The sequence below is a fragment of the Cupressus sempervirens genome, chromosome 5 (genome assembly GCF_028749045.1).
Source record: "Cupressus sempervirens isolate cs-2001-9-10 chromosome 5, ASM2874904v1, whole genome shotgun sequence".
NCBI classification, from domain to species: Eukaryota; Viridiplantae; Streptophyta; class Pinopsida; order Cupressales; family Cupressaceae; genus Cupressus; species Cupressus sempervirens.
In genome coordinates, this window is record NC_143122.1 from 48,501,736 (window position 1) to 48,645,914 (window position 144,179).

Genomic DNA, 144,179 nt, shown 5'->3' on the forward strand with positions numbered 1-144,179 from the left:
GAGTCATATCAATCTTTGGAGATTGTCTTCCAGTTTCCTTAGACATCATATCTTCTAAGGATTCTTCCTACCAATTGGGGAGCATTCTCTACTACACCTATGGCACCATTTCTTCTTACAAGGAGAAACATCATTCAGCTTTCATGGTGTAGCTTCTTTAGTCATCAAGGAGCTTCTATAATGGGTGTGCATTCATTATTAAGGGAAGGTGACATTGCTTCTCTTCTTACATCTTCCTATCAGGATGCTTCATTGTGTTTGGAAGTTGATTTAGCTTCATGCATGGACATGTTACCTTGTTTGCCATCTTCTTTTGGGCATTCACCAGATTGGTTTGTGGCATCTACATTCATCAAGGACTTGTCAACATATGAATAGACTTCAGAGGTAGCATCCATAGGATATTACATCTAGATCCCTCTTCCATCTTCCTATCTAGAGAGGGAAGCATACTTGCACCTATAATTGGTGTATCTTATTCATAAAGGGAGAAACATTATTTGTCAACATTGGATTTTATTTTGTTTCAAACACTTATCATTACAAGATCCTTTACTGAGGAGGGGATTTCATCAAGGGATTCTCTATTGTATATGCATGATGTATTTCATAATGGGGGGGTCTTGATTACTCCATCCATACATGCATCTTTCTTTATTGTACATATCTCTCTTTTTGGGGGAGGGCTTTTCCCATGAGGTTTTCTCTCTTTCTGTATTTGTAGAGAGATTTCATTGCATTCACCATTGCATTTGTACTTTGGTACCTAACGTGGCCTATTAACTAGGACCCATTATGCATTTCATCATAGCTTTTGTAAGCTTAAGTGCTTTCCACTAAGTTGCACTTAAGAGGGGGTGCTAGTGTAAATAATTATTATTTACACTTTACTTAAGTTTACTTAGGATAAATGCATTATTTTATTATTTATTAGGTTAGACACCTAGGATTTTGAATACTCATATGAGTTCTCTTGTTGACAACATAGGAGTAATCAACTCTAATTTAGCACATGGTGTCTACACCACTAGAGTTTGCATAATCAACTAAGTTGTCATGCTCACAACATAGTTGTTTGCACTCTTAATTAAGCACATGCTTTCTACAACATAATTTTACATGACACACCTTTGTATGCTTATCCTCTCATCATCGCACTAAATCCTATGCTCAATGGAGGATAACCCACTCCTAGTGGACATGTGCTTAGTTGTGAGGCTTATCATATTGCTAACTCCTAGACATTCTAGAAGCATTCTAGAGGCCTTTATATACAAGCACTCCTACTGTACTATATCAATCAACATGAATTGAATGTAATATTATTATTTTGATCATACTATGGTGGTCTATTTTGTGCTAGTTATTGTGCTTCTTGGTCTTTGGTGATTTTTTCCTAAAGCAGATTCTTATAGTGCTCTACAATTTTTGGTGATGTGTCCAAAGTTGTTATATTTGTAACACACTATGTTACTCCTTGTTCTATTAGATCTTTCTCCTTCATTAGATCTTCTAGAGGATCTTCTTTTTGGAAATATATGTGATAGGCTAAGTTGTTGAGAGGGGAGGGGTGAATCAATAACCAATAAAACTTTTAATCCTTTGTTGGCAATTAATCCTCCATGTATAGTTTGATCTAATTGCATGCATGAAAAATTGAAATAATTAAAGCATTCATAACACTTTTGACACACAATTTGGTGACCTTGAAGCTTCCAAATAGAAAGTAAAACTGGGGTGGGGATGATACCCACAAGTTTTAGTACTGCAGTATAAAGTTGGCCTGTTAAGGTTTACAATGTTCACTTCTGATGATCTTCCCTATTAGGAGCAATAAGCATTGTTAGGTCCACCTTGCAAAAGGATTTACAAACATATAAGGAAGTATACATTCAATAAAGAGACTTACAAAAGATTGTTAATTCTACCTTGTGAGAGGATTTAGTTGATCCACCTGTTAGGATGAAATAGTAGCTGATCTCTAATCTGCAACTTGGTTTGTTGAGTGAGATACCTTTGAGTGTAATGATCACGTTACTGTGATAGATAAATCTTTGCTACTCCTTATATTGTTGTAGCCTTTGTAATTCTCTCTTATGCTCTTCTCTACTTGTTACATTACTTCATGCTATCTCTTTGGATGTGATGCAATACATTACATAAATACCAATCCAAACTATAAATTACAAAGTTGGCTACAATAAAAGTTTACACAAAATACACAAAGTTGGCCCAATTGCAAAAACTCAGGTTCTAAAGATTAGCTCAATAAGGTTTTGATACTCAGCATCCAGTATCAATGCTAGCATCATCATGCACTCAATAGATGTAGAATTTTGGTCCATACTAATCACTTCCAAGTATTCTTGAACTTGGTCTACACTAGTGACTCGGTAAATACTATGAAACTTGGCATATAAACTGAGTCATTTGGTCCATATTGCATAGCTTGGTGAATGCTATCACTATGAGCTTAATATAAACTAAGTCACTTGGTTAAAATAGAGTGGCTCAATTAACACTAGACTCACATCACTACAACAGTGAATTCGGTAAGTACTGTATAACTTAGTTTTCTCTAAGGAACTTGGCAAACCTTACAAAGCTCAATTTACATTGCTGATCACCAACATGGTAGAAACTGCTCACCACAAACTGAATATTGTCCCTTGGACTCGGTAGCAACTATAGAACTTGGTAAAGTCTAAAATGCTTGGTTAACTCTGTTAACTATACAATACGCTTGGTAGATACTTACATTTTGAATAAGTGTATGCCACTAATGACAAACATGATTGTAATGTCAACAATCTCTTCCTTTGGCATTAGTGACAAAAACACTTATCAGTCAAAATTGTATTCAAAATGCAAGAATACCTTTTATGCATCATCTTGTGTTTTCCAACTCAGTAGAGTACTCTATTTTTAAGATTTATCAAAATTGCTTTTGTAAGAGATGTTTCTCTAAATATATGTACATGTATAATATGATAATGCTCCCCCATACATATATATATACAATGTACTTTACATCTTTTCACATCTGATATGTACATTTTCTCCTCCTTTATGTATACTACGTCTCTTTTATACAATATACATCTTCCTTTATACAATATACATCTTCTCTTTATACAATATACATCTTCTTTCCCTTTTTGACATTAATTAAAAAGATGTATTCTATATACTATATAGTAATGCCAAAATGTGACAAGAAATCTGAATGTACCTTCAAATTAGTGCCATTGTCTTGTCCCAATTCTCTTGCAACACCTTGCATGTGTGCAATGCAACTTGAACTTCTATTGAAAGTTCTATAATGTGATCTACAATTGAGAAGTTTTTATCATGGATGAGTGTTTTGGCATGTACAATATGTTTCTGCAATGCATCCATATTTGGGAGAATCATAGCTTGTATATTTATCAATGTAGCTCTTATTCTGGCTTCTTCTCTAAGCAATTCTACCTACATATATGTCAAGAATCTAATCTTTGTGTAGTAGGTAGAGCTATTACTTGGGTCAAGTTGCAACTATTGTGCACTTTCCTTCAAATCTTCATCAATCTTAGAAAGATTTTCTTTAATATCTTTAGTGAAAATTGAAATATCATAGAGTTTACTTAATAGTGAAGACACATTATTGCAAGAGGTCTCCAGTGAGCCTAGAATAGTAAATAAATCTACTCGATGAATAGCAATCTGTTGAGCTACTAGTTCAAAAACTTTATTCTCAAATTTCTTCTCAACTCTCTACAACAATTTCTCTTGTCCATTCAAATCTTTGTTGAATTTCTAGACTACCTCTGCTAATTGAGTCAAAATTGGTTGAGAAAAGTCAACCTCTATGTTTAGTGCCTCAGCTAGGATGTTCTTTGCATCTTCAATTATTTGAAATTCCTTGTTTCTTTCTTCTCTAAGCCTCTACTACTTACCTTTCCTCTAAAGAATTTCTCCAAGTTTATGCATTTGATTAGGATTGAGATTGGAGATGTCCCATTTTGGAATAACAATATCTTCATCAAAGATAAATTTCTTCTTCTTTCTCTTTGCCTTTACTCAAAAATTTTGCACTTAGTTGAGCCTTGGTCTCACCTATCCTTGCACTTATTATTTGCATGCTAGGAATGGAAACAATAGTAGAAATGGTAGGACTTTCTGAAAAAGTAGATACTACATTTATTGTTGAAATACCAATTGTTGAAATACATGGTGTTACCAAAGCTGATGTAGAAGAACGTGTTGGTTTCTAGGTAGATGAAGTGATTGCTACTTTTTTCAATAAAGTACTGAGCTAAACAAGTGCAAAAATTGATTGAGTGCTTGTACTTAAAATGTTTGACACAATCAATCCTACAGTAGCTTTCTTTGGGCTTGATGTTTTCAATGCTTTGTTCAGAGAATGAGGAAATGAGGCTATAACTACTACAACAATTTTCTCTAGGTCAGTCTCCTCAATGTTTTGCACTTCAGATAAGTCTTCCTTGGTAGCTTCATGTCCCCGTTCCTCTTCCTCGTCATCTATGTTATCATAATGTGTAACTTCTTCATCATCAATTTCCTCATCTTTATCACTGAAACTAACTACAAAATCACTCAACTTGTGAAGAAGATAAATTTTCTTCCATGTGTTTGTAGCATTCTTCACCACATGTTCAATGTCATTCAACAATACAAGATAATTGTTGAATCTTAAGTTAAACTTTTCTTCATTCTTCTTTAGAGATTATTTTACTTCCTTATCATTCAAACTCAGCATGATTTGCCTCAGGGTATGCTCATATATATCTTTTGTAGTTTTCATGGCATTCTCCCATCTTGGCTTTATCTTCTCCATTAGAACATTCAAAATCTATTGAGCAAGCTAGTCTTGGGAATACTTCCACTTATCCATTTTAGACATTATCATGTCTTCTATTTTCTTCTACTCCTCTATAGTCCTAGTCTCATACTTTAATGATTTGAAGTTTGGTATGCTTGATCCTAACTCTATGTCTTTCAACCTTTCCTAAAAGGTGGGTGGAGGCCTTTTAAATATTACATCTCCTCCTTTGTCAATTTTTTTCCTAGATGATCTCCTTGTAAACATAACAATAGATGTTTTAGCAGGCTTGGTTATAATAACCTTACCTTTCTTCTTTAATGGTTCTTCTTCCTCTAACTCCTCTTCACCTTCTATTTCATCATACTCAATATTATCACCTTTTCCTTCAATCAATAGAAGAGTGGAGTTGGTTTTCAATTTTGCAATTCTCTTCTTCCCTTTGTTGACTGCCTAAGAGAGTTCAATTTTTAGTTCAATTCTTTCCTTTTGCTTCATGATAGGTGCCAAAGTATGTAGCATTTGGGTCAATAGGCTCATTAACCAGTGCTTCAATAATATCCTTGGATTCATCAATGTTAACCTCATAATCAACCATAAAAAAAACATTATCTTTGCAATCATCAACAAGTTTCTTTGGGATCTAGAATCTATTATTCATCTTTTCTTTGAATGCATCAAAGTAATTATCCATAATACTCACACAGTTTTCTCCCATTTCAGCTATATACTCATTAATTTGATAAAGAATAGGTGCATCCTTCCTCCATATGACTATACCTTTAGATGGAAAAAACTTTTGCACATAGAAAAATAGACAAGTTAAAAGTGAACCAAACTTACAAGGATTGTTCTTGGAAGTTCTTATACTCTCCACGTTCTTGTTGAATTGGTTCAGCATCAACTTGACAAGGTCAAGTGATATGTTATTTTTGACCACCTTGCATGTGAGATCTACTGCTTCACATGACATACTATTGAATCTGCTTGAACTATATATCTTGTGTGCAATGACATGCATCCTGAACTTCAATTCCATGTCTATGACATGGTTGATCTTCATTCCCCTTCCATCCCACTCGACAAGGATTTTCTTTTCAAGCTCGACCTAACTTAGGGTTTTGGTTGTTTTCACTTTTGCCAACATAAGAATACTAGGGATCCTATGGATCATCTTCTTGGTTTTCAAAATAGGTTTTTCCAACCACAACTAACCATTGTGCACACAGCTAAGGATATATCTTATCCATTTGATTTGAAAACCCCATGGCATATGTGAAATGTGAGTCAAACCTTTCACTTCACAATTTTGATGTTTTGGTTTCAACACACCATTTACACATAATTCTCTCAAGGATTAATCCATTTCCAAATTTCCAATATCTTGAATAGCACACTTAAAATGTGTACAAATATCATTGATCAACGGTACCTTTGGTGGAATTTTTGATTGAGCTCTGCTTAGATCTAGGGTTTTCATGACGGCGGGACTCAGCTTCAAGTTTGGCACCTTCCATTCCACACCTCGAACTAACATGTCAGATCCTTTATTTAATTTGCTGATAGTGGATGCCATTTTTTCTCAGTAGGGTTTGAGTGAATGTGAAAATATTCAATAGTAATTCATTTGAATCACTTGAATGCCCTAAAAATTGCTCTACACAAATAGCTCTCAAAAATTTGTGATGAGAAATGAATTTGATTCTATCGTTTTATCAAATTTTTTCTTTCAATCACCATAAATGCCTAGTACAATTGTTCACTCAAATGAAAAACTCACATACGCTTCGCTTGCATTGAATACTTGGTAGAGTCATCCATGACTCTATGTCCACATAACAATTATAGTATCTCTTGACCTTGCTCGGTGGGGTCTTACAACCTGACCTCGCTCAGTAAGGTCTGCAACCCGACCATGCTCGATAATGACTAGTATCTTTTGAATACTCGGTGATCCCTTTGCATCTTGAATGTTGATATGGATCTTCCATTCTACTAACTAGAAATAATGTAAGATGTCTTCTTTAGAATCCTAGTTCTAGTTCTCCTTGAGAGATCAAGTGGAAATGTTGGAATCAGCCAATTCTTGGGTGACATGTTCATCATTGCTTGGACTTGCATTTTCAGAAGATTTTGGAATCCATTGTTGTCTCATCTGCTTTTTGATGTTATCATCTTTTTCCTTCTTTTCATCTTCTATTCTTCCAGTATTCATACAGTTCTTGGCGAGATGATCAAGTTTTGTACAAATAAAACATCTTCTGGTAGTATCTCTTGTCCTCACGTGATGTTTTACACAATTTATTTGAATCTGTCCAAATTCTCCACAGTAATGACATCTACACCAAGTGTTCTAGTTCCAACCAAATATAGCTTTTCCAATATGTTCTATTGGATTCAATATCTTAGTTTTTCATTTAGAAGACTTCTACCCATGCTTCTTACATTTGTGACATTTTCCTTCAAACTTAGGTTTTCTTTGCATTCATTAGCTCTATGTCCATGCTGATTGCAATTGTAGCATTTTCCATTGAATTTAGCTTTCTCATTGCCCCAAAAAAATTTTGATGTATGACCTATCTTACCACAGTGACTGCAAGTAGGTCTTTGATTCTTTTGAGCTCCTTGCTTGGATGATTCACCTTCTTCTGTCTATCTAATTCTTGCATTTCCCTTTGGTCTATAATGGCTTTTCTCATTCAATTGATTCATGTCTACTTGAGATTTCATCATTCTCACATTGGTTTTTTTTCAATGTTTAGATCATTCTATAATCTTTCATTTTTTGATCTTAGATTCATGATTTATTCATTTTCATTGGTGAGATAATCAATGAAATCTACTTGCTAAAGGGATAGATGTTGAATTTCATTGTTCTTTCCTTCTATATATTCTTTAATCTTTTTTTTCTCTTCCATGACTTCACATAATCTTACTAACTGAATTTCTTGCTCTCTTCTCAACTTTCTTACTTCTTGTTGAAGTGAATTATTCTTTTCCAATAGCTCCTTGATTGTATCATTAGCTTCATCTGAATTGCTTTCTGAATGAATGTCTTTAATTCTTTCTTCAATGTAGAGTTGGTCATTCATCTGGATTGCAAGATCTTTTCTTCTTTTCAAAGATTGAGAGAGTTACTCCTTTGCTTTCTTGAATTTTCCAATAGCCAATTCCAAATCTAGTTTCTCAATTTCAATAGCCTTGTCAAGTCTAAATATATCCATAGCCTTTGATCTTTGTTCAAGCTGTTAAACTTCTTTCCTGAGAACCACAAAGCTTTGATACCAATTGTTGGAAATATATGTGATGGGCTAAGTTACTGAGAGGGGAGGGGTGAATCAGTAACCAATAAAATTTCTAATCCTTCGTTAGCAATTAATCCTCCATGTATATTCTAATCTAATTGCATGCATGAAAAGCTGAAATCATTAAAGCATTCATAACACTTTTGACACACAGTTTGGTGACCCAAAAACCTTCCAAATAGAACGTAAAACTAGGGTGGGGATCCAAAAGTTTTAGTACTATAGTATAAAGTTGGCATATTAAGGCTTACAATGATCACTTCTGATGATCTTCCCTGTTAGGAGCAATAAGGATTGCTAGGTCCACCTTACAAAAGAATTTACAAAAATACAATGAAGTATGCACTCGGTAAAGAGATTTACAAAAGACTATTAAGTCTACCTTGTGAAAGGATTTAGTTGATCCACCTATTAGGATGAAAAAGTAGCTAATCTTTGATCTACAACTTGGTTTGTTGAGTGAGATACCTTTGAGTGTAATGATCACCTTACTATGATAGATAAATATTTATTGTTCCTTATACTATTGTAGCCTTTGTAATTCTCTCTTCTACTCTTCTCTACTTGTTACATGATTTCATACTATCTCTTTGGATGTGATACAATACATCACATATATAGCAATCCAAATTATAAATTACAAAGTCGGTTACGATACAAGTTTACACAAAGTCTGCCCAACTGTAGGAACTTGAGTTCTGAAGACTAGCTTGGTGAGGTTCTGATACTTAGCATCCACTATCAATGCTTGGCATCTTCATGCACTAGGTAGAAGCTCAATCCATATTGATCAAGTGCTTCCAAGTAGTATTGAACTCAGTCTTCACTAGTGACTTGGCAAATACTATGAAACTCGACATATAAACTGAGTCACTTGGTCCATACTACATAGCTTAGTAAATGCTATCACTATGAGCTCAGTATAAACTAAGTTACTTGGTTAACACTGAGTGGCTAAGTTAACCCTAGACTCACATCACTGCAATTGTGAACTCGGTAAGCACTGCACAACTCAATTTTCTCTAAGGAACTTGGTAAACCTTACAAATCTCGATTTACACTACTGATCACCAACATGGTAGAAATTTCTCAATGCAAACTAAATACTGTCCCTTGGACTTGGTAGCAACTATAGAACTTGATAAAGTCTCAAATGCTTGGTTAACTCTATTAACTGTACAATACACTTGGTAGATACTTACAATCTAAATAAGTGTATGTCACTAATAACAAGCATGACTATAATGTCAACACTTCTCTCATTACTTGTAGGGTTAGTATCTCTAAACATTCTACTATTTATATTATTACTATCAAATCTAGATTTCTTTCAATCAACTTCTTTATGACCAAAACAATGACAATTATAACAATAAAAATTAGTAATAGGTTTGAATAACTTATGTGTACAGTTTCTCTTCATATGATCAACTTCATCATATATAAAGGATCTACCTTTAAATTTGTACCTTACATCTTTAGGTGATTCAACTTGCTCTATCTACTTAGGTTTCTCACTTTTCTCAAGTTGACTTGCTTGCTCAACTTCTTTTGGTGAATCTTTATATTGATTTGATTCAATCTTATGTTCATGGGTTTCAACAAATGGATCTAGCTCCTTTCTTGACTCAATTTTCTTTTTTGACTTTTCTCCAATAAAATATCCAACACTAGTCTTATCATAGGAAGGTATCTAAAAATATAGTTTCTTGATAATTTTCTCACTATTGGAATATAACTTTTCTAATTGTTGTTTGGTTTGGGTTAGCTCTCCTTTCACAATAGTATTGTACTTCTAAAGTTATGCATGCTCTATCTTGATAGATTCAAGTTCAGATGTTACTTTAGTAAGATGAGAACTTAGATCTATTAGAGATATAGGATAGGCTAGATTACTAAGAGGGGAGGGGTGAATCAGGAACCAATAAAACTTAATCTTATTTCACCAATTGATCCTTTATATATATATATATATATATATATATATATATATATGTATATATGTATATATATATGTATATATGTATATATATATGTATATATGTATATATGTATATATATATGTATATATGTATATATATATATGTATATATATATATATATGTATATATATATATATGTATATATATATATATATATATATATATATATATATATATATACAATCTAATTGCATGCATGAAAGAAAAAAAGAAATAAAATATTCATAACACTTTGACACAATATATGGTGACCCAAAAACCTTCCAAATAGAAAGTAAAACTAGGGTGGGGATGATACACACAAGCTTTAGTATTGTAGTATAAAGTTGGCTGGTTAAGGCTTACAATTAATCCTTCTAATTATCTGCCCTATTAGGAGCAATAAGGACTACTAGGTCCACCTTGTGAAGGATTTGTAAAACATACAATAAAGTATGCACTCGGTAAAGAGATTTGAAAAAGACTATTAAGTCTACCTTTTTAAAGGATTTAACTGATACACTTGTTAGGATGAACCAGTGGTTGATCTCTGATCGGCAACTCTAATTTGTTGGTTGAGGTTCCTTTGAAATGTAATGATCACCTTGTTGTGATGGATAAAACTCTGTTGCTCCTTATACTTCTTGCAACCTTCTTAATTTGCACTTCTTACCTATTTGGATATGATACAATACATTACATATATACCAACTCAAAACATATTTCATTAAAGTCAGCTACAACATAGATTTCCAATAAGATCATAAAGTCGGCTCAACTGCTGACACTTAGATTCTAAAGACAAACTCAGTGAGGTTCTAATACTCGGCAACCATTGTCAACACTTGGCATCATCATGCTCTTGGTATACATAGAAGCTCATTTCATACTAATCACTTTAAAGTAGTTTGAATTCAGTCAGCACTGGTGACTCGATAAACACTATAGATCTCGGCATATAAACTAAATCACTTGGTTGACACTACATGGCTTGGTCAACACTAGCACTATGAGCTTGGTATAAACTGAATCACTTGGTTGACCCTCCTTAGCTTGGTCAACACTAGATTCACATCACTGACACTATGAGCTTGGTAGACACTGGAGACTGTGGTTGACACTGTGCAACTTGGTTAATACTATGAAGCTCGGTTTGCACTATCACTGATCAACTCAACAAATATTGGTGTGAACTGAATACTAATCTTGGAATTTGGTAGCAATTGTAGAACTTGGCATCAATTGTATTTCTTAGCAGTAACTATAGCACTTGGTTAACACTACAAACTAAAAGATAAGCTCGGCAGCAGTTTAACCAATTGACTAAGTGTGATTCACTAAAAAACAAACTTGACCTTAATGTCAATAATCTTCCCCTTTAGCATTAGTAAAAAAAACACTTATCAATTCAAAACTAACTGCTCAAAATTTCAAGTCCAAAACATTAAATTTTATCTCCATCCTATGTCTTCAACTTGGTAACATACTCTATTTTTGAGATTTTTTTAAATTGCTTTTGTAAAAGATGTTTTATAATTATCTGTACATGTATTTGTATAATATTATGTTGCTCCCCTATATATATATATGTTCTCCCCCTTTTGACATGAGTGCCAAAGATGTATGCTACATGCTTGAATGACATGCAATCTACACTCCTACTGATAACTCCATCATGTGATCAATTATGGAGAAGTTATTTTCATAGATGAGATTTTTGGCATGTGCAATGTGTTTTTGCAATGCATCCATGTTCGGAAGAAGCATGCCTTGGATTTCCACAAGTGTGGCATTGATCCTAGCTTCTTCCCTTGATAATTCTTTTTGCAAATTAGTCATAAATCTTATCTTTGAGTAGTAAGAAAAACTATAGCTCAAGTCAAGTGACCACTTGTGTGCACTTGCCTTCAAGTCTTCATCTATCTTAGATAGTTTATCTTTGATTTCTTGAGTTAAGATAGATGTATCACACAACTTGCTGAATAATGAAGTAACATTATTTGCAGAGGTTTCCAATGAAATGAGAATAGTTGTAACATCCACTTTTCCTGAGTTTTAATTAACAACTAACATATCAAAAAAATACAATTATTACTTCATTTTCATAGGAAGACAATTATATCAGTTATGTTCATGTGAACGAAATTAATAGTTACAATTACTTAAATAGAAAACTCATAACTAACATTTGAAAACACCATCAATGAATTTACTATGAAAATTAAAATCTACATACCATGGAATTCAAAACCAAAATCAATGTAGGGATGCTTCTGCAATCACCTAGGTTAGTCCACAAATATCACTTAGGATCAAATGATGATTACCATCCAATACCACTATATCAATTAGGGAATCTATTATCATTGGATCATTTAGGGCATCAAATATCACTATATCATTTGGGGCTTCAAATAACACCGTATAATTTAGGGCTTTAGATACCACTATATCATTTAGGTTGTTAGATACCAATGTATCATTTCTTTCCTTCCAATTGCTTAGATTAGAAGATATGTTCATAATCATTATTCTTATAAATGAAATACTGAAATAACAATCCATCAGATAAATCTATCTCTTGCAAATAAATATATTCCATGTTCAGTTAGAAGATCAATTGATCTAACTAGTTGCCAATTATATTTGATGATAAGAGTTGCTTTCATTTAAAGAAATAACTATAACAATGAAACAACTCAATTAATCTTACCTTCTACTTGAATATACATCATAAAAGTAAAAATACTTATTTCCAACAAACATTTGAATGCATAGCTTATCTTTATCTAATGCACTTCCTAACATCTTGTGGAGAGGGGAAACATTTTCAAGGGCTTAACCACCCAACCTCGAACCATAACTTATCCCTACACAATCTCTAATGAGAAAGGCCCTCCCTACCAAAAAGTAGACATGGAACAACTTAACCAGCCACTATGCATCTTGGTACTAGGGTATCATTCCCACTGCTTGACTAAGCATAAGGAATTGAATATTGGACTACCATTAGCCAATTCTTGTTGATTAATATCTCTTTTCCTTTGAGCTTACAATTATTATTACTAATGGTTCTTTTCTTTTCATGTAAGAAATAATTCTATGGTACACTGATTTTCATCTCAGCCAAGATGGCCCTCTTGGATGAATTTATGGGTGCATGCTTAAGTGTTATTTCTATATTATAATCACAATCAAATCTTATGCCCTATCTAGACTTATCATAGTATTATAAAGTATACTATACTTGCATCTTATTTTTCTTATTGTCCTTAACTCACAAACTAAAAAGTAGAGGTCCTCATTCTGAGGATATTTCACAAATTTGACTAAGCAAAAACATGTATCATTATGCGATTAATTTTTTAAATGGGAATTATTAGCAAAAAGTTGAAATTTATTATTCAAACTATTGGATGTACCCTCCTGTGGACATCAGTCAAATTTGAATCAGGGTTTGCCATCGAATTTGGCAATCCGATTCACTATCAGAGCTTCAAGAGATAAAAGCCTTATTCACTTACATATTCATCCAGTGGGTGGCTGTTTGTATTGCCTGAGCCATGAAAAGGCTTCAAGTTTAGATGCATATATTTCAAAGACCACATAAAAATTCAAACAGGAAAAGAAAACCATGATCTGGACTATGCTTCGCCTGGAATCAATTCATACAATTTGTTGTCATGTTCTACCAAAACAAGGTGCATGATAAGCATCACTTTCCAATGACTCTACTTATGGTCTATATGAACTCATAATGTAGGAAGAATTCGTATCAAAAAGACATAGGAACTATGGTTATAGTTCTTAGAAATAGCAATGCAAATATAGACAGTAATCCATGTTACTGAGGGTTTGTACCTTGTAGAACAAATGTAAACTTAGTCAATTTCAAGAGGAAGAGACTTGCTTCCTAGGCAGCGGGAAGAATAATAAAGAAAATTCATATGCATGTTAATAACAAGAAGAGGGTGGCAGTGAGAGTTACAAATGTAAACAAGAAGTCATCGGCCCCAATATTTAAAATGGCCGACTCAAATTATAAGGCCCGATGGAAAAATAAAATAGAATATGAAAAGTTGCCATTCATGAAATAATAATAGATCACTACCAAGGTGAAAGAAGTAATAATGTCTTAGTGTATAGCATCATGGTATCTATAGATACCTATATATGTATATATACATATACGTGTACATGTGTAAAACCCCAACCATATATTTCTTATGTATATGCCAAATATCAAGTATGTATATACATCCTTATATATATAAAGTTAGTTTACCTCAATCAATCAACATTATGTTTTTTATGCTCTAATCATCCAACATAAAAGCTTACATCATAGATCATCGTACATACTCATATGATACCCAACCAAGGAAAACATCTTTCCTCTATACCCTTTACAAATAACTAATTATATGGCCTATTAGGTCTTCTCCAATGTAGAATTAATTAAATGAGTTTGTGTCAAGGCATGTATGCTTTCATAAGCATTAGTACAATCATTACGTTAAGGTTCCTGTTGGATACTTTTTTGCCCCATCCAGCCCATCACAAATAATCGATCTGGGAAATCTTTAATAGGTTGGATTCTTCATAGACTTGTGAAGGTCAACATGTAATTCTCTTAATGTTAGGTGATTTTTTAGGCCTTGTTTGCATGATGAAGATGCATTTCCATGCCTGTAGTGATTTAAATATGTCATATTTTTCCTTCTACCAATTGAGGAAAATGTTTAGCATTCAGCATGATCTATGGAGCTAATATTTCATATGCAGATCACTAGATTTCAACATATGATAGTTGCCTTTCCATTCCTGGATTTGATGGAAGTCATGGATATGTTTCTAATTTGAGGGAATGATGCAGAATTTGGATTGGAACCTATTTATACCATTCTCCTTGGCATTGTTGAGTGAGTTCTTGTATTTTAACTCCTTGGAGTCATCTATTTCTCCTTAGATAGTTAGCAGTGTTTGTAGCTCAAGTCTTATTTTGTAGTGCAGCTTTTCAAGCATTTGTTCCTTTTGAATATTATATGACAATGATCCTCTTCAACCCTATGTCTCATTTTTCATTTGTCTTCTAAGTGTTGCTAGCTTTAGATTAGTTTGATTTTTATAAATCCTTGGCTTAAAAGTTAAATTTTATGAGGCATATGAGAGATAGTTTTATGAAATAAGTGTAATTTGTGTGTAACCAAGGATTAAAATTTGTGAACAAGTTTTCTTCTTTTAAACCCCACACCTTATTACATTTTATGCACCCAAAGCTAGTAGGATATTTTTGTGATCAAGTTGTTATAATCATTTCAAGTTGTGACTTTTTTATTCAAAGTTGCACCACCCTTGCAATTTTGGTGAATTGCCATCATTTCCAGCCAAGTTTATGTTGTTTGTTCTCTCTCCCCTTTTCCTACCAAGTTCAAGTTCAAGTTTTAAGAGGTGATTCAAGGGAAGTTGATACCAAAGGTTGATCCTCTTTATGGCATACCCACAGGTTGAAAATCATCTCATGTTTCGCTAGATTGCTACAAGTTTTATTTTTAGCATAAGGGTGCAATCTAAGTGACAACAATTTTTGGCATGTCTGGTGGGACTTTCTTAAGTCATCAGTCTGAGAAATGGGTGGCACATAGTCTTTTTGTTTAGTATGAGTACAAGTGACATTTTTTAACAGTGAATGTTATCATACTTGGCGACTCTCTTTTTGGTTTTGGGCATATCAAAGTTTTCAGCATATGCGCAAGAACCAAACTAGGCAAAGTAAGGGCCCTTTTGTACCTAGAGAGCTATCACCTCCAACAATAAATCCTAGGACACTTAAGGACAATCAGCATTCTACACCTCAGTTTACTATTTCTAATTATACTATTGCTACTATTTTTAATCATATCCCTACACATACAATACCTCCTATTCCACTGACACCTCCCCAAGTAGTTCAAGGACCCTTGAATCCTTCTATGGCTAGGAATCATCCTTTCATGGCCTTTAATCTAAGTAGCTCATTGAATTTACAACAACATAATGATATTAGGTGTGGCCCTTAAAATCTTACCTTTTTTTACCATAGAGGATCAAACTACCCTTGTCGAGAATATAAGAGATATTGCATCCCTTTGTGGCCTTCGTCATATTACCTAGGATAATGCAGTCATGAGGTTCTTAGCATCATCATTAAAAGGAAAATTAATTCAATGGTTTATGGGATTACCAATTAATTCTATAGCATCATGGGATGAGTTGGGAATAGCCTTGACTAGCCATTTTGAAGTTTCAGTCATATTACCTAGGATAATGTAGTCGTGAGGTTCTTAGCATCATCATTAAAAGGAAAAGTAATTCAATAGTTTATGGGGTTAGCCATTAATTCTATAGCATCATGAGATGAGTTGGGAATAGTCTTGACTAGCTAGTTTGAAGTTTCCCTAGTTGAGCACCTAACTACCATTAAACAGGCACCTCATGAGTATATGATGGACTCTAATCTCATATTCCAAAGGACTTGGAATAGAATTACAATAGCAGTAAGGCCCTTTAATCACCAAGCATTCTTGTACTATCTAAGAGCTCTTAATAGTGACATCATTGTCATGATTCATTATATGGGTGGGAATACCTTATCTAGAGCCTTTTATATGCTTTAAGGGCTAAAAATAGCCTTATTAAAGATAGGAAAATAGCCCCAAGGCCCCCTATGTCATTTTTCCCAGAATTACAGTTAGTTCTTGAAATAATTCTAGTCTTGGCAGTTATTCCACCTATCATAGTACTCCCAGTCCAAGTTGCTAGCATGCCCCCTCAAGCATCAAATCAGTCCCAAAGAGCTAAGGGGGATCCATAGGACATTACAAAATGTTAGTAATGTGTTGATTAGCCTTAAAAAGAAACATTTGTCTCAAGCCCATTTTCAACATAATAAACCCTCTTAGTTGCTAGGCCATTAAGGTCAAGTTAGAAACTTTAATGCTAGTGCCAGTCAGCCCTATAACCACAACATACCTAGTTCCTCTAAGGATTTAGTTCTTATAGCCAATAACATGGCTTGGGATTATGAGTCGTTCTTTTGGTGCAATCAGTAACATAATTAGAATGCCTATCAAAATAGATTGTTAAACCAATCTTTGATGGTACAAAATAGCCTAGCAGCCCAACAAAATGCAGCCCCAAGTGCTAAAGAACATCAAGAATAGTCCATTGTTCCAAGTGAACAAAATGCACCTAATATAGCTTTTGTGAATTGGCAACAAGAAGAATTTATTGGAGTCAACTCACCACTTGTGAATAATCTGACTACACCCCTATTTCAGCCAATACAAGGTCTAAGAAGAGGGCCATTGAAGCAGAACAACCAAATTTTACAAGTGAGCAAGCCCCTATTGTGATGCCAAAGGCTAAAAATGTTTAGATTGTCTAAGGATAAGCCTTTTCTAGCCAAATAGCCTATAAAAATAGCATCCCTCTCATTGCCAACTCAAGTGGATGTTGTTGTTAGCAAGGGACAACTGAGGGTGATTTTGAGTGCATTCAACATTATGGATCAAATAAAGAAGACTTATGTAACTATTTCTATGTTGAATGGCTTAGCCTTACTAGGACAAAAGGAAGTTATGTTTGATGCTTTGTCTAAGATTTCATTATCTAGAGAGCCTACTCAAGAGAAATCTAAAGTTCTGGTGGCTAATGCACCCAAGCCACAAACTAATCAACAAGTCTCTAAAGTCAAGTCCACACCATTTTATGTCACAATAATCATTGGTAAGTTTTTGGTCCATAATTGCATGATTGATTCAAGTGCTAATAGTTCTATCATGCCTAAGCAAATAGCTGATAAGATAGGTTTGACTTATGAGCCTCTTGAGAAACATTTTATCTAGTTAGATGGTTCATCTATTAATACAATTGGACTAGTTAGGGATTTGAGTCTTACCTTGAATGAGTGTCCTAATTTTTCCATTCCCCGAGATGTATATGTTATTGACTCACTTCCTCTCTTTGTAATATGTCTAAGTAGAGACTTTAACACTAAGATTGGTGGGTATCTTTCTACAAGTTGGTCTCATTTGTACTTTAAAACTAGGTATGGCACTAGAGTTCAAGTCAAATCTAAAGCACTTGCTAAAGACCATCTTGAGCCCTTCACACCCATCCTAATCAATGCTAGCTTAGAATTCCATGAGCAAGACCTTGCTATCCTAGATCTTAATGCCCATACTAAATATATACTAGATATGGATTTAGATGAGTGGGCAACTGAGAAATAGGAAGAGGATCCCTTTAGGAATATGGAGGTGGTTGGGATGGGTGTTTATATCATGCATGAGTAGGAACCTTTTATTCCTAACTTGGTCAAAGGAGAGATACAAGAATCTAAAGATTAGCATGGTGATTTGTGGTAGCTATTATTTGATGGTGCAAGAAGTAAGGTAGGTTCTGGTGGAGGTGATATGTTGATTTCTCCTAAAGGACAAAGGTATTACTATGTTGTCCATTTCACTTTCAGTTGTTCAAATAATATAGTAGAGTATGAGGCACTCATTCATGGGCTAGAGTGGGCTAGGAAGAAAGGTATAAAGTGTTTGCAAGTTTTTTGGGATACTGAATGATTGTTAATCAAGCCTGTAACACAAATAGCACTAAAAATGGTGTTCTTAAGTTGTATAAGCCTAGCATGTGGGACTTGATAGAATCTTTTGATTATTTTAATCTCATTTTTGTGCCTAGAAATCAGAATAAGAAAGTAGATAAGTTGGCCCTAATTGGATCTAAGTTTGACATTCCTAAAGAGGTTAAAAATGTGGAGGCACAACAATATGTAAAAGTGGTTGTAAGGCCTTCAATAATGGATAACCAAGTTAGTTGGCAAGCCTTTGAAAGTGATGAGAAAATTTTGAATTTTTTAATGGAAGAAGCTGAATTTTCTAAAGGAAATTAGAAGTAATTAGAAGAGTAGTATGGTGATCATCTTTTACAGCTGAAATCTAACAAGTTACCCAAGGGTTTATTAGATCAACTTAGGAGGAATAAGGTGAACATGACAGTGAAGGAAGAACAATATCAATCGGTTGAGGTACTATAGGATAAGTTTTTGTGGCAAGGTATGTTTACAAGATGAACAACAAGCATTCATTTCCTTATGCCAAGAATTTTCTAATGTTTTTGCATGGGAGTATCATGATTTAAAAGGGTTTGACCCTCAATTAGCACAACATACTATAGAGTTTCTTCTTGATGCAAAACCAGTTCGATAGAAGCAAAGGCCCATCAATCCTAAACTAGAAGCACTCATGAAGGTTTAACTAAGCAAGATGGTTGAAGGTAACATTATATTTCCCATTAAGCACACTTCTTGGGTGTCTAACTTAGTTCCAATTAGAAAGAAGAATGGTGAGATAAGAGTTTGTGTATATTTTAGAGACCTTAATAAGGATTCTCTTAAGGATCATCATCTCATCCCCTCCATGGAACAAATTCTGCAAATAGTTTCAGGATCTGATAAGTTTTATTTACTTGATTACATTTCTAGGTATAATCAGATCCTTGTGAAGGAGGAGGACCAACATAAGACTGCATTCACCACTAAGTGGGGAACTATAGCATATAGGAAAATGCCTTTTGGGTTGTCCAATGTTGGTACAACTTTCCAAGACATAATAGAGATGGCCTTTCATGGTTTGATAAACAAGTTTGTACTTGTTTATTTGGATGACATTATTTTTTTTTTTCTAAGGATATTAATGAGCATCTTGTGCATTTGAGACAGATCTTTGAGATATTTTATAGGGATTACAGAGTATCCTTGAATCCTAAAAATGTGTATGTTCATTGTTGAAGGCAAATTGCTTGGATATGTTATTTCCAAGCATGGAACTATCATTGATCCTGAAAGGGTAGAAGCTATCCTAGCCTTACCCATACTAGCACACAAGAAAGCACTACAAAGTTTCCTAGGAAGGATTGACTTTGTTAGAAGGTTCATTCCTAATGTTGCAACATTATTAAGAGCTATGACTCAGATGCTTAAGAAGAATGTGACATTCAGATGAACTAAGGAAGCTAAACATTGTTTTGAAGAGGTAAAAGAAGTTATTACTATGACACCTACTCTTATCAATCTTAATTTATCTAAGGATTTTTTATAGTATGCCTTTGGGAACACATATTATATTTCTTTAGTATTGATACAAAAGAATGATGATAACCAAGAGTAACCGACAGCCTTCTATAGCCAAGGATTGGATGGGTATGAGCAAAGATATACTTTTATTGAAAGACATGTTTTAGCTATTATTAGAAGTCTAAAAAAATTCAGACATTTGGTTTCACAGAATACTATTCATCTTATGGTTACACATCCTAGTATTAAGGATTTTATGTTGAACAAGGATCTTAACCATAAGAGGATTGGATGGATCACAAAAGTTATGGAATATGATGTTTAGATTAAGATTACTAAGTTGATTAGAGGAGAAGGCTTATGTGAATAGCTAGTTGGGAAACTCATTGATGAAGAACCAGAAGATACAAATGTTGTCCTAATTAATGGTGATACGAGATAGAATGAAGAGGTAGCAAATACCTCCAGTTGGGTTGCAGAAATCAAGCATTATCTACTATTTGGTCAATGTCCCGGAGGTTTGAACAATTCAAGGAGGAGGTATTACCAAATACAAGCCATTACATTTGTAGTGACTAATATTTTTTTGTACAAAAAGGATTATCACAGAGTGTTATTGAGGTGTTTAGAACCAAGACATATTGACAAGATTTTGGAGGTATTTCATGATAGATCAATTGGTGGACACTTTTCTACTAGGACCACATCTCTTAAGATTATGAGAGTTGGATACTATTGGCTTGATCTCTACAAAGATGCATTCAAATGGGTAAGGAAATGCAAGAAATGTGCTCTGTTTACTAGTAAGAAAAAGCTAGAATCCCTTCCCCTACATCATATTCAGGTTGAACAACTATTTCTCAAATGGGGATTAGATTTTATTGTTCCTATTAACCCTTCTTCTAGTTCTAGTCAAAAATGGATTTTAATAGTCACTAATTATTTCACTAAGTGGATAGAAGTTGTAGCTTTTAAGGATTCTAATGAAACTTCAGTCTTAAATTCCTACCATGGTATTGTAGCTAAGTTTGGTGTTCTACATTCTATCATCTCTGATAATGCCTTGGCTTTTATTGGTATGAAAAATTCATAATGGGCTTTAAATAATAACATTTATTTTAATACCTCGTCTAATTATTACCCATAGGGTAATGGTCAAGTTGAATCGACAAACAAAAATCTAATTTGGATTATAAGGAGAGCAATTGAGGATAATTAGACACCTTGGCATAGCAAGCTAAAGTTTGATATCTGGGATGACAGAATAACCCCTAAGAGGTCAATAGGTAACTCACCCTATACTCTCGTGTATGGTAGAGAAGGAAGACTCCCCATTTTTGTTGAGTTTCCTACTTTGAGTTCAATTAAAGAGTGAGAATTAATGGAAGAAGAATCTATGGAAGTTATACTTGTTGAGCTAATTGAGTTAGAAGAAATCTAAAAAAAAGCATTGCAGAATCTAGAAGGTCACCAAATACAAATGAAGAGGACATTTGAATAGAGGGCAACACCTAGGACCCTCAATGTGAGAGACTTGGTGCTTAAGTGGGATGAACTTAAGAGTAAGCTTGGAAAATACACCTAGTTTGATACATTATGGAGTGGCCCATTTATAACTTCAACATTTGAAGCACACAATATTTTCCAACTATCTCATCTAGAAGGAGAAGAGCTCCCTATCCCAGTTAATGGGATCCACCTTAAACCTTGTTATTGAGGTTTCTTTCTACCCCTACACAATATTAGTTAGTTGTTGTTTTCAATAAGTGTGAAACATAAGTTGAGTTTTTAGTTCAGTTTAATTCTTTTGTTTTCCCTAAGTGTTAGAGCAGCACAAGTTTCAATTTTAGTTGGTTTTGTTGGTTTTGAGGCCATGCCTTCTCAGTCATATCCTATGAAGCATTTATGCATTAGTGAACCTATTATAATCAGATTGAGGATCAACAAGACATGGAAAATCATGGTTTCACTTTTGAGATCATTTCTAAGCTATCAAGACTCAATGCCCAATGGATTGTTGAAAGCTATTAATTGTAAATTACAAACATATGCACATAAACAAGTATTATATCACCTTCTAAGCTTTCCAAGGTTGATTCTCGTTCACTAATAATGTAGTGAAAATGCCAACAACCATCTATGTTATTGTTTTCTATATATTGGTCTGCTACTAGTCTTTACCAAATAAACTATAACTTATCCAAAGCTTTACATAAAGAATAGCAAACATAGAAATGATACACACACACACACACACACACACACACACTATCACCAACGAACCTCACTGAACTACTAATCAACCCCTAATGTATAGACTTTGTGTCTGTCATGAAAATACAAATGTATGCTCAATGACATAACTAGTAATCAATACAACTTCTTAGCAACTCATCCAAGTTCCAACAAAGGCCTCGGTTCCTAACAAGGGTGTACCTTAATTACTCAAGATATCATGGAATAAGCCTCGTATTTCCATTAGACTATCCCATAGGATCCCTTAGGCCTTGGGTGAGACAAATATTACAATTTAAGAGGAGAGATGAGGAGAAAAAGGATTGGGATGAGGAGGAGGGAGACAATAAGACCATATCAAAGGGTCAAGAGAGACCCAATAGAGGAGGTCAGGGATGAAATGACAAGCATGAGGAGGAGGAGGAGCTAGATAGTGTCCCTTTGAGGAAGCAACCACGAAGGTCTACCTTAAAGAATCCATTGAGTGTATATACATGAGAAAGGAGAGGGAAGCATGACTATGTGTTAGGCCTCACCTCATAGTGGTATACTACTAAATATACCTGTTATCTATCCAGAATATTATGAGGGAGATCCATGTAAGAGAAGTATGATATAAGTTTGAATTTTCTTTACACATGTTTTATGACACACATGATGGTAATACTCATAACTTTTGATATCTTTTGTTGGAGAGTGATGGATGGCATGCCTTTGTAGGTCATGTATTGAGGGACATAACCACATCCACAAACACCCCATCATCATTGCAAGTTTCTCATGTACCATTGCAAGATGTAAGGTGTCACTGGGTCATCTTATATCCAATCATATTCAAACTAAAATGCATCAATGATTTGAAGTATTGATTCCATGTTCAACAACAAACTCATTCAATTTCAATGGGAATTAAAAATATCGATAGTTTGTCGCTTGATCAACTTGCAAATCTAATGAACATTTTTGGTATTCATCCTTATGTAATCAATGTAAACACTCATAAACTTGTTCATATACCAAAAAAATTGACCTCATCTCCAATTGATTTTCATAATCACCATTCACATCTATGTGAAAACCCTCAATGATAGGTCCAATTGATAGAAATGGATGAGAGTTAATGAAAAACACACCATAAAAAAATGTTTGAACTTGAACATTGCTACCATGAGTTGCACGATCATTTGAAAATTTAGTCGAGTTACCTTGGTGCACAATATTTCTTATATCCAACTTTGTGATTCCACAATTTGAATCATAGACTCTACTAGTCCTATGTTTCTGACTTTAATCTCATTCATCTTCAAATCAAGAGGAACCTTGTTGACAACACTATCTAATTTACACAAGTTAGTTTGATTAAGTTGGGCACAATCATTTGATTAACATCAAAACATCCTTTTTCATATTTCTATTCATGTTCGAATTTGCATACACTTTGTTGGTCACTATCAAATTCATCATAATAGTCATATGCAGAGTTAATCAATAATGGATAAGTTTGATTTGTCAATTTTATAAAAAAATTGAAAATCATCACAAGATAGTGTTCTTTTGTCATCTTAAGATGCTTCATCTTCATACAAGGGATTTGCTAAAACTTGAAAATCTCCTTCAAAAGCCTCAGAACAAGAAGTGGTGTGATCTTCTCCTACTCCTTCACTATATAAAGGATTTGTGAATACCTGAAAATCATCATCAAACTCATTGTGATAATTTACCACTTGGTCTCCACCTATTATTTCTCCACATGATGGATTGTGGAATTCCTTGAAACTATACTCAACAAAAAACACATCATCTTCCTAGTGATCATAAAGGAAATTTTCATTTGTGCCAAATTCTATTATTCTCTATAATTACTTTGGCAATGCAAATCCTCAACTATAATTTCAACGTCTCATATTCATGAATTACAAAAGATTTCATTCAGGCTCAGGAAATCTATCATGGATATTAAAATAACAAATATTTTGAGTGTTTTCATTAATTGTGCGAGTACGCAAAGATTCAAAACCATTAGTTCAAAACCATTAGACTCGTCATTTAACAAGCCCTCAAAATTTTGATAAATATAGCCATCATTTGAATTTTGTTCACTCGAAAGTGAATAGGTTATCTCAACCTTGTTAACATCATTCCACTCCTTAGTTGAATCACTAGCTATACAAGACTACCCATAGGGGTCCTAATAATGAGACATATTTACTATTCAATAGACTAATCTTTTGTTCATCAATCAGTGCTTGGATGTATATTATTATAAATCATCCAGAGCTTCATATTGTTGGCATAATGTTTGAGGATCATCTTGACTTGTAAAGATAAACTCTATATGATTGAGGATAACAAACTGATATGTATATGAATTGATTGTTTAAGGTGTGTGTAATAGAAAAAAGATTATTTTCCTCTATCGTTTGTTCAAGAGATAAAGATGCATTTTGAAAAATATTTGAGTTATCCATGATTACCATCTCACTATGTAGCTTAAGCATTGCATTTGAAAAAAAATTACTAGCATTGTTAAGTGAAACAAAATTTGGGACAATGGTTGGTAAATATCATAATACTCATCTATAACCTCTAGGGTGTAGTATTCACATGCACATGATGCTTTAATTCCAATCTTGACTAACCTAACCATCCAATATTTTGATAACATTTATTCGGTGCAATCCTTTGAAGAGCTTCATGCACGCTCATTGGGCCTTAATTCCTTAGTCTATGGCTTGTCTTTTTGTCAAATGCAACCAAGTACACCACTAATGCCATTGCATTCTAAGGTCTCTATTTCTTAGGAATCTTCTTCAAGGTTCTCATGAATCGAAGATTGAATTTGTGAGCCATCTTGACGCAAGAGCATCTTGGGTCTTTGAGCAATCTTGCATCAACCAAAAAAATATTTCTTGTTTTTTGTACCAATCTGTTGTTCGTGACATAGTCATTGCCACTTTTGTTTTCATGTTGTGTGTAATTTTAATCATGTTGAGGAACTATCTAAGATCATTGTCCCAGGAGCGCGAGTTCTAAGGTTTTATATTTCTTGAATTATGTGTCATTCTTTGTGGCCCCTATTTCCTTCTATTTTCATCCAGTGAAGCGTGTTGTTCTAATTGGTGTGATTTATGTTGATTGTGTGGCATCTTGCACAGTTAGGAGCTGAATCCTAACACGCATATGGACCTACCTTTAAGTGTGCATGGTTTCATATTGTCCTTTGCATGGATTTTTGGTTGACTCTTCCAAGTATAGACCCATATTGTAATTACATGCTTGACTAGTCAACTTGTGGCTTAGCTAGCTATAAAAGAAGCTTGGATAGTTGTAGGAAGATAGAGAATCAAGTAGAAGATAGAAGATATAGGATGTGAGCTAAGGCTCTAAGATCGTAAGATCTCATTTGTATAAGGTTGCAACCCAGAAGGCCTCACAATCAAGCATGTTGTGGTTTTCTTTTATGTGAAGTGAAATAATTACACCTACAAAATATGTTGCATCTGGCCTTGTGTTCTCACAGTTTCATTGAATTAAAGGAGGGTGGTGTTAAAAGGTTTAAGTTGAGCTTATTCCACATATATTTCCATAATTTTTGAAATTATATCCCTGTCCTACGTCACATCTCACCGTCTTTGATTTGAACATTCATGAAATCATCTAACATTATAGAAACACATTTTCTCACCAAAATGATCATTGAATGCTAATTGAACTTCTTTCCAAGTGCTAATTGAATCTGGAAACAAATTCAAAATTGAATCTCTAGCTCCATCCTTCAGAGATTGCACAAACAATCTCATGACTACATCTTTCAATTTCATAATCCTCAAGAAAATTTGAAAACATATGAAGATGTTTTGATGATCATTCCAACCTTTGTCCATTAAATTTTAGAATATCCCTTTTGATTTTAGTTGGGATAAAATTAGGGTAGCCATATATACCCTCAAAGTTTAGGCATTTGTACCTCTCCATATTAAAAAAATCCTCATATCACATTATTGGGGTCATTTACATGATATGGTTGCACTATGAACCATACTAGGATTTACAATTTGCTCACATCTTGAACCAACAACATTAGAAACCATTCAACGTTGAGAGACCTTACAACTTGCAGTAAACATGACTTACAAGAATAAATTCTACAGTCCCTTCCAAGCAATGTGAAACTTGAATAACACATACTTCTCCTCACACAAAAGATAAAACATATGAGAAGCATATGGAATTGTCACAATTATTTCCTTATATTGGCACTAAATTTCACTTATTAGGGAACTTTTTTATACTATAAAACACTTGAAGAATACTAGGAATAAATTGTATTAACCATCTACCCTTTTTCTTTAGTAAAATCTTTATATCTTTTTTTTTTTTCAATTTCTTCACATATTTTGGTTCTTTCAAATAGAGAGTTGCTATTTCCTTGGTGGAGAAAAATATCTTCAAAGACTTTTCTTCTTCTAGGTCCTCAAATCTCAATGTTCTTGGCAGTGACAATCAACCATTGTAGGTTGACATCATGAACCTCTTCATCTTCATATTCTAAAACTTTGACTATTTAGTGACCCTCCAACTATGCATGGTAAGTGCTACCATGATAAGTAAGCTCTCGTTGTCTTGTAGTAATTAGTTAGTTTGAGTCTATGTAAACCTATTCTTAAATTGATATCATTAAGACCTATGTAGTCATTTATAATTTTATTTTATTTTATCTTTCATTTAAAATAATGTACACATATGGATTAAGATACATAAATATTAACCGATGCATGTATAGATGTTTTTACATAAACACACATACATGTTAAAATTTATGTGAATGTAAATATTTTATTAGCAAATCAACTAAACCTTAGGGCACAATAACAATTATTCGGTATATAAAGGTCAAATTTAAACCATCATGGATATTTAAGCCAATCTAATACATAGGTCCTTATTTAATCAAAAGAAAACTTAACTAGACTATTATTTATTAATTGATTATAATTGATAATTTATTTTTCAAAATAAATCACATATAGATCATTGAATCTAGTATATATTAAATAATCTAGTCAAACCAAAAAAAAAATATTATACAATAAATTACTTCATAAATATTAGATATAATTATAAACAAGTGCCACGTAGTGGCTTGTATTTGTCGTAAGTTGTAATAGTTTAAGTTTTAAAAATCAATAGTTAGTGAATATTGAGTTGCCATAAGTTATACTATTTTAAGATTAAAATTTTAATAAAGAATAATGAATTGTAATAATGTTATTTGATATAATTTAATCAATAGTTGATTAAGATTTTAAAATTATGAAAAATAAATTTTAATATTAAAAATATATAATTCAAAAAAATTAATTTATATATAAATGTAACGTTTTTAAATTAAAAGTAGTCAAAACTAGGGGTTTGGCCCATAAACAATTAAGCTGGTCGACTATCAGCAAATTAACAACAACCAAAACAACCCCCTACCACTTAAAAAACAAAAACATATAGTTCGAAAACATAACTAAAAAAGTATCAACAAGCCTAACATTGCATGTATTAAGTCTAGAAAAGCTACGTAAATATATGTACAAAGGCATAATAGCCTTAAACCCAGCCAAGTCCAAGAACCAAAGATAAACAACATTAAAAAATAAGAGGAGGGAGTCATTAAGGCTTCTTGGCCTCTTTCCTCCCCAGGAGGATGTTTGCCCAATCTTCCACAAGGAAGTCAAACAGTAATTTTAAATCCTCCTTCGACAAGTCTCCCTCCATATATTTTGTGTCACTTTAACAATGAACTTCGTCAAAAGACACATCCTTTCCTCGAGCGCATGAATCCTTTGCCACACCTCATCGCTAGTTGTCTTCTTCATGTCCATGTTAACCTCCTGCATGTCACCTGAACCACCATCCACCTACACCAAAGTGACATCCTGCACATTCGGGGGGTTAGCAATTTCCTTGGGAGAAACCTTTATAGGAGAGGAAATCGTTCTAAGGGAGGGCACATTATCCATCATATCAAAGAATTGGTCCTGAGTTAAATCCACGAACCCCAACCCAATGGTGGCCAAAACATGTGACACCTCATTCTTCTCTCTCATCCCACGTCTCGAACCTGATCGTGATGAATCTAAAATCTCCTCTTCCTCCTTCCCCATTCTCCCTTCCTGAAATTCAAAGCCTTCTCCTCTATCCTTCTTTTGGGACGACTCGTATCCTTCAAATCTAACTCCTCTTGCGAGGTCCCAACTTATATAAATGTAATATTACCATTCACTTTACTTTGTTTAAATTGTCATTCAAATTACATACATTTTTAAATTTATCATATGTAATTATTATAGATTAAAAAGTTGATATGTATTATGGGTTTCATCATTTTTATATATTTCAATTCTTAAATATCTAGTATAAACCAAAGTATTACCAATAAAACTAAAGTTTAATATTTTTCCTCATTTTAGACATATAAACATTAGAAAAAATCAAGAATTAAATTATTTCATATGTATTATGGGTTTTATCTTTATATATATATATATATATATATATATATATATATATATATATATATATATATATATATATATATATATATATATATATATATATATATATATATATATATATATATATATATTATAAAAAAAATTTTAAAAATTATTTATTTATTTATTTATATTTGTAATGGTGCCATAAAATCCGCACCTATATAAGACCAAAGTATATAAGCCAATGAAATTAAAGTTTAATATTTTTCTTGATTCATAATAAAAATACTCATTCGTTCAACTAAGAAAAATTAATCACTAGTTATACACAAGTGATTGCAATCTATAACATTTACCAATTGTTTCTCGCATGTTTTCATTTAACTAGTTATGAGCGGTTACAAAATAACGTCCAAGTAAAAAAAGATCAAAATGACTATACAGCCAACAAAATGACTGTGTTGATAATTAATTAATCATTTATAGATTATAATACACTGAAATTGTTAATTTTAATTTCATATTAAACAATAAATAAATAAATAAATGTCAATAATAGACATTTTGTCTGCTGCTTAGACGCTTCCAAAATAGATCATTTCAATTTAATTCATAAGTATAAATAGTAGTTATATTCCTGTATCCAATATGTCAATACACATTCAAGGAGACTAGTCCTTCAAGAAAACAATTACACATGGCATCATTCATGACCCTAGAATCCGAAATTTTAGAAAAATATACACGGAGACGTGTGACATGATCACAAATAACTAATATTATATTGATGATTTATGATTATTAATCGCATACAAAAACATATGATTCTTGAATGAATGACTGACATCAAACTAAAGTCATAAACTAGAAGTTGCAGCAATATGAAGAGGATCCATTTGCATATTGTTATGCAAAACTTGAAACTATATTTAGTTAAAGAAAATCGTGGAAATTAAGATAGACTAAGTTTGGTGATTGTCTTCATATAGAGTTACGTCTTCTGGGTAGAATATCTCCTTTCAAAGATATGCAGCTTTCCACATAGAAGCATCGAAATATGGAGTTCAAGAGCAACGCAGGGAAAGGATGTGAAAACAGCAAATTAGCAACAAAGTCAGCTTTTTGGAGTACGAACATAATAATAATAATAATACATATTTGCAAAGGAGAAACAAACGTAGAGTATTAAAGAGAGTTAGATCATTTAATAAAACGAGTAGGCAGATTCGAGAAGTACGTATGATCAGATTTGAGTAAAATATTAAACGAGAAAAGTATGGATTCGAATTTGAGTTGGCCTAGTGGTGGAGAATCTGTACTCTTGAAAAAGAGGTCACAAGTTCAAATCCCACTGGGGGGTAGGGTATGTACGCCTCGTTTGTAGCGCCAAGCGCCTCTCGAAAAAGAGTACGAGGTAGTCCCATATCACTGTCACCATATGTAAACCCAAAAACTGTGGCATAGTGTCGTGGACTATAAAACCCACTTACTTTTACTTACTTTTGTATGCTGCAAAGAAAGCACATCAGATTTACTTATGTGGTATATTTTAGTTAGTTATATTTAATTAGAAAATTGCAGCAAAATTTTAGGTTAAGTTTGTGATTGTTTCTTTGGATATTTTTCAGAGTCTATTTTAAATTAGGTTTGAACTTTTATTCATATAAAAATTTAAAAAAGAATTTTATTTTTTTAGATTTTTAGTGTATTTAATTAGGGAGGACGTATATTCACGTGTAAATGTGGGTAAAATGGTCATTTAGAATCATTTGATCTAAGTATATAAAATCGGTAAATATTTTAGGAATCTTCAAACTCTTAAGTTTTTTTTTTTTTTTTTTAAATTATGCTAAGCTAATATGTTGGTTAGTTAATAGAATAAATATAATGAAAGGCATTATAGTTAATGGAAAATTTTGTTCTTTATAGGATATAGGATTTAACTTATTTATTTCTTAAGATTGTATTGAAGAATCAAACTACAAGTCAGGTAGGCAAGGCCATTGATGAATTACATAGACAAGATATCAATGAAGTGTTTAATTATTTAACTTATTTATTTCTTAAGATTGTATTGAAGAATCAAACTACAAGTCAGGTAGGCAAGGCCATCGATGAATTACATAGACAAGATATCAATGAAGTGTTTAATTATGATCATGTATCTAATGTTTGTACCTAGTTGTTGTGACTTGTACATAGTTACATGTGTTGGACGTAGCGGTCATAATACAAAACAAAGTGATACTTAGGCACATAATAGTTATTATTTGTTATGTTTAGTATGATCTATATATCCTCTCATCTTCTTTGAGATCAATCAAGTGAGATTTTAATTATCAATGAAGTGTTTAATTACGATCATGTATCAAATGTTTGTACCTAGTTTTTGTGACTTGTGCATAGTTACACGTGTTGAACAAAGTAGTCATAATACAAAACAAAATGATACTTAGGTATATAATAGTTATTATTTGTTATGTTAAGTAGTACGATCTATATACCATCTCATCTTCTTTGAGATCAATCAAGTGAGATTTTAATGTGTCGGTTAATTTATTTGTACGTTATTAGGTTTAGGTTTAAAATGAATATAAGTTACACCATGAGATTATGTCATGGAAAACTATTTGGTGCAATTAGAGTTGTTTAACGTAACATCATCTTGGAACCCTTGGGAATATTAATTGGGTTTAGGTAATGTAATAACTTATGTTATTCTTGCTTCCACAATTGTAGTTGTAATGCTTATTTAGTGTTTAAGATTCAAGAAACAAAACCAAAAAAAATAGATTGACAACTTAGTGTCATTATAGGTTAATTTCTCGTGGGGTTTTAGATGGGGTATTACAGAGTACTCTCCTATAGTCAACATAATTGGTTCTATCCTTCCATATTATTGAGACTACTCTCCTATAGTCAACATAATTGGTTCTATCCTTCCATATTATTGAACCTAATTGGGAAATACTATATCCCTACTTGTTTTCAAGTTAGTTCAAATCACGTTGTAATACAAGGGCAAGATCATTAATAGAGAGCATCGTCTTGTACCATGTCCTCTACAAAATACAAAGCAAAGGAGAAAAAACACACATAATCTTACAACCAAAAAAACCTTTGAATCACTCTCATCAAACATTTGTGTAAACACCTAACATAGTCACCATTTTGTTGGTTCCTTGAACTAATGCCTCATATTTACGTAAGAATTAGCCTTCTCCTATAACAGGGGTCCTAGACCAATGGCCAACAACTTGTGAATTCCTTTTGGGTAAGGAATGTCTCCTTCACTTTGGGCTCTCTGAAATTGGAATAGGTGCACCTTTTGCAGTATGCTTAAATCATGTAACATTTACTAGTGGCTATTGAAAACAACAAATAACTCTCAGCTAACATAAAATTAGAAAACAAATGCATCTCATTAGAATTGGTTTCATTGTGAAAACACAATTAGACCTAATTGAGAGGTAAAAGCCTTACTCTAACCCTACTTATACATACTTCCAATTAAAGATACTTGGAATTGATATGCCTTCTGAAAAATCATATAATTTGGACTAGTACATTACGCTGTTGGAACAGAGGCACGCATTCAATGAATTTCCATGAATTATACTCAAAAATATGAATGCTCATGCCTAACATAAGCATTCTAACTTATCGCCTTAGATCGTACTCAAGAAGTCACTCTTGTCCTCCCTAAATCACTATAGTATCTAAAAGTTTTTAGTATCTTCCTGAAGAAAATGTAGACACATCATACATTCATGAGATTATCATGACGACAAATTTGGTCATTCTAAATAGACAGATTCATGCAACACAAGGTCAACAGAGTAGAAGACAATCTGCAATGATATATCTTCATTTTATTTCTATAATAAGTATTCATACATTCATTTTACATTAAACTGTCATTTCTATTTCTTAAAAATAGTAATTACGTATACTACTTTCTTTGTCCGTGTACAAAGATGTTTTTTGGAACCCCTCAAGGATGGCCTCGGTATTCATTCTATAGACACAAAGAATGCAACAAGCTACGAGCTAATATAGTACCTTGCATTTCTTATTGCCACTAGCTAATATCTTCCTAACAAAATGCATTACCTCTTGTTTTGTCTTCTAGTGAAGTTGATTACCTGATTGCATGACATAGGCCAAGGTCAGAGTGCTTCAAAGAAGTCAAAGTGTCTCATTTGGATCCAACTAGGCTTGTGAGTCTTGTCACCATCACACTGATGTAGAGAAGGGCCAAACCGCATGATTCTCACCATCTCCCCCCTTAAGAGAAAACTTTGAGACTACTTCTCAAGGAAAAGTGGGCTTATACAAACCCACACCTTCAGCACTTGCACTCATGTTCCAATCTGCATCTTTCCATTCAGAGAGAATCGGACCAGTATCCAAAAGGGATTGAATCTTTTATAAGCCACAGCAAGCCCACGCAACTTTGCAAGCAGCATCTGCAACTGGGCCTAAAAGTTATAGAATCCCTACAGCTATTCTTGGCATTTTTAATTCCCTGCAGTATGGTCTTTGTATTCTTCTAGTAGCGGGGCCCTCTTCAAACACTCCCTCGAGCAATGAAAAATACATGAACAATCCTCATCATTAGCATTTGAACACAGAAATACCATCACACACCAAGATGACAATTCCAAGAATTGTATTTATCTTGTCTTCACCAAGAGCTATAAATTATGCTTATATATTTCAATTCTAACAAATTTTGTAATGGATACCACCGCTACGAAGCCTTTTCATGTTGGCTTCCTTGGTTATATAGTAATTAAAGGTATGATGGCAAATTTTGTAATGGATACCACCGCTACGAAGCCTTTTCATGTTGGCTTCCTTGGTTATATAGTAATTAAAGGTATGATGGCAAGGTACAATAATTCTCTAACTTGCACTGCAAACGAGAAGCATGCAACACATATTCAAACATCACTGCAAACCGGAAGCATGCAACACATATTCAAACATCACTTCTAATTTCAAATTCTACCTATCGTTGTATTACTTTTCAATACGCAGTCAAAAAGCTTTGACCTACACTACCTTGCACCTCATGTCTACATGGCAAAATATTACTTGTTTGACCAAAGCAACAAGGCTCCAGCTCAATATTCGGCAAAATGCATACCTTCCCTATTGAGCTTGAAATAATTCGCCCCACATCATGCTCGGGCAGTTGTGACAAATTTAACCACCCAGCGAGCCGGCATGCTCATGAAACCCATCTTTTCACTGCACAAGTCGCCTCAGTATTCACGACCTTCTTTGAACTCGACAACACACTAGAACCCAGGAAAAGGCTCAACGAGCATCTGCGTGAGTCACTCCTATTTTGTCAAACACATGGACAAGTCATCGAGTGGGAACCACCGATACTCTTTGCTTGTTTAATTGATCAACTTGTCAGCTCCCTCGAACAAAAAGAAACTCCTGATGCATCTTCGAGTACATTAATTTCTTAGATAATCACCCATGTGAAGTCTCGGTCATCTGAATGCTTGACATCTTCACGCGGTGATGCACGGAGGTAAAAAGGAACTTCCACCGAGCCACCGAGCCACACCAATGAAAGAGCACAGAGAACTCGATGAGTCGCTAAGACAAAATGAAGTCTTCAAAAAGCCACAAAGTGCCATTATGGACTAACACATGTGCCAACTTGGACGACGTGACGTAGCTCGGCAAAGGAGGGAGACAGGGAAAATACAACACCATGCCAACAAGCAGGGCACACAACCACTTAAACAACCAATTACGCACATGCACTTATGAAAGGTTGAAGTTATTGTACAGGGCAAAATTCTAGGCATTAGGTTGTCCTGGGAGAAATAACATGGCAGCAAAATATAAAGCATGAAAGAACAACCATAGGAGAGAATCGGCTTTAGGATGCAACCAAAACAAAGTGGTTGATAAATCAACAAACTTGAACTCGAAATATAATACTTAAAGAGACTTTAAACCAAGCAAACAAGTCAACGCAAAGATAGAAGCTGGCACCAAGATTTGAAGATGTAACACAAGGGTAGCATTTCAAAAAACCCTAAACCCAAACCTCTTGTAGACAACAAGTCTAACAGCAGACACCAAAAGCATGGTATTCAAGGATAGTCATGTACCTACAACAAAAAGGTTTATCAAGAAGTTGGACGGATCCAAATCTTTATATCATAAGCTTGGATAAGGACATTTTTATCTTGGTTCTTCATGTTGCTAGAACTTATGTACACGAGGAATAATCCAACTTTATTTGCAGAGTTTAGAACAGCCATGATTACTAAGTTTGAAATGATAGATCTACGATAAATGTACTACTTTATTGGTATAGAAGTATGGCAAAACAAAGATGAAATATATGTCTCGTAAAAAATATGCCTCGGATATTCTACAAAAAAATTCAAACGAAGATCTGCAAACTAGATGAAACGCCCATTAAAATTGGACTTAAATAGTCTAGTTTTAGATGTTTTCAGATCCAAAAACTCCGCTCTATACAGACAACTGATTGGAAGTTTAATCTACTTAACTAGTACTCATCTAGATATCACGTAGGAAGTGAGTTCGGTGTCTAGGTTCATGTCAGAGGCTAAGGAAACACATTGGACCGTAGCTAAAGGATTCTCCAATATATTAAATGGACGTTGAGTTACGGTCTGAAATTTTAACATTCAAAAGGATAGAAAATTGACTGGCTATATAGATTCAAAATTGGACAGGTTTAGTGGATGATGGGAAGTCTACTTTTGGTTACACTTTTTGCCTTAGTTTTGCAATATTTTTTTGGAAATCCAAGAAACAACTGTATAACTTTCTATAGCAGAGGCGAAATACAAAGTTGCAACATCAATAGCTTGTCAAATTGTTTGATTGAGAAAACTACTAGAAGACTTACACCAATCATAGAATGGACCTACTTTCTTGTATTGTTACAACAAGAGTGCTATACAATGACAAAGAATCTACTTCATAGTAGAGTCAAACATATTGACATACAACATCACTATATCAAAGAATTGGTTCAACAAGATTTGATCAAAATTGTATATTGCGGGACAGTAGATCAGATAGCAGATGTCTTCACAAAGGCTCTAGTTCATGAAAGATTCCAGAAGCTCAAAAATCTACTTCATGTTCTTTCTGATGGTCATTATGGGGGAGAATGACAGCAGTAATACACATTGGGGCTGCCTTTATTGACTTTATTGTTTCATATTAATAATATGGTTGCATATCTTGATTAGTATAGTTGATAATTGCATCTATTTATTGTTGCAGTTGTATATTGTTGAATATAATTGAATTCCATAATGTTACCTCTCTTTTGTTTTTCTATTTAAAAGATATCCTGCCTCTCATTTCTTAAAGGCAATTTGAGGCTTTTGCATAATTGTCTGTTTGTAATCAGCATATATTTATTTGTTTGTAATCAGCATATCACCATTCTTGATTTAATTGCATTCATCATGTCCCTTGTTTTGTGATATCCCCATAATAAAAGATATAAGAGACAGTCAATAATAAAAGGTTTTGGTATAGTCAGCGAAATATGTTTGAGATGCCATGAGTATTTAAGATGTTGTGATATAAATTCGAGTGATTTAAAAAATTGTCAATGGGTAATTCCATGGGCAGCGTATGTCTTGAATAATCTTTAAAGTATGGAACAACGACATCAAATGATTTAAGATTGAAATCCTGCATTGTATATTGTGGTCTTTGAGGAGCTCAACCGTTGGAATATCAATGTGACAAATTAATGTCGTTTGATGCTCTGCTGAAGTTAATTCATGAACTTCCTTAGACAACAACATTGACTCCCTGTAACTTAAGGATAGCAGTGACAACATCCATAGAATATCGGCTAAGATAAGATGATACAGAGAGATCATTCTATGCAATTTCCAAGAACAGCGATTGCATAAAATGTCATGGGGAAGAATTGACCACTTCAGGATATTTGACTAGTCTTAATCATATCATAAGAGACAACTATAAGAATAAGCAATCGACTCGTCTAATTATCCAACTGATGATTGAACAGGCACATAAGCAGCTACCTATTAAGACCTAAGATCAATGATTAATAAGAATTGTTAGTCTTGAAATCAACTAACCAATTGTTTTTGAGATGGTGTGATTAGTATTATGGGAACAGTGACAACTGAAGTTTAATCATTAATCATTGTTATGAAGAGGATTAGTTAATAAGAGACGTGTCCGGTCAAGTATGATGAGGTGCCATCCCTTCTAACAAGAAGATATAAAAAATCATTCCCCACCTTTCATTTCAGAATTACGCAAAGGATCAAAATAAAAGAATGGTCAGAACTAAATATATCATGTTCTCGTCACAAGAAGAGATCAAAAAGGAAATAAATTATATTTACTGCTCGCAAGCATTAATTGACAGCAAACTTGCATGTTGTAACTTATCTATAAATCAATATTATCTACATCTACAGGATATTATATCTGAATTCTATTAGGATTAAAAGTCAATATTTCTTGTACTTGTCACAAGAGATCAGAACGGAATAAATATATTTATTGCCGGCAAACATCACGTGACAGAAAATTAGCATGTTGTAACTTATCTATAAGGCTGGGGTGTCATGGAAGGGGGCTTCCTATAAAATAGAGCGGAAGCCGCTTGCTACTTTTTAGGGATTATTTTAAAGCTAGCGGTCCCATGATTTATGCTACTCAAAATTATAGCTCCGAAATTAAAGGAAGATGTGCATTTAAAATAAGTTAAAAATTTAAATTCCCTCTAAAATTTAGAGTATTGACAAATGGCAAAAAGCATTCCTAAGCTGGTGGGGCTATTTCCAGCCCCACCCCTTTTTCACCTAGTTCCTAAAAATGTGGGGCTTCTACTTTTCAAGAGAAGATTCTAAATAATCCCATAGCAAAATTATATTTTGCTTATGAGACCACCCACTTCCTAGAAAATAGAGCTTAAGCCCCCCTCATGGGACCGCACCCTAAATCAAGCTAATCTACATCTACAGGATATTATATATGGATTCTATTAGAGTTAAGGGCTATATATATATATATATATATATATATATATATATATATATATATATATATATATAGTCCATTTGAAGTTAGTACACTTCTAGCCATTCCTCAATCACTCGCTATAACCCTTTAAGAGTGTGATGTCCCCTTCTAGCTAGAGACATCACTTTAGCTGGTGATTAGCCTATCAGAGATCCTCGTAGGCTAATAAGATTGGATAGAGGGTCACCTTGGTGTGGAGATCCTCCAAGGACCAAAGCAGAGTATTCTTCTGGGTTGCCAGAGTTTGTTTATGATGAGTTTTCCTTTGAGTTTGGCTTGGTCAGGCTATTTTTAGCAGTTTTGGAGTTATAAAGATAGACCCCTGCTATTTTTAGAAAAGGGGTATGGTCATATGCAGTTCTATCATGTTAGCTCCCAGTCCAAACGACATTCAAAAAATGTTGAGTAATAATGGAGATATTAATGTTTATTTAGTTAAAATAAACATTATTGGTTTTGAGCCTATATTGTTAAGTTATAATATATAACTTAAATGAGGGTCATGATATCATAAAAGGGGCCATTGTTTCAATTAATTGTGGGTCCAAGCTTATGGAAAAATTAAAAGGGATTTTCTAAGTTTTAATGTAATAACATTTTTTATGTTATTATTATATCTTTTATCCCACATTGAGCGTGGAGACTCATTCTGGAGTCGAGGAGTCCTTATAAACAAACCTTGTCTTCCTTCAAGAGCAGGTTATGAGAAGTGCTTAAAAAATTTGCCTTGTGAAATTTCTTGAAGTTGTGGCAACAAGGGTTTCTACAAGTTTGAGAAGAATTCAGACTGTGGAGGACGTAGTATCTTCAGAGTTGATGCAATTTGAGGGTGTGAAATATCACTTGAATTTTGCTTGTGAGTTGACTTCATTCTGGAGTCAATATTGTGTTTAGTAGGAAAGAATTGGATGAATCTATTGCAGGTTGGAAGGGGTTATAACAGCAGCTACAGTGCTGTGAACAGTACAGCGCTACAGTGAATTAAAAATCAGAGATTTAATATTGCGGTTTTTTATAGGTGCTGCCCAAGGAGGAAGCAACCAGCAGCGTGGTTGCGTATTGGAGACAAAAATCAGGTTTTTTTCAACTATTAATGATGATGTTTTTAATGTATGCTTCCAACAATAAGTATTGTACAAACATTAGGAGCAATCTGAATAAATGAATTTGATTAGCATTATAATCAGATTTGAGTTATAATTTGAGGTAGATTAGTTTTCAATATTTGTATTTTCTTTTCATCAACTCAAAAACCCAAAAACAGCTTAAAACATTCAAAAACAAACCAAGAACAATTATTACACCCAGGGAAACAAACAGTGATCAGCGTAGAGCCTATTTGGGGTTCTTACATTGGTATCAGAGCCTCATTCCTACCATCCTGAGGGTTTGGGGAGTCATATGCAGCCACCGGAAATTGGACAACACAGGTACCATACTCGTAGGAGAGCTATGATTGAAAGAGAACAGTTACAGGAAACAGGAAATATGGAAGAGAGGCATGATGGTAGTCCACCTAGAAACAGGAGGAATAATGATGATCAGGATACCAGAGAATTCTACCGTGCTATGGTTACAGGGCAGCCGCAGATGGCACAAGCATTACAGGCACTCACTACTATGGTAGAAAGGATGAACCCACCTGTTAGACAAAATGGGGAGCCGGGAGAACAGGGAGATAACAGGAGTGCTACAGGTAATCAGAGACCACAACGGACCCATTCCAGAACAGCTGATAGGCCTACACGCCCTACATTTGTTCCGGAGGAGCCAGAAGAAGCTCCGGTAGAGGAGGCGACAGGAGACCCCATATTCGCAAATGCACTCATGGCTGCAAATGATGAATGGGAATTATTAGCTCCGCAAGTTCGGGAGAGGATGACCTTTGAACGCTTTGTAAATCAGAGGAGAGAGCATTACAGGTCACTCAGACAAGATAGGAGGCCTAGAGGTCAAAATAGTGAGCTGAAGAGGGCTATAGGCAAGCTTACTATGCCTACATTTGATAGGAGTGGTAAGATGACAGCTCAAGCTTGGACTCATAAGCTTGACACATTTTTGGCACTGAGGCCAATGACAGAGATTGAAGCTATCAAATATGCCACCTTGCATTTGGAGGGAATAGCACATGATTGGTGGTACCATGGTATGGTAACACTTCAGCATAACCAAGTGACAAAATACCAGGACTTCGTGGATAGGTTGGTTGAAAGATTTGACAAAAAAGATCCAGAGATTTACTTCCGGGACTTAGCACAACTGAAACAAACAGGCAACTTGGAGTATTTCATTGGTGAATTTCAGCGGTTGGCAGTCATGGTGCCAAACATTTCAGAGCATAGATTGATAGTTCTTTTCATTGAAGGCCTATCCGAACCACTGAGAGGTTGGATAAAGGCATTTGATCCTATTTCTTTACAGGAAGCGATGAAAAAGGCAAGAAGTATGGAACATACAGTCCCAACAAACAAATTTCAGTCCAAAGGAGCATCTTCTAATAAGGATAACAAACCATTTTATAAAAAACCAGAGAGGACTGATTTTAAAAATGATTCTAAAGATAAAACTCCAGCACCTTTTGACAAGGAAACATTAAACGATTTGAGGAAGAAAAAATTATGTTTCTACTGTAAGGGACCCTATGATGCAAACCATGATTGTCCTCTTAGGCCAAAGGGAAAAGCTAACAGAGTTATGTGGGCATACTATGAGGAATCAGAATCAGATAATTCAGATCAGCAGTCTGATATAGAGGAAATAGATGGTGAAAAAGAGGAAGACAAGGCTGAAAACTTGTCTAAAATGGAGTCCAAGGATGGGGAAGGAGATGGGCAACTTAGGGAAGCTCGTCTCACTAGTATTAAGCAAGAAGGGTCATTCCGGATGAGAGGAGTACTCGCTGGACAGCGAGTCATAACCTTGGTTGATACAGGTGCCACTCATAATTTCATTGATGCTAGGATGGTGGAGAAGCGTGGCATACAAACAGAGGAGTTTGGGGGAATTAGAGTGAGGGTAGCGGATGGCTATGTCCTCAAATGTGATCGTAGGATCACTGGACTCCCATTGAAAGTTAATAATTATGACTTTAAGGCAGATTTTTATGTTGTACCTATGGGAGATACAGATATAGTTCTTGGGATGAGTTGGTTGCACGATATTGGTGAGTTCACTCTTAACCTCAAGGAGATGGAGATGAGGTTTAAAGTGAATGGGAAGACACATATTCTTAAGGCAATCAGGGACAGTGATCTCAGGATGGTCTCTTTTCGTAGAATGGCTAGATTGATTCGACATGATCAGGTAGAGTGGGCAGCAGAGTGCATGTTGATGCCATCACAGGAGGGACAGCATAAGATTGAATATCCTCCTGATATTCAGGAGCTTAGAGTTAAATACTCTAAGGTGTTCAATGACATTCCACCAGGTAGACCACCAGACAGAGGTATTGAGCACATCATTGAGTTAGAGGAGGGGGCTAAGCCCATCATGATTACACCTTACAGGCATCCGAAGAGGTTGAAGGATGAAATTGAGAAAACCATAAAGGAGTTACTTGCTATGGGCCACATTAGACCAAGTAAGTCTCCTTTTGCTTCTTCAGTGGTGTTAGTAAAGAAGAAGGATGGGACATTGAGGATGTGCATTGATTACAGAGTGCTTAATAGGAAGACGATTAAAAACAGATACCCCATTCCCAGGATCGATGAGTTGATAGATGAGCTTCATGGAGCTTGCTTCTTCTCAAAGATAGATTTGAGATCAGGTTATCACCAGATCAGAGTTAGAGAGCAGGATATCAAGAAGACAGCCTTTAGATGTCATTGTGGCCATTTTGAGTTTGTAGTTATGCCATTTGGGCTAACTAACGCACCTGCTACTTTTCAGGCAACAATGAATAGGGTTTTCCATCCTCAGTTGAGGAGATTTGTACTTGTCTTCTTCGATGATATCTTGGTATATAGTAGATCTTGGGAGGAGCACTTGGTTCACCTGGACACGGTGCTGGGTATATTGGACAGAGAATCCTTGTATGCAAAGGAGTCGAAGTGTGATTTGGGCATGACAGAGTTGTACTTGGGTCACATCATCAGTGCAGAGGGCGTGTGCATGGATCCTGAAAAGATTCGTGCCATTGTGGAGTGGCCTTCACCGGTGAACCTTACACAGTTGAGGGGCTTTCTAGGACTATGTGGTTTCTACAGAAGGTTTGTGGATGGATATTCCAGGCATGCGGCACCCTTGACAGATTTGATGAGAAAGGGAGCTTTCTTGTGGACTCTTGAGGCACAGGAGTGTTTTGAGAAATTTAAGGGGTTGATGACTTCTTGTCCAGTGTTAGCATTACCAGATTTCAGCAAACCTTTTGAGCTACATTGTGATGCTTCCGGAGAGGGCATTGGAGCGGTGCTTATGCAGGAGAAGCACCCTATTGCTTATAAGAGCAGGAAATTGAGAGGGCCAGAGCGGAGCTTCAGCATATATGATAAGGAGATGTTAGCCATTATGCATGCTTTGGCCAAATTCAGGCAATATTTGGTAGGTAGCAAATTTTGTATCGAAACCGATCATAATAGCCTAAGACACTTTTTGGGGCAGCGAGATCTCAATGATAGGCAGCAAAAGTGGGTGAGCAAGTTATAGTCCTATGACTTTGACATTACATATTTTAAGGGGACACAGAATGTAGTTGCTGATGCCTTATCACGTAGGCCCCATTTGAGCTTATTGACAGACATATCGGAGGATTGGAGACACTTGATCCTTGCAGAGTATGCAAAGGACACTTGGGCAGCTGGATTCATAAATGGGACTATTCAGGACAGCAGATACACCCTTGTGAATGAGCTCATCATTTACAAAGGACGAATATTTTTGGTCCCAGGATCAGTAGTGAGGAGGGTGGTTTTGAAATCTTTTCATGATTCACCTATGGCAGGACATCCTGGTTTCTACAAGACATACCGACAGATTAGAGAGCGATTCACATGGAAAGGGCTCAAAGCAGAGGTACTTCAATATGTTAGGGAGTGTCCCACTTGCCAGCAGAATAAGCAAGAACACTCCTATCCAGCCGGTTTACTTCAGCCACTTCCGATTCCTGATAGGAAGTGGGAGTGTTTGTCTATGGACTTCATCACAGGACTGCCTAGAGCCCAAGGCAGAGACTGCATATATGTGGTTGTGGATCGCCTTACGAAGTTTGCACACTTCTTTCCGATCACTGCTACATACACTGCTACACAGGTGGCAGAGTTGTTCTTCAAAGAGATATTCAGATTACATGGCTTACCTTGGAGCATTGTAAGTGACAGAGACAGCAGGTTTATGAGTCACTTTTGGCAGGAGCTATTCAGGTTGTGTGTGACAGAGCTCACTCCGAGTACTAGCTACCACCCTCAGACAGATGGTCAAACAGAGATAGTAAACAAATGGGTGGAGGGATATCTCAGAAATTATATAGCAGGGCAACAGAGGGCATGGGTAAAATGGATTTATCTCTGAGTATTGCTACAATACCACTTATCACATGTCTATTCAAATGTCACCCTTTATGGCCCTGTATGGGTATGAGGCACCCAATTTTATGGATCTGCTTTTGAGTGACAGTAGAGTGCCCAGTGCAGGTGATTTGTTACAGGAGAGTCAAGACCTTGTTAAGACTCTCAAGGATAATCTAACTAAGGCACAAAATCAGCAAAAGTAGTATGCAGATCAGAAGAGGACTGAGCGGACTTTTGAGGTTGGAGACATGGTGTATCTTATGTTGCAGCCTTACCGTCAATCCACTCTCAAGAAGAGTGGTGCCGAGAAACTCAAGCCACGATACTATGGTCCATTTAGGATTATCAGGAAAGTGGGAGAGGTGGCTTATGAGTTAGACTTGCCGGCAGAGAGCAAGGTGCACAATGTTTTTCATGTGTCACGCCTCAAAAAGGCGCTAGGGCATCATATTGTGCCTTCTACAGTACTACCACCCCTGGATGATGAGGGAAAACTTGTTTTGATACCGGAGGCTATCATTGATTTTAGAGAGAGGAACTTGAGGAAACGTACCATCCGAGAATATTTGGTGAAGTGGAAGGATTTGCCGGTAGAGGATGCTACTTGGGAGAGCGAGGAGATTTTACAGCATCCAGAGTTGAGATTGCTTGAGGACAAGCAATTTCAAGGAGGGCGGACTGTGATGTCCTCTTCTAGCTAGAGACATCACTTTAGCTGGTGATTAGCCTATCAGAGATCCTCGTAGGCTAATAAGATTGGATAGAGGGTCACTTTGGTGTGGAGATCCTCGAAGGACCAAAGCAGAGTACTCTTCTGGGTTGCCAGAGTTTGTTTATGATGAGTTTTCCTTTGAGTTTGGCTTGGTCAGGCTATTTTTAGCAGTTTTGGAGTTATAAAGATAGACCCCTGCTATTTTTAGAAAAGGGGTATGGTCATATGCAGTTCTATCATGTTAGCTCCCAGTCCAAACGACATTCAAAAAATGTTGAGTAATAATGGAGATATTAATGTTTATTTAGTTAAAATAAACATTATTGGTTTTGAGCCTATATTGTTAAGTTATAATATATAACTTAAGTGAGGGTCATGATATCATAAAAGGGGCCATTGTTTCAATTAATTGTGGGTCCAAGCTTATGGAAAAATTAAAAGGGATTTTCTAAGTTTTAATGTAATAACATTTTTTATGTTATTATTATATCTTTTATCCCACATTGAGCGTGGAGACTCATTCTGGAGTCGAGGAGTCCTTATAAACAAACCTTGTCTTCCTTCAAGAGCAGGTTATGAGAAGTGCTTAAAAACTTTGCCTTGTGAAATTTCTTAAAGTTGTGGCAACAAGGGTTTCTACAAATTTGAGAAGAATTCAAACTGTGGAGGACGTAGTATCTTCAGAGTTGATGCAATTTGAGGGTGTGAAATAAATTTTGCCTGTGAGTTGACTTCATTCTGGAGTCAATATTGTGTTTAGTAGGAAAGAATTGGATGAATCTGTTATAGGTTGGAAGGGGTTATAACAGCAGCTACAGTGCTGTGAACAGTACAGCGCTACAGTGAATTAAAAATCAGAGATTTAATATTGCGGTTTTTGATAAGCGCTGCCCAAGGAGGAAGCAACCAGCAGCGTGGTTGCGTATTGGAGACAAAAATCAGGTTTTTTTCAACTATTAATGATGATGTTTTTAATGTATGCTTCCAGCAATAAGTATTGTACAAACATTAGGAGCAATCAGAATAAATGAATTTGATTAGCATTATAATCAGATTTGAGTTATAATTTGAGGTAGATTAGTTTTCAATATTTGTATTTTCTTTTCATCAACTCAAAAACCCAAAAACAGCTTAAAACATTCAAAAACAAACCAAGAACAATTATTACACCCAGGGAAACCAACAGTGATCAGCGTAGAGCCTATTTGGGGTTCTTACAAAGAGGATAGGTTGGTGTTGTATGGAGAGACACAGAGTAATCACACACAAGGTAGGCAAGTTCCAAGATGGGGTAAGGACATGTATTTCTGAAGCCTTGAGGGAGAAATCCTGAGATGGGTATGAGAATGTATTCTAGAAACCCTGAGGGAGCCTACTTGTAGATTGGTTTCTAGGCATGACAAGTAAATCCACATCCTTCTTAAGGTTGATGTTTAGGAGAGAAGGAATTGGGGCTTAAGCATGTAACCAGTCAAATGTATTATGAGTCATTAATTGTTTCTAAATTTAATCTGATTTTAAAAACATAGTGATTCACGTTAACCATTGGGAATTTGCAGCTTCCTAGTAGGGAACACTAGGAGACTAAGTAATTTGCCATTTACAAGCACTTTATAAGTACTTCATAGGTAGTATAGAGCTGGCCACTTGATGTAGGAACATCCTAGGTGTAGGAGCAATCTTGCATCACCCAAAAAAAAATTTATTTATGTTTATTGAATAAGGGTTGTCTCATTGTAGAGTTGTTGTTTCTAGAGGTTTGCTATCTAGTAAGTCGGTCATACGAGCTCGGAATGTCCTAATTTCAGAGGTGGAGATTCAGAGGTGGAGATTCATCTTGGATATGTTAATTTTCCAATTGAGGCTGAGTGCTATAACATGGGTATTCATGAAGTTATTGCGAATTTTTTGTGTAATTTTGGTAGGAAAAATCTTCAGGCTCAATTTTGAAGGCCTTAGAGGCGTCGAATGGGCTCCAAAATGAGGTCGATTGGAGCTTGCATGAGTCAGGCCTTGTAGATCAAACGCTGAGGATTTTGGAATGGGGTAGCAAATCAGAACAAGGGTTCGCAAGTTATGGTCTTCCGAAATTGGGCTAACTGAAATTTCCAAAATAAATGTTGTAATTCATTTGAGCCGACTCTATATGTAATTTTAGGGTTGGTTGGCCTTAGGGGTTAAGGTTTGATGTCTAAAAACTTCTTAGTTGGTGTAAAATTGCCTATATAAGGAAGGTTTGTAGATTGTCTAAGATAGCTCTGGGTGATAGCTTGTAGCACTGTGTTGCAAACTATTGTAAGGAAGGCACCCATGTGAGTTTGCATACTATATTTCAAAATTTTGTAATTCCGCATTTGCAGTGATAATAATAAGCCCATATTTTGTTCTCGCAAATGGTTGTTATTTCTTTATTTTTGTTATGTGTTTGTGGTATTAAGGGAGCACCCTTCATTAACACCTCGTCAAATTTTACTTTGAGCTACTAGAGAATAAGCCTTTGAGTTGAAATAAACAATGCTAAAGATAGGGGTTTACTTGTAACTCCCAGGTGGGACGGATTATTAATAGAGCCCAACCCACGTAATCCTCCCTTTTTCATTGTTTGGAATTGCAATAAATTCTTCCCAGACATGGTTAAAATCAGAATTAACAACATAACAAAATATTTTGGTTAGATAATTTAACATTTTACTTTTTACACTAGTTATTATTTTGAACTGTCAACCATCTAGATAAAATATTAAAATGTAGTCTGCATTTTCTACTTGATTGTACCTGACCTATTAGTTTTGGGGTTCCACCTATTCACTGTTTTCTTCTTAAGCAAGTAAAAGCAAAGATATAAACCATGGCAAAATATCCAATTGCTCAAAGATGCTAAAGAAGTGTGAAACGAAGCAGAGATTGATGAATGAATAGTTGTAACTGTCATTTGTCTTTTCTATGAACAAAATCTTGTTACAAAATCAATTTGTGTCTATACTCAAAATACACTATTTTATTTTGTTAAGTGTATTTTACAAAATTATTATTGGCACAGAAATCCAGGACGTGGCTCTCAGAGGATCATGGTGATTATTTTTTGTCCTTTAAAACAAGCTGATTTGTCTTACCTATCAAAGTGTATAGACAATGCAATTCATCTCTGTAACCATAGGCATTGTAGAATCTGACATTGTTGTCTATCTCCACGATCTCTATATCCTTAACTCTTCACAAGTAACTGATTATGTCGTGCCTTGAATACGAAATGACACCACCATATTAGATTGTCAGAGTAGAGGAATCCTGATTATATAACGGCACATATGAAAGGTGCCCAGCAATAATCTCCTTCACAATATGTTACCAAATGTGTACAGATGCCACCATTCACCCAAACAAGTGAAGATAAAGGGCCTAGAAGATCGAGAAGGAAGCACGTTCTCTTTATTTTGCTAATAAAAAATATATGTTGTACCTTCATCTCATACTTCAGAGAACTTGTTTTCGTAAGAGAATAGGGTACATATGTGAATTATTTTGCAAATTTTACCGTATTCATATCCATTTTTTTCCCCAACTCCGGAAGGTAAAAAGTAATATACCAAATGTTTCAGAACCCAACTTAAGCTCCATAATGATGAATGACTCCTCTTATACGGCTTATGGCTAAGTTGTAAATGTACAGTAAATACTGGATTTTATAAGTTTTATTTTACCATCTGGTAAGTGTGAATAAGAATACATTCAAATAATGAACCTCAAGAATCTAGATGCATCAGAACTACATTGCTCAGCACCATATTCACTTAGGACATGAGAACAGTAAGTGGAAAGGCCATGGCCCTCATTCGTGCAATAGAGTTTCTGGATGACAATGTTCAGCACACATTAATACTACTCATTTTATCTGAAGAAAGAATTACTCTATGTCTCTTTTGTTTCAAATTGATATTCCTTCCCTTCTTTAATCTAATGGAACCCTTCCTCTTCTCTAGCACCTCTTTTCTGCCCTTTAATTCAGCCGATATTGCTTTTTCCCGTTTCTCATCTGTCATAAGAGCAAGCCTTGAAAATTTTTTAGGAGTCACTTTTCCCAACTGTTCATTTATTTGTCTATATATAGAGACCATCTCAGACCTCATTAATGAACCTTCATAGATGTCCATAGAATTATATTCAGGTAAAGACTGGCAGTTCTTAAGTTCAAGATCCAAGCAAAATGGTGAGTCCTTAAGCCACATACACAAAGCATGACCTTTTGCAACAAAGATACCAGTGTGAAGCTTAGAAGGGTAAAAAGGTGAACCCATCTCCCATAAAAAGGCCTTCAAAGTTCTGTTCACAGAAACAGCATTACTGTATATACTACTACCAGTTACTAATACCACAGATTTTGAACATTCTGGTACACCCTGCAAAGATGCATCCTATAGACAAAATTATCTGGGTTAGCCCAAAACTCAATGATTCTTCAAACCAAAGTGCAAACAAGAAAAAAACAGTATTAAAAACAATCTGAATGTTTTATTAAATTTTTTCAGCTATCAAATGACTTGGTGCCTAAATGAGTCTAATAAATAAATGTAATCTCACGACATCACAAACTGATCTTCAACTCCACAACTTTTCTAGGAACAGACTATAGGATTGAAACTACCTGCATATGGTCCATCCACAATGTAAGTCCAACCAATGCTGCACCAGCAGAAAGCCTCCGAAAATCAGCCCTCCAGTCCTTGTTGTCAACCCTACAATGTAACAGTGTAATTTATTCAATCTTTCTTTTAATAAAAAAAGCTACCACATTCTTGAAAGTATGATACCCAAGTCAATGAATATAGCTTTCTCGAATGTATGATACTCAAGTCAATCATTGCCATTTCATTCACAATGCCTATGCATGAAATCTACAATAGTAAGCTGAAATTTTAGTTTATCTCAAACTTCAAACCATCCAGTAAAAACTTTGTTCTCAGCATTTCCTAGACAAAACTGTCAAGTGGGCCTAAATTTGGCTGGGTATCTAATTTTCTAATTCAATTTAAGCTCATGGAATCTTCAACCTATACAAATCCAAGAATCCAAAAATTAGAAGTTATAAATTTCCCCAGATTAGCCCATGTATCCAGTTTCCAACCTATACGAATCTAAGAATTCAAATTTTAACTAAGTTATCAATTGACCCAGATTAGCCCATGGATCCAGTGTCCAGTTCATACTCAGTTGAGGTATGCAGTCCAGTCTGCCATGGGTGTGGACAGGGTTCTGCTCAATCCAAGGTGAAACTGCCACAAACAGGATAACATTTTAATTTATTTTCTTTTGCTTGCATTCTTCTTTTTTTCTTAAGACTTCTCATCAAACAATGCTATTACAGTTAGAAAGCTGAGGAAAATATGTTAGTAAGGCCATCATTCTGTCCACAGACACCCAGATCTGTTTACTTTGACCCTCTGAGACCGCCAACCTGCTCATCAACTTCTGCACTTAATGATAGACACAGTCATCTTAGACTACAGCATAAAATATCCTTAATCCTTTGGGAAACCTGTCAGTTATCTCAATAACAAAGTAATGAAATTACTCATCAAGGCAATAAAGACTTAACTGTTGAGCAGGATCAAAGCTAAATTGCTATAATAAATCAATATATGCAATAGAGCCAAAAGGCTCTATTTATAAGAGATTACAAGACAATGTTTCTAAACAAAACACTCATTAAAAGAACGTAGAGAAGGAAACTTTCTAAACCAACTAAGATGGCCATTATAGAAACATTACAATATTTTAATAACCTACCTTAATGGTCATCGTTCTAACTACCTATAGGAGACATAATCTCCAAGTCCTTTGGTCACAAATGTATAGAAGGTTGCCCCTATTATTTAGAATGCTTTTGCAACATGAGTCTAAAATACTACTAAGACCCTCCCTGAATTTGTAGAACTTTTCGATAAGACTAAGATAACCACGCTCCTTCCAACCTGATATTGCGAAACAAAACTGTGCCTCCTTGTAGCCAGAAACACCGAGTACAGCTTTTGAAATTGAAGCCACAATTTTGAGGAGAAAACCATCAAACCCTCCACTGTTCAAAAAACAGCTATAAATTTGTTTAAAATATCATTAAAAATATTTGTAGGTGAGCACTAAGACCCAAAACAAACTACAAGAAATCATGATTTTCGTGGAAAAAATCATTGTGCTAATGTGAGTTTTGTGACCACTGTTGGAATTGCTTTAGAATAACTGAGAGGGGGGGCTGAATCAGTTATTCAAGATCCAGATGTATAAATAAAACTTTTTCACAATTCAGTGAACCCATAAAACATTTATACCCATGCATGTATCCATTGTGTATTTACTAAAACTTGTATGTCATTGTTAAATCAATTTGCAGAAATGTAAAGTATGAAAACACAACACATTCATCAACACACTTGACAATGATTTATGTGGAAACCTAATTTGGAAAAAACCACCAGTAACATGCTACTCCTTTTTCACTCTTCTGAAGTGATGCCCTGTGAAAGGCCAACCCTTTTAAAGGTTACCATACACACTGTTAAATGTGACCCAGTTAAGGGATTTCAATCACTCTGTTAAAAGTGAGCCTTGTTAGAGGGGTTTAGGCCATTCACTTGGAATGCCACCCTGTTAAAGGATTTTCCAATGACTGTTAGGTCAACCTTAATCCAAAGGATTTACCCTAGAGTGATACAATTGTTAGAGAGTAACAGTAGAGCTTTGATCTGATACAACTTACAACTTCACTTGCAGATTACAGATCTTTGTACAGTCCTCAATTTTGCTTAGCTTTCATACTTTGTAGCTTTGACAGCTTGTTCACCCTTCAAGCATTTATCTCCTTAAACCTTCTTGCTTAACATGCTATTGTAGACTCTTCTCTTGCGTCACTTGATGAAGCAAAACGACACCAACCTTTTTTTTGCTTCATGACCAAACATTCCTATAAATAGGAAATTAGAATATTTTTCCACTCATTATCCATTGTCCAGATTAGGGTTTTGGATGGATTAGGTAGGATACAATGTATATACCCCATATCTTGTCTTTTCTAAAAACTTCTCCTAGAATCCATTTGAATTCACCTAAAAACAGTTTACATCAAATTCTGTGCCACCAATTCATCAATCTTATCTTCGTCCTAATTCACAGGTTTCAAGAAAACAAACTTGTCAGCTTAGATTCGGTGAATCTTCGATTTTTATCATAATGCAGCAGCTTGGCATTATCAAACTTTTGATGCTCGGCACATACTGCGTTGCTTGGCATCAACTATAAAATCTCTCAGCGTCAACTAAAATTTACTGGTGCTCAGCATCAACTAAACTTTACTCGGCATCAACTGTCTTGCTTGGCATCCACTAGAATTTTCTTTTACTCAGTTCCAACTGACTTTTTGCTTAGCTTGCACTAACTTTGCTCAGCACCTACTATCCACTCAGTCAAGCTTGGTAAACAAACTTTGCTTAACTTATTCTTCTAAACTTTCTAAGTGTAGCCAACCATTTTGTAACCTTAAGTAGATCATCAATTCATCATGTCATCACTGTCTTAACTGATTCTTGTACTTCATTTCATAATCATAACTCAACCTTTCCTCTAGGTGCTTTTGTTACTTCGTGTTGATCAAATCCTCCTCATAAATCAACTAAGTGATAGTACTTAAATCTTATAAGCAATTGTCTTACTAGCAAATAGTAAGTTTGACATCAGTGACAAAACAATGATTGAAACACATAGTCTTCTTCAACAATCACTCTCTTTTTCAATGATCTTTTCAATCAGATTTCAACAACCACTCTAACATGCAGGACAAAACACTTAGTTCCAAACAAGTATCCTTGAAATATTCAAGAACATTTCTTTGGGTAGGTGCTAGGTGTTATGATGTTTTCACACCACCTCCCTATTGCAAATGGGAACCACCTCTTTTGCCTTGATTCTTGTAGCACTACGGTCTATAGAGAAAGTTTGGTAAAGGCCTCTTGTTAAGTCTAGCTTGCCAAGGAATTGGAATGTAAGAACCCCTGCTTATTCTAACTTTGAAAAACACCAATTGCTTTACTTTTCAGATGTTTGACATGTCCTCAAACACTTAACATGCAAGCTCTATCTCCCTGTGTTTTATTTTCAGATGGTATTTGCTTACTTGAAATGGTCTCAAATGAAGACAAAATGCTTGGAAAAGATTACCAAGAAGTCTAGACAAAAAACTAAGTTACAATGCAATCCATTTTTACTTTTTGAATGCATACATATGATTTCTACACATAAAATGTGCACCCACAGCCAATGGAAATTTCAGCAAATAGTTGGCACGCAAACTAAATGCTTTAACATTAACTGAAATGGATAACTACAGTAAAGGCATTTCGTCAAACAGTTATTGTGCACCTTATATCTATGAACAAATTCTCTATTTGCAATTGAATTACAATGATGCACAATGCTTTCAAAAACTAATTAATTGCAAAATATCATCTGGGACTGATTGCAAGCATGTATAAACATTCCAGATTGTACCGCAACTCTCTAGTAATAATCATAGATTGTCTCTTAAGTATCATGATTTCTGAAAGAAGCCATCTAACAGCAGAAACGTGCCTCATAGATGTCAAATGCTGCATCAAATAATCAGATGCAGCCTCTAAAATGATTGCCACTGCTCTATATATGAATGGTAGCTCTCTAAACCCCAAATGCAAACCTCTACAAGGTTGTAATCGGTATAATATACAGTCCTTTGTCCTTGCAATTATATCTGATATGAAACTACTAATCATCTTCACAAATTGGTCACCAATTTTTAAACAATCTTAACCTCTAGATGAGATTAGCGCAATTCACTGGCAAAGATCAACCAATTCAAAGTGCAAATACTTTGAAGGATTCCAACCTTCAAAAAGCTGAAACCCTTGGCTCTAATATTCATCACAAAATAACAAATGCACAACACTAATTTCACCAAGCATAAATAACATAATGCAAAGAACTCATGTGAGTCTTTTATAACTTCTGTGGGAGAACTCATACACTCTTCCAGCCAATGTGGGATAAATAGATATACTTTTCCCTTTAATAATTCATTTACTCCAATACTTATGTGAAATTATTGTTATCTCCAAAATGTGCACCCTAATTGCTTCAAGTCCTGAAACCCTCAGCAATTTTGGAGAAACATTGGATCAACCAGAGGTTGTGGGTAACCTATGACCTAATTGAACCTTTGGATTCTATGTCAGTTCCTATTTGATATATCTGATATCTCACCTATGCTAATGAAGACATGAAATTTGTATGGAAAAGGGTAAAGAGGTAAAAAATGAAAAAAAAAACCTAAATTATGAAAACTAAGGTGATACACCAGAAATAATAACGCAGATTACTATTATACTTGTAACACAATGAATGCTTTCAACTAGTAATCAAAGAAAACACACCTTGAATTAACTGTTAATCCACATAAACAATTTAAGAGAAGGTGTAATAACCCCAATAGGTTATAACTTCTTCAAACACCAAAAATCTTTATACTTCAGTTGTTTGACATTTCGTCAAACACTTTGCAAGCAATGGTCATCTGACTGATATAACTTTTCAGATTGCTACAGTGATTCTTGTTTGGATTTGCCTCAAAGAGAATGCTTACAAAAGACTTCAAATTGTCTAAACAATGACCTAACATAAATATGCAACTAATTTTGGCAATAGTGAATGCATATATGAGTTCTAATCATGAAAATGTTCACCTACAACCAACTGGTATTTTAACAAACAGTTGGTACGCAAGCTAACTGGCTGATAAGAAATGATATATTAATGCTCAAAGACAACTATTAATGACCAGCAATTGTATCTCCTTGATTGAGAATGAGAATCCAATATAATATTCATACTAAGTTAGCCAAGACTCTTGGCATTTACAAAGATATCAAAATATGATGATTGCTGGTAAAGTAATATGCACCTACAGCTGCCAATGAAAACTAATGCAACACTAAATATCTAACTTCAATACTCCCCTACAGCAGTACGCTAATCACATGCATGATTAAATACAACTAAAGCCATGGATTGCTGATACCATTGTGAGGAATGTAAAAATGAATGATATATCTATTAATGAATGATAGGTCTGATACGAAAGGACAATTACAACAGCACTCTATAGTGAAAGGCAACTATGAAAATACATATCAGACCTGGCATATGAAGTCGCCTTAGAGAATAGATGTATTGCAATACCACTGAATAGAAAATAACCTCCTCAAGTGCCCAAGTTGTGCCTCTCTAGCTGCTGCCCCTGATTGTAGATGGCTGTAATAATTTCCTTTGCTTTTTCGAATTTGCTTTTTCGGATTGCTTTTTTTTTGGATTGCTTTTCCGGACTTGCTTTTTCGGTTCTGCTTTTTCGGACTGCTTTTTCGGCCTGCCTTTTTCGAATTGCTTTTTCGGCCTGCTTTTTCGAACTGCTTTTTCGGCCTGCTTTTTCGGCCTGCTTTTTCGAACTGCTTTTTCGGCCTACTTTTTTGTACTCAAATATTTTTTCTCAATGTAGCACAAATAGAAGACTGAAGTATCTTCCTCCCAGCTGCAATAATTCAAGTGATATTTCACACCCTCAAAATCGCGTACCAATTGAGAGTTTTCGCTCTCAATGGCCACAAATATTTTTTCTCAATATAGCACAAATAGAAGACTGAAGTATCTTCCTCCCAGCTGCAATAATTCAAGTGATATTTCACACCCTCAAAATTGCGTACCAATTGATAGTTTTCGTTCTCAATGGCCAGTTGTGACTATTGCAGAAACCCTAAGCTCCACAATGCACATCAACAAACATCAACATCAACAACAACAAATCTAGATGATTAGAATGAAGCCCGGGGTGCCTATTTATTCTTTTTCCTCCACTTTCTCTAGAAGCTTCTAGAACATTATTTTATTTTATCTATTAAATGACTTTATAAAATATTTTATAATTCAAGTCACTTTATTAAATTAATTAAATATAAAGTTACCTTTTAATATTTATTTATTTGATAACTTTATAAATAATTAACTTAATACCACTTATTTATTTAATTAAAATAATTAATTAGTCATCCTCATAAAATATTCATTATTTTGGACAACCTAATTAATTAAATTAATTAAATCAAATTGCCTCCAAAATGGGGATATGACAGAAGGCTAAAAGATGAATATATGAAAGCAAATAAATCACAATCCAATATATCACCAAAGAAACACAACTCAAAACCTATGAATAATAAATATCAAACATGGAAGATGCAAACAAAGACATTGCCCAAAAGGTTTATAAATAAAACACAACTAGATAATATCAATCACCACAATGCATACAACCAGATCTTTTACTCCAAAAGTTGAATCCAACGAAAATTGTATCATGATCAAAGGCCCAAATAACAATATCTCTGCATAATAGCTCAAAAAACTTGAGGAAAAGATGCCAAGGACGAATATCACATGCACATCTCTCTCCTCTCAAAATTTGAACCTCTTCTCTATAACAAAGAGGGGTATATAACAATAACAAAACAACACCACCTTCCCACAAAATCAGGAAGTGAGGGTCGAAATCTAGAGAAAACCATTTACAAAAAAAGCCTAAAAGCTCTAAAAACATGTCAAATGCACTCCAAATTGTGCCTTGACCCACTACACATCTAAAAAAGTCCAAGAAGACTCTCTATAAATGCCAAAAACCACTCCATAATTGACTCCAAAATCATGAGTTTGATCTGTGAGTCTAGAAATAGCAACTAAAACCTTACCCTCGAATTTAGGCATTTAACAATGCAACTCCCTCTTTTTAATACTTTGTCTAAAAATAACTTTGCCTTTACCATTATTTATTGCATTTAAAAAATAATATCATTTGTAACTAGTGATTTATAATTCATCAACTACAAAACAATAATATTTACATTTTAAACAAGAATGCAATAAAAATAATATATTCCTTTCCTTTGATAAACAAGTGCGGGCCTGAAATTTTATAAAACATAGTAAAGGAATGATTAAAAGGTAAAACAAAAGTCTGTTTTGGCATTTGAATGCTCATTTGGAAGAATACGGGAAAACATAGAGTTAAATCCCTAGCCGAAAATGGATAAAATCTGAATTTTTCTCTACCATTCTTGGACACCTTGATGTCGTGATTCCTTCTTTGTTGTGCTTGTAATGCCATTATGTCTACTCTTCTTAGCATGAACTTCATTTACATGTCGTGGCTTCTTCATCTCCATGTCATGGCTTCTTCTGCTGGGAAATCGTTGATATTCAGCCACCATTAGCTACGGCTTGCTGGGTCTTAACACTATGACTTAAGGTGTATTTATTTGCCCCTCTTGCCGTGACTGTTGTAGTTGGACATTTGAAGTGATATTGCACTTTTTTCTGATCTGTGCTTGTCGTTTTTCTTCTCTATTGTGTTTGTAATGCCATGGTTGGCTACGGCTTTGCTGAGTCTAATGATTTCATGGCTCCTACCTGTTGTATGTGAGCCATTTTAGGTTGTTTGATGTCGTGAATCATGGTTATCCTAGGGCATTTCTAATGAACTCAAAAGGCAAATGGCATTGTCTTCTTACTCAACCACCATTCTAGACTGGGCAAGTCACGATTTTGTTACTGGTCTTCTAAGTTACATAAGGTTGATATGCCTTTTACATTGCTTGTTTTCTATGTGCATTCGAATGTCATTATCATTATTTATACGGTATTTGCTTGGACTTGTTACTTCTGATTGTTTGCTCTACCGTTGCGGCTACCATTCTAGAAGGTTTTGGAAGTTTTCTTGCACTTTCAGCCTTGATTTGTTTAAGCAAAATCGCGATTGTTGTCTCCTACTGTGATGTCTGAAGTAGCTTTATTGTCTCTCTCTGGAAGTTCTTGTAATGCCGATACTGGTTCAAAACTAATCATGTAAAATGGATTTTCTTCAGATGTACCTTAGGAAAACATTTATCAATTATAGCTCACATTCTTGGCATCTTCATGTGTATCTTGAATATCAGTGTTATTTGAAAAATCAACAATTTGCATGCCCCTTCCAACTACAGCAATCTGATAATAGCTTCTTTTCTCATGAACTATAGTATCTAATGCTTTAGGTTCTAAATAGTAATGTTTGAACTACAATGCTCTCCAATAGTATAAACTTCCTACTTTGATCTTGGAAATGCCTACTCTCACAAAGCCATAATGTGGTCCACCATTTTGTAATCTGGATACACTTCCATCTTGATATTTTGATACTTCTTTTTTGATGGGCATGAAGCATTTATATACTTCTTTTAGATCTAATGGCTACAACTGAAAACCACTTCTTTGGTTTATGTTGACATAAAAAATAAAAATAAAACCTTTCTCCTTTTGTTCTTTGCTGCTGCACTTCCGAATAATACATATTTGCTATAGCATTCACTAGTTTATTCGTTATTCTTCCTGTAGCTTTCAATCTTTTCTATTATATATATGAAATAGAAGGTTTCAAAACTATTTTAGTTCATCCCTTTGATGTTTCATTCTCTTGCTTCAAGTTGCATACTTTTTTCACCCTAAGTCCCATGTTCAAAAGATGTGTGTCCCAATCACACTTGTTGCATTTATTCTGATTTCTTTAGTAATTGAAAGCAAAAGGTTTCAAATCAAAGTGACTTGTCCCTTTAATGCTTTTGTTTTTCTATTATGAATCAGCCACACACAAATAATTCAGTTTATTATGATTATGCTACACAGGAAACAAGCATATGTCATGATTGTTTTCCTTTTGCTGGTAGATATTCTTGTTTTATAATAAGATGTGTAGCATGACAAGAGTATGAAAAGGAGATGAAGTGAGACACTAGCATTGCTTAGATCCATTGGATCTAACATATCTTCCTTTTGAATGCAGGGTTCGAAAGCTTGGAGAAGATGCAATGCAAGGCAGCGAATGGGCGGAATCAAATGGATGCAATGTTACCATTCATTACAAGCAATGACTGGTGCCCATGACCTTTCCTCTATTCTATTATCTTCTTTCATGTTATGCAATTTTTAATAGAGTAGGAATGTATATCGGTAAAAGGGACTACTCTTGCAGTCATTTTGTTTGAGAGATATTTACTTTCAGCATCTTTGTTCACGCTGGTATATATCAATTGTACCATCATGGTGAATAATACAAAGACATTATATATTATTTCAATATGAATGAAAAATGCTTCTTTTTTGCAATTCTAAGTATAACTCAAAAGTGATAAACATATATGCTTTACTCCATTTGAACATGTGTGAAAATTGAGTAACAACTATAAAGTCAAGTTATAACTTTATAATAAGCCATTTAATGTTTTAATAATAATTTAGCCACTAAAATAATAATGATCTCCCAAAATACTTATCTTTTAAATATGTTGTCTAAAACACAAGTCACACCTATTACTTCCCCACATTTCCAAATGCACTTTCCAAAAATATAAAGGGTCCCTCTCAATGATCACCATAAATATTAAAGGGGCATTAGAGTTCACCCTCCATGAAATTGTTTGTCCCCAAGCAATCTCTAAAACCAAAAAACACATCAATGCACCCGGATCCTAAGGGTAAAACTGTGTATTATTCCTGTGATCACCAACTAGCTCTTGTAGCATTATCACCAATTTAACTGACAAAACCTATGAAACTGAAATGAATCCAGCTATAGATGTCACAGGAGTAAACAACTCAAAGGAAAGCAACACAATAACTCAACAAATCTTGCTTCCCCAAACTACGCAAATTAAGTTGCCATATACACCAACTGATACATGCACAATTGAATTGTGCATCTGAAAAAATCATACACATGAGAGTCAAGAGTAAAACCATATGTACTCGGCGCCATGTACACATGCCAAAACTCCTCTATGAGCCTTGTTTGAAATCCTGATGCACTTGAAGGGTCTCCAACAATGACAAAACACCTCCCAAGAAGAACATCTATTGCTCAACTTTGAACTCAACTTCAGCAAGCCCAAAGTGGTGAAGTAAATCAACGAGACCCCATCAAACTTCAGTGGTAACAATGTCAGCACTAGGAACCCAAGACACATTGAATGCACATACATACATAATATGGAGATCAAGACATATGAATGTGGTCATATCATTAGCACCATCTCCATCCTCTACAAGGCTCTCATGGATATGCTGACTCTGCAAGTAATTCAACTTGCAACCATTGATCTCATCTATTGCAGATGGCAAAAACTCATCCCTCAAATGATGGTACAACCTTGGAACCAATCCACATTGATGCATCATCAAATCCTCTATGTGTGAATTTGAGAAGTCCTTATAAGTACTCCTCTGATGCACATCATGATAAAAAGCTCCCACCTCGGTCAAATGCTGACTATCAGAGCTCTAAATGTAACCCATATCATCAAGCTAATCAACATCTGTAGTAGATGTAACCATAGGAGAATCCAATATAACATGTGGTTCTCACTGCTCTCTACAAATGCATTCATCCCAACTGCATCATCTGTACCTGTGATTGTGATATGTGTGGCCACATCCTCAACCTACTCACAATTATAACCCATGGATATAAGACCATTACTAACTACCCTTGTAGTGAAGCTAGTGAAGACTATGCCAACCTCAACTCCAGTGAACTCCTCAATCCATGACTGAGACTCATGAAGCGCCAATTGTGCTCTCTCCAATTAATCCATAGTCACTCCCAACTCATGGGTGAGCTCATCTACCTCCTTTCTCCTCAACACATCATAGCAAGTGCAATCACACTCAAGGAGATAGTCTTTGTCAGACAATAATATTAAATAATTCTCTTTCATTATTCTAATAGCTTCTTGAAGTGTATGAAACTTTATAAAGGAAAACTACCATCATAGTGCTCATCTGTCACATGAGCGCTCCAACCATAGGTAGCCAACATCTGTCAAACAACATCAAAATGCTCTATGGCTGTGGCAATCATTTTATTATCAACCTTCAGTTGCCCAACCAAATGATGTCTCTAAAATTCATGGTTCCCATGCAAGCTCTCCAAATATAAGACTGCTATGTGGTATGAAGTTGTGTTTGTATCGCTCACCTCATGACAAATAGCACCCTGCCTGCTATCAACTTTGCACACATCAACAATTGAAGTACTACTATCAGGTACCTTGACAATGGTTCATCTAATAAAGTAGGAGGAGCTACTACTATCAATCTCCCCGTACATTCCCACCCCCTTGTACCTATAAGTCCCTAAAAAAATCACAAACTTGGGACCTATCATCAACCAATGAGTTCTCTAATTTACTTCCTAAAGTCCAATATGAAAGATCAAACTCACCGCCGAAAGAGTCTTCCTCATAAATAACATCACTAGTACCCAAATTCAAAGTACCAACATCTTCTATTTGTAAAGCCTCTGATATCTCATACAAACGCAAACACCTCTCATTACTGTCATGAAAATCAGAATCATTATGGAATGAATCTACATCATATAACCATTTCTAACACCTGAATCTGAGTGTCAACTCTAGAAAACTCCATCCGACCATCTCCCACATATGGAAAGGTTGCTAACTCTTACATAGACTAGCCATTATGACTATTGTCATTAAAAGATCTATCAAAACTCATATTTTCCATGCAATCCTCAAAAGTGAAGCTCCCATCATGCATGTCAAGACTCAAGGAGACACCAACTACATCTTCCATCAATATCATCATTATGCTCAAACAAGGGACTGCTAAATTAGAACTGTGAGTGCCCCCTTCTTCCTTAATGTAAGTCTGATTTTTCATCTCCATGGGATTGGTTGCATGCTTATCACTAACCGTTGAAAGTTCATTGTAAAGATTCTTGGATGTCCCACCTGTAGAGATCTCTAGTTTCTCTTCATTTTTGTTTTGTGGTGTAAAACCTTTAAAATTGGATGGCATATACTGTGCTAATGTTGAGATAATGGGTGTTGCACACATTGCATAATATTGTTATATTTTATTATTTTATTTTATTATGTAATGTTGTGCCTAGATGGACGTGCAACATGTAAAAAATTCTTATAGAATATTCTTGATGAGTTGTATTGTAACATTGTGATAATATTTCATCTAATTATTTAATATTGGAGAAAAGAATTAAATACCCAATATTAAATGTGAGGTCAGTGGGTTAGGTAGCACATGGTTTTAGCACATGGTTTATGTAATATCACTTAGTGGTTTTGTGAGACTTGCTACTATATAAGCAACCACAAGGGTAGTTGTTGGTGTGACAGAGTGTAAGAGTGAGAAAGGCAAGAGTCGAGCAAGACAAGGCTTGACAGGTTAGCCAAGGGAGCATTTGTGAAGGTTAAAAGCATGGCATGGGATGTGTGGATTCATGCTTGTTCACATAGTTTGCTCGGTTGTGGCTATGGCCATGAAGGCTTCCATGGTTGTATGGCAATGGTATTTTTTGCTGAATAATACATGTTGATGGATGCTTTTGGAGGCTGGGTTTTTCCCTCAATGAGGGTTTCCCAGGGTATATCTTGTGTCACAATTATGTGGGTATGTTGTCTATTCTCTTGAATGTGGATTTTAATTTCGTGTTTATTTTAGATCTATTATGGGTTATGTGGAAACGGTTATATTCTTTATTGCCAAGTTTCCTTACAAGTGGTATCAAAGCTATGATTTTATTATTGTAACCCTAGATTGAATCCATGGGAATGCATGAGAGGATAAAAGAAAAGGGCAAGATATATGAATGATTTATTGCAAATTTGAGGATTTGGATTTGCTGTTATGATGGGATGTTGAAATATTTTGGGCATGTGAAATTGTTGGACAAAAGGATTTTTCAGATGTTTTATTTAAATGAGGATTTTGGGGGGTAGCTTGCAGAAATGACCTCCTGGGTAAAAACAGACCTCACCATTGGATCCGAGTCGACATTTTCATAAATTTTGATATATAATATGCCCTAGTTTGGCCATGTTCAGAGAAAATGAAAGAGTTTTTTAGTTTCAGCCCATGATGGCCGTCAAATTTAATCCCGTCGGAATTTTCGTCACAAAAAAAAATAAAAAATGAAAAATCGCAATAAAAATGGTAAAAAGACTGTCTTAGTAAAACGGCCATAACTTTCTCTCAGAATATCGGATTTCAGAGTTCTTACAAGCGTTGGAAAGCTAATTCAAAGCACTACAACATGGTATAGGTTTGGTTCTATGATTTTGATATTTTGTCAGGTTTTAAGAGCCCTAAAGTCAGATGTTTATTTTGAGCACGGATTAGGGCATAATTTGGGCATACGGAGTCGGATTTTAGACTTCGAGTAGTCAACGGAAAGCTCTTGGAGAGCTCTACACATTGGTTCAAATTTGGTGTAAGTTTGGCATGATTTATTTATTGATATATTGATCTGAATAGTTTATAGATATATTTTGACTATGGTAACATTTTGAATTTATGGCATTGAAGATTTAAGATTTGATGTTATTGTATACTCAATTCATATTTCAGATTGGTCTCATGATGATATGGTTATCAGTGTTTGGATTTGGATATGCATGATGACTTGTTGGGTCTACAAGTTGTGCAGTGTTGTAAGCGGTCTATACTTATAGGTTGCATTTATAGCTTGGTTATGGGTTGTCTTTGCCCATTGATCTTTCATTATTGATGCATATTCGGATTGGTGGCTTGGATTTGGGTTGTCTATGCCCTAAGTCACATGATTTGCTAATTTTTTTTCATGTAGAAGGGATGAGATGTTGTTACCAAGTACAGTCATGGTGGAGGATTGTAGTTGACTATTTTATGCTGACAGGTTGAACACTTTGAGAGACAGATGCTTGGTTCATGGATGTGATCATGGTGTCATGGATTTTGGCATGACATGATTGGATATACAAGTACATCCTTGATGTTCATTAGCTTGGATTTTTTGATTCAGTTATGGTGGTATATCTTTTTGATTGAGAATCATGGTTATTTAGTTTCTTTTGAGGAGCTCATGATGTGCACTTTGAGTTCTTTGATGGTTTGATGCCTTGGTTGATTCTCATGGTTAGAGGATGGTTTGTTCATCATATGTCATGGATAGCTTGGATACACAGTTTAGTGGGAGCTTGTGACAGTGATGGAGTGACAGTGCAGGATTAGTTCCTGGTTTGGTTTGGATCTTCATATAGGAGATGGATTTTATGATGCCATAGGTGACTTGGTACCACGGTTGAGTGGGAGTTGTTGGCATTGATATATTTATTAAGTGTTTGCAGATGTTGGAGGTTTGTCTTAGATCCTATTGCTGCAGAAGCATCTTTGACATTTGCACGGTGCACTTGTTATCTTCATGGGGTGTGAAGATGGTTAAATCTTGAGGACTCATGGAGTTCTTGGTTATCTTCATGGTGTATGGAGATGGTTCTTCCTCGTATGTGGAGATGGTTCTTCTTCATGGTGTGTGGAGATGGTTGCATCTTGAGAACTCACAAGGTTCTTGTCAAAGGTGTGGTTTATGCTTTCATTTGGCATGTTATCTTTGGTATGAGGATGGTTTCATTATTATGTCATGGTATACTCTTGATACGCGTTTAGAGTTGTGACATGTTATGGTATGTTCAGATAGAGCATGTTATCTCTTTAATTGAGATGGTTAGATCATGTTGTCATGTTTAGGTTCCTAAGGCCATGGTTGGAACTTTGACATTGATCTTGATTTAGTTTCTTGGTATTGAGTACACTAATCATAAACTGGATACTTCATGATATTGCTATGTTGCATTTGGAGTTGGCATGGATTGATTGGTTACAGGCGCTCATGGATACTTAGAGACGGTGGTGATGCTAATTTCTCTTGGATTAGAGAAGTATTTGTTGGGATGGTTGATGGTTTCAGCAGGAAGTCCGAGGGGCAGTCACCTGATATGGACTTGAGAGGAGATTGTTCTTAGATGAGTCTTGGTTGGAGACTTGGGTATCTTGATGAGCATTCTCATTCCCCACTCTTGGTCTACTCGGCGGTTTGTTACTTGAGAGGTATAGCCCATTATTTTTCTCAAGTGCATTATATTTATGCTTGTCTTTCATGGATATGGATCTTGAGCTATGGTACATGAGTTAGTTTTGGAGGATTCATTTGAGAGATGGTTTAGCATTGATTATCTCCATGTGCATATGTTGTTATGCTGGTTGAATTTGGGAGATGGTTTTATATTGGGCATATTCCTTGGATTAGGAATGGGTTTATTGAGTTTGATCTTCTTGTGAGAGGCTTACATCCATGATTAGTTATATGGTATGGTTTGGGTGTTGTTGAAGCTTCTTGTTGAGGTTTTATGGAGGAGATCATACTTGCACAGTTTATATCTAGAGGTGTGTGTAGAAGGACATGATACAGGTTATGATTTGCATAGTTTCTCTTGGTCTTGGTTATCTTCTTGGATGTTCAGTGTTGCCTACATTGGATTTGAGATTGGTTAGAGATTGTGATCACTGGTTTGTGCTCATGTATGTCATGTGAGAGATGATTGTTAGTGTAGTTTTTTATTTTTCCTATTTTGGTAGGTTTTTCCTACACTTTTAATAATCTCGCTTAAGTTAATAAAGCATGTCTTATTAGGTGAATGGTTGTGAGGTGTCACCTTCTTACATGTGAGCATCCATTAGCTATCTTGGGAAGATACTTTGCTATCTTTAGTCCAATAGATGGTTGCTCCTCATTGGTTGGTGTTGCCACCTCCTCCCTCTTCCTAGCCTATATAAGCATGCTACCTAGCTTGTATTTGCATCTCTTGTTTTTGCATCCTCTTAATGCTATTTTGCTTCCAGCATTTGCATTACTCTCTTGGAGACTAACTCTATGACGCTATTTTGATTTTGTATCATTTGCATTCATAGTTTAGATATTTATTCTTTGCACTAGTTTTCTGGGTTATTAATCTTATCAGATTTTAACATGGTATCAGAGTTTTTCTATGTGCAAGAGTAGATTTTAGTTTCCTTATTTGAGAGATTCGGGGGGGGGGGCTAATAAACTTTATTGTAGTTTTTTGAAAAATGAAGTATGCTCTTCTCTTGCATCTTTGGATGATCTTGAGAATCAGAAAAGTTTTGACAAAAACAGTTTTTCTCTGGGGTTTCAATCTCAAATCTGACAACCAACTTGCATATTTGGAGTTTTCAATCAGTATTGCAAGTTCCAGCATGCCATTGATGGACTTAAGAAGCTGATCCAGCATTTGCATGTCATATTTTGCTTGCTGGGGTCGTTTTTTGATTTTTGGAGCCGTTTTTTTACTATTAAAGGCGTTTAATTTACACTACAGCAGCATCTTTTGTACATCAACAAGAAAAACGCTTTCTGGATTTTGTTCACAGCCCTCAAAAACCATCTGGGTATCTTTTAGATTTTGCATGCAAGCTGTATATTTTGCAGAACCGAGCATGAAAAGCTACAGCCATACCCCTCTCCATTGACAATTGCAAATTTGAACACAGTTTTCAAATGTCTCGTTCTTGCTCATACGGACTCTGATTTTGATGATTCTTGTTATGAACTTGGCTATTTTTTTGTGCTCTATCCACTAGTGAAGTTGTTTTTTGATTTTCATGCATTAATTCTTCAAAAATTGCAGATTCTCGGCCGTGACTGTGCACAGTTCTCGTTTTGAAAACTTCGGAGGATCATAACTTTCTCATACGACCTCGTATCGAGGCGATTTTTTTTTGAAAGTGCATGATTTTTCAAGTAGATCACAGTGGTGCTATTTGTTTCCTTGATTATTGTGCCTAAATTTTACTTTCAACATATGCTCTTCATGAGGGTTTGTAATGCATTGAAATCAAGACCACTAAGTATTTCTTTCTAGTGGTAGTTGTAAACACACTAAAATAAAGTGACAAATCATATTTCTTTGAGGGGGTTCTTTGATTGAGTAAAAAGGGGAGGCATTGTCATGGCTGGGTTCTCTTCTTTTTAGCATTTCTTCTCTGCATTTCTTCATCATGGATCAAACAAATATGCCCATCCTAATTCCATACAATTACTTTGAGTGGAAATCACGCATGATAATTCACTTAAGAAAAGCTAGATTAAATAGGATAACTATGGGACTTGAAACTGAACCTGCTAAAGATGAAGATAAGCCTAAGTGGTTTAACAAATGTGATGAGGCATATGGAACATTGTGTTTGTCTATTTCTCCTGACTTGCTATTTCACATTGAGTCTTTGGATACACCAAATGAAGTATGGACAAAGCTAGAAACACTATTTGGCACACAAGATTCAATGAGGGGTTATATGTTGGAAAATGAATTAATTAGTTTGAGTCCAGGCAATTTCAACACAATCCAAGATTTCTTCACCAAATTGAAATCACTAAGGCTGCAGTTAAAACAATGTGGAATTGAAAAGAAAGATGAACAACTGATTCTTAGTATTCTCTCTAAAGCTAAGTTCAGAATATTCTGTGTTTGTCTCTACCTTCTATGCTACTAAGGGTGCACTTGGTACTCAATTCACCATGCCATCTTTAGATGATTTTGCTGTCAATCTCACTCGAGAACAGGACAAGCTAATCCAGATGGGCACTCTTAAGTCCTCTAAGTCACATACCTTGGCTGCCAACCAAGGCACAAAAGAACAAGGACAAAGTAGTAACAACAATAGTAAGGACAAGAAACAAAAGAATAGCGAAGAGAAGAAGGATCAGATATCGATTTCTTCAAAAGCAACTATTGATACACCATCTTCCAAGGGCGATAAGCCTAAGAAAGAAAAGGTCAAATGTGCCTATTGTGAAAGCCCTAGTCATGATGAACATAAATGTTTGCAGAAACAACTTGATCACTTGACACACATTCTTGAGAAGAATAATATTAGTGTTCTTGAGTCTATCAAACAAAGTTCTAATAAAGGGTCTAACAAAGAAAAAGAAAATAGCAAGGGGAAAGGAAAGGGCAAGGCTCTTTTTGCAGTTGCTTCCTCACCATCCACTTGGGTTCTTGATTCAGGTACTTCACACCACATGGCTTCATCTAAGGAAGAAATTGCATCCTTGGAGCCATGTACTATGCCTTCTATGTTGATGGGTGATAACACTCTTGTTGAGGTGTGTGGGAGAGGGTCTGTTGATGTGGGGGATGGCACATTCCATGATGTTCCTTGTGTACCCTCATTGTCAACTAATCTCCTATCGGTATACCAGATCACTCGCACAAGTTTAGGCAAGCAAGTTGAGTTCACTCCTAGTTCAGTGGAGATATGTGAGTTGCACAATGATTCTACAGTTGCAGTTGGGAGAGCAGATCATCAGTCACGACTCTATATGTTTTCTCACTTTGTTCCTGATCCTCCTTTGTTTTTCTCACTCACTCTAATGATGTGATCAGATTATGGCATTAACGGTTTGGCCATCTTAACTTCCACTACTTGCATCAGCTTAACCAGCAAAGCATGGTCACAGGGTTGCCTTCTACTTTGACATTGGAGTCACTTGGAATACATGATAGATCTTCTAATGGGTCAGATTCACTTGAGCAGTCTTCTACCTCCACTTTTGATGCAGAGAGTGATTCAGAGGACTCACCTCCTTCCTCTCCTAGTCATCATTCACAGGTTGATGATTCTCCTCTAGATTCTCCATCTTCTAGTCCACTTTGGGCTAGACAGACCTTGCAGTTTGCAAGTGATTGGGTTGGGGATCCATCAGACACCAAGCAAACTCATTCACAATTCCAAGATGCTCTACATATCTTCATTGCTACTGCCTCAAATCCACAGTCCTTTCATGAGGCTTCTGGTATTTTTGAGTGGGATACATCGATGCAGGAGGAGTATAGTTCCTTGATGAGGAACCAGACTTGGGATCTTGTCCCTTTTCCTAAGGGAAGAAAACTTGTTCGATGTAAGTGGATCTACCAGACAAAATTTGCAAGCTTTGCTGGGGGTGTGGGATGCTTCATCTTTTGGGGGGGCCTCTTCCTCTCACTTGGAGTCCTAATTTTCTTTGGGGAGTCTCTTTTCTCTCTCTTTTGGGGGAATTTTATCTACATGGGTACCTCATTAGGCTTGACTTGCCGAGACCCATTTCTACATCCACCTAAGCTTCGCTTATGGGGGGGTGTTAGTGTAGTTTTTTATTTTTCCTATTTTGGTAGGTTTTTCCTACACTTTTAATAATCTCGCTTAGGTTAATAAAGCATGTCTTATTAGGTGAATGGTTGTGAGGTGTCACCTTCTTACATGTGAGCATCCATTAGCTATCTTGGGAAGATACTTTGCTATCTTTAGTCCGATAGATGGTTGCTCCTCATTGGTTGGTGTTGCCACCTCCTCCCTCTTCCTAACCTATATAAGCATGCTACCTAGCTTGTATTTGCATCTCTTGTTTTTGCATCCTCTTAATGCTATTTTGCTTCCAGCATTTGCATTACTCTCTTGGAGACTAACTCTATGATGCTATTTTGATTTTGTATCATTTGCATTCATAGTTTAGATATTTATTCTTTGCACTAATTTTCTAGGTTATTAATCTTATCAGATTTTAACAATGACATGGTTATTCCTTTATCTCTTTCCTCTGTTGGTTGTGGAGAATTTGGGAGAGCATTGGAGACTTGTTATGAGAGTTGTTCTTGCAGGATATCAGTTTATGTATTGTGGATGTCCTTGATACTACATGGATTCACTTCTTTGAGATGTTGTGAGTGGATTGGTTATAGATTTGACATTATCTTTTGCAGTGGGAGTTTCTTGGTATATATGTGGCAGGTATTGCTCTTGAGGCTTGTGATTGCAAGTTATAGATTGGATATGTCGGTGATATGAGATTCACTTGTTATACCTTTGGAGGTATGGATAGTTGGATGAGTTTGGCACTTGCTGTGGGTGCTATTTCAGCTATGGATATATTTTGACAACTACGGATACATGTGATTACCTTTGGATCAGGTTTTTTTTTTTTTTTTGTGTGCTTGAAATTTCAGTTGGTACAGGATTTTATGATCTTCTAATACGACAAGTTGGGTGGTTTTCTCTTTGGATGGCTTCTATGTATGTCCAGTGGCAGTGGCATAATAGGAGGTGAGATCATTCATGTTTGAGATGCTGGATACTTTGATTTTGTTGCGGGTACCAGGATGGAGCACTTGGTGTAGTTTGATCCATGATGGTGGATGTGCTGGGAGGGATTGTTCCCTTGTTCATTTATGTGGCTACGGATTGACCCTATGCAATGTATACAACAAGTGGGAGATTGTTGAGATAATGAGTGTTGCACACATTGCATAATATTGTTATATTTTATTATTTTATTTTATTATGTAATGTTGTGCCTAGATGGACGTGCAACATGTAAAAAATTCTCATCGAATATTCTTGATGAGTTGTATTGTAACATTGTAATAATATTTCATCTAATTATTTAATATTGGAGAAAAGAATTAAATGTCCAATATTAAATGTGAGGTCAGTGGGTTAGGTAGCACATGGTTTTAGCACATGGTTTATGTAATACCACTTAGTGGTTTTGTGAGACTTGCTACTATATAAGCAACCACAAGGGTAGTTGTTGGTGTGACAGAGTGTAAGAGTGAGAAAGGCAAGAGTCGAGCAGGACAAGGCTTGACAGGTTAGCCAAGGGAGCATTTGTGAAAGTTGGAAGCATGGCATGGGATGTGTGGATTCATGCTTGTTCACATAGTTTGCTTGGTTGTGGCTATGGCCATGAAGGCTTCCATGGTTGTATGGCAATGGTATTTTTTGCTGAATAATACATGGTGATGGATGCTTTTGGAGGCCGGGTTTTTCCCTCAATGAGGGTTTCCCATGGTATATCTTGTGTCACAATTATGTGGGTATGTTGTCTATTCTCTTGAATGTGGATTTTAATTTCGTGTTTATTTTAGATCTATTATGGGTTATGTGGAAACGGTTATATTCTTTATTGCCAAATTTCCTTACAGCTAAATTGTCTATTGTTATCAAGTTTAAAAGCGATTCATCCATCCTCTTTTGATTTTGCTTAATCTCCTCCAAGTTTTTCTTCTTGCTATTCAACTAGTTTCACTTTTTAATTAATTTCATGGACTTTTCCATAACTGAAACAAGTGGAAGAGTGTTGGTCACTCAAAGTTAAACGTGTGAGTTGAATGATTCCGCCCGCCCACTCCACCCCACCCCACGCCACCCCACCCCACCCCACCCCACCAAAAGATGGCAAGAAACCACTCTGATACCACTGTAAAGAAGCCTTGCTAGCCATGATACCACTATAAGAACCCATGTTCGTTCTAATTCTAAAAAGCACCAAATTGCTTTACTTTTTGGACATTTGACACTTCGTCAAACACTTTGCATGCAAGCTCTATCTTCCTGTATTTTATTTTCAGATTAAATTAGTTTGCTTGGAATGGTCTCAAATGAAGTTAGAATGCATGCAAAAGATTACCAAGAAGTCTAGGCAAAGAAATAAGTTATAATAGAGTCCCTTTTTACTTTTAGAATCCATACAAATGATTTCTACATATAAAATGTGCAACTACAGCCAATGGACATTTTAGCAAATAGTTCGCATGCAGCCTAATGATTTGATATTAACTGAATTGAATAACAACAGCAAAAGCATTTCATCAAATAGTTATTGTGCAACCTTGTATCAAAGAACAAATTCTTTATTTTCAATTTACTTACAATGATGAACAATGCTTTGAAAAGCTAATTAATTGCAAAATATCAAAACCTGGGATTGATCGCAAGCATCTACAAACAGTCCAAATTTTACCACAGCCCTCTAGTAATGATCACAAATTGTTTCTAACTCTCGCAATTTTTGAAACAAGAAACTAAACAGCAGAAAAGTTCCTCATAGATGTTGAATGCTGCCCCAAATAATCAGACGCGGCCTCTAAAACGACAGCCACTGCTCTATAGATGAATGGTGGCTCCCTCAACCCCAAATGCAAACCTCTAAAAGGCATCTGCAGAAAATACAGTCCTCTATCCTTGCAATTATATCTAATATAAAACTCTTAGTCCTCTTCACAAATTGGTCACCAATTTCTACACAATCTTAACCTCTGGATGAGATTAATGGTGGCACAATTTACTGGCAGAGATCAACCAATTCAAAGTGCAAAATGCTTAGAAGAATTCTCGATTCTTCCAGCATTCAAATGCTGAAATCCTTGGCTCCAATATTCATCACGTACAAATACATAACACCAATTCCACCAAACATAAGTAATGCAATGAAAAAGAGCTCATGTGAGTCTTTTATAACTTTTGTGGGAGAACACACACACTTTTCCAGCCAATATGGGATAAATAGATATACTTTTGCCTTTAAAAATACATTTACTCCAATACTTCAATTTATAGCTTGGCTTAAACTTCTATGAATTAATTGAATAAATAGCCCCTTCCAATGATTACTCAACCTTCAATAGTGAAATTATAAAGTCAAATTATAACTTTATAATAAGCCATTTAATGTTTTAATAATAATAACTCGGCCACTAAAATAATAATAATTCCCAAAATACTTATCCTTTAAATATGTTGTCTAAAATAGGAGTCACGCCTATTATTCCCCACGTAACCAAATGCACTTTCCAAAAATACAAAGAGTATCTCTCATGTTCACTATACTTACCATAAGTAAGTACATGAAACTAAGCTCCAACAAAGTCCAATCTAAACCAAACGAAGATCAAACTAGAACATATTGAATTGTGGAGAAGACAAGATCCCCCCATAACCGAGCCTTTTCCTCAAAAGTCCTCCTATCCACAATAATTAGCCTACGAGGAACAATATTAGGCTAATAACTTGTCCGATGACACTAGCTAAAAAAGGGGCATTATAGTCCATCCTCAATGAAATTGTTTGTCCCCAAGCAATCTCAAAAACAAAACAAAAAAGGTAGGAGAGATATGTGTAAATATTTAAAACATTTATCTATCGACACCTTTCTCAACATTGACATGTGACCAAATCAGTTCTATGAAAGGTTTGACCAAACACATCCACAAAAGTACTTCAAAGAACTAACAAGAATAAGAGAAATGGGGACCCTTGAGGACTATATCACTGAATTCCAAAGGCTGACTATGCAGTCGATGACATACCCTACAATTCTATGGGCAGAATTCGCCCTATAAATTGAAAGGCCCATTCGAATCAGCCTTTCAATTTATAGGGCAAGGAGGGATTTCTCCTTTCAAATCAGTGTGTGAATCCCACAACAATCTCCTCCCACTGCACCATGTTACCCCACATTATATAGGGAATCGAGCCCTATAGAATGGCAACAGTTATGGTCTCCAAAATATTGGAGAAGAGACTCGCATATCCATTTATTGAAGGGTTATCAAATTTACTCCATTGCCTAGTAAGTGGTTTGTACCCTACCACAATTAGAGAAGCAATCCAAAAGGCCACACGACTTAACTCCAAAACAAGGGAAAGGGAAAGGAATCACTCAAAAAGAGAAGAAAGCACTTCTATGTGAAGAATAATTAAAACCCATTTCTTTCCAAGGGCACCCAATCGGAACTCCTGAGAAAAGGCGTATGTTGTGATTGTAAATAAAGATGGAGCCTGACCATATATGTAAGCAAAATCAAGGCAAAGAGAAAAATGTGTTTTAGGTGCAAAGGACCCATGGGCACCTAGACATAACTGTAACATGAAGAATAATATAAGAACTCCTGTTATAGGTGCACAGAGAAGTGGAAGCCAAGACAAATGTGTAAGAAAAAGAGCCAAATCCACAAAATAGAGGCAATACCCAACATAGAAATAGAAGGAATCCAAATGAGAGAACAAAGCATAAAGAAGGATATCTTAAAAGCATCCTATCAAAAGATAGATGGAACTTTGTGGATGAGCAGCTCTGACAATTACAATGTCAAAATATAAACATAGACAAATCCCTGTAATAAAAATTGTTTAATGTCAATTTTAAATTCTCTCTAAGATTCCTTTGGGGAACATCTTCACAGAACATTGTATAGATTAAGTCATAAATGATAAGAAAAGGACAAAGATGAATGGGTAAATACATTCTAGACAATAAGGGTCTAACAATGTGTACTTGCTTTGTGCTAGCATATGAATACTTTGTGTCTACTTTGTGTCTTCATACATTCGTGTGTACACATGCTTTCAAATGTATGCCTATGTTTGGCTCTATATTTTTGCTAATCTAGAGTATGAGAATAACTAGAGTAAACCCAAAGAAATGAATTTTATATTTTAGGCCATGGATGTGATTCATACTAATGTGCAAACATTGGGTCAACCTAATCAATTTCACAATACAATTAGCAATACTAATATATGACCTTGATCCTTTTCTGGAACATGAGAGAAAACTTGTCTTACAAGTTCCAACTATCAATCATGACTCGCATTCGAATTGAGGTAGAAAACATATATGATAGTTGATAAGTAGGATATATTTTCCACAGCAAGTCAAATTATGATATTGCTATTAGGACTCAACTGTATAGTTTTTTGAGTCAAACTCATTGACCCAAGTTTAATGAGTAGTGGTTCACATAAACTCATGTCTCATGAGAATGATTGGAACATTTAGCACTCATTGCATCTAGGCAATACTCACAGAGGTGAAGCACCCAAAATTCCCAAGAGGTTACCCATCTCAATGCTACTCCAGCTTGAGCGTGCTTAACTACGACATGAAAGGTCACCCATCCCAGTACTACTCCAAGTCAAGCGCACTTAACTATGGAACGTCTACTAGGCCAGTTCAAGCACACTTAATGATGAAGTTTCTAAGGAAACTCCGTAGTTAAGCACACCAAGATGGAGTAGTGTTGGGATGGGTGACCTCCCAGGGAGTCTTGGTGCTTTACCTATGCGAGCATCACCTAGATGCAATGAGTGTTGTGTGTTCGAAGCTTTGTAGTTAAGAACACTCAAGCTAAAATAGTACTAAGATGGGTGACCTCCCAAGAAGTCGCGGTGCTTCACCTTTGTGAGCATCACCTAGATGCAATGAGTGCGAAGGATTCCATTGATTCTAATAAGAGATGGGTTAATGTGAACCACTACTGATGAAACATGGGTCAATGAATTTGACTCAAAAAACTACACAACTGAATCCTAATAGCAATATCACATATGTGATAATATCAAAGTAGCACAAAGAACAATGGATTACGAATAGGACTCCATGATCGCTCAATCATTGCTTGAGGACGAGCAATCTTGGGAAGGGCGGTTTGTTACATCCCCACCATGAAGGATATCAATAACTTAGGATAATTATCTCGCTCAAGACCTCAATATTTTCCCTAGAGGTGTGATTTGGACACATGAACAAGATCACAACTGTTGTTGTTTTGACTTCAATATATATATGCAATACCAAACAAGGCTTCTCCTTCAACATGGCCAACTTCACAAATCAAAAAATGTTGATGGTTTATATTTCTTTAAGATTGGTTAATAACAAAACCTGTGATCTATAGGGGTTGGGTTCATTTTTTGTAATGTCCCTCGTTGGGACCTCACATAATTTACTAAAATTCCTTAAACTAAACCCTTTTTAAAGACCAAAATCTATATATCTTATTTTCCTTCTATCTCTTTTTGGGTGATTGTATTTCTTTATATACCTTGATATAAGAAAAGATGTGACTTTTCATTATATTATTTGTTAATATTAATATTATCATTATGTTATTATTTATTATTAATAATATTATTAGTATTTAAATTGATACAAGGAAAGAGCCTGTAACACAACAATAACTTGTGAGCCTCTCATATGGGAGATATTGGGTTTAAGTCTACTCAAACTTAACACATAATAATAAATAATCTCAACAAATAATAATAACAATTATAATTAATCCAATTAATAATATTATTCCATTACAAGAAGATTAAAAAGTGAAAATGACAAATTTCTACAGAGCTATGAAAAAAGCAGGACAGTCTTTTTTTCAAAAAAGCAAAAGAAAAAACCCTAGGAGATTGCTTTCGAATGGCAATTTGTGTCAAAATGTATCTACTGAACAAGGCAGAAGGCGATTTCCCACGGTCGTCCAAGATCCGCATGGATCTAAATTCACAGTAGAAACAGCAAATAGCTTCGCCATTCTAGAGAAAGCCGAGGGTTTCAAACACCAACGAAAGACACTCATAAGCCAAGAAGCTGCATCCGATATTCCTCCCCCTCTCTCAAATCTACCAAGTACCTGCAAACCCCATTCATTTTTAACTATTCAGCATCTAGACAATCAATTTAGGATTTTCAATTTAACCAAGTAAGCCCATTGTCATTTTCATGAGCCATCTCCCAAATCTTCATACACCTATTGCATCACCCCAGCCAGAAAGGTCAAGGGATCAGCCATCATCTGATTTGAATTCCCTGACTTCATACATCCCCCCGCACCGCCAACAAACACCTATGAATGCCCTTTCTCCACCAAACCCTGAGGTATTTTCTGGCTTGCAATCCCTAGTTAAACCTGTAGATAACCTTGTAATTATTTCAAATAAAGTAGTCGAAGAGACTTGGATTGCGTGCCAAAAGGGAGGAATCTTCGCGATTTGGAATGGCCCCCTGAGAGATTTCCCCGTGCTATCTGATTGGCTCAAAGAAAATTGTGAGGAACAGGTAAGTATATTTCATTTCTCAGATAGGATTCTTTACATACAATGTGAGGATGAATCTATAAAGAAAGAATTTATTTCAGTCTTTGAGTGCTTCTTTAATGGTCATGTTGTCAAATTTGTAGAATGGTCTTATGATTTTTGCATAGAAAAGCTAGAATGTAAGATTCCAACTTGGTTTAATATGCCTTCTCTACCTCCGGAGCTGCTCCAATTAAATATTCTTAAGTCCATAGGATCTGCATTGGGGGAAATTATTGGTATTGATTCTTGATATCATTGCTGCAATAATGTTAAAATGCTCATCAAAACCAAGTTCAATCATCCAACAAAGATGCAAAAGAAAGTTATTACTAAAAAAGCTTCATATGACCTAAAATTGCAAATCTATGAAGGAAAAATATCAGAGATTTTAAGAATAGATGATACCAACAAAATCAGATTCAAAACTCTTCCTCTCACTTCTGCTGATTTCAGCAGTAAGTTTCCCTGGATGAGAATAATGAAGAAAAAAAGGAATCCAAGGTATCTAGATCAGAGCTTTCCTGCAAATTCTCAAGATAAATATGAATTTCAAATAGAACCGTTTCGTACAAAAGAAATAAGCACCAGATGGACAAAGGATCCTCCAGTAGACAAAGGAAGGCTAAAATCAGTCACAACGGCTAATCACAGGGAGATATCAGAATTGATAACTGATGGCCAGGCCATCAAAAAACAAAGTTCAAAAGGGAAAAGAAAATCATCAGAAAACGGCAAGGGTTCAAGTAAGATTGGAGATAGAGAACCCCAGCACCCTTAGCATCAGCAGATAGATAAAAAAAAGAAAAATGGAAATTCTAACACTAATATGGCAGAGTTGGAAAAGGCTGAGGTTACACTTAATGTTAAGTCCCCAAAACTTGTTTCAAGTCATGCAAGCAAAGGTGTCGAGCAGGAAGAGATTTTAAATTCCAAACAAGCAGAAGTTACAAAGGATAATAAAAGGGGCAATATAGAGGACATTGAGAATCGTTTGTTATTCAACTCAGATGAGAAAACTAAAGAGGAATCTAAAACACAGAAGGAAATAAGTCAATTGGAGCACAGTCAGTGTTAGGAACCGGATGACAAAATATTAACTCCGGTTACCAATAATTTATACAAGTTTTGGCAAACTCCAGCAACTACAATGAGCTCTCCATTTACTCCAATCAGCAATCAACAGAATAGGGATAAGAACACAAAGATAGCAGACAAAGTACCAATAAAGGAATTCCACGATTTCTTGAACAAGGATAGCAACTTGGACCAAGTAGCGAGTGAATTGAGCATATCAAAATCAGAAGTAGACAGTTTAGAACACCTTACTGATGAACTAGTTCAGGTTTTTTGTGCTGAAAATATTGATGAAAGCACCGACGCACAAAAGAAGGAATTGATTCAGAGAATCCTCAAATTAGGAGGGAATAACTATACTTGTGAAGACCTAAGGAAAGATTTATTAAATATTGAAAATGAGGATAACAGTCTGAGCCAATCTTAGATGAAAGAGCAAGGGATAGCCTCGGAGCAAAAGGACAAAGATATCAGAAAAAACAGCAAAGTGGGATCAGATTCAGACTTAGGGAAACACTCTGGCATCTTGAATCAGATACTAAAAGAACTAGTACAGGAAGAAACGGAAGAGAACTCTAATGAAAAGGTTTATGCTGCTAAGAAGGCAAAATCAAACTTAGACCAACTTGGGATCCACATGAACCAAGAAGGGCTTAAATCTCCTATCTGTGGCAAATTGAAAGGTAAAGGAGGAAGAAGATCCTTAAAGGAACTCAAGGTAAAGGAGGAAGAAGATCCTTAAAGGAACTCAAGGAAGTAGATGGGCACAGCAAAGAACAACAAAAGATAGATCAGATTTTTAATGCTGGGAAGGGGAAGTGCCTTCACGAGGAGGTATGAAGCTCACGACATGGAATGCTAGGGATCTTAATGCCCCTAACAGAAAGAGGTTATTAAAACATAACCTCAAATCCTTTGATTCTGATATTGTTCTCATTCAGGAAACTAAATTAAATAAGTTCGAAATATCTAAGTTAGATAAAATGTTAGGTCTTTGGAGTTATGTGTTTCAAGAATCAACAGGGGCTTTAGGGGGTTTGGGGATCCTCTAGAATCCCGTGAAGGTCTTCATAAATATCCCAAACATAAGTAACAACTGGATTAGTGGTTGTGTTCAGAGCTTAAAATCTGATTTCAAATTAATTCTCATCAATGTCTATGGGCCTATTACCAACCTCGGTAAAAAATCAGTTTGGGAAGACATTGGCTCATTTATGGATAATTTTAAGGACAATCTGTTTTTATTAGGGGGAGACTTTAACACAATTTTAATCATTAATGAAAAGGTAGGTGGTAATCAACAATTATCACAAGCTTCTAAAGACTTCAAAGTATGGGGCAATTCTCACAATTTGATCAATATACCAATTAGTAATGGGATTTATACATGGAACAATAGGAGACAGGATTTTGCATACATTGCTGAAAAACTTGATAGGTTTATGATCAAAAGTGACCCGGATGCCAATAATCTGAACTTTCACTCTTCTATGCTACAAGTTGTTGGGTCTGATCACTTTCCGGTCAGATTCAAATTTTCAGAGCCACATAAACCGGTTAGGAATCCGTTTAAATGTGAGAAAATGGTTTCTAGATCCCAGCTTTATTAATAACATTAAAGAATGGTGGGCACAGGACAACTGTGAAGGATCTAAGATGTTCGTGTTTGTTGCCAAAATGAAGATGCTCAAGGAACGAATCCTCAGAGGGAATAAGGAACATTTCAATAACATTTTTAAAGAAAAATTAGATATAGAAAAGCAACTAAAAGATTTAAACTCAGAAGTGACCAAGAAAGGGATGGCCAATAACAGCTATCTGCTAGAAAAAGATCTATTAGCAAGGCAAGAGGATATTCTAACCAAAGAGGAAACTTTTTGGAGACAAAAATCTAGAGAGAGATGGTTAGATGAAGGAGATCGGAACACAAAATTCTTCCACAATTCCACCTTATATAACAGATCAAAGAGTAGAATAACCTGTATCAAAAATCACTTGGGCACTGCAACTGATAAACCAAGTGAAATTGCAAATACCTTTGTAGAATATTTTCAAAATATTTTAAATAACTATGTAGGTTCGAATAGAACAGCGCAAGCTAATCTACTTAAAGTGATCCCAAAAATTGTCACATCGGAAGATAACAAGGTTTTAGATAAACCTATTTCATTGGAAGAAGTCAAGAAGAAAATTTTTGACATGAATCTGGATAAATGCTCGGGCCCAGATGGCTTTCAAGCCTTCTTTTTTCAAAAATGTTGGGATATTATAGGTACAGATCTCTGGAAAGCAATTGAAGCATCAAGAAATGGGGGTACTCTATTATCAGAGATCAATCATTCATTCCTCACTTTGATTCCCAAAAAGTCAGAACCTGAAACCCCGGGTGATTTTAGACCAATCACTTTATGCAACACTGTGTATAAAGTTTCTTCCAAGATCCTAGCCAATAGGTTAAAGGATATACTTCCTAAAATAGTATCAGAAGAACAAACAAGCTTCGTGCTGGGAAAATTCATTTTGGATGGTATAATTACCATACAAGAGACAATCTATTCAACATGTACGAACAAAGAGTCATGTATGTTCATGAAATTGGATATTCAAAACGCATACGACATGGTTGATTAGAGATTCCTTTGTAAGATTTTGGAAGCTTTTGGCTTCTCCCACCAATGGATCAACCTAATTTACAAGTTCATATCCACCCCCAAAATCTCAATTCTCATTAACCGAACACCAGAAGGTTATTTTGATATATCAAGAGGCATTAGACAAGAAGACCCATTATCCCCCTCTCTTTACATCATCATGGCAAAAGCATTTGGGAGAGCAGTGGCTAATGCACATAATAAGCAAAAAATCTCAGGTATTATGGTCACTAAAAACATGCCTAATATCACTCATCAACAATATGCAGATGATACCATCTTGCCTGGCAAAAGTAGACTTAAAGAGGCTCTTGGTCTAAAATCCATCATTAAAGCATACATGGAAGCCTCCGGTCAAAAAGTTAATGAACTTAAATCTGAGATTTACTTTATAAATACGAAACCAACATTAGAACAGCAGATTTGCAAAATCATGGGATACAAAAAAAGTCTATTCCCCTGTAAGTATCTGGGAATTGCCCTTGAAAAAGGGTCGAAATCTAGCAAGGTATGGTGCAATACCTTGGATAAAATGGATGCTAAGCTTGGTTGTTGGAAGGATAAATGGCTAACAAAGGCTGGAAAACGTACTAAGATCAGATCAGTATTATTAGCCATTCCTACCTTCCCTTTATCTTGCCTCCCTCTGTCCAAGTGGAACCTACTCAAATTTGAATCTAAAATGTGGAATTTTCTCTGGAAGGATTGTGAAGAGGACAAAAAACTGGCTCTCATCAAATGGGAGAACATTTGTAAACCTAAGGATTTGGGTGGGCTAGGGATCAAGAATTTACAATAGCAAAATGAAGTCCTAGGGGAAAAACTCATTTGGCATCTCTATAAGGATAGAGATCACAAATGGGCCAAGATTCTATACAATAAATATCTTATTGAAGATGACCCTTTATCAATTTTCAAGATGAAAAACCCTCCGAAAAGGTCGGAATGTTGGAACTTTATGCTAAAATGTCGCCATTTGATCTTGAAGTATTTGACTTGGGATGTAGGTAAGGGCAAAGAGGCCTTGTTTTGGGAAGATTCGTGGGATAGACAACCCCCATTACATCTTAGCTGCATACCAAAGGATCTCAAAGACAAATTAATTACTCTATGGGGAAACAAAGTTTGTGACTACAAGGCTGTGGTTTATGAAGATGGTGTACCTAAATGGGCGTGGAAATCTCTGGAGGACATGGACGTTGTGGGTGTTGAAACGATTAAAGTTTATGAAAAGTTGTTAGAAGGCAGAAGGATTAGGCAATCAGAGAAGAAAGATAAACTTATATGGGCAGCATCTAATGATAGTAAGTATAGCATGAAAAATGGCTATAGGACTATATTAGACTCTCATAGATGGGACAAAGTGGATATTCCACTCAAGCTATGTTGGGACTCCTCGTGTCTCTCAAAAGCGGGATTCTTTTTATGGTTGGCATTCCAAAATAGAATTCTAACTATGGATAGGTTACGTAAGCTTGGTTTCCAAGGTCCGTCTAGATGTGTCTTATGTAAACTAAACTGTGAAGACTCTGATCACATTCTTTTCAACTGTCCTTTTTCCCAAAAATGTTGGGAATGGCTTAGGCGCATGTTGGGGTGGTCAACACCGTTCCCGAATTCTCTATCTGATCTTCTCAAGGGATGGCCCACTAACTAGGTCAAGGGTGTTTACAATAAACTATGGAACAATTGTCCTTCAATTCTGGTGTGGGAAATTTGGAAGTAAAGGAATTGACGTATTTTCCGTAACCTAGAATTGGAACCTGAAGAGTTAATTATTAAAATGGAAGCTAGCATTGTGGAAACTACTAATTCGCATCTTAGAAATGCCTGGAAAGAGGAAGGCTCCTTTTCCATATGGGATGAGCAAATGAAAAAGAATTGGTCAAAACTGATTAACCCCCTCTGTTCTACCTAAAGAATAGTAGGAGGCAAGAGCTAAATGTAGATGGGCTCCTCCTCCAAATGGATGGACTAAACTGAACTTCGACGGTGCTGCCTGAGGCAATCCTGCCACGGCTGGTATTGGATGCATCATTAATGATGAATCTAGTCACTGGATAGCCAAAAAAGCTATGTTTATCCAACCAACTTCTAACAATCTAGCGGAATTAGAGGCTTTGAAACAAGGACTTCAATTGTGTCACAAGTTAAGATTATCAAAAGTCATCATAGAGGGAGATTCACATATTATCTTTGAATGCGATTAGGAAACGAACAACCCCTAATTGGGTTCTCAACTCCAATTTAGAAGTTCTCGCTCTCCTAGATATGTTCGTAGATAACAGGATCTACCACATATATAGGGAAGGCAATCGGAAAGCAGACATTTTAGAAAATTTGGGGCAGATGGGGTTAATTCCTTAATCATAAAGGATGATTCACCTTTGTCAAAATAATTATAGTCAATTTACTTATTTTATCTAGCTCCACCCTCTTTTTATTATTTACATCTCCAAGTATAAATTCTCATTTTTGGATATATATATATATATATATATATATATATATAGAAATATAGATATATATATACATACATTTATATATATATATATATATATATATATATATATATATATATATATATATATATATATATTTTTTTTTTTTTCATCCACCTTCTATTCATCCAAACCTCTTGCTGTTGGATTTTCCGATTTGCTTTCAATCAGATTGTCTTGGTGTTTCATGGTATTTTATGATATCTCTTACTTAGCAATGGTTTTCATATATAGTTTGTTGGCGTCCCATCATGAAATGGGATGGGCTATTTATTAGCCCAAATTTGCGATGCTGGCGTTGGCCACTTCTGTGATGTTACTATCATGAAGATGCTAAGGCCAGCTCATGCTGATTTTTAGCATATTACATCATTGGATGACATCACATCTAGAATTTGCTTCCTTTGTCTTTATTTGGGTATCACCTACTTTCACTGTCAGCCGCCGACTTCCTTCCTTAAAAATGGAAACAAATATCTGTCTTTATCATGTATCCGAAAACCGAACAATGGCCTTTTGTGGCAACGTCAAACTAGAGAGATGGAACAAAATTCTCAACCCGATGGATGATATGTCTCGGATCGCCATAAGCAGAGCCATCAAGGAAGGGGTTTTCGACTACCAGTTCACATGGAGGACCAACAGCGATATCATTGGCTCCTTCATCGGATGCATGGCGAGGGCAAAGGTGGAGGCAGAGGCCATTATCAAACTTTGCATAGACATATTTGTTTTGACCTGGAGGAAGGGGTTGGAGAAAGCTGTAAGCAGCATTGACAACAAATTTTGAATCCCTCTACCCCAAAAAAGTATATGAAACTGCCTTTGGGGTCCCCTGAATTGGAAACTGCTTATCGACGTCCGTCACTAGTAATTCGAGAGAGCTTGGCCTTTTATCATGAGTAGTCCAAGATGGAGGCAAGCATTCATTTTTTGCTTCATTGGAGAGGTATTATAGCTAATGATAGCAGAGAATGGTTAATGAATTACCTCAACCTGTCCAACACCTACATTCAACCAGGAGTGAATTTTGACAATCTTGATGCCCAAGAATTCTGCACGCCGAACTCGAAAAAGACCAGCAGGGCTAAGACTGGCTTCAAATTCCCTCCTAATTATCATGTAGAGAACCCGAATGACATATCTAAAGTTATCATGGTGGTCTGGAAGTAAGGTGTTGCCTCTGTTGTCCTTTTGAGATTTTGCTTGAGTTTTGCGAGGTTTCATACCGTGGAAGCTCATAGATATCGTATAATATATAGTTTATGCTGTAAGCAGTTTGATCTATATATTCTATTTGATCAGTAATGGCCTATATGTACAAATTATAATGTTTGTCCTTTGTTTTTGTAAAAAGCTCTGTATCTCAGACGATTGTAGCAATGCCCAATATATTTTCATGTACAAATATTATGCCAAATATAGAAGTATGTTTTGTATTATTGCTTGCTTGATAAGATTTGATCATGGATGCCCATGGGTTTAAAAGTGTTTAGGTTTTCGATTTAGATCTTTCAATTCTAAGGCTTAAAAAATCTTTTATGTCTGATCTGTTTAAAAATTTGAATTTGGGGTTAGATAGTTTAATCATAATCCTTTATTTGGCCTAAGGCTTTATCATTTCTTTTGCTCGTTTAATGGCGTGCTTACTTTAATAATCATTTGCTGGAGATAGGATTTTTGTGCATTCCAGTATATGTTGACTTGATACTTTTATGCTCTACATCTAGGGCAATTTATGAGAGAGCAAATTAAGTTTCATTATTGTGATTTGAAATCCGATTCTATGGTGTTGTATGGGGTTTAGTAGGTTTTATTAATTTTCTATTCTAGAGGATTTGATGCAGCTACTACTAAAGTTTCAATACCTTCTCAGCTCGATGGAAGATCCGTTAAGCCTTGGTTAAAGTTTTAGATTAGGGTTCTTCTCCTTTAGGTTAGGGTTTTGTAGTCTTGTTTCAAATTGCTTCAGATTGACAGTACAGACCCAAAGCTTAGATTAGAGACTCTATCAAGTTGCCCTGTTATCAGCTTTGAGAATGGATGATACGAGGTGTTAGGTTTGTATGTTTCCTCTTTGAAACAAAGCAGATTTGGAATGGTGATTTGGAACTTGCTGGCAATTGGCTTTGAACATGGATTTGGTGTTGATGGTTATCCATGTATAATTTGAATCTAGATTGAATGATGTATGGAGACCCACAAAGAATTTTTAGGGTTTATGGTACTGTTTAGAATAGGCTTAGTTGTTTAATATATCATGATAATATAAGGAGTCTATATTTTTGTTTAGAGGTATAGTTTTCTAATGGACATCTAATTCAGAACATTCTATTTTTTAATGATGCTAGCCTTTAACTTTAAGTATAGGATTTTGCAACTCTCGGTATCCTTGTAAGGTGGTTAATTTAATTTTGTTTATATCGTTTTCTAACCTTGTTGATTGATCAAGCTTAAAAGGAGGGATTGTTGCTCTAATCAAGAGGTCTACGAGCACATAGGCAGTTCTAGACTCCAGTTTATGTAAACTCTGATAAATGCATTGATAATTTCTATCCAAAACAGATATTATCTGACAGGGGTATGCCCCTCTTTATGTTGTAATTTTGATAATGTATCTAAATAGGACATGATCTCACTGGGGTATGCCCCTTTTAAGCTATAATTATAAAAGACATTTGTCCTGGGCTAGACTGGAGGTTTTCTTCTCCGTTCTTTCCTACCAGTGCCCGTTTGAACAGAGTCAAGCTGACGTAAGTTATTTATTTGAATCAATAAAATCAATCAAGGCCTCGGCCATTTACCGATCCAAAAAAACAAAAATTATAATTAATCTAGGCTTCGGTTGATTACCCATCATATGAAAATTTAATATTTATACAACTCACTACATATTATGATTTTTAAATTTTATCATTTTATATATTAATATTTAATTCTCATATTTTAATATTAATATATTATGAAATATTATACTATGATTATAATAAATTATAACTTTATCATTATATTATTATTTATTTATTATTTATCGATTCAATTATATTTTAAATATAGAGTCTTATTTTCAAGGGGATATTACAGTCCTCCCCTCAAATTTTGCTTGTCCTCAAGAAAACATCATTTATATATAACTTTTCTTGTAGAACCATCATACAAAGCATATAATTGGATGCAAGTACGCACAAAGGATTTATGGAGTATGCATGAAAACACTAAGCATACATGAAGCAAACACATGAATGCATAAAAACACAATGTAAACACATAATACATGCATTCTTGATTAATGCCTTACAATTTACTGGAGTCAAGAAAATGATTACAAAATTTACTTCTTCAATAGAATTCTACACCCACAAGTGATCATTAGTACATATGTGTACATATAAGTTTTAAAGAAAATGTGAGACATGATAAATTACTCCAAGTTAATCCCATACTAAGTCCAAGGGTAGAACTTTGGCCCCCTTGGCCTTGGTGATGGTGTTTATGCATCCACACGAAATGGCCTACTTAGTGGGATGCTTGTTTTCTTTTGCTCTTATTATCATTCTTTGTCAAGAAGAACACTTAGAATGTAAACAAATTGCTTAGCCACCAAACCCAACAATTTCCCTCAAGGCTATATAGGTCCAAGCCCTTAAACCTTTCTTGGACATCTCTAACGAGCTCAGGCGCTGATCCTATCCTTTCTTGGAATAACCGATTGGTTGTATTTACACTAGCCTCTCCCTGAACACACCTTTTTTCTCTCTCCTGAGGCTACCCTTATAGATAAGTTAGTAATAAACTATATGTGAATTGAAAAGTGTGCAGGATAAAATTGTAAATTTGTACTTAGACGATTTCTTTTGAAATTTTGGATATAATTGTATAAATTTGGATAATTTTCAAAAAATGAAATTTTTGTTAAATTTGGTCTTTTGGAAGATCTTAATTTTTTTTTTTTGGTGAAAAAAATTAATTTTTGTGATGGTGAAGTCAAATTGCAAAATCGATTTTTAGGCTCTAGAGAAATAATTTTGTGTTAAAGTGCTAAAATTGCTTAGCAAAATCGATTTGAATTAAAATTGCAAAATTTGGCTTTAAATGGATTAAATTGCCTTGAAAACCTTTTAGCCTTTAATGAAATTAATAATTTAATATTGAAAAATGGCTTTTGGCTAGCCAAAATCCAATTTTAATGACGTATTAATTACTAAATCCTCATTAAATGAAAATATTTAACACCCCCAAGGCGTTATTTAATTTCTTTTTGCAATTTTGGTCTAATTAGTAATTGAAAAAAGTAAATTTTCATCATGACAAAGTTAATTATGGTTAAGCATTAACTGTTGGGCCAGATTTGGAATTAATTATTGTTTTTTCTTCTCTCCTAGGTCCAAGTTGGCTAGCTAGGGGAAGTTTGTGAAGTTGGGTATAAGAGGAGGCCTCTCTCCCATTTCCTCCTCACTTCTCACTTCTCCTTCTCGAGGTGTTGGCAATTTTGCAAGAGTAGATTTGCACTCTTCTAGCTTGGCAAATTTTGTGGGAGCCGAAATTGTGGACGATAAAATTCTGATTTTTGCAAGGGGCTGCGATTTTTTCCCTAGGTTGGGCGATTTTATTTGAAGGTGAATTACATGGTAAAATTTCTAATTTGCAAGTGGATTTGAAGTTCTTGAGGTCTAGTCCTAATTCTGAAAAGTCGCTATACAATTATTGGTTAAGGTGAATTTTAATCATTTAGAGTTGAAAGGGGTCCTTAAGCTAACATCCTTCTTTCGTTCTAGTCTACGGATTGCTTCCCTTGGTTCTACTTGCCTTCTGGTCCACCACTCTACCATCCCGTAATAGGGCAAGGAGTATGGAGGACGTTAGTGCAAGTAAGAATCCCAAGGGGACAAACACTAAGAAAGACAAAGAGGATATGACGCCCAAAACACCCTTCTCGAAAATGAGGCAAATAACCGACACCATTATCGGTAGTGGACATAATACGGATGAGGAGCAAACTAAAGGAAGGACAATCCCCCTTGACAAAGAGGATATCAATGAGACAGATTTTGGATAGAGGTTGGATGAGTTAGGAAAGGTTGCTATCAAAAAAAGGCATTTGGGCACCCTTTCCTCTCTCAATGTTTTACTGGATTTGCGAAGGAATATGAGAAGGACCATGAAAGGATACTACAAGCAGCAAGCGGCGTGGTGAAGTCAACGGAACTCAGGGCAAAGCACACACCTTGTCCTCCCATGGAAGAAATTAATGGAAGGCTAGCTAAGCTCATTGCCTTAGCTAAGAAAATGAAAAAAAAGGGAAGATTTATATTAGGAGATCATTTGATGTAAGCCCAAGTGGCAATTTCTCTTTCTTCTAGAATAGGACAAGTGTCTATTTCTGATTGGCCACCATTTTGGTGTCTTCTCATTGGTTGCCACTCTTTGCACTTCTATCATTGGTCTATTGACGAGGTGGCATCTTCTCATTGGCCAATGGGGTGGCAACCCTAATTAGAGTTTTTGAGATCCAATCTGGATCATTGATCTTATTTTGATCTCCATCATCCGTTGTATTTTTGGCCCCTATATAAGGCCATTTGCTCTCATTTGTAAAGAGTTGGAGAAATTGTTGCTAAGATAATACCAAAATCACTCTATTTTTCATTGTTGTGACTTGCATGGTGATTAAGAACATTGGGTGTTATTGCATGTTTTCTACTTCCACATAGTTAGATTTCATTTCAAGTTGTTTAAGCAAGATTAAAATAGATGGACAGCTGTATGGTAGCATTGGTAGATATTTGATAGGGATCAATACTAGACCACTAGCATCCTAGCGGCTAGTTAGGACACCTTGTGTGGTAAACTAGTTCATTTTCCTTTGAATCATTGCATCTATGGAGGTGGGGCCACTGGTTAGCCTTCATTAGATTCAATCCCCGTCCATTTGCTAACCTTACATTCATAGGAGTAGGAGTAGAATAGTGAGTAGCTGGATAGTCGAAGTTTAGAGAAGTAAGTCAAGTATCAGAACACATTCATTCACCTTTCACATCAACATCATCATTGGCAGACACATCCTCCATCATCACCACCATCAACATTATCTGTCACCCGCATATTTCACAAACCCATCGTCATCTCCATCATTCCACCAAAATCCAAGTCATCCTTGAAAGAATAGTGTAAGGCCGACTACGTGATTACCAGCGAAACACATCAATAAAACTGAGTATCCACAAGTGTAAGGAACATTGGAGTTATTCTCATATCCCATGAGCAATAACTTTTCAAGAGAGGAATTGTATGTTTGATACTCCGTATCGGATATCCAATTACTAATATGTTATGTAAGTGATACAAAACTCGCTTCAACATTATCTGGCGCTAGAAGGAGGGCTGAATGATATTCATTCTTGGATCAACTTGGAAATTCAGAGCATGACGAGGGATGAGCTTTCAAAGTTTAGCCTTCATTAGATTCAATCACAGTCCATTTGCTCACCTTCCATTCATAGGAGTAGGAGTAGAATAGCGAGTAGATAGGTAGTCGAAGTTTGGAGAAGGAAGTTAGAGAAGTAAGTCAAGTATCAGAACACACCCATTCACCCTCCACCACCATCGCTTTCCCATCAACATCATCATTGGCAGACACATCCTCCATCATCACCACCATCAACATATCTACCACCCACATATTTCACAAACCCATCACCATCACCATCATTCCACTAAAGTCCAAGTCAACCTTGAATGAATAGCGTAAGGCCACCTACGTGATTACCAGCAAATCACATCGATAAAATTGAGCGAGTATCCACAAGTGTAAGGAACATTGGAGTTGTTCTCATATCTTATGAGTGATAACTTTTCAAGAAAGGAATTGTATGTTTGAAACTCCTTATCGGATATTCAATTAATAATATGTTATGTAAGTGATACAAAACTCGCATCAACAAAAAGGTCATGCTATCTTCATCATAACTTTGGCCTAGAAAGAATAGGTCGCTTTGACACCAAACTCAACGGTCTCCCTCAAGGTTTTGTGAATCCAAGCCCTTAAGCCTTGTTGTGAGGTTTTCACACCATCACCCCAAAATTTTGGGGACCCCCCTTTTTTTTATCGCCTCGGCAAATTTTTTAATTGTCCAACAATTTTGAGAATTTTGAGCCTTGGACACTTTCAGGCCAGTGGGCAGAGGGTTAGATTTATTTTCACCCGGTTTCAACTTGATTTTCCAGAGCCACCAATTTCATCCTTAGGCCGAACAAATTTTAAAAGAGCAACACTTGGCAGGATAAAATTGTAAATTTTGTACTTAGACATTTTCTTTTGAAAATTTGGATATAATTGTATAAAATTGGATAATTTTCAAAAAATGAAATTTTTGCTAAATTTGGTCTTTTGGAAAAAAAAAAAATTTGGTGAAGAAAATTAATTTTTGTGATGGTGAAATAAAATTGCAAAATCGATTTTTGGCTCTAGAAGAAATTTTATTTTATTTTTGTCAAAAAAAATTTATTGGCATAGCTAAATCGATTTGGAGAGAAATTGCAAAAAATTGGTTTTAATAGATTAAAATTGCCTTGAAAACTTTTTGCCTTTAATGAAATTGGTAATTTAATATTGAAAAAATGGCTTTTGGTTTGCCAAAATCCAAATTTAATGACGTATTAATTACTAACCCCCCATTAAATGGAAATATTTAACACCCTCAAGGCATTATTTAATTTCTTTTTGCAATTTAGAACTAATTGGCAATTTAGAAAGTTAATTTTCAACATGGAAAAATTAATTTTGGTTAAGTATTTAATTTTGGGCCATAATTTTGCATTAATTATTTGTTTTTCTTTCTCCCAGGGTCCAAGAAGAAAGTTGGGTATAAGAGGAGGCCTCTCTCCCATTTCTTCCTCACTTCTCTCTTCTCCTTCTCAAGGTGTTGGTGATTTTGCAAGAGCAGATCTGCACTCTTCTTGCTTGGCGAAATTTGTGGGGGCCAAAATTTGTGGGAGCCAAAATTTGTGGGAGCCGAATCTTGCTTGGCGAATTTTGTGGAGGGCGAAATTTATGGAAGACGAAATTTGTGGGAGCTGAATTTTGTGGGAGCCGAAATTTATGGAAGCCGAATTTTGTGGGAGCCTAAATTTGTGGAAGATAAAATTTTGATTTTTGTAAAAGGCTGCGATTTTGCCCTAGGTTGGGTAATTTTATTTGGATGTGAATTGCATGATAAATTTCTGATTTGCAAGGGATTTGAAATTCTTGAAGTCATATCCTAAGTTCCGAAAAGTCGCTGTAAGATTATTAGTTAAGGTGAATTTTCATCATCTAGAGTTGCAAGGGGTCCTTAAGCTGACATCCATCTTTCGCTCTAGTCTAAAGATTGCTCCTCTTGGTTCTTCTTGCCTTCTGGTCCACCACTCTACCATCCCGTAATAGGGCGATGAGCATGGAGGATGGTAGTGCAAGTAAGAATCCCAAGCGGGCAAACACTGAGAAAGACAAAAAGGATATGATGCCCAAAACACCCTTCTTCTTGAAGATGAGGCGAATAACCGATACCAATGGTGGTACAATAAAAGGATATACAAAAGGCAGTTGCACATCACAGCCCAAGCATCAACACTTCTATTTCAACCATGATGAGCAACGTTGGGGTGGCACTTGATTTTGAGGATATCAGAGAGGAGGATGTCAACGAGACAGATTTTGGATTGAGGTTGGGTGAGTTAGGAAAGGTTGCTATCAAGAAGAAGCATTTGGGCACCCTTTTCTCTCTCAATACTTTTATTGGATTTGAGAAAGAATATGAGAAGGATCACGAAAGGATACTACAAGTAGCAAGTGGCATGGTGAAGTCAGCGGAACTCAGGGCAAAGCACACACCTTGTCCTCCTATGGAAGAAGTTAACGAAAGGCTAGCTAAGTTCATTGCCTTAGCTAAGAAGATGAAAGAAAAGGGAAGATTTATATTAGAATATCATTTGATGTAAGCCCAAGTGGCAATTTCTCTTTCTTCTAGAATAGGACAAGTCTCTATTTTTGATTGGCCACCATTTTGGTGCCTTCTCATTGGTTGCCACTTTTTGCACTTTTTTCATTGATCCATTGATGAGGTAGTGGCTTCTCATTGGCCGATGGGGTGGCAACCCTAATTAGGGTTTTGAGGATCCAATCTAGATCGTTGATCTTGTTTTGATCTCCACCGCCCGTTGTATTTCTGGCCCCTATAAAAGGCCATTTGCTCTCATTTGTAAAGGGGGTCGAAGAAATTGTTGCGAAGATAATACCAAAATTGCTCTCTTTTTCATTGTTGCGATTTGCATGTTGATTAAGAACATTGGGTGTTATTGCATGTTTTCTACTTCCACTTAGTTAGATTTTCTTTCAAGTTGTTTAAGTGAAGTTAAAGTAGATAGATAGTTGTATGGTAGCATTGGTAAATGTTTGATAGGGATCAATACTAGGCCACTAGAATCCTAGCGGTTGGTTGGGAAGCTTTGTGTGGTAAACTAGTTTATTATTCTTTCGAATCATTGCACTTGTGGAAGTGAGGCCGTTGGTCAGCTCTCATTAGGTTCGATCCCCGTCTATTTGCTAACCTTCCATTCATAGGAGTAGGAGTAGAATAGTAAGTAGCTGGGTAGTCAAAGCTTAGAGAAGCAAGTTAGAGGAGTAAGTTAAGCATTAGAGCACATCCATTCACCTCCCATAACCATCGCTTTCCAATCAACATCATCCCTGGCAGACGCATCCTTCATCACCACCACCATCAACATCATCTGCCACTCGCATATTTCACAAACCCATCATCATCTCCATCATTCCACCAAAGTCCAAGTCATCCTTGAATGAATAGCGTAAGGCCCCCTATGTGATTACCAGCAAATCACATCGATAAAACTGAGCGAGTATCCAACGGTGTAAGGAACATTGGAGCTATTGCTTATGTCTTCATGAGTAATAACTTTTCAAGAGAGGAGTTGCATGTTTGATATCCCATATTGAATATTCAAATCCTAATATGTTATGTAAGTGATACAAAACTCACATCAACAAGCCTTTCTTGGACGTGTCCTCAAGGTGCTGGGGGACACTGACCCTTACCTTATTTTGAGACAACCTGTTGGCTGAATTTATACAGGCCCTTCTAATACTGCATCCCTACTCATCTCTTCTTACTTAGAAATACAATTGGTTTGAGCATGGGTGTTAATTGAAATAAATTCATTCTGATAGTCCACTTATTATAAAAGATAATATGATGCATACCTACCTCAGAGATACATGAAATTACTTTCTATGAACAGAAAGCCTTCTCTTCCAAGTTGGTGATGATGATTGTATGCTATATCTGACTCCATTAATTGCAGATTAATGAAATTGATCTTATTTATTTATATCTTCCAATGTCGCTATGTGGATTGTACTGTCGGGTTTCCTCCCAATGATATTCTCTGTATGATTGGTACATAAATTATGGTAATTCTTTCCTTTTTTGCTCATGTTCAATGATAGTCCCTTGAGATATTGTTATATTTAATTTATAGCTTGTAGCGATGTATTTTCTCCTGTACTTATCGTTCTCATGTTCCCACTTAATTCTTCCTTCATTATATCAAAGTTATATACTTTCCTTTTTATTTGATTCCATTTCAATTAATAGACAGCTTTTTTGTGTGTGGATTGTCACCTTGATATATATACAATTAATGAATATTTGAATTTAATATATATTATCAATATGGAATTTGCAATAATTGGTCTTGCTATGGGAAGGAAGGGGGTGCAAGGAGGGAAGATGGTGAAGGATTCCCATTAGATACGGCACCTCATAAAGATGATCAAGGACCATCAGTTAAGGATGATATGAGGCCAAGGAGGACAAGGTCCTACCTTGGGCCTAGAGCTGAGGGTCAAGGACATCTTATTGCAGCTCCCCTACTAGTCCCACATTGATCAATTGTTGAAGTGAGTCAATCATAAAAGGTGAGAGGTTGAGATGAGGAGATTAATGGCCTAAAGCCCTCACTAGGTACACCACCCCATAAGGACCATCAGCTAAGGACCACATGAGGCCACAGAGGGTAAGATCCTGCTATTGGGCCTAGGGTAGAGGACACTAGGGACACCTTAACATGTCTTCCAATACAACCCTTGTATGGTTGAGCTCCCATAAAATCATTAAGATTAGTTGTGCAAACTCATATGTATATTTTCCTAGCCCTGGAATTGGATGTATTTCATGAATTATATCCACACCATGATCTGATCTGAATGTAGGATCCAAAAAAGGTCTATCTCATCTTTTTTTTGAGAGAGAAAGGGTTATATCTCTAACTATGCGTTGCTATTTGTTTCACTTGAATTTGTGAATTTAGGGCAGAGTATAAGGTGGTCCAAGAAGGGGACATTACATACATCAATTACTATAAATCTAGTTTCTACCTTGTTATCATTTCCCAACTCAGTCCTATCTAAATTAGAGCTTGAGTTTAAGGACATCATTAGAAATATAAGAGAACAAATAACTTGTTAGCCAATAAGCTAAATATGTGGAACATGTCGACAGAATACCATGATGTTTCACTTGGAAGTTGGAAATGGCGGTTGGCGGAAATTGCATTTGCCAATTTCACATTGACAAAGATTTGTAATTCTATTTAATTAAAAAATAGAAATGTCGAATAGTGTAACTGTGTAGAGTGATACTACCATTGTCGTAAGCAAAACCCACAATATTGCCTGCATCATTTCAGGTGCAATCTGGTGTAGTGGAGAAAATAGAATATACCTATAAATAGTTCAGCTGACATTTATGACTGTCAGGCATTGTAAATGTCGGCTTCCACATTGCCATCCTAACATAGGATTTAAGAATTATAAGTTCGAAAAAAGTGCAGCACGTTTACTAGCTGCCATATGGAGACACAAGAGCTGCTGTAAAAGAATTCATCCCATTTACGAAATAAAATAGAGTATAACAAGTGATTACATCGTAATATATTAAGCAGAGATTACAATTCTGCATTTCAAGCTTTCATTCAATGTGTAAAATAAAATTAAGGTACACTTTCGTTCTGTGTCATTTTCCAGTAAAAATCAGCTGCAAATTTTTATCATTTGGTTTGTTACTAGTTTTTTTATCAGTGATGCAATCTGCCCATTTAAAGCCTGCAACTATATTCACATTGGGCATCCTCCATTAGGGTCATTCTGTCAAAGAAATATTTTGTGCAGTAAAGCAGAAACCTCAAGCCCTGTGATTGATATAAACAATCCTTATAATTACAGATATTGTGAAAGAATTTCATTGATTATTGTTGTGAGGTTTTCACATCATCGCCCCCAAACTTTTGGGGACCCCTTTTTCAGGCAAGCCTTGGCAATTTTTCCAGATTTTTTTTGAAATTTTTCAGTTGCCTTAGCAAATTCTTCAGAGTTGTCCATAGGTTTTCAATTTGAAAATTTTACACCTTAGATGCCTTCGGGCCAGGGAGGATGTGATTTGATTTATTTTTTACACCCAGTGCGAAACTTGATTTTTCAAAACGTGTAATTTTGTCCTTAGGCCAAATAATATTCAAAAAACTACATTTTTTCTATGGTTAAAACGATATCTAGTAGGATAAAATTGTAAATTTTTGGACTTTGATGATTTTTTGAAAATTTGAAATAATTGTATAAGCTTGAATATTTTCAAAATGAATTTTTTAGATTTAGCGGTTTTGGAAAATCTTGAATTTTTTGGTGAAAACTGAAATTTTTTATAGTGAAATTGAAATTGGAGTTTGAATTTTGACTACTAGGAAAAGGCTTTATTTTGTTAAAGATAAAAATAAAAATTTGAAATTGTAGTTGCAAAATCAAAATTGAATTAAATTGCAAAATTGCATTAATTGGGTGGAAATTTTGCCTAGAGGATTTTTTTTAATATATTAAAATATTAAAAGAAATTTGTAATTTAGAATTGAAAATTGATTTTAGCTTGCTAGATTCAATTTTAATGATATTTTAATTGCCAAAACATTATTTAATAAAAATTTTGACATCTCCTAGGCTTACCTTGTTTCTATTTTGCAATTTTTTATCAGAACTAGCAATTAAATGGGCCAATTTCACTATAAGGCTAAGTAATTTTTATGTTGCATTTAAATTTGAGCCATTAATTAAGGGGCTAATTTAATTTTGTTTATCCTCTAGGCAAGTTGGCCCACTTGGAGAGGCAAAAAGTTTGGTATAAGAGGGGACTTTCCCTCTTCTTATTTTCTCATTCTTTTTTCCTCCTCCTCCTTGGATGTGTGATTTTCTTCAAAAGAAGGCGAATTTCAACTTGGGCGATTTTTGGACCAGATTTTTCCTTTTTTTGGCAGCATTTTTCTCCTTCTTGCTTGGGCTAATTTCTGCCCTAGGGCTATTTTGGAGCAGATTTCATTTTTTTCCAACTTGGGCAATTTTTTTTGAAGTCTGATTTCTCCATCTTTGGCTGTGATTTTCTCCTTCCAGAATTTGGCGATTTTATTTGGTGAAGAGGACAATGTGATTTAAGGTCTGATTTCTAGCAAGTGTGGACGATTTCAAGGAAGTCAAAATTTTGATATTTGCTAGGGCATCATTATTTGGGAGGAGAATTGAAATTTTTAAGATTTGATCCGAACTCGAGGAGGGCTCGATTATTGGTAAAGGCAGATTTAAGGTAAAATTCTATTCATTTTTAGAGGTGACGATTGGTTCTAAAAGTGGATTCTATTCCTTGTTCTTGCTTGGTTCGTTTCCCTTATATTTTTCTTACACTCATCATCCACCACTTCATCATTTCCATTGATAGGCTGAAGTTGAGAGATATAAGTGTAGATTTCATGATAGGGCATATGGAGAGGCAGAAATAAGCTAAACCAGCCTAAGATTGAAGTTGGGAGATATAAGTGTAGTCCATCCTAAGATAAGAAGGGTCAGAAATAAGTGGTAGTACCATCCCTAGGAAAAAAGTTTTGAGATTGATAAGTGTAGAGATAAGACTTGGAGAGGCAGAAATAAGCTAGATTCCATCAATAGAAAGAAGGTTGGAGATTGATAAGTGTAGTCCATATCATTTAGAACAAAAGGGCAGAAATAAGCATTTAGAATGGTAGATGTTAGTGCAAGCAAGAACCCAAAGGGAACAAATACCAAAAAAGACAAGGAAGACATGATGCCTAAGACCACCTTCTTCTTGAAAGTAAGGCAAATAAGTGATACCAATATTGACAAAGTGAACATGATACAGTTGAAGGACGGATTGAAAGGAGGACAATCCCCCATGGCAAAGAAGATCTACTAGAGCGGAATTGTACATATAGCGGCTTTCCCTCCTACCTTGCCTTGTCCAGAATTGGTGATGGAGTGTGCATCCCAATTTGATATTGTTACCAAGTCCATCATTTTTAATGAAGGGAAGAGAGTGTTAGCCAACATCGGCAAACAAGTGGTCGAAGAAGTATTTAATATTCCCCAGTATAAAAGCATGAGAGTGGTAATGATGGATCAGACAACCAAGTTATTTCACGATAATCAAGAGTCCTACTTCATTCATCTAAAGCAGAATTGGTTGCACGAAGGCAAGAAAGGAGTTTTCAGGTCATCAAAGCTCACCAAGTTAGATTTCAAATCAGAATATGGCGATCTTATTGTGCTTCTCAACCGAATCATAGGCGTGGCTCAAGGTATGCAATTCGACAACTAGATGCACTTATTTATTGATGAAATTGAAAATGGAAAGAGAAAATTTGATTGAGCTAGAATTATAAGTGAAAATCTAGAGTTGCAACTTAGGACAGTGCAAAATCAAAAACAATTTTATATGGGGTCCTATCTTTTCTATTTGATTGCGAGACTATATGAAAATCTTGGACTTAAGGCCTTAAGAGTGACTGGCAATGGACCGGGGAAATATTTGGTGCATGAGTGTTATTCACAACTTCATTTGCACAACACCAAAGATTATAAGATGTTGAAAGAGAAGTCCTAGTTAACCGAAGAGTCCTACTGAGTGGTGAGAATGAACTTGAGCAAAGGAGGAGTTTGTTTGGCACAAGGTGCAGATGTGAAGATAAGTGTTGTGATGTGATCATTAATGGTGGAATTACTAACAATCTAGTGTCAGAAACGATGGTCACCAAGTTGAAGCTGAAGAGGCAGAAACACCCGTGTCCATACCGTATTGCTTGGGTGCAAGATGACCACAAGGTCATAGTCAATGAGCAATGCTCAGTGAAGTTCAAAATTGGAAGCTACCAGGATGAGGTATTATGTGATATCATACCTAGGGACATATTTCATATATTGTTGGGTAGGTCGTGGCAGTTTGACAGGCGTGTTGTATATGATGGGCGAGTAAATACCTACACTCTAACTAAGGATGGAGTGAAACATAAGTTGAAGTCGTTGAAGGATAAAGAAGAAAAGGTATGTAGTGTTGCTAGAATATGTTTTGTTGATGGAAAAGAGTTTCTTAAAGGTATGGAACATGAGCATATGTGTTTTGCTATAATTCCTAAAGATAGTAAAGAAGTAGAGGAAGTACCTACAGAAGTTGCAGATATGTTGGAAGAGTTTGTTGATATTGTATTAGATAATTTACCTAATGGATTGCCCCCAATGAGGAAGATCAGTCACCAGATGGATTTGGTTCCAAGAGCTAGTTTGCCAGACAAAGCAGCGCACAGAATGACACCAGTAGAAAGTGAAGAGTTGAACAGGCAAGTTCATGAGTTGTTGCAAAAAGGGTTGATTTGAGAGAGTCTGAGTCCATGTGCTATACTAGCAATATTAGCACCAAAGAAGAATGGAGAATGGAGAATGTACACAAGTTTTCACGCTATCAACAAGATCACAATAAAGTATAGATTTTCATTGCCAAGGATGGATGATATTATGGACTATTTGAGTGGAGCTAAGTATTTCACAAAGATTGATCTGAAGAGTGAGCACTATTAGATTCGTATCAGAGAAGGTGATGAGTGGAAAACTGCTTTCAAGACAATGGAAGGACTATATGAGTGGTTACTCATGCCTTTTGGGCTAACCAATGCACCAAGCACTTTCATGAGGTTCATGAATGAGGTACTGAAGGAGTTTCTGGGTAAGTTTGTCATTGTTTACCTAAATGATATATTGATCTTTAGTAAGACATTAGAGGAGCATTTGATTCATATTCACAAGGTGTTCGATAAGTTGAGGGAAGAAAAGTTGCTAATAAACCTGAAGAAGTGCAATCTTGTAAAGAAAGAGTTTGTGTACCTAGGATTTGTAATCTCAGGAGAAGGCTTGAAAATGGACCCAGCGAAAGTGAAGGCTATCCTTGAATGGCCTACTCCAAGAAGTGCGACAGAGGTAAGATCTTTTCATGGACTGGTTACATTTTACAAAAAGTTCATAAAGTTTTAGCAGTATTTGTGGACCCTTCACTGAAACAATGAGAGGGGATAGGAAAGAGTTTAAATGGACTTTAGGAGCAGATAAGAGTTTTAATCTGTTAAAACAAAAAGTTACTGAGCAACCTGTTTTAGCACTTCCTGATTTTAACAAGGTATTTCAAGTAGACTGTGATGCTAGTGGTACTGCAATAGGAGCTGTTTTGAGCTAGGAAGGTAGACCTGTTGCTTATTTCATTGAGAAGTTGAATGATGCAAAAAGAAAATATTCTATTTATGATCAAGAATTTTATGCTATAGCTCAAGCATTGAAGAAATGGAGACACTATCTTCTTCCTAAGGAGTTTTTTTTGTATATTGATCATCAAGCTTTACAATATTTGAACAGTTAGGGAAAATTGAACCAAAGGCATTTAAAGAGGGACAAGTTTTTGCAGAGTTATACATTTGTTTTGAAACACAGGAGTAGGAAGTCTAACAAAGTTTCAGATGCTCTTAGTAGAAAACAACTTTTGCTGATAGAAATGCAGATAGAGGTGGTTGGGTTCAAGGAACTCAGTACATTATGTATATGAGAAATATGTTAGCAAGTAATACTAATCTATTCAAAAACAAAAGCATTAACTAGCATAAAAACCATAACATATATGAGAGACAAAGTGAAACCCTCAAATGAGAATATGGGCCATAGAATGGCTCTCCCAATGAGGATGGTCACTTGATTTAGGGATGAGTCTATTTGCTTAGATTTGGTATGTATGCTCAAAGTTCTCAAAACTAGCTTCAATGGAGATGGAAAATGGCAAATTGATAGCTTTGTGAGCTCTAAATTTGGCATCATAAGGGTATGGTTAAAGGCTTTGGTTTCTCAAAACTAGGATTATAACTTTAACTCAAGGATTGTGATGAAATGACTTGGGAGGGGATTCAATTTATAGGCTAAGGGCTTGAGAGATGGAGGGCTAAGATGGAAGGAAAGGAGAAAGCTTATGGAGGGCTTAGATTGCATGAGAGGAGAGCACATGGATTGTGCTTCCTTACAGCCAATTAGGGAGTGACACATGTCACAAGGTGAGTGGACAAAGGAAAGGGCAAGAATGAGTCAACAAAAGAGGCTCAAGGGATAATATCTTCATAAAAACCCTTCATTATGGCTTGTAAGAGCAATGAATGGGCTTGTAAGAGTCTTTATGGCCTTTGTAAGAGCATTCAAAGCTTAGTGGTTGGGATATTTTGGAGGGAGTTGAGATTGTTGACTTTGCTTGGCTTAGGAAAGTCTTAAGCTTACTTAGGGAATATGACAAGGTTAGGGGGGGGATTAGAGGTGATTTAGGATTAGACTAAGCTTGTTAGAGATTTGCAAGTGGATGGCATTCATGAGGGTGGGTGAGTTAGTGGCTAAGCTTGGTTAGTATGGGTGGATGGGCTAAAAAGGGGGTTTAGGATAGTTTAAGGGTTATTAGATTTGAGGGCTTTATTTATCAAATAGATTTATTTAATAAAATGAGGATTTTGGAATTAGATAGAAGAATAGGATTAATTGATAAATAATAGGTTATTTGATTTATCAATTAGGACTATAGATGATTAATTAAATTAATCAACTAGGGGATGGCAAAGGATTAATTAAATAGGAATTTAATTAATGATGCCTTTAGAAATAACTAAATAGGATTACCAAAGCGGTGTAATCAAACTTAGGTGTCTACACATTGTATCCAAATGATCCTGATTTTGGTGAAGCATGGAAGGCTTATACAGAACCTGTTACACTTGACAGGACAAAGTGGTTGGATTTCATGATCCAGGATAATATGTTGTTCAAAGGAAGCCAATTGTGCATTCTCAGAAGTTCAATGAGAGAGAATCTTGTCAAGGAGAAGCATAGTGGAGGATTGGTTGGACATTTTGGCAGAGATAAAACCATAGCTTTGGTTGCTGAAAATTACTACTGGCCACAGTTGCAGCAAGATGTGATAAAGTTTGTACAAATTTGCAGAGTATGTTAGATGGCGAAAGGGGTGAAGCAGAATACAGGGTTGTATCAACCATTACCTATACAGAGAAGCCATGAGAGGATATCAGCATGGGTTTTGTTCTTGGATTACCGAGAACACAGCATGAGCATGATTCTATTTTTATGTTGGTTGACAGTTTTTCAAAGATGGCACATTATATTCCTTGCAAGAAGACTAGTGATGTTGTTCATGTAGCAGAGTTTTTTTTTAGAGAAGTGGTGAGATTACATGGTCTGCCAAAGAGTATAGTTTCAAATCGAGATACCAAATTTGTTGGGTATTTCTGGCGTACATTGTGGAAGAAGTTGAAAATAGATTTGAAATTCAGTTCATCACATCATCCACAGACTGATGGACAGATAGAAGTTGTGAATCGCAATTTGGGAAATTTGTTGAGATGCTTGGTTGGAGATGAACCAAAAGGATGGGATATGATTTTACCTCCAGTGGAATTTGCTTATAATAATTCTGTCAATAGGAGTACTAGTAAATCACCTTTCCAAATTGTATATGGGAATAGTCCCAGAAGTGCTTCTAAACTGAGGCAGTTAGATAAAGGAGAGATAAGTAGCGCTGAAGCAGAAGATTTTGCTAAGCATTTGAAGAACATCCATGAGGAGGTGAGGAAGCACATCATAAAGATGAATACACAGTATAAGGCTAAGGCAGTTGTGAAATGGAGATATAAGGAATTTCAGATTGGAGATGAAGTCATGGTTCATTTGAGAAAGGAGTTTTTTACAGTGCGTACATATAATAAGTTGAAGATGAAGAAGTTTGGACCGTGCAAGATAGTGAAGAGGCACGATTCTAGCAATGTGTATGAAGTGGAGTTGCCTACTGAATTGAATATTTCACCAATATTCAATATTTCATAATTGACAGAGTATTATAAAGGAGGTGATGGCGATGAAGTTGCAGCAGCACAATGGAGAATTCCAAAAGCTAGTTCGGCTACAAAGAAAATTGAGGAGATATTGTACAATCATGTTGGAAAAAGTACCAAAGCAGAACTTATGAGGAATATTTGGTCAAATGGCAAGGGAGACTAGTTGAGGATTCATCATGGCTAGCAAAGGAGAAGGTTAACCGTCTTGGTTTTCCTCTGAACACCTAAGATGTGACGGGGTCACTTCTCAAATTACCCCGAGTGTCTAATGCAGAAGCATCCTGGGTGCAAGGGCAATCTTGCATCACCCAAAAAAATATTTATTTTCAGTCTTTTCTATTTTAATAAGGACTAGTAGACAGGGTGGTTACTATTTATGGGAACTTACTATTTTGAGTAAGTTTGTCATAGGAGCTCAAACTGTTCTCATTTTCTACAGGAAGGTTCATTTAAGAGTTTTAAGCCTACCACAAAAATCTCATTTCTCAAGCATTACTATCAAAGAAGTTATTGTGGATTTTCAGTGGGAAAATTTGTAAAAAAATCTCTAGGCTCACGGTTGGAGGCCTTAGAATACCCTGATGAGATCCAAAAACTCGACAAAAGGGCACTAGCACGATTCCAAACCTGTAGATCATGAGCTGGCGTTTCCGAAAAGTGATTATAACAGCCAATCGAAGCAACGGTTCGTGAGTTACGGCCTTCGGAAGTTGGGCTACCGAAATTTCTAGAATAATTTGTCAAAGATGTATTTGGCCGACTCCATGTGTATTGTTAGGGTCTTTCATCCCTAAGTATTAAGTTTGAGTATCTAGAACCTTCCTAGGCAGCATAAAACTACCTATTTAAGAAAGGCCCAAACATTGTCTAAGACAGCTCTGGGTGATAGTTCACAGCTTGTCTTGCAAATTATTGTACTAAAGGTGCCCATGTGAGTTAACATATTGTACTTATGAATTTTGTGATTCCGCATTTGCGGTGCAAATAAGAAGTCCATATTTTGTTCTCACATTTTCTGTTGTTTCTATGTTTTTATTATAAATTTATGTATTAAGGGGAGCTCCTTGCATCAACAAGGATGCATGGTTCATGTTTCACAAGGACAAGCCCCCTAAAAGGATGTTTCAAGGCCTTGACTTCACGAGTGACCCTACCTTGATCACTCATGGCTTTGGTGTTGATGCTATTGGGATGGTCCACCACCAACTTCGACTTCCTGAGGCCATGGAGAATTTGTAGGTTCCATTTGAAAAATTGAGTCATGCTAAGTTGTTTCTTTCCTAGCTCTTAATGTTCAAAGTTGTAAAAGTTGTTATTTTGATTATGGAAATTTTGGAGACAAAACTTGTTTGTGGTTTGATCATGGCCCTAATGAATTTCCTCAATTGTTGATCTTGCATGATAATTTTCTTGAGGTTGAGTTTGAGGTGACCAAATTTTTTTCAGAGTATAAGGATGAGTTTGCGAGATTGAGAACTATCACCCAAACCTTGTCACTTTCAAACATCCTAAGAAACCATGTTAGATCCAGTGTATTTATTAGATCGGTTAGTGTTGTCCCTTTAGAGTCTTGTACATAGTTAGGGTAGGTTTGTCTTGGATCGCTTGGTTTAGGAGAGTAGTTTAGTTTGCTTTTCGTTCTTTAAGTAGAGTTTGTCTTGGACCACTTGGTTCAAGAGAGTAGTTTAGTTTACTTTTTGTTCTTTAAAGTAGAGTTTGTTTTGGACCATTTGGCCCAAAAGGTAGAGTAGTTTCCCTTTCAGTTGGTTAGAGTAGTTTTCTTTCAATTGCTTAGTTTAGGTGTCGTGAGGGAGCTTGAGTTTAATTTTCATCAAGTCATTTGACTTGAGATCTTTTAGGTTCCCTTAGTTGGACAGCAGTTTTGGTTTTGGGGCTTTGCAAGAGCAAAGGAGGTCTATGTTATCACTCATGGGCGAGGTGTGTAGATTTTACATTTTTGGTGACAAAACGGAGTCCATCTTGTTCATTTCTTGAATGCATTTGACAAGGTTCAGAGATTAAAAGGGTGTGTGTAGTCATTACTCTATGGTTGGACTTGTACTAAATTTGGGTCAAACTCGATAGAGGTTCTTATCTTTGACATGGTTACAACATTCTACTCACACTTAATTGCTCTAAGTTCTTGATGTTTTGAAGTGAAGTTGGACATAGTAAAAATCATACACCTGCTTCAGTGCCACTATGGTCTTCCAAACCCTCCACGAGCTTCATTGCCTACAAGCCAAACAAAAGATTGAGAAAAAAGAGAATATCATGAGAAAAAAGAGAATATAGAATTTATGCAAAAGGAAAGGCAGTATCAAACTGAAAATAAAGATGAAATTTGGTTCAAAGGTGTGCAATTGTCTCTACTGGTGCTATAAAAGTAATCACTAAAGGTAGAACCGTGATTGAGGTGCCACAACAATAACTCCGTTGGGGCTATAGACAACTGACTGACAGCGGAGCTCTTTCCAGGTTGCTTTTGAAGTAAGGATACTATAATAGCTAAGTCTAGTAGATCTGAGAGATTATCAAGTTCTTGTCGAGCGAGGAATAAATCATTTGTACACACGAGTAACTTGTGGTCAGGGTGCCTAGGTTCAACTCGAGAGTTCCTTCCCTTGTTCAGCACTTGTCCTTAAGTAGATTTTCGGATAGGTCATCCTGAGATTCTTTGTTCTAAGTTACTTTATTCTTGAAATGTTCGAGAACATTTCTTTGGGTTAATGCTAGATGTTGTGAGGTTTTCACATCATCGCCCCAAAACTTTTGGAGACACCCTTTTTCGAGCAAGCCTTGGCAATTTTCGCGGATTTTTTTTGGAATTTTTTCGGTTGCCCTAGCAAATTTTTCAAAGTTGTCCAGAGGTTTTTGATTTGAAAATTTTACACCTTGAACGCCTTTGGGCTAGGGAGGATGTGATTTGATTTATTTTTTACACCCAATGCGAAACTTGATTTTCCGAAACGTGTAATTTTGTCCTTAGGCCAAATAGAATTCAAAAAACAACATTTTTTCGATGGTTAAAATGATATCTGGCAGAATAAAATTGAAAATTTTTGGACTTTGATGATTTTTTGAGAATTTGAAATAATTGTATAAGCTTGAGCATTTTCAAAATGATTTTTTTAGATTTAGCCATTTTGGAAAAGCTTGAATTTTTTGGTAAAAAATGAAATTTTTGATAGTGAAATTGAAATTGGAGTTCGAATTTTGACTGCTACGAAAAGGATTTATTTGAAATTTGAAATTGTACTTGCAAAATTAAAATTGAATTAAATTGCAAAATTGTATTAATTGGGTGGAAATTTTGCCTAGAGGATTTTTTTAATATTTTAAAATATTAAAAGAAATTGGTAATTTGGAATTAAAAATTGATTTCAGCTTGCTAGATTCGATTTTAATGATATTTTAATTGCCAAAATATTATTAAATGAAAATTTTAATATTTCCTAGGCTTACCTTGTTTCTATTTACAATTTTGATCAAAACTAGCAATTAAATAGGCCAATTTCACTATAAGGCTAAGTAATTTTAATGTTGCATTTAAATATGGGCCATTAATTAAGAGGTTAATTTAATTTTGTTTTTCCTCAAGGCGAGTCGGCCCAGTTGGAGAGGCAAAAAGTTTGGTATAAGAGGGCACTTCCCCTCCTCTTATTTTCTCATTCATTTTTCCTCCTCCTCCTTGGATGTGTGATTTTCTTCAAAGGAAGGGGAATTTCAGCTTGGCCGATTTTTGGACCAGATTTTTCCTTTTTTTGGCAGCATTTTTCTCCTTCTTGCTTGGGCGAATTTCTGCCCTAAGGCAATTTTTGGAGCAAATCTGATTTTTTTCAGCTTGGGCGATTTTTTTTGAAGTCTGATTTCTCCATCTTTGGCTGCGATTTTCTGCTTCCAGAATTTGGCGATTTTATTTGCTGAAGAGGACAATGTGATTTAAGGTCTGATTTTTGGCAAGTGTGGATGATTTCAAGGAAGTCGAAATCCTGATTTTTGCTAGGGCATCATTACTTGCAAAGAGGATTGAAATTTCTAAGATTTGATCCGAAATTGAGGAGGACTCAATTATTGGTAAAGGCAGATTTAAGGTAAAATTTTATTCATTTTTAGAGGTGAAGATTGGTTTTAAAGGTGGATTCTATTTATTGTTCTTGCTTGATTCATTTCTCTTATATTCTTCTTGCACTCATCATCCACCACTTCATCATTTCCATTGATAGGCTAAAGTTGGGAGATATAAGTGTAGATTTTATGATAGGACATTTGGAGAGGTAGAAATAAGCTAGACCACCCTAGGATTGAAGTTGAGAGATATAAGTGTAATCCACCCTAAGGTAACGAAGAGGCAGAAATAAGTGGTAGTCCCATCCATAGAAAAGAAGTTTGTGGAAATTGATAAGTGTAGAGATAGGATTTGGAGAGGCAGAAATAAGCTAGATTTCATCAATAGAAAGGTTGGAGATTGATAAGTGTAGTCCATATCATTTAGAACGAAGGGGCAAAAATAAGTGTTTAGGATGGTAGATGTTAGTGCAAGCAAGAACCCAAAGAGAACGAATACCAAAAAAGACAAGGAAGATATGATGTCTAAGACCACCTTCTTCTCAAAAATGAGGTGAATAAGTCATACCAATATTGGCACAATGAACATGATACAGTTAAAGGAAGCACAATCCCCCATGGCGAAGATCTACAAGAGCGGAATTGTACATGCGGCAAATTTCCCTCCTACCTTGCCTCGTCCAGAATTGGTGATGGAGTGTGCATCCCGGTTTGATATTGTTACCAAGTCCATCAATTTTTATTAAGGGAAGAGAGTGTTAGCCAACATCGACGGACAAATTGTCAAAGAAGTATTTAATATTCCCCAATATAAAAGCATGACAATGGTACTGATAGATCAAGCAACCAAGTTATTTCAGGATAATTACAAAGCTTACTTCATTCATCTAAAGCAGAATTGGTTGCACGAAGGCAAGAAGGGAGTTACCAGGTCATCAAAGCTCACCAAGTCAAATTTTAAATCGAAATATGGCAATCTTATTGTGCTTCTCAGCCAAGTCATGGGCATGGCTCAAGGTATGCAATTCGAAAATTGGATGTACTTCTTTATTGATGAAATTGAAAATGGAAAAAGACAAATTGATTGGGCTAGAATCATAAGTGAAAATTTAGAGTTGCAACTTAGAACAGTGCAAAATCAAAAATGATTCTATATGGGGTCCTATCTTTTCTATCTGATTGCGAGACTATATGAAAATCCTGGACTTAAGGCCTTAGGAGTGATTGGCAATGGGCTGGGGCAATATTTGGTGCATGAGTGCTATCCATAGCTTCATTTGCACAACACCAAAGATTATAAGATGTTTTATGACACCTTTGCCATGAAGACGGTAAGGATATTGCAAGGGACACTTGCTAGAAGGCTCTCATTGGAAGCGGAAGCAAAAGTTAAGAAGTGTGGGATTTGGTTCATCCAATTTCCACAATTCACATATATTAGAGTAGCAGGAAGTACAGTTTGTCCCAAGAGACTTCTAAGATACCCACCCGACAAGGTAGTTTTGATAGAGTTGGCTAGGCAACTTGAGCATTATGACAAAATGATGAAACTTAAAGGTGAGACAGGGATTAACTTCTCATTTGGAATAGGCAATGATACTTGCCCCAATCCTGTCGCTTTTGCAGCTACGGAGAAAGAATTAGAATGGTATCATCTAGGATGGTATAAAGCAAGACAAGGATTCGATCCTAATGGTCTTATCAAGGCATCTCATGAAAATACATTCAAGCACATTCCTACCATAGAAGATTTTTACGCTAATGCACAGGATGATTTTCATGTGAGAAAGCTAGCTTTCTCAAGGTTGTTAGTGGGTATGATGAGGGCAATCAAATGGAGAGGCCTTGATATTCCCAATCAACTAGAAGATGATGAAAATGTGCTAAGAGGAGATTATGATAGAGTGGATGGAACGGAGTTGAGTCCAGTGAATTGGGACGATCATCAAGATCCTTCCTTAGAGGCAGTTACAAGGACAGTTGATCTACACATTGAGTTGTGGTACAATGGGAAGTTAAGGCAATTACAAAGTCAGAAAGTATACCTTACTTATGAGAAGATGAAACTAGAGGAAGAAGGTCCAGCGGAATCAATCAGACAAAAAGGTGAAGGCAATAGCTAGCAACAAAGAGTAGTTAAGAGCAAGAAGAGAAATCTGGAGGTTGAGAAAAGTAAAGAACATCAGGAACCTCCAACAAAGAGACGGAGTGTAGCACCATCATGGGAGAGCATAATTGAGGCTAGAGGCCAAGAGAATAACACAAGTGGACAAGGGGCCGCAGTAGAGGTGAGCTCTAATTCGGAATCAAGTAGCTAGCAACATGATGAATTCAGCTGAGCTCAAGATGAAGCACACGCTTTGCCCTCCCATGAAGGAAGTCAACAATAGGCTAGCCAAGTTCATCGCTTTGCCTAAAAAGATGAAAGAAAAGGGTAGAGTTATATTAGAAGAAAATTTAGTGTAAGCCCAAGTGGCAATTTTTCCTTCTTCTTGGGTAGGATAGGTGTCTAATTCTAATTGGCTACCATTTTGGAGCCTTCTCATTGGTTGCCACTTTTCCTTTTTTTCATTGTTCAATTGATGAGGTGGCGTCTTCTCATTGGCCAATGTGGTGACAACCCTAATTAGAATTTTTAGGATCTAATCTCGATCATTGATTTTGCCTCTTAATCTCTACTGTCGGTTGTGATTTTGGCCTCTATATTAGACCATTTGCTCTCATTTGTAAAGGGTTGAAGAAAATTGTTGCTTAAGATAATACCAAAATTGCTTCTCTTTATCATTGTTGTGACTTGCATGGTGATTAAGAACATTTGGTGTTAATGCATGGTTTCTACTTCCAATAGTTAGGATTAAATTTCCTTGAATTCATTAAAGTAGGTTTTATTTCAAGAAAGTTGTTAAAGAATAGGAGTAGATGGATAGTTGCATGGTGATATTAGTGGATGTTTGATAGGGATCTATAAACTAGGCCACTAGCATCCTAGCAGCTGGTTAGGAAGCCTTGTGTGATAATCTAGTCTTTTTCCCTTGAATCATTGCATCTATGAAGGTAGAGCCGCTGGTAAGCTTTCATCAGATTCAATCCCCGTCCATTTGCTAATCTTTCCATTCATAGGAGTAGAGGTAAAGCAACAAGTAGTATAGTGGTTGGAGTTCAATCGAGAAGGAAGTTAGGAGAAGCATCATTAGCAGACACACCCCCCATCACCTGGTCTATATTCTTTAATATGAAACAACAACAAGAGAAGTAAAAAAAAGCCAAAAAGGAAATATGCATTACAAGTTTCGACAAAGACATATAATTAAGTTCACACAACGAGTGAATACAGATAGTAATAAAACTATGATTAAGTATGACAATGATTATGGCACAAATACCTTAGAAAGGGACAACATCCAGTAAGTCACATGTTAGAGAAGAAAAAAAGGGAAGTCTTTGGATGGTTGATTAAGAGGAACGATTTCAGTGATATAACTATACAGAGGATATGTTACAAAGATACGAGGGATATAACTAAAGTGACTATGATAACAAAATACTACTGTTGGGTTTATTTTGAAGCAGTTAGCAGTAATAAAATCTTCAGCAATCTACATGTAAGCAAAGAGTCATCGCACTAGAAGATCCTGATGGGCTCTGGGCTAACACAAAGCTGGCTCATGCAGCAGAAATCCATCGATTGGAAACAGAGTAGAGATTGTATTCAAGCAATTTCTGTGTCATTGAAACACCGGCAAAAGTTTCGATCAAACAAGGCAAATATCATCAAGCAGAGATTTTCGAAATGAAGTTTATATAGAGTCAAGTCCATATTCGAACAACATCCTTGTCATCATAATGAATGTTGAGAGCGGTCATTAAACAAATAATACTACAAAAGTCTTTCGATAATCTGGAAAGAAAGAATTGACATAAAATATCGATTATGATAGGAATGACATTGGTCAGCATATATGATAGAATAACGTTTGTATTATAGGAATATGGTGACTCAGATTATATATACGTTAAAGAGCTCTGCACCACAAGAAACACGTCTGTAGACAAGGCTTGACATCGTTCAATGAAGAGATGTCAAGAACCAATGAAGATTTGAGTAACAAAAGACGAAGATGCATCATATATATATACCAGTAATAAATTCTTCAGCGACAGAGCTGAGAAATTTGAAGGACTGATGAGAACAATACTTTTAAGACAATGATTATGATTGAGTTCGAATAATTAACAGGCAGCAATAAAGAAGACTCAGTGATATCACTTTGGGAAGTCAAGCAGTCTTTGCACAGAACAATTCATATTCTGCAAATGTGAACGGCAAAGTTTTTTAAAAAAGCAATATATGTCATTTTACAACAAAAGAGTTGGGTGTTGAAATGGATGGGTAGAATGTTAGAAGTAACGCTAGGAATCCACAATTTTATGGAATCAGAAATGTTACAGATATTATGCAAGTAAAGGTTAACAAGTGTGATTCAATAAGATGGGTGATTAAATAAATTAAATTACATCAATATTAATTATAGGTAAAAGAAGTCGAAGAGATATAATTCTCGACTTTGAAAAGTCACACCATTTGAATGAGAGGAATATAAATAAGAGTTAGTCCATTTTGAAATAAATAGTGAGATATAAGCAATGAAGTGAGAGGAATAAGAATAAGAAGAGTTTAAAGAAAGAATATATAATCAAATTGAAAATCTGATTTATATATATATTTATGTGTGTGAGAATATGTTGGCTACTCAAAAGAAAATATTTTTAGAGGTTGATTTAAGGTAGAAATAAGAAATAAGATAGAAGGGCATATTGTGTGCTGAAGTTAAAGAATTCAACTAGATACAAATGTCAGATTGAAGAAAAGATATTTGTGTAATTGAAGTATCCATCATCAATTGAAGTAAGCAACATAGTCAAGGTGGAATAGGAATTTGTATGCAGTAAGTTGGTGCTCACGAAGACAGCAGTAGGGATTGGGGCATCCAGTACGTCAGTGTCTGCAAGGTATGGGAGTTGGAGCTTCTAGAGATCGGTCCTCATAAACATAGGGGTTAGAGCCTCTAGTAGGTTGTAGCCTACAAATCTTTTTAAAAGAACAAGTTTAGATAAAAGCATTTATTTGTCATGGTTTTTTCCCACATTGGGTTTCCACGTAAAGATTTTGTTATTGTGTTCATGTGCATAATTGTTTATTTCAGTATTTGAAGTTATTATTTCGGTAAAAGTTTTACATTGCCAAAGTTGTTATTATATTGATTCACTCCCCCTCTCAGTATAATCATGTGCTCTTTATCCAGAGAAGACGGAGGAGTAACAAAGGGTTAGGAAAGCCGGACTAGAGACGTCTTTAAGGTTTGATTTGAGTTAGAGGGTAGAATAGTAAGTTTATACTGGTCATTGTTGAATTCTCATATTTGTTTTGCGAGTATTACTTGTCCCAAGCTAACCCTAATAGCAGGGACATTACAACGAGAAGGAGGAGGAGGAGGAGGTGGTGGTGGTGGTAGATGAGGAGAATACGAAGAAAAGGAAGAGGAAGAGGAAGAAAAAGTAGCATCAACAGTTGATTCTACTTCAATGAATTAGTTGTGATCGTATCAAAACAATCTTGGAATCCTCCCTAACAACATCACCACAAATAATTGAGAGACAATATAGGGTGTAAGCTGAACAAACCACTGTATTCAAATTGTGCAAATTTGTAAAATTGGTAGAAGTTGTGCAAAAAAGAACCACACAACAAGTGGGTTGTTTTGGAAACATGTTTCATTTTGCAATGTAAACTGAAGTATGCTAAATATTAAATAAAGAATGAAAAATTACTCAGCATTGAAACATGTAGTCTAGCTTTTTCAAACTATGCAATGTATCTTGCTATCAATGAAACCTTTGAATTAGATAAAGGAAAATAAAGAGAAATGCACATTCTTATTTGTTTCTTAACTTTTTTGCTAAAATAATATATTTTGCTGCACCTCTTTTAGGTGCAACTGCTAGCTATTTAGTTGGTAAAGAAATTGTTTGTTTTTAACTTTATAGTAGACTCCTCTCTGACAGATTGTTAGTGGAATTTTGGGGTAGATAATTTTTTAAAATTACAATATTTTAAATCATCTAATCCCTATCCACACATAGCTTAAGAAGGAAACTAGAGGATCTGTGAATTCCAAGTAGTTGAAATCAGCAGACCAACAAACAGCTAATTGTAGGAGAAAATAATGAAAAGCATTCAGAGGTCAAAATGAGCCATGCAAAAAATGGTTTAATCAGATTTTCAGAATCCTGAAATATTGTAGAAAATTTACAGCCCACGCAACTACTTTATTTTCAATAAACAGGCAAGACATACTGAGACACAAACTCTCAAGTCCAGAAGATTCATAGATATCATATAATAAAAACATACCTAAAGACATTTTGAGGGTAAATCTTCTTTTGAACAGCCATTTGAAATATCCATGCAGCCGTAGCCCTCCGTTCAAATGCCCAAAGAAGATCTTCAATGACATTCACAAGGCCAAATCCAACCTCATCTTCCAGAATCTTCATTTCTTCCAGAAGGACGTCAACTTCTGATATCAATTTCTCTGAACTCTCTGTTAGCAGCCTAAATGTTTTTCCATAGAAGAATGCAATAAGTTATCAAAATAAAGCGAGAAAGACTTCCATGAACAAACAAAGGCCACAAGTAAGAACTACCTCATTGGAAGTGTAAATCCTACAGCACCCAAATTCCTAAGAAGATATAATGTTTCACTGGTACTTTTACACATGCTTGCAGCCCCAATGATGCATGTCCATGTCCTACAGTCTGGCTCAAAACCATCCACCCTCATCTTCATCAACTTCTCAATTGCCATGGCATGATCACCAATTTTAAGGTAAGCATTCATGACAGTATTATACTGTGCAGTACCCATATTCAATCCACAGTCATATAAATCCTTGAATACATTTTCTGCTCTTTCTGGTTCTCCACCCTTTCCATATGAATCCATAAGCATATGCATCGTTGCAAAAGTGGGCTCAATCCCTGAATTTCTCATCTCAGCCAGGAGATTTTCTGCTTTTTTATGCTCACCAGCATGTCTATACGTCTTCATCATGACATGATATGCTTCCCTATCCAATTTGCAAGAATTTTGCATTTCACTGAAGAGTTTTTCAGTCTCTTCCCATAGGTGTCGTCTACCACACACAGAAAGTAATTCTTTGTATGCATTCAATGTGGGTATGTGACCAGACCTTTCCATTTCTTTCAGAATAGCAAAAGCTTCTCCAGTCCTGTGATGCTTACTGTACATAGAAATTAAAATGCTATAAGTATCACTGTCCGGAGCACACATGGCTGCTTGCATGTGTTGATAAACTTCAACTGCCTTCTTTGAATGTCCTGTGCATGTGTACAGATTCAGCATTGTATTGTAGATGCCAACATCAGGCTTAAAACCAGCTGCTTCCATATCTCCAACAATCAACTCTGCATCTCTGACTTGCTCTCTCTTGCTGAGCAATTTGATTAAGGTTCTATAAAGTTGCATGTTAGGAGAATAACCTGCAGCTTTCATATCACTATAAATCCTTTTTACCTCGGGAATATTCCCAGCTTTGGCAAATGCATTAAACATCAGAGAGACGGTACTTTTACTTATCTTAAATCCAATCTGCTGTAATTCCTCAACTAGGATTTGCAAATGTTCCAATCTTTCTCCATTAATCAATGCCTGCATGAGGCCATTGATGGTGTCCACTGTGGGTGACAACCCGTTTTTCAACATTTGATCAAATGCAATCCGTGCTTGCTTGTGCTGGCCACTCTGAGCATATGCACATATGAGAGCATTGTAAACCTTCGCATTTATGGGCAAGTTTGACAACTGAAGCTGCCCAGATATCTCTTCAGCATTCTGCCACATATTTTGTTTTCCGTAAGCCTCAATCAGAGCAACATAAACCGAATAATCTTCTACTATCATACCACTTTTCAAACTGCAGCCAAGTAAATAATCCGCTGTCTCGGGAAACCCCATCTTACAATAAATCATGGCCATAGATCTACAGATATGATAAGTCATCTGGAGACCATAATACCTGAAATCTGAATAAAGTTGAGAAGCTTCAGCAAGAAGCTCAGACCGCTCATATGCTATAATCAGAACCTCGTAAACAGAGACACTAACCACAGGACAATAAATACTCAATTTTTCGAACTCTTCTCTTGCAGCTTCAACCTGTTCAGCTTGTGCAAGCATAATGATCAATGCTTCATGTATGGCAGTGAGAGATTTGGTTCCAATATCGGATATGAAATTTACAAACAAGCGTGCATCATCGTACCTCTTTGACAAGTGATATACATTAAGAATGGAAAGCAAGTTTTCATGTCCGGGAGAGTAACCTTGAACCACAGCTGACTTCAACACTTCAGCCGCTTGCTCATTGCATTTTGCCTTGACCAGGATTCTACATAGAGTCAAAGTATCAAGAGAAGAAGCCTCCATATATGCAATCAATTTCTCCACATTCTCGTGGTTATCTTCAACCATATAGATCTGAAGCATGGATTGAAATAAATTTGGATCTGGTTTGAAGCCCTCCTGCACCATATTCTGACACAATGCCAACGCCTTTTCTATCTTGTTGGCTTTTAGTAGAACACCAAGTATCACAGAATATGCCAGACAATCCGGCTTTATTCCATTCTTTATCATACAATCATATGTTTCATATGCTTCTTCTAGCATCCCTGCCTTCGCATACCCACAGATCAAAGCACTGAATGTACGTAATGTCGGTCTCACCCTAGCTTCTGACATTTCAGAGAAAATCTGGGCTGCCTCCATTATGAAGCCAGCTTTCCCTAGAGAATCAACCAAAACGGTGAATGTCACTGCATCTGGACGGCACCTTGATGTTTTCATTTCCTTATATAGAAGATGGGCATTTTCATGCATGCCCTTCTTCCCATACATGTGAATCATAGTATTGTAGGTGATTTCATCTGCCTTGAATCCAGAAGAAGCCATTTGCATCCTGACTCCATCAACCTTATCCACCTTCCCGTTCCTTGCAAATGCATACAATAGAGCATTGTAGGTGACAGCATCTGGATAAAATCCTCTCCTTTTTATAGCATCCAATAATTCCCCTGCTTCCTCATCCTTCCCAGAACGCCCGTACACGGAAATCATTGCATTGTAAGTCCAAAGATCAGGCTCGCACCCACATTGCTCCATATCCTTAAAAACTTCTTCACCCTCCAAAGCACTACCACCTGCTGCACAGGAACTGATAAGTGTATTATAAGTAATAATATCAGGTCTAAGCCCTGCATTTTTTACTTCTCGAAGCAAACGAATTGCAGAACCATTTCCCATATAGCCCGCCTTGGTGCGAGCATTAATCAGAGTATTGAAAGTCACAAGGTCTGGCTCACAACCCTGGGACCTCATCGAGTTAACCAATTCTTGCACTTTCTCACAATTCCCGTATCTAGCATAGACTCCCATCATTGCATTGTATACTTGAACACAATTCCCCACTGTAGATTCTGCTCTCTTAAAAATCTCCTCCGCGAAAACAATCTGATTAGCCCTGCCCAAAACACCCAATATCGTTGCCAACATCCGGGGATTTGGCGTATACAAATGCCAAAGGTTTAGCCATTCATAAATCTCTAGAGCTCTTTTCCAATCTGTCTGTCCTACCCTTTTCACGACATAACAATAATCAAGCGGTGAGAGCTGCTCTATATTAGAATTCTCCAGCACTTCTGCCACTAGTCTATCGGAACGCAGCTTGCATATGGCATTGGAGAGTCGATAAACTCGGCTCTGCCAATCATTGGCCCTCTTGATTGCAAGTTGTGCTTGTCTTTTAGCCAATCTCTTACTCTCCAAAGTGGAATTCTCGTCCATTGTATCTTGCTTAGGAGCCGGAGGTATAAAGCCTTCCTGCTGCTCCAAATGGATGTCTTCATGTGTGGTTGTTTTAACATTTATGCTTGCGGGGTTTTTTAACTCTGAAGATTTGGAGGTCCCCTGCTCTCTTTCCAAATAATTGTTGCGTTGCTTTCTGGATTTTCTACCATTTTGTTCTGGTGGGATTTTAGTGGAAGGCAATGAAAACAAATCTACTGGGTCATCTTCCCTATTCAAATGAGGCCATCTTACGGAAGGCGAAGCCCTGCTGTACTTGAATTGTGGTGGAGAAGAAGAAGACGTCACTGATGCATTATTGGATGATGAATTTGAATAGCATACCTGTATTGGAGGCGATGGTGCCCCTGAATGAACTCCCCTGGCTGGGAAAACACATACGACTAACATTTTTGAGCTACCTCTACATACATTGCCCCTCCTCAGAATTGAGTGTATCGACGCCCTCGGTACACGTTGTGAGTAATTCTAATCGGAATAGAGTGTCTCCACGCCGCAAGTACACGTTGTGAGTACTTCTGATTAGCGAGAATCCGCTTCTTTCGGAGCCGTCTGTCGTGGAGCAAGACAAAATGACATTGCTTAACACGTATGCCCATGCAATATCCATCTATTGGGGTGGGGTCCAACGATGATGACTTCTAGTTTCAGTTAAACATTTTTATGTAGACAAACGACATTCATTAATGGAGGCGGGAGGGGTCACTAGAAAAGAAAGGGCGGGAATGATTCAAATATTAACCATGCAGTCTGGCATAATTAAGTCGATAGGTTTATTGTGGGAGCTTTTGCTTCCAAAAATTACCATTTCACCGAAAATGTTGTTTCTTTTAATTTTCTAATTAATTTTCAGATGATACACTAAAAAAACATTAAATTTAGAAATTTCTAAAAATAAAACTTAATTATTTTCACAACTCTTTAGAAAGTTTCTAATTTTCCTTTTATTCTTCACTCTCAAATAATCTTGATGAATCAAACTTGCAATTCTCTTGAAGCCCATTGACATATCTTTCTGTTTGTATGAAACTGAATCTTTGCATGGTGTTTTTGTGGATAATAAGAGACGGAATCTGATGAATAAGGTGAGATTTTCTTTAAGCTTTTGTCAAGCCATCTGGAAACGATGCAAAGTACAGGAGAAGGCATTTTATTCTTTGAATCTTCTTTAATGGATTTCAAAGATTCCAACAAGCTTTTACTTAGCAAATTTGGTCCACTTTTTGAATATTTTCTCAGAAGAATCTAGCGCCCAGTTATATTCTGTGGTATGTTGCCCTTTTCAAATTCTTTTGATTAATTTTGGCTCACTTTTGCAGAAAAAAATGGTAGACATTTCTATAGTTGTAGTCTGTTAGCAAAGATTTGATTTTTCCCTTTTGAATTGAGTGCTTTTAAGGTTTGACAAATTAAGTGCAGATGATCATTCTCTTTTTGTGTGTTAGTTGTGATTTAAATCTGGTTGAATCAGAACCTGTAATCAGTTGCATGGACTTTATTTATTTGTGATAGAAAGGTACAAATTCAAGATTTTGATATTTCTTGGATTTGCTCAACAAATGATTTTATAGGATGACAGGAAATTTGCAATTCGTAGTCAGCAAATTCATATTTTCTAAGTTTCTTATAGAGGATTTAGGGAGGCTTTTGACATTCTTTTATTTTAGGCCTTAATAATTAAAGACTTATTTGTGCAAGTTGTAAAGATTTCTTAAATCAAAGGATTGGAGACGTTTGTGATAAATCTTTGTATTTATTTTTTGAGTCTAAAGATTTCAAAACTCTTTCTTTGTAGTCTGAGAAATAAATTGAAAATTGTGTAGTATTCTTTAAAATGGAGAGGGCATGAGATTTCTTTCAATGGGGAATCTGCAAGTGTATGGTACATGGTAGGTCACAGGTAATGAAGTTAACTGAGATATCCACCATTCGTATGGGCATGCATGTTGTCAGAGCTGATAAAGAAGTATTTGCTCTCGCTACAAAAGTAAGCCCCAGCGAAGGCAACAAGATGAGTTCTTATAAAAAATTAACTTTATTAGTTTATTGTATTTAATTAATTGGAAAATCATATTTGTTTTGATAATTGGGACGATAGCACTAATCCATAATCCAAAATCTGGTATAGACTTAACTTTATTAGTTTACTGTATTTAATTAATTGGAAAACCATATTTGTTTTGATAATTGGGATGGTAGCACTAATCCATAATCTTGGATTCTCTTTTGGTTCAATCTATTGATTGACATGATTGGTATTTGTATTAGAGCTCTCATTGTCAGCTATTACTTAAGATATAACTAGGGAGCTTTTTATCTTTAACAGGGAATTTGTTTTCAAAATCAATATCTATTTAGCTTCATCATTGGCTAAGGTAATCTCAAAATCAATATCTATTTAGCTTCATCATTGGCTAAAGTAAAAGGGGTAAAGTATTATCTTAATAAACAAAGTACCATTTTTAAAAAAATCATTTCAGAAATCTAAGTAATTCAGAAAATTATTTCTAAAATCAACTCATATTTTGAATGGAGGGTTAAAAGAAAGATTTGTGTTAGTCAAGATTGGTTTTGAAGTTGATTTTGTATCTTTTGAAGTCAAGAATTAATTTTTTTTAAGGCTATTCAATCTTAAGTTATAAAATATATCAATTCTAATACCTTTCAATGGAAGGTTAAAACAATATTTGTGTTAGTCAAGATTGACTCTAAATTTGATTGTGTATGTCTTCAAATCAAGAATTGAGAAAAAATTAGGCTATTCAAGATCTTTACGATATTGGTTATGTATACTTTTCAATCCAAAGTTATAAAGATCTAAGTTATTTAAGATTGTTTGTTTGTGAGATTGATATTGATTATGTATACTCATGAATCTAAAATTAGAAAAAAATAGATTGTTTAAGATTTGTTTCTAAAATGAATTGTATATACTTTTAAATGGAGATATAAAACTATTACAATGATCTAGTTAGAATAATGGTATTACTTAACTATTTTGAATGAAGATTATAAAATCCTAGTTCCCCTCTTGGGCTCTCTAATTTCAAGTACCCATTTCCATCATGCTTTATGTCCTACTCCTTGTATTCACACAAGGCATTCTCTAGCCCTCCTTGACATCTTGTAGGCCACTTTTTCCATTCATATGGACAAACAACTCATATCGGCTAATTGTTACATGTACACAAACGTGCAACTACTAGTTAGAGCCCTAATCTCATGTTTAGTTCACTGTGCTATAATATGTACTATGTCCTAGTTGAGTACACAACCAACAACGTTGTGACTTCCTTATAGCATTAACTCTGTTACAAATTTTGAAATGACGAAGGTTCTAGATGTTGGTGGGAGTTTTGGATTTCAAACTAGCCGCTCGAATGGCTATGGGAAATAGTTTCATAGAAAGTTTGCTTTGAGTTCCTCGGGTTAAAACCCTAATCTCTTGTTTTATACATTATTAAGCTCGTATTATATGTCACCACATCAGGTTAATTAGGAAGTCTTGTTAATGTATCATGACTTATTTATTTCGTCTAGTCTTGTAAGCATAGCTTTAGCTATTCACCTGCAAAAAATGGCATGCGGCATAGGTAGACTGATATATACCATGTTCACATGACGTGGCACAATAAGACTAGATCAATTTTTGCATCAAGATAGACAATTGCCCAGTTTTGTATTTCAAACTAGTTCTTGGTGCTCGCATTTCATTGCTATGTATGTGTCAAATATATCTATTGTATGTTAAGAAAAGTATGATGATTTAATGTAATAGAGCTATGGCTATTAGGCACAAAAAATTATATGCTTGGTTAAAATGTAAACTAAAACATAAATCTTACCAAGGGGTACACTCCGAAGTTTGGAAAAAAAACCATGTCCTTGGTAAGATTTCTATTTTAGACGTTTTTATGGCACAATATGATATATCTCATTCCTGCATGATGTAGTGTCCATGATAAGAAAGAAAATGTCAAAGTTATGATAATATCAATGTTAAAATCATGACAAGACATCAACTTTAAAAAACTAATCTTGTGTTGTGTATGTTATAGTACTAAACATCCATATTATATCATCACATTATGAACTATATTTCCTTCATTCTAAGTCAATCTGAGGAGAAATATGATGCATGTCACAGGGGGACAAGAGGCAAGAAAACAAGGCCTATGGAAGATAATGTGTAAGGAGAAATTTGTCGCATTACTCCTAGCAAGGAATTTCTTTATTTGGATTTTTGGTGGTATGTATCTTCTTTTATTTGTTTTTTTTAATGAAATTCACATTGTTATGAAGCAATTCTAGCCATTCTCTTGTTTTGGAATCTATCTTGTAATTAGTGAAAGGAATTTGATGGAGAATGGATTAGCAATTAGGGAACAGAACATGTACTTGTAGCCTCATAAAATTATCTCAATTCTTTGGGTTATTGTGCATCTCTAGAGGTATAGATTGGTAATGATTTAGACAACTCATATTTATGTGGTAAAACATATCTGCTAAGATCAAGGGATAAATTGCTTGAGATTGTGTACTACTTTGAATGTGCGAGTTAAAACTGTTCATTTTCAATAGTCGACAAAATTGAACACAATGTTATGCTGCAAAAACATGTGTGGTGTTGGATTGTCAATTGACATAACAAACAATTGTTCAATGCCACCATAACCAACAATTCAAAATATTGCTAACACTAGTAATACATGTGACCAAGAATATTTGTCAATTTGCCATGATGATATAATTGTGCATAAGAGGACATTACATCACATTTTCCTTTCATGCCAATGAAGTGGTAGGAAAGGCCAAATGATTGTGTCTGTAAGATTGGAGGGGCGAAAAAATCCCTAAAAAATAATAAATAGGAATTGCGATGCACTTATGTCATGATTATAAATAGAAATAATTCATTCAATAGTAAATATTTTAATATGGAAATGCACCATGGTTGCAAACAATGAAATTGTGCTATCAATAAAAACCATAAAGATAGTTTAGATGGCATGTTAACACATATGTAGCATTAAATCAATTGAACATAGCCACTTGGGAAGGAAAATTATGGACAGTTGAATGAAAAAATTTATTATTTTCTTCATTTTTCATTGGGACAAAATAGAAGTTGCATAATAGAAATAAAGGATAACATGAAGGTAGACCGATCAAAAATATCAACAAAACATGATACTTCTAGCTACTAATATTACGTATATGCATTTCAATGAAGTATGCAAAACATGTCAAAGAAAATTTCCCATAGGGGTGACATATCCCATTGAAATGTCAAGTTTTCCCTTCTTTTGATACTTGATGAACCTAGTCACTAAGAGCAATGTATCTCAAATTAATAAATGGTTGTGTGCAGATTCAAGAAAAATATGGACCCTATCCTCCTACTAATAGCCATAATGAAATACGTGACACGTCATGATCACACTTAACAATAAGGTTATCAACATAAATATAGAAGTTTTGGCAAATGTTGGATATTTTTGGCACCATTCATCCCATCCCTACAATTATTTGGCAACACCATGATTTGATTGCTTGCACCCTCAAAATGTTTCCAGAGAAGATCATGTTACTTCCGCCCATGTTATACCTCAGTCACAGTCCCAACATGATTGCCCAAGCAACCAAGAGGCTTATTTTTCTCTAAGTTACCATGTCATATTAGGTTGCAAGTATGTTCAATATTCTCTCCTCTAATACATCCAAGCCCAAGATTAACAAGCTTATCTCAAGGAGTAACAAGATGAATACCATCAAGATCTCTTTCACTCCCCACAATGGGAGGCATTTTGCACAATAAATGTTTAGAGGACCTTACAATAAAGATTGCTATAGCAAATCAAGAGATGGTGCTTAAGCTTGCTCAGGTGTAAGCATATGAAGTACACAAGCCTCCTAGATGCAAATTTGATAGTTTAGACCTATAAATCTTCCCCCCTTGTAGGTTCATGTACATGAGATGCTACCAATGGAGGAGGAATTTGCGTTGCAATAGGTCAAGGTGGAGAAACACATACTACCAACCATGCCTTCAAAACTATTTCTAAGCCAACAGGATACAAGTTGTTGGAAATAGCAATGGAAAAGTGAGTTCTAAGAGGAGGGGGAGGGGTGAATCAACACTTAACACTTCTATCACTAAAACATTTCACCATCATCTACATCATAACTTAACATGTAAACTAAAATATGTAAGCATGCATTACATCCATAGCATTAAGCAAGTCAACACATAACACAAAAGATTTTGGTTACCCAAAAATCCTCCAAGGAGAAGGTAAGATTGGAGTGGAGATGACACCCACAACTCTTCACTACTATAGCAATAAAGTGTGGCCAATTATGGCTACAAATTTTTGATCATAATCTATTATCAACCCTGTGAGAGTTTTGCCTTGTTAAAGGTTTACAAAGACTATTAGGTCTCACTTTGACTAAACAATTTAAACTCACAATTAAGTAAGCACTTTGTTATGAGATTTGCAAAAGTCTGTTAGGACTACTATCTTAGGATATTTACCCGGTATCACTTATTAAAATCATTTAGTACATGATCCTTCAGTTAGCACCTTTCTACTAGATGCCAGATCTCCTCTTCACAACTTGTATCTTGATCCTCCTCATCAAATATATCTTCGCTAACCTTTCATTGCTTGACTTCACAAATGATTTGTTCTCCTTAACTAATTATTCTTTGCTACTCAATCAACTATCCATCTTCTCCATGCCTCTTTCAAACACGATGCTCTCCTTAGTATCCTCTTTTGCATGCATACTCCCCCTTAGGATTTACCTCTTTAAGTAGGCATTTGGAGACGATCTTAAGTAATAATCAATGGCTCTAGTTGATTGCTATTGCCACCTAATGCTTCCATTTTCTTATTGGTTGCATGTATTACATAGAGATGTGTGACATGACTTGATCCTTATCTCTTCATATTGAAAATTTGAGATTATGTTAGCCAAAAATGGTTTACATAGAAGTTTGTGCCATTACAATCATCTATGTCATTAACTGATTACTCGGCATCAATAGACTTCTGATGCTTGGTCTTAATTGTGCTCTTGTGTTGTTTGCTTGGTTCCTAAATCACTTGGCATGCACTAATTGTTCGACATACACTATCTACTCGACACTTGAGTGACTCGACACATAATGATTGCTCAACACCTACTAGTGTTCAGCACTAACTGTCATATCACTTGGCATGTATTGTTTGGAGACTTATGCTCGATATGCTTTGATCACTCCACTCATACTGATCACTCTGCTCGGTCTGTTCACTCGACGCACACTATACACTCAACCTAATAGTAGCTCGGTCAGAGTGATGACCAACTAACTATGCTAGATGATGACTAAGTGTTTTGTCACTATAATGTCAAAACCATAATGAGATTAACAATCTCCCCCTTTGACATGAGTGGCAAAAACACTTTGTCATGGCATATATATTCTTTTTTCATGCATAAGTCAGATAATGTATACATTCTGCTCAATCTCTATACAAAATTTCAAAACCTTCAAAATTTGCAAAAATGATGTTGTTATCTCATTATGTTACTCCCCTTGAGTAAATACTCCCTTTATGTTATATGACTCCTAATTAGATATCTAGCTTGACAATATCTCAAAATTTACAAAATCTTCAAAATCCCCCTTTTTTGACACTTATGTCTATGAGGGTTGCACACATACTATACATCTATCTAGGAATGGCTTGTGTACTTACATTATGATTCCCAATGTGGAATCCCAATTCTCTCTTGCTACATCAAATGATTGAATATGTATTTCTAGATTTGTTGCCACATCAACTAGACCTTCTTGTGTAGAAAGATGAGAATCTTTCTTCATCGATGTCTCTACAAAGGCTAGTTCCTTCTATAAAACTTCCATGTGTGGAGTCAACATGGACTCTATGTTGATATGACTAGATCTTATATTTGCATCTTTTTCTTGCAGCTCGGCAAGCCTTGCCTATGTCAACATTAGTCTCTAAAAATGTAATTGGCTAGTGACAAGAGATGTCACCAATGAAGATCCAGTAGATCTATGATCTCCTTGCAACATGTCAATTGCATGTTGAGTCTCTTGGGTAAAGATACCAAGATTGCATAGTTTACTATACAGAGAGTAAATGTTCTCCAAAACTTTCTTCACACTATCCATTTTAGTTGATAAATCAACTTGTCTTAGTTCTATAGCACTGGATATCTTATCCATGACCTTAGTGTGAAATTTCTTCTCAAACCATTCTAATAACTTTACATTGGTCTCTATATCATCATCTTTGATCTTATCAACTATATGCACAAGTTGTTCTTGTAAGGAAACTTGGCAACAAAGAATATTATCGTTTCCACATAACCCATAATAGATCTGAAATAAACACAAAATTAAAATCCACATGCAAGAGAATAGACAACATACCCACAAAATTGTGACACAAGATATACCCTGGGAAACCCTCATTGAGGGAAAAACCCAGCCTCCAAAAGCATCCATCATCATGTATTATTCAACAAAAAAATACCATTGCAATACAACCATGGAAGCCTTCATAGCCATAACCACAACCGAGCAAACTAGGTGAACAAGCATGAATCCACACATCCCATGCCATGCTTCCAACCTTCACAAAATGCTCCCTTGGCAACCTGTCAAGCCTTGTCCCGCTCGACTCTTGCCTTTCTCACTCTTTCTCTCTACAACAACTACCCTTGTGGCTGCTTATATAGTAGCGAGTCCCACAAAACCACTAAGTGGTATTACATAAACCATGTGCTAAAACCATGTGCTACCTAACCCACTGACCCCACATTTAATATTGGGCATTTAATTCTTTTCCCCAATATTAAATAATTACATGAAATATTTTCACAATGTTACAATACAACTCATCAAGAATATTCCACAGGAATCTTTACATGTTGCACATCCATCTAGGTACAACATTACATAATAAAATAAAATAATAAAATATAACAATATTATGCAATGTGTGCAACACCCATTATCTCAACAATTCTAAGATAGGCTTATTTGACAATAAGTCTGAAATATCAAAAGCATCAATGAAAAATATTTTATTTCATGCAAAACCTATTTTTGCTTGTGCTCTCTTTTGAGCTTCTCTTGCTTTGATTTCCTCAGTAGGGCCTCTTGTAGTATCTCCATCTCTTCTAATGTGATTGTCATTGGATTAAACTATGGTAGAACAATCACCTCATCTAAATTCACATCCTCCAGTAATGTAGTTTCAACACTCTTTGGTGTGCTCGAACTTGGCATATCTATAATGGTGTGGCCTGAGTACTCTATGTGTAAAGAGTTTGGTTGCTAGGAGGAGTTGAAATGATTGGAAAAGTGACCAGTGTCTAAATTGTTGCTTGCTACTTAGTCTCAACAATCATATTATCCTCTTCTACTTGATCATCCTCTTTCTGATTTTCAACTTGCTTTGGTGGGGTGGGTACAGGACTAGCTTCCTTACCCTTATTCTCTTCATTTCTTTCCTTGTCAATTACCACAGTTATTGGTATACTTGAGCTTTGTAGATTAGGCAATGATATAGCTGGTGTATGTGCCTCTTTCTCTTTCATCTCAATGTTGGCATTGCAAATAGTGCATTGCTAAGCTTATCTTTCCTCTCCAAAACCTTATCCTGTAATATTGTTTGTGTTGGTGTAATTAAATATTCACTAATTACACTTACTTAAGCTTACTTAAGATAATGCATTTCATAGTAGTTATTGATTGAGACACTTGGGAGTTTGCACCTTAGTTAAACACATGGTGTAGGAGAATTCCACTCTAGGTGGTCATAGTTGTTATCTCATTCCACCTTTAGTGTACTTATCACATTATCATCCTCATCATCACGCATACTTCATTGCATAATGGAGGATGATCCACCTTTCGTGGACATGTGATTCCACCTTGTGTGGGTGATAGCTTATCTTCTCCTTATCATTGTCTCTCATCACATCTCCTATATAAGGAGGCCTATCATGTACATTTTAAATCAATCCATCGGATGTCAATCAAGTCCATTATCAATAATAGCATTCTTGCATCTTCACGAAATTGTCTTGCCATTCTCTTGTGGAAGTTATCTTGATCTTTCATTTGATCTTGGGGGTGTTGTAGAGTCACCTAAAACTATAACATGGTATTAGAGCTCTCGTGGTGTGAAGACCTCTTCTCTAGAAATGCAATCTTGACTTGACTCATTGTTGGTGCAACATTTGGCAATTTGGACATCACAATTTGGAGGAGATTTCAGGAGTCCTATTTTGCAACTTTCTATTGCAGGTGAAAATTAGAGCTTGCTAGTGAAAATCAGATGTTGGCATCATGTAGAGGATGTCCAAAAACCCCTAAATCGAATTTCGTTTCATCCAAATTAGAAATCTGAGGCCAAATCTAGAGCCATTTGATTTTTGAAGGCGCAGCGCTGGCGATTTAGAAAAAATATTTTCAGAGGTGATTTTCAAACAAAGATATCTCCCTCATACGAACTCCTTTTTCTAAGTAATTTGTTTTATTTTGGGGTAGAATTTCACAATCTACGCAATGGTGCAGGTGCTTTTGGATCTTTGTCTTTGAATTTTTCTAAAAATTGCAAACCCCATTTTTTGCAACTTTCAAGGCTTTGTTTTGGCACATCCAACAACATTTTCAAGTGCAATTTTTTTGAAAGTGCATGATTTTTCCTCTACTTTTCAGATCCGTAATCAGATTTTAGTGATTTGGAGTGGACATATCACTTTTAGAAATATGTCTTTTTGGCTATATTTGCACTTGGTGAATGCTTGGATTTCAATTTTCTTAATTGAATCAGTAATTTGAAGGAGTTATTAGTTGATTTCAGTCATTCTTTGGGTTCATTATGGATTTTTCAAAAATTCCATTACTCACTCAATATTACTATCATGAATGGAAACAAGCAATTTCTAATTAGTTGATGAGTATTGGATTGATTAGAATGATTCTTGGATAGGATCTAGAACCAGCTACAAGTGTTGCAAAAAGAAGGAAATGGTTTGATAGAAGGGATAAAGTACTTGGGTATCTTAAATCTACAATCTCCAATGATTTGTTATATCATATTGCATCCTACACACATCCTCATGATACCCGGACAATATTGGAAGGAATCTTTAGTAAACATGATAGAATAAGAAAATTCAAATTGGAGAATGAGCTTAAAGGTCTAAGTCCATGTGATTTTGACAATATTCAAGACTTTTTCTCTAAGTTCAATTCCATTAGATTGGTGCTATCCAATTGTGGCATTACTAAAGATGATGAGCAATTGATATTATCTATTCTTTCCAAGCTAGGTCCTAAATATTCAATCTTTGTTTCCACATTCTATGCTACTATGGATGCTCTTGATAGTGCATATAAAATGCCTTCTCTTGATGAATTTGCAACTCAACTCACAAGGGAACAAGCAAAGTTAGCACACATGGGTCAATTGAAGCCTTTAAAGAATCAAGCATTGGTTGGAAATGAATCCTCTCCAAAGGCTCCCACAGGAAAGGGAAACAAACAACACAAGGATCCTAAGCAACATGAAAAAAGTGATGACTCTCCTTCACAACATAATATTGAATCCAATTCCTCTTCAAGAGAGGAAACATCTAGAAGAAAGAGAGATAAATGTGCTTATTGAAAAAATTTAGGACATGATGAGCATAAATGTTTCCATAAGAAGATTGATGAGCTTACTCACATTCTTCAAAAGAACAATATCTAGTTGCCCTCATTAGTGTCTTCTACTTCTTCTCAATATCAAGTAGCTACTACATCTACATCATCATCTAGAGGCAAAGGACAATCACTCATTATTTTTACACATCCTAAGCAAGGTAAATGACTTCTTGATTCAGGTGCATCACATCATATGGCATCTTCTATGGATACATTTTCTTTTATTGAGCCTTGTAGTTTTCCACATATATTGATGGGTAATAATACATACATGAAGGTTTGTAGGAAAGGTTCTATTCCTATGGGAGAGGGTATATTTAATGATGTTCTTTATATACCATCTTTGACCACTAATCTCCTTTCCATTTACCAAATTGCTGATGGGGCACAAGGCAAAATTGTTGAGTTCACTCCTGATTATGTCTATATTAGGGACATGGAGATTAGAGATGTCATAGCTATGAGAATTGATCATACATCGCGCTTGTAATATTTTGCACATTTTGTTGATAATGATGATGATATTCATGATGTACCTAACCCTTTATCAAGGGTGAATAATTCATGTGAGGAGAACATTGGACACTTGAATCATTTTGTTCTTGAGACAAGTGTTGAACTTCCTACTCCTCCACCTCCTGCTTTTTCAAACATGAGTTCTACTATTCAGCAGGATGATCTTTACGCTTTAGATCTTGCAGTGTGGGATGAATTCTTGGATGCTATTTCAGACAAGTCTCATATTGTAGATTTGGTTAATACATTTGAGGAGGTTTCTCTTTGAGATACTTCTTCACCTTCTCTAGAGATTGGATTTCCCAACTCTTCATGTTTTCTTGATTTTTCACATCTCATAGGTCAACTTGATGGTGTGATAGAATCTTTGAGCTTGGAGACACCTATTCAATCTTCAAAGATGCATACATGGAGAACTTCTTCCTCCTTCCTCACTGTTTACATGGAGTGGCTTCTTCATCATTTGATGTATTTATCTCTTCCTAAGGAGAGGCATGTTTCTTGTATGCATTGGATTTTTTTTTTTTTTTTTGTGGGTAATCTTCATCTACATTGGAGCTTCTTCATTATGGGGGGGATATCATGTCTCCTTATTTCCTTCCTACGGGGGGATCATTCTTTGTATATACATGATGTATGCAATTTTTGGGGGGTCTCAAGTGCTCCTTCCATCCATGCATCTTGTTTTCATCTCTCTTTTTGGAGGAGGGTTTTTCCCATGAGGTTTTCTCTCTTTCTCCGCTTTATGAGAGATTACATTTTATGTATTGCATTGCATATTGTCCATGGGTACCTAAAATGGCCTAGTAGTTGTCACTTGGCATGCACTAACTATTTGGCATACACTATCTACTCTAAACTTGAGTGACTTGGCACATATTGACTACTCGACACCTACCAGTGCTTGGCACTAATTGTGATATCACTTGTCATGTATTATCTGGAGACTTATGCTCAATATTCTCTAATCACTCAACTCACTATGTTCGCTTGACACACACTATGCACTTGGCCAAAATAGTAGCTCGGTCATAGTGATGACCAACTATCTATGCTAGATGATGACTAGTAAGTGTTTTGTCACTACAATGTCAAAACCGTAATGAGATTAACACAAGTGTTGCTGAGAACAACTACATGACCAAGATTGATCACTTAGACCCAATGCCATCAAGAGGGATGCCTCATAAGCCATCTAGAATTGCAAAAAATTAGCATGTTTCCCCCAATCATGCTTATTTTAAAGCATGAGAGAGAATTTTACAAAGAGGAGCAAGTATGTCTAGATAAAAAAGATAACGTCCAAGTACAAGAGCATAATTTTGGTTCTTAGCACTAGAAATGCATTCCAAAGTGTAATAGTATATATATTGTTCTTTCTTGTATATCTATTGGTCTAGTTTGGTTTCTATGTTACCAATCTTGTTAACTTTCATATTAAAATATTTTATAAAGAATATGATCTCCATTGTTTAATTTTTTAGTATTGAGGAAATTGATAAAATAGTCTCATACTCAACTTTTTATTGATGTTAAATACATGGTTAGCTTCTACCAAGTATCTTTCAGTTCATGTACAGTTGTAGATGACTTTTATAAGCACTAGCCATCTACAAAAAAATTGAATAAAGGCCATAGGTACACCTATATTTCTTTTGTAGAGCAAAAAGTGAATAAGGATTTAAAGAGAATAACTTTTCAGGTGGTCCAAGTTCATTTAAAGTATAGTCATATGGGTTAGCTACTTCTTAGGCTCTTAGGTGGGTAGCTTAGTATAATTTTATATGTGTAAACCCTATCATATCGATAATCAATCGACTCTAAGTTATGTATAGCTATTTACACACCTCCTTTATCTACAACCCTCTAATAGATCACAATACCTTTCAATCCTATGTTGATGTCAGATATATCAATTCTCTTTGATATATGTGTGAGGGACCAAATAGCCATGGTGGAACACTGATTGATATAAAATATACCTTTTAGTGTCATCTAAACCCATCCTACCTTGATGCCATGTAATCTCACACTTACACCATCAAATACCACATTTGTAATATCCCAGTCAAGCAAAATTAAGACACCACCCTCATGCACAATTCTTCTTCTTGTTATGGTGTCAAGGCCTACAATTCCTAGTGTACTTCCAATTTAATCTTATCAACAATTTCCTATTGAGATAAATCAAGCTTATGAGCCTTTACTTCCTAAAATCACCTTGGTACTCCTCAATTTTCCTTTACCACATAAATTTCTAAAAGGTAACAGTCTTGAAAAATCTATCATTATTCAAAAAATTTGTGCATTTCTTGATCCTCAAGTCCTTATGAACTTGGCCCTATATTTCTAAGGATGTTAAATCTAGCAGTGGTAAAATAGGAAGGGTATGAATACTATCATGTACATCTACTCCAGGAACAACTATGATATCCCCTTCATCAGTGACAGTATCAGATGACACTTACATGATTGGGATAGCCTTGTCATCTTCACCCTTCCTTTAATCAATTTTAATTTCCTTCTCTTGAATTACTTTTGTAGGGGAAAGTGGGACTGGCCTTGGAGATGGTTCCCTCCTAGGAGGGTCATGTGGATCTAATGTGTTTACTATTTTTAATGGCCTACTTCTACTCATGATGTTATTTCCTTTCTATTTTCTACTTTCCTCCTCCTTTACAATATAATCACTAAAATGTTCACCCCTTGTTCTTTTAAATGTTGCTTATGAAAATGGGGAAAGCCTTATGGGGGGTCTCTCGTATTCCTTCCTTCCCTCCCTTGTTTGCTTTGAAGCCTTTGTAGCATGAGGATATAATTTGAATGGCTTTAATTCCTCCCCTCTTACACATCACTGAGACATATATGTCATTAAAGAAATTCAACAAAATTGACTATCACAGAATTAAGGGGACCCTAACTTGGTTCTAATTTCCTTATTTCATCCAACTCTTATTTAAATGCCAGACACTTTTCTCTTATTTTCTTTTTGTTCCTCTTCATCATAAATATGTCTTATACAACCCACCAAGAAGTGGAATTCATGGGGCACCTCTTTATAACAATTGTAGTTTCCAATAGTGGTGTACAAAACAATTTGTGTGATTTAAGGAATATAGGAATTCTATGTGGTGCCCGTGTTGATTATTGGTTGTGAGCCCTATCTAAGACTAGTTTTATATAAAGGTTGTTTAACTATAAGGATGCTTTTGAAATTATTTGGAACATCAATAAATTAGAGTTCATCGTTCTTATCATGATTCCATTCACAATGTTTTAAGTGACCTATCTACCATTAACTTAATTATTTGAAAAGGGTAAAAATTAGTGGAAGTACCAAAAATGAGAAAATAACCATGTGTACTAAGAGAACTAAAGGCCAATACAAATCGAAAGAGAAAAAAATACTTAATGAATTTGGTCAAAATATAAGGTTTTTAGAAATGAATAAAATGATATTTATGATCTCATTTTCTAACAAAAAGGGAACCATGGAAATTGCATTTGCATTATCTAATAAGTGGAGAGATCTATAGAGAAGGACATTTCACACACCTATAAAGTTGAACCATTGATTGTCACCATTTTGCAAGGACCCCTAGAAAATTTTTGTAAAAATGAAAAAGAAACTAGGGTTGTTGATTATTAAAGAGATAAATGACATAAAACTTTAGAAAATGTAGCAAAATTAAGAGCTTTCAACACATATCGATCAAATAAAAGGAAACCATGGGGAAGAGCATAAATGTTCCTACATTTCGTAATGGAAAAAGAGTGAAACCTATGAAATAGAGAATCATACTTTACACAAAGGTTGTCCTAAACTTGGGGTTGTTTCCATGTTATGCAAGGTTGATTGGGATAACACATTATGAAGTGGTGCATACTTTTGTGTCAACAATTTTTGGCCCACCAGTTGTGACATAAATTCAGTTGCACAAGTTTTCTTTTAGCCATATAAATCTTTATACATTGACAATTTAGACATCTTCTCACTAAAATCATCCTTTGGAAGCACTCCATCAAAAACCATGGTGACTCTAAGTACAAATATCTATTGGTTCAAGAAGACTAGTTGTTGGTATGTAAATATCATTCTTAATCTTTTGTAGTTTTCTATGTTTTCTATGGATTTACAACTTTTATTAAGTTTGAAGCATGGACCCATTACATAGAAATAACTACTATTGCCCCCAATATCATGAAAATGTTATTCCCTAGCCTTCATATTATCAATACTAATCTTTTTCTTAGGAATATTATAGCCAATATGCTCAAAACCCTTACCATCCTCCTTCATCTACTCGACCAATCCCAACATCCCTATATAAAAGGCTTCAAGATATGATGTTGGAATTCCAAAGGCAGATTGATTTGAAGTTATATGAAATAAGTAGGTGAATAGACACAAGGATTTAACAACAAAGTGAGCAATTGTTGTTGTGGGATAGGTAGCTTGATGAGATTTAGAGGTAGCAAGGATAGACTGACAATAGGAGGAGATGGCATATCAATGATATCTCCTAGAAGAGGAGGAAAGTAAGAAACAATAGAGATATTTTAAGGAGAAACTTGTAGGAAAATGACAATTTCTAGGGGTCCTTGCGAAATGGCGACAGTCAATGGGTTAGCTTTACAGGTGTCTATAGGTGGGTTAATACTTCAAGTTATCCCATCCCTATAGTAATATGGTAGTGACACAATTTAGATAATTATTTGGCAGCTCCATAATAGAAATAAGGGATAACATGAAGGTGAACCGATCAAAGATATCAATAAAACATGATACTTATTATTGTTGATATCATCTATCTGCATTTTAGCAAAGCATGAAAAATTCATCAGCAAAATTTTTCCATAGTGGTGACATATCCCATTGAAATGCCAAGTTTTCCCTTCTTTTGATACTTAATGAACCTAGCCACTAGGAACATTATATCGCAAATTAATAAATGGTTGTGTAGATTCAAGAAAAATATGGACCCTATCTTCCTACCAATAGCCATAATAAAATACGTGACACTTCATGATTACACTTAACTATAAGGTTACCAACATAAATATGGAAGTTTTGGTAACTGTTGGATACTTTTGGCACCATCACCCCAGCATAGATAATTGATATGAGAAAATTTCAATGGCTTGCAGAAATCTATCCTAGTGGGTTAATACATAAATTGTATGGTTAACCTTCATGCAAAAAAAAATTTGTTGTTACACAAGGTTCACTCCTTTCCCCTTGCAAAATGGTGATACCTTTATGCTTTGCCACGCGGTTTCCTCATGTTTGATCGACATGTGTTGCGAACCCTTAATCTTGCAACATTTTCCCAATTTTTATGTTGTGTATCTCTTTAATGATCAATGACCCAAGTTTCTTTTGTATTTTCACAATAGATTTCTAGGGGTCCTTGCAAAATGATGACACTCAATGGGTTAGCTTTGCATGTGTTTTCAAGTGGGTTAATACTTCCAGTTATCCCATCCCTATAGTTATTTGGCAACAACACAATTTGATTGCTTGTGGCCACAAAATATTTCCAGAGCAAAGCCCGTTACTTCCCCCATGTCATGAACATGTTGTACTACAGTCGCAATCCCAACATGATTGTCCATGCAACTAGGATGATTTTTTCCCTCCAAGTTACCATGTCATATTAGGTTGTGAGTATGTTTAATATGCCCCCCTCTAATACATCTAAGCCCAAGATTAACAATCTTATCTCCAAGAGCAACAAGAGGAATACCATCAAGATCTCTTTCACTCCCCATAGTGGGAAGCATTGCATAAGAAATGTTTAGAGGATGTTACAACAATAATTGCTATACAAAATCAAGAGATGATGCTTAAGCTTACTCAGGTGCAAGCATATGAAGCACACAAGCCTCCTAGAGGCAAAATTTATAGGTCAGACGTATAAATCCTCCCCCCTTGTAGGTTTATGTACATGAGATGCTGCCAATGGAGGAGGAATCTATGCTGCAATAGGTCAAGGTGGAGCAACCCATACTACTAGCCATGCCTTCAAAAGTATTTATAAGCAAGCATGATACAAGTGTTGCAGAAAACAACAACATGGCCAAGGCTCATTGCTTAGACTCAACTCTTTGAATTTGTGAGTTAAAAAGGTATATGTGTGGTGTTGTACTATCAATTGACATACATAGTTAACCATTTAATACCACCATGAATAATAATTCAAAATATTGCTCAAAATAGTAATACATGTGACCAACAATATTTGTCGATTTGCCATGATGCTACATTTTTTCATAAGAGGATGTTCAATCTAATCTAATGATTTACATAACTTATTTTTATGTGTTAAAAATATCTGCTAAGATCTTGGGACAAATTGTTTGAGATCACACACTACTTTGAATGTGTGAGCTAAAAGGTATGATACAATTTATTTTCAAGAGTCGACATAATTGAATAGAATATTATGTTACAATAACACCTATGGCATTAGGTTGTCAATTGACATAACAATAAAATATCCAATACCACCATAACCAATAATTCAAAATATTGCTAACATTAGTAATACATATGAGCAAGAATATTTTTCAATTTTCCATGATGTTATTGTTGAAAATGTAAGAGAGTAACTAAGAGGGGAGGGGTGAATCAGTTATCACAAAAAAAATCCTTGTCCCTTGGATGTCAAGACACACTTCTACTATTCATGCAATACTCACTACCTCGATTATCATTAGACTTTTATTGTCACTAAGTTAACAAAACAATCTTTAGATTTATTTATCTATTATAACTTCAAGTAAGTTAGTTTTAGAAACATAAACCATAAGCAAATACCATGAACACATATGATGTCAAAGATTTAATGTGGAAACCCAATTTTGAAAAAACCACATTGCAACTAGTCACACTAATTTTCACTCTTCTGAGGTGAGCCATGTTAGGAGCCAACCCTTTTAAAGGTTACAAAACATACTATTAAGTATCACCTTGTTAGAGGATTTTGATCACCTTGTTAGGAGTGGCCTGGTTAGAGGTCTTCAAGAACTTCAATCTTGAAATGTCACCTTGTTAGAGGATTTACAAAATGACTATTAAGTCAAACCTTTTAAGAGATTTCTTTATTGCTACAATGGTTAGAAAGAAACAACAATTTTGACATGATTTATGAAGCAACTTTCTTTGCAGATTCAGCTCTTTGTTCTGACTTGACCACTGGATCCTTCCTGATTAGATGCTCTTTACAACTTATCTTCCACACTTTCCTACTCTACCTTTTATTTTGCTCACATATCCATCTTACTTCTTATTCTTCTTGACACACTTTATCCTCACAACTTGACCTTTCTTATATACCATAAGTTAGGACAAGTTAGCTTGAATACTCTTTCAAAACATTAATAAACATCAAAATAGTCAGCCTCAATCAATTAAATATTTGACAAATGCATTCTATTGTCAACACTATGATTCAACACTCGGTTAACACTTTGACTCCTTTAATGCGTGAACACTCAGTCAATACTGCAAGCCTTTTGATACCCCAACCACTCGGTCAATACTGCAAGCAGGAATCCCTTCATTAACCAACTGCTCGCTTAATACTGGAAAGTCTTCTTTACCTAATTGTTTGGTTAATACTAAGATATACAAGGTTAATACTGAAAATTCTACATTTCTCAATTTATATTGACATTTGTGTAAACATCAATGACAATATACAATTCAAGAATTATTTCCAATAAACTCCCTCTTTGGAATTGATGGAAACACAACATGTCAACATAAACTAATAGAAGTATGAACAATATGATAATATCCTTAGTTTCATTTTTATTCTCATCCATATTGACTCCCTCTGAGATTCTACTTGGATTTGTCTCTATTGGTTTCCTGTCAATATTATGTTGTCATTATCTCCCTCTTTGTTTTGCATTCCATCAAGACTCTCCCTCTTTCTCATTGACACTGAACTTCCCTCAATCTTAATGTTGACACTAAATTCTCCCTCTTTGACATCAATTTCCAAAGGATACAAACTTTTAAAATTATAATGTACCTTTGTACTGATTCATATACAATATGTTGTGTATTACACTACATCAACTTGATTTATCTTCAATAGAGCTTGGCTGATGCCTCGCTATCTTTTTCTTTAGTGAGCATTAGATAGGGGAATTGTTAGAGTAATTATTTGCTTACACTTATTAATTAAATCACTTTGATTTAATTAAATAAGTTTCCTATTACTCTAATTTTCTTAAGCTATCTCTTAGGTACATATAATTAATATTTTATATTAATTATAATGTACAACCTAGCTTTTTTAGGTTGTAGGTTACCCTTTTTGGGTTTCAATCTTTTATAAGGATTGATCTCTTTGTAATTTTATTCATTCACTTTTCATAATAGCAATCCCTTTTTTTTGCTCATCAAGAATGTCTCATCTATGGAACTGGCAATTTTTGCCTCCATAGATTTTTGCTTCTCTTTTTGTGACAGGTGTTTGCATGCAGGTGATTCTTGGGAGCTGTGGGGTTGATCTTTCGTCAACTTCAACAGGAATAACCCCTAGTTTACCTCTTAGATACATAAATGCATCCTTAGGTAAAACCTTAGTAAATATATCTACTATTTTATCCTTCGTGTTTACATATTCCGATCTAACCTTCAAATTTTGAACCAATTCCCTAAAGAAATGATACTTGATTGCAATGTGTTTTGTCTTTTTCATCACTAGATTTTTGGATATATTAATTGCACTTGTGTTATCACAATAGATTACCACTAGTTCCTAAATTTCTTCCTTTATTCATAACATCAATTTCTTGATCCATATTATGTTAGAACAATTGACTTTTGCAACAACATAATCTGCCTTTGCTATGGATTGAGAAATACAATTCTACTTCTTGCTTATCCAAGACACTAACCTCTTTCCAAGAAAGAATGCTCCTCAACTAGTATTTTCTTTTTTCATCAATGTTTCCTTCCCAATCTGCATCACTAAAGGCTCTCAACTCAAGATTTCCTCCTTTCTTACACCATAACCCATATTATTTAGTTCCTTTTAGATATCTCAAAATTCATTTGACTGGCATCATTTTATTTTTTTAGGATTAGCAAAAAATATTTCAACTATGCCAACTACCAATGCAATATTAGGTATGGTATGAACCACATACTGAAGTTTCCCAATCATTGATCTATAAGTAATTTGATTTACCTCCTTTGAATCATCATTCTTTGAGAGATTATGTCTAGTAGACATAGGTGTTCCAATTGGTTTGGAATCTTCCATTCCAAATACTTTCAATGTTTCCCTAATGTATTTTGACTGAGTGATGTATATGACATCCTTCATATGATGAACTTGTAGACCCATAAATAATTTAACCTCTCCAAACATAGACATTTCAAATTCTTTCCTCATTTCTTTAGAAAATTTCTTGCTTAACATCTCATGTCCACTAGATATAATATCATCCACAATTATTTTTGCAGGCAATATCTTGTCCTGTAGTCCTTAATATAAAAATTTCTATTATCATTTGTCTTCTCAAAACCATTTTTTACTAAATATCCATGTAGTCTTTCATACCATGCTCTAGGGGCTTGCTTCAATCCATATAAATATATATGAAGTTTACATACGATGTTTCTTTGGCTTGTATCAATGAAAACTTTAGGTTGTTCAATGTGTACTTCTTCTTATAAGACTCCATTCAAGGAAGCCAATTTAACATCCATCTGATACACTTTGAATCCCTTTTATAGTGCATATTTTGACTCCAAGTTTTGCAATAGGGGAAAATGTTTCACCATAATCAATACCTTCTTCTTGAGAATAACCTTTGCATACAAGCCTTGCCTTGTTTCTTGTCACTTCTCCTTTCTCATTCAACTTATTTCTAAATATCCATTTTGTACCAATCACATTTTTATCCTTGGGTCTAGGAACAAGAGACGGTGTTTTATTCTTTTCTATTTTCTCAATCTCTTCATTCATTTCTTCTATCCAATTTTCATTTTCTAAAGCATCTTTTATAGATCTAGGCTCAAATTCACTAAGCAAACATGTACCTTTTAGTTTGTTATTGTCAATAAGTCATCTATCTCTCCTTTAATTATCTAATCAGGTGCATGATGTCTTTTGACATATTTAGCAAGTCTTGGATCTTTCTTTCTTGACTCTGAACTTGGTTCACTTGGTTCTCCAAGATCTTCATCCTTTTTCTTGGGTTCTTTAGGTTGATCTAACTGTAACTCAGGTGCCTCTAACTATGACTCGAGTTACACTGCCTATGGCTCAAGTTCCACTAGATAAGGCTGCAACTTGGGTTTAATTGTATGTGACTTGGATGCCTTTGTTTGTGATTCAAGATGAACTACTAATGAGTTGTTAGGTACACTTGGTTTTTGATTTTATCAAACCTTATGAGGTAAAGTTCCAGGTTCCTCTTCATAATAGACAAACTTTCTGTAATCTTTAGGTTCTTTGCTACTCTACTCTTCACTTCTTTCGACAAACTCATCAATCTTTACATGGGCACTTTCTATTACTTTTTGAGTACTAAGATTCAAAAATTTGTATGCCTTGCTTCTAGTGGAGTACCGTGGGAATATCCCTTCATCACTTTTTGCATCAAGATTTCCTTTCCTTACATCTTCTAAGATAGAACAATTTCTACTAAACACTATGAGATAACAAACATTGAGTTTGTACCATACCATAATTCACGAGGTGTTTCATTTGTACCTTTCTTCAGTTGAACTTGATTTAATGTATGAACTGTTCTATTGATTTCTTCTCTCCAGATATTTTGGTGCAACATTCTTCTCTATCAATAGTGTCCTTGCACATTTCATGATGGATCTATTTCTTCTTTCTGCTATTCCATTTTTCTCTAGAGTTTAGGTGTTGATACCTACTTTTTTATTCCTCTTTCATTGCAAAACTCATTAAATTCATTTGAGATGAATGCTCCTCCTCTATCTAATCTCGAACATTTCAATTTCTTCAATGTTTCTTTCTCAACTCTAGCCAACTACCATTTGAACTTTTGAAAGGTATCATATTTATCTTTTTAAAACATTATAGTCATCATCCTAGAATAATCATCAACAAATAGAATGAAATAAATGTCTCCACACTAGCTTTCCACACCTATTGGCCCCCAAATATTTCTGTGAACTAGTTCCAAAACTTCTTCAAAATTTTAGAACTTACTTTTGAAACTTCTTTTACTCATTTTACAAATTTGATATTATTTGCACATGCCCATCTTAGATTTCTTCAGATAAGTTATGTATCTTACTCTTTTATTCTTTCTTATGGTGATCAAGTTATCAAAGTTAACGTGACACATCCTCTTATTCCATAACCAACTTTCCTCTATCTGAGCTAGAAAACATGTATTCTTAGTGAGATCTAGGTAAAAAAAATTACGTTTTGTCTGATTGCTAGTTCCAACTACGTTTCCTTTTCCATCTAATAGTTTATCTTTGTCATTCATGAATTCAACTTTGTATCCTATATTGTTCAACTATGCTACACTGAGTAGATTATGTCCTAATCCTCCAACCTAATAGGCATTCTCACTTTTGATCCCATTAGATAATGCTATGATTCCTTTTCCCTTTACATAACATGGTTCATTGTTTCCAAATCTAACACTTCCACCATCATAGTGTTCTAAATGTTCATATTTGTTTTTATCACTAGTCATGTGATAAGAACAACCACTATCTATGATCCATGTATCATTTTTTCTAACATGAGAGATAAGTGCCATATTTTCATTTTCCTCATTGTTAGATTCATCTTTAACATCAATATAAACTACTCCATCTTCATCATTATCATTATCAAAATCTTTTGCAATGTAACATGATTTCTTACCTTTGTCTTTGTACTCCTTGTAGCTTTTGAGTTCTTTCTTGCCTTTGAACTTGTTGAACCTTTTCTCATCTTTATCTTCCTTCTTTGGAAATCTTGCAACAATATGACCAACTTCTTCACATGAGAAACAAATCAATGGAATTTTAGCTCTAAATTTTCCTTTCCCTTTTGTTACTCTGTTTACTAGAAGAGATTCAATGACTTCAAAGTCTTCATTAGATTCTTCTTCTTCTTCACTGTCAACTTGTTTTCCTTTTGAGTTCCTTCCTTTTCTACCAAGGGCTAGTTTGGCTTTGAATGTAGATTCAAGATTTCTAGAAGTAGAAGCATAGTTGTCAAAGTTATCCAACTCAAAAGAACTAAATCTTCCCACAAAAGCATCCAAGGTTAAATCATTTTATATATTGCATCTTATCTCTTGAATAGCTAAAACTACTATTTCATAAATAGGAAGAAGAGTTCTTAGTACCTTACTGATTACTCTTTCATCATCAATTTTACTTCTTACAACTTGGATTTCACTTATACTTTCTTTGACTGTTTCATTGCATTGGGCAATGTTCTCATCTTTCATTATTAATCCATCAAACTTACCTCTTAAAATTTCTTCCTTGGCTCTTTGCACATTTTTGTTACCTCCGTAGACTTTTTATAGCTTTTCGCACATATCAAATAAAAAAAGACAATCTTTGACTTCATCAAATTCAGAATAATTCTAAGAGGAAGCTATATCAATCATCATTATATTGTGATCCTTTTTCTTTTTCATTTTCTCCATAGTTATAGGTTTGGGTGGTGGCACATACTTATTCTCCAACTAGAACAAACCAACATCACTAATGGTTGATTGATGTAGCTTCATCAACTCTTGCCATGCTGAAAAGTTATCTATGTTGAACTTAGGGATCTCCCTTCTGTAAGACATCTTGATCTTTAACTTAGGTCCTTAAAACCTTTTCTAGCAAGCACCAACTATTTTGATGCCAATTGCTAGAAATATAAGAGAGTAATTTAGAGGGGAGGGGTGGATCAATTACCACAAAAAATAAATCCTTGTCCCTTAGATGTCAATACACATTTCCATTGTTCATGTAATACTAACTAGCGTAGTTATCATTAGACTTTTACTGTCACTCGGTTAAGAAAGAAATCTAAGATTTATTTATTTTTTATAACCTTAAGTAACTTAGTTTCAGAAATATAAAACATAAGAAAATAACATGAACATAGATGACATCAAGATTTTGTGTGGAAACCCAATTTGGGAAAACCACCTTGCATTTAGTCACAATAATTTTCACTCTTCTGAAATGAGCCATGTTTGGAGCCAACCCTTTTAAAGGTTACAAAACATATTGTTATGTATACCCCTTTTAGAGGATTTTGACCTCTTTGTTAGGAGTGGCCTAGTTAGAGGTTTTCAAACACTTCAATCTTGAAATGTCACCTTGTTAGAGGATTTAAAAAATGATTGATAAGTCAACTCTATTAAGAGATTTCTTTACTACTACAATGGTTAGAAAGAAAAAATAATTTTGACCTGATTTATGAAGCAACTTTCTTTGCAGATTCAGATCTCTATTCGAACTTGACCTCTAGATCCATCCTAATTAGATGTTCTTTGCAGCTTATCTTCCACATTTTCTTGCTCTTCCTTTTGTCTCTCTCACATAGCCATCTTATTTCTTATTCTTCTTGGCACACTTTATCCTCACAAATTGACCTTTGTTATATACCATAAGCTAGGACAAGTCAGCTTGAATAACCTTTCAAAACATTAATAAAAATCCAAATAGTTGGCCTCAATCAATTAAATATTTGATAAATACATTATATTGTCACTCGGTCAACATTAGGATTGAACACTCAGTTGACACTATGATTCGTCCGATGCCTAACCTCTCAGGTAATATTGCAATCCTTTTGATGCTTGACCACTCAGTCAATACTACAAGAAGGAATTCCTCTATTAATTTTACTACTTGGTTAACACTGGAAAGTCTTCTTTACCTGATTGCTCAATTAATACTGAGATATATAAGGTTAATACTGCAAACTCTACATTGCCTGGTTAATACCGAAATTTGTGTAAACATCAATGACAATATATAGTTGAAGAATTATTTCCAACAACTATGACCATGCATAAGAGGATTCCCATTCCACTCTAATGATTTACACAACTAATACTTTCTTTCATGGAAAGAAAAAGGAAATTGCATCACATTTTCCTTTCATGCCATGGAAGTAGTGGTAGGAAAAGCCAAATGAATGTGTCCAAAAGATAGAAGGGGCATAAAAAAACCATAAAAATTAATAAAAAGGCATTGGGATGAATAAAGAAAAATAATTCATTCAATAACAAATATTTTGATTTGGTAATGTGTCATGGGGAGTTGTCTATTCTTAAAAAAGAATTACATTGTACATGAGTAGTAGGAAAGCAATGTTGATCTCTCCTCAGGGGGATAAGTATTATACAACCTTTCATTTCAGTTTTACATGCACCAACAATAAAACTAAATATGAAGGGCTAATCCAAGGATTAGAATGGGCCAATATAAGAGGTGTCAAATTCATAAAAGTATCAAGTGATAGTGAGTTGGTTGTTAATCAAGTGAGAGGGTTGTACATGACCAAAAATGATAAGCTAAAAGGCTATAAATAGAGAGCTTGGGATTTATTTGAGTACTTTGATGCTTTTAACATAGTTTCTATCCCTAGAAAATTGAATCATCATGCTGATAGGTTAGTTGCTATAGGGGCACAATTTGATATAGTTGATAACATTAGCAAAGAAGATGTACAAAAACATATCAAAGTTGTGGTCAGGCCTTCCATACCTGGCAATGACGTCAACTAACAAGTTTTTGATAGTGATGAACAAATCTTGAACTTTCTACTTAGGAGGACCTACACTTAGAATTTATTCAACAAAAGGTGCAGGAGCAATATGGTGACCAGGGTATACAACTAAGCTCTAATAGATTTCCTAAAGGATCAGTCACTCTAGAGTCCATCTTTAACATTGATGACCAATTAAAGAAGAATAAGACTAGCTTGGTAGTCCAAAAAGATCATTATGAAGATCTTGAGATTACAAAGGGAAATAAATTAAATTTTGGCAAGAAAATTCCTGTTGAAGAAAGGCAATCTTACATCCAGCTCTTCCAAGAATATAATGATGTTTTTGCCTGGGTATATGTTGATTTTAAAGGATTTGACCGATGCCTCACTCAATATACAATTGAGTTGGAGCCCAATTCCAAATCCATAAGGAAAAAGCAAAGGCTTGTTAATCCAAAGTTGGAACCCTTAATGAAAAAGGAGGTTTTCAAGCTTATTGAGACTGGCATAAGATTCCCTATAAAACACACCAGCTGGGTATCAAATCTAGTCCTTGTTAGGAAAAAGAATGGAGATCTAAGGTTATGTGTTGACTTTATAGACCTTAACAGATTGTCATTAAAGGACTATCATCCTTTTTCATCTATGGAATAGATGCTCCAATATGTTTTAGGTTTAGAAAGGTTTTCACTCTTTAATGGATATTTTGGCTATAATTAGGTTCTAGTTAAAAGGGAAGACTAGTTCAAGACTACATTCACCACCAAGTGCAATACCATGGCTTATAAGAGGATGCCTTTTTCCCTATCTAATGTAGGAACAACTTTCTAAAAGGCCATGGAGATGGCTTTTAGCAATCTGGTATACAAATTTGTGCAGATCTATCTGGATGATATCACTATTTTCTCCAAATATGTCGAGGGACATATTGAACACTTGAGACAAATCCTAGAAAGATGTAGGGAATCTAGCATATCTCTTAATCCAAAGAAGTGTGTGTTTTTTGTTCATGAGGGGAAGTTATTGGGATATGTTGTATCCAAAATGGGCATCATCATTGATCCTAAGAGGGTTGCAACCATCTTAGAATTGCCTTTACCACATCATAAAAAGGGATTACAGGGTTTTGTTGCGAGAATTGACTTTTTAGACATTTTATTCTAGATATTGCTAACCTGTTGAAGCCATTGACATCAATGCTTAAGAAAAATACTCTTTTTAGTTGGTCAAAGGAAGCTAGACATAGTTTTGAGGCGATAAAGGAAGCATTGTCTACTGCTTGGTGAATCCTAACTTTTCAAAATATTTCACCTTGCATGCATATGGTAGTATGGATACAATTTCTACAATATTGGTTGAACAAAATAAGAAAAATATAGAACAACCTATTACTTTCTTTAGTAAGGGCTTAGAAGATTATGTGAAGAGATATAGCTTCATTGAGAATCATGTGTTTGCAGTGGTAAAAAGCTTAAAGAAGTTCAAACATTTGGTGTCTAATAACAAGATTCATCTTATGGTGGCCCATCCTAGTGTGAAGGAGTTCTTGTTGAGCAAAGACCTCAATGAAAAGAGAGTCTATTGGATAACTAGGGCCATGGAATATGATGTGGATATTCAAGTAACCAAATTTGCCAAGGGAAGAGGTTTATGTGAACAATTGGCTAATGAGAAGACTCAGACCATGATGATATAGTAGAG

General features: G+C 35.5%; 1 protein-coding gene across 1 annotated transcript; it reads right to left on the reverse strand.

Annotated features, from left to right (window-relative positions):
* Positions 1-47,153: 47,153 nt before the first annotated feature.
* EMB1270 (Pentatricopeptide repeat (PPR) superfamily protein) lies at positions 47,154-116,053 on the reverse strand. Its single transcript, XM_089828537.1, has 4 exons — positions 112,252-116,053; positions 111,959-112,159; positions 48,892-48,982; positions 47,154-48,661 (listed from the first exon to the last, which is right to left on the reverse strand). The coding sequence occupies exons 1-4, from the start codon at positions 115,878-115,880 to the stop codon at positions 48,113-48,115; spliced, it is 4,470 nt and encodes a 1,489-aa protein (XP_089684663.1). The 5' UTR covers positions 115,881-116,053; the 3' UTR covers positions 47,154-48,112.
* Between the last annotated feature and the right edge of the window lie 28,126 nt (positions 116,054-144,179).

Excerpts from the sequence above, each read along its gene's own strand:
- EMB1270 (XM_089828537.1), bottom strand. The coding sequence starts at position 115,880 with ATGTTAGTCGTATGTGTTTTCCCAGCCAGGGGAGTTCATTCAGGGGCA. Across the intron at positions 112,160-112,251 it reads GGATTTACACTTCCAATGAG|GCTGCTAACAGAGAGTTCAG; the intron begins GTAGTTCTTACT and ends AAAAACATTTAG. Across the intron at positions 48,662-48,891 it reads TGTGGATGGACCATATGCAG|GATGCATCTTTGCAGGGTGT; the intron begins GTAGTTTCAATC and ends TTTTGTCTATAG.